This window comes from Zeus faber (genome assembly GCF_960531495.2).
Source record: "Zeus faber genome assembly, chromosome: 14".
In the NCBI taxonomy this organism is placed as follows: domain Eukaryota; kingdom Metazoa; phylum Chordata; class Actinopteri; order Zeiformes; family Zeidae; genus Zeus; species Zeus faber.
In genome coordinates, this window is record NC_137200.1 from 3,627,334 (window position 1) to 3,771,512 (window position 144,179).

At 42.4% G+C, this 144,179-nt stretch overlaps 2 protein-coding genes across 3 annotated transcripts in view; one reads left to right on the top strand and one right to left on the bottom strand.

Annotated features, from left to right (window-relative positions):
• The first annotated feature begins 22,693 nt into the window (after positions 1 to 22,693).
• Positions 22,694 to 115,592, top strand: LOC307240359 (glucocorticoid receptor-like). 2 transcript variants are annotated; one of them, XM_080014120.1, is made up of 10 exons: positions 22,694 to 22,980; positions 24,721 to 26,099; positions 88,963 to 89,117; positions 91,853 to 91,879; positions 97,497 to 97,613; positions 103,544 to 103,816; positions 108,509 to 108,653; positions 109,603 to 109,733; positions 110,302 to 110,459; positions 111,397 to 115,592. In XM_080014120.1, exons 2-10 carry the CDS (start codon positions 24,730 to 24,732, stop codon positions 111,547 to 111,549), a joined length of 2,529 nt encoding a protein of 842 aa, XP_079870246.1. In that variant the 5' UTR covers positions 22,694 to 22,980; positions 24,721 to 24,729; the 3' UTR covers positions 111,550 to 115,592. The 2 variants fall into 2 exon arrangements, with proteins under 2 accessions (XP_079870246.1, XP_079870247.1); XM_080014121.1 differs by lacking the exon at positions 91,853 to 91,879.
• A 26,594-nt stretch (positions 115,593 to 142,186) lies between these two features.
• The window catches only part of LOC307239676 (rho GTPase-activating protein 26-like), a 116,012-nt gene continuing 114,019 nt past the window's right edge, over positions 142,187 to 144,179 (bottom strand). The window contains exon 24 of the mRNA XM_080013189.1: positions 142,187 to 143,274. Within this exon, the coding sequence (XP_079869315.1) occupies positions 143,186 to 143,274 (89 nt within the window). The 3' untranslated portion in view covers positions 142,187 to 143,185. The remainder of the gene's footprint in view (positions 143,275 to 144,179) is intronic.

The window sequence follows — 144,179 nt, forward strand, 5'->3', positions numbered from 1 at the left end:
TTCTACACCAGTACCAATGGGCATAAGTCATGTACACACAACCTCCTGGTTGCATTCCTCTGCTTTCCTCCCTCATTTACTGCCATAACTATGACGTGACCAGTTGTAGTTCCAGTTTTCCTGGACCTAATTCAGTTTTTCAATACATGTTGCACATTTTGTGCAAATGTTGTTTGTTTCTATGTTTATTTGTCTCACCGTGGTGATTCTCCCCCTCTTGGAGTAGTGATCAGTTGTTTATAGACCCAAACATGATAAATAGTTCTCCAAAGAGGAGGGTTGGTGGTGGCTCTCCATAACCAAAAACTGTGCTCTTGTCATTCTACAGGTCGTCCACAGGACAGAGTTATTGCAGTAGTTCTTTTAGATTTAAGAATGAATAAAGAGTTGCATTGCAGGTTGAGAACTTGAACTCCACTTGCAGACTAACTCTGTCCTGAATGCAATGGCATACAAATACTCTGTGTTGTATGCCCAGCATGCTGACAGCACAGGTTGAAAAAAAAAAAAAAAAAAAGAATTCTGTAGCAATCTTCGGCGGGCCGGATTAAAAAGACCAACGGGCCGGATGTGGCCCGCGGGCCATAGATTGCCCACCCCTGGGCTATAGTGACTACAAGCAGCCACGAGACAAGGCACCTCTTGTTCACCATCCTCCCTTCCACTGTGGATACTAGACTATACTAGACTAATAAAATCTATGAAACTATTTCCCAAGTATGAAGTAAAATCTGAAGTCTATTCCTAGGTGGGATATTTGTTTTCCTGCTGGAATGATAATATTTTATTGACAAAAGTGAGGTTTCATTTGATGTGGGGAAAATGTATCAGTTTGTTAATTTAAATAAGTAATCCAGGTGAGGACCACACATCAGAGATTTTGTATACGTGGTTGATGCATACCAGGCTTGGTAATGAAATACTACTAAATACTTGTGTTTTGAATGGACCTCTCTGGGGAATGACGCTCCAGTTGACGCTGATGTGACACTTTTAGTCTGAATTGGGCTTAAGTGAAATATGAGGGACATAGGTGGAGTTGGACCGAGGGTGGAGGGAATAAAAAATACCGTGTACAATGTTCTGTTGACATGGTGCACCATGAGAGGTAAGAGCAAAACGGGCGTTTTGTGAATGTGGTGTATGTTGCCTTTTTTGATACAAAGAACAGAGGCTTCAGGGCTCTCTGCAGCACCAGGTTCTGGCCTCTTCATGCTTAGAAAATAGAAAATAGTCACAATCCAGAGAGAAAGACTGAACTAATAGATGGAGCCAGTAGCGCGGCACTGAGGCCGACATTGATCGGGCGTCTTAAGGTCATTAACCACGGCAGGTTGTTCAGTCACCAAACTGAGGAAATACGTCTGACCACTAACTGTCAAGTAGCAGTGGAAAGGACTCCTATGCTGCTTTTCATGATATGAATTTCCTTGTCCCATTAAAAATTTAAAATTGTACATAGCGTTAATTATGTTATGTCGTTTATACATTGCACATTAAAAAGTTCAGTATTAAAGTGTTAAAGTTAATATAAAGTTTTTCCCGCGAATGGACACAGAATGGATATGAACTGAACTGTTTATTCAGTGTATTTTTGTGCATTGTGAAAGAAGATGGACACACAAAGTGCCTTCAGTGGATAGGAACGTCCTTAAAAATATGAAACCAATGTCTCATTACAAAAGAACAAAACTCTAGGAGGATAAGATAAACCTAATTCTCCCTGTTTTTATCCTTCTAGTCAATGACAATATTCATGAAATAGATTCAACTCAACATATTATACTCTATCACCTCAGAATTGTTGCTGAAAAGCTGAACATGATACCATCTCAATCACTTATCCTTCTAAAGCCCATCTCAGCCCAAAAAAAGAGCTCAAATGTCTTAAAAATAGTGGTTGACTCAGTCTGGAAGAATAGGGAGAGTCCGAAAAATAAGTAAATCCTCATTTCACATAATATTCATGTAATGGCTCACTAGAGTGACTTCACCTTTACCTGTACACTGGTATGTGATTCCCGCAAACAAAAAAGAAAATGAAAACCTGGCCTACATTGATATCACTGAATATGTATGTCATCTTCAAAACGACAAAAAAATCCACCACCTCGCTGTTTTCAGTGCATTCCGGGCAAATCAGCAGATATGCTGATTTGCCCGGAATGACAGCGGTCAACCCAGGGATCCTGAGGGGAAGTGAGAGAAATATAAACATTCTCTTTCAGTTTCACACACACACACACACACACACACACACACACACACACACACACACACACACACACACACACACACACACACACACACACACACACACACACACACACACACACACACACACACAGCATTTGACCTCTCTTATATAGATGTATGAATATATTAGCATTATAAACTAAAAGTAAACAATTGTGAAGGAATAATTTTCAAGCAGGGGCGTGTGTACAGCTGGGCTGGGGTGGGCATTGATCACCGAGAAGAATCATCTGCCCAGCCAATGAAAAATCACTGTTACAGTATCTGTCAACCCTCCCCTTTTTCCGGGATTCTCCCATATTTTACCCTTCTCTCCCGGTGTCCTCCTGTTTAAATATGTTCCCGTATTAATAACATTTCTAAAAATAAAAATCAGAGTGATCTCCACTCTGTGAAAAGAGAGTGTATCTTCCCGTTTCAATTCTCGTAACTTCCTTAAAGTCCATTTGGACTGGACTTGGCTTGATGCGGACTTTGAATTGGAACAGTACTTGGGCTGCGACTGATGACGTTTCACAAGTCCGCAAGAACACAAGTACAGACAAGAACGCACATTGAGAAAGGGCCAATGTCTTAAGTTATGTTGCTGTATTGTACGGCTGCCCCTGAAAGTTGACGAGTCGAATCATCACCCGTCGGTCGACTGAGATTCTTCAAGTCAAGCATTGTTTTTTGTTTTTTTTGTTAGTCAGTGTGCATTACAATAACAGGTTAAAACAGATAGCTGACCGAAGCTTACAAAATGCACAGGGATAGGCACAGACATTATGAGTTGCTGCAGTGCTAGACTAACATGTCTGTAAGGATATTAGTATGGAAAGTATAGACCCATTTCTCGACCTCTTGTTATTCAAAATCATACAATGAAGTAGAAGACATAGGCATAACAAATCCCGGGAGTGTGGGTGAAGCTTGCCTGCCAAACTCACATGTATAAAGAATTATGTCGCAACAGCCATGAGCGGGCAAAAGCTTTTTTGTGTTTTTTTTTCATTGCACTTAATCCATATACATATGTGATTCATACGAGGCAGTTACACGACAAGTAGTGTCACGATACCAGACAATCGGAGATCTTGCTGCCTACCAAATGTCAGGATTTCTAAATGCAAGTGAGTTGCTAGAATTATATTTTACATTTGTCGGGGAATGATGCTCTCCCGCAATCCTCCTCCGTAGTGAAACAAACTGGAGATATAGCGAATTACTTTGTAACACAGAGAGAGCTTTTTAAAACATTGAAAATGGATGTCCTGAGAAATTATAATTTGATGAACATGTTTTGCCGCAAACGCGACAAACATCAACAAACTTTGAATGAGTTTTCTTGATTGCGGTGACTGCAGCTGTGTCATCCTATAATGCCCGTATTTCTGGTACAATAGTGTTTACAAGCACACATGACTTCTGCATGTCAGCACCGCAATAGGAAGGACTGCCCTAAAGACTTTTTATTGGTTCTGCAATGCAGTTTTTTTTTAACTCTCTAAATGATTCCACCCAGTTCTTGCAATGAAACTTGGGAAATTGTCCTCAGTCTCTAGTTGAGCAAAGCGTGAGACTGACTTGTGAGTCTACACCGTAAGTTTTGGTAAATTACAGTACACGATACATGTCAGGAAGTTACACTCTAAATCCCCAAGGAAGTTACATGGTACATGTCGGGAAGTTACACTGCAAGTTCCGGGAAATTACAAGGTAAGTGATGGGAATATACACTCTAAACTTCTTATAAACCATTACCAAGAGTTTTTCTGAAAAAAAACAGACAAAAACAGTTGTACTGTAGATGTAGATGTTGTAGAATAGATTAATTGAATAAAACAAAATAAGCCCTATGCATAATCAAAATTAAACTGCGCCCTTGTTTACGTACCCTATTTTGGAAAAGCAACATTTTGTTGTTGCCCACCCAAATAATCCAAATGCCCACCCAAGATAACATCCTAGTAACACCTTTGACTTCAAGATCATGTAATTCAAGAGAATAATTCAATAAGGAATTATAGTGAATCCAGTGAAAACAGCCCTAAACTCTGTAAAACCTGCTGCTAGACTGCTTGAAGTTAACTATACCTCACCTGCCTCTAATAAGCCCATCCCTGTTATTGTTGATAATAGGCCCATGGGACCTATTAGTGTTGGAGCCCATGTATATAAATAAGAATATTCCCTCGCACACTTTCATCATCTCCCACCATAGGAAGGAAAAGACAGCCACTTGCTTTACTGTAAACCACTCTCGGCAAAGCTGTTCTTTTACAAAATGGCACTTTTTAATATTCAATCTCTTACCAATAAGTCCTTTATTGTTAATGATCTCATATCTGAATTCCTTTTACCTGCTATTATTGTGTATAGCCCACCAAAGATCCCATGGGCCTCATTCATAGACGATTTTTTTAGACGCAACGGTCACATGATAGCACTGCAGACCTCTGATTGGTCACAGACAAGTGTGTCATGGCGTCACTGGTCACGTGTAATTACTTTGTGCATGTGCAAAATCGCAGTGCGCAGCGACTGCCTGATATTAAATCTGTCGTTCGGAAATACTTCAGATAATTAATCTGCTCACTGCATTATTTGTTGGACTTTAACTAAAATAATTTAAAATGTAAACTTTGACAGACTGTTCATACGCAGAAGCACAGAAGCGCATAGATAATCGTCGTCAAACATGAGGTAGGTGTTGCATCTGGAACGTTGAAAATGTAGTTTACAGTCTTCCTGAATTGCAGTTAGTTGTAACAGAAACCATACAAAACTACACAGTGACAGGTATTACTTTATTACTATTAACCTTTATTATGTTTGAAAAGAATTAGATCCAAGTATTACCAGAAGACAATTGGATTAAACAAAGCGCAGCGTATTAGGGGTCATAAACATATACTCAGAATTCATAGATATTCCAGAGATATCATATCATATACAGTCTAACAATAACCATAAGCAATTACACAGTGCAAGGACCATGAAATTGTTGTGTTTATGTTATGAAAGCATGTCATTGTTTTTGTGTTTTTGGTTTCCAGATGCCTCAAAGAAGCCAACATTTCACGACAGCAAAGAGGCGGTGGGCAGAATGTGCTGCTTTAGAGGTCAGCCACCCTCCTCTTAAAAAAGACTAAAATACTTTCTGAAACCTCTGCCGAGACTCTGAATATTCTGGAAAAACTCTAAAACAAGGACTACAAGAAACTCTGAAATACTGAATAAAAAACACCAACAAAAGAAGTTTCAACAACACTTTAGACAAAAATGAATGCAGATGATGTATGTTGATTCTTCACACAGCTCGGCTTTAAGAGGTTTGTTTCATCAAGGCGATGCAGGGTTTGGAAGTTCCAGGAACAAGTAGTGTGCAGCTGTCAGTTTGACAGCAGTACTTAAGAGCAAGATCGAGAATGTTTTGACATGAACAGTATGTGACATATCTGATGTTTTTATAAAAGGAACTAGCCATTATCAGGACATGAAAATGTCTGGTAGAATACAATTAAATGTTCTAGGAAGAGATTATATTGTAATACCAGAATTGCCAACAACACATACCTATTGTAATACAACATTCAAATCAACATCTGCTGAGGTGTTTGGCTGTATTGGTGTTGATCACTATGATTCTGCATTACGGAATATAGCCCTGCCAATTGGTAAAGCAATTCCAAGATCACTGATGAATGACGATGCGTGCTTATAAACTATTTCTCGTAATGTATGTGCAATTATTATGCAGGGATCGTGATATGCAGTTGTAGATTCACATGCACGCAGCATCATAACTCCTACAAATTTGGCCCACAGAAAACCTGTGATAGTGGCTCAGAGCACACTGTGGCAAACCGCCCTCCACCCTAAATAAAATGTACAGAATTGCAAATAGGCCTTGAACATCTTTACGTCACAGACATCACTCCGTCACACGTCACACCAACTATCCTGGACCCAGTGTATACTGGACCCTGTGAGCTGCCTGCAGCTATATTTAATCACTTTAATAGCATCCCTGAGCCTATTCTACCCTCATCCTGTGATGACTTAATAAAGAATCTTAACAGTAAACTTGTGGAAACTATTGATGCCGTAGCTCCAGCCAAGCTAAAAAATGATTAAGACCAAATGCAAACCACAATGGATAAACAAGTAAATCTTACACTACAAAAGAAACCGTAGAAAATCCAAATTTTATGGTATGACTGAAATTTGGATATTGTGAATCATTCTTTGTTTACTGGTGTTTTCCCCACAGCTCTAAAAACTGCAATGATAAAACCTCTGCTTAAGAAAAAAAGAAAAAAAACCTAAAAAATTACAGGCCAATCTCAAACCTTCCGTTTTTAAGAAACATTTTAGAGAGGTTGATTTTTATTTTTATTTAATCAAAAATTGTTTTACCTGTGCTGTCAGCATGCTGGACATACAAGACAGAGTATTTGTATTCCATTGCATTCAGGACAGAGTTAGTCTGCAAGTGGAGTTCATTGGACGACAACATTTATTGAAAAATAGTTAATTATGTCCAGGAAAACTGGAACTCCAACTGGTCATGTGGCCTCTTCCTGTCAAAGTTATGACAGTAAATGAGGGAGGAAAGGAGAGGAATGCAACCAGGAGGGTGCTGGGGTGCACTCGAAGCAGGTGTGGTGGCGTGTGTGTGTGTTTGTGTCTGTGTGTGCGTGTGTGCGTGTGTGCGAGCCGGCAGGACCCCCATGCCCAGCCGCGCCCCGCACAAGGGGGAGGCCCGCCCCCCCGCAGCCGACCAGACGCCCCGCCCGGTGTGAGTGCCAAGTGCCCATACACGTAGCAGCATCTTCAATAACCTCTCTGTGTTATTGCGTTTAGATCTCAGTGCAGCTTTTAATACTGTCAACCACATTATTCCCCTTGGTAGACTTGAGAAACGGGATGGCCTTTCTGATAATCTACTAAATTGGTTTAAAACCTATTTAACTGGTTGAGAATTCAGTATTTTGTCTCTCTCTCTGACCACTCCTCGACTAAATATGAGGTTACATGCTGGGTCCCCCAAGGGTCCATTGTAGGTCTTCTATTGGTCAGTCTGTATATGCTTCCTCTCGGAAATATTTTTAGGGAAGATAACCTTGACTTCCACTGTTATGGTGATGATGTCCAGCTACATATTTCTGTCTCACCAGATGATTTTAGCACCCGTTGATAGATTTTGTAAATGCATTGCAACTAAATGCAACATATTAACCTGTGGATGTCACATAACCCAACAAAGAAAGAACAGAAGTCCTGGTTATTGGTCCAAAATCCAAGGGAGAGAAGCTAATTCATTGTTTAGGAACAGTGGCAGAAAGCACAAAGCCTAAAACTAAATATCTTGTCGTCCGCTTAGACCCAGATCTGAATATTGATACCGACATAAGATGTCACCAAAACAATATTTTATCACCTTAGGATCATTGCCACAGTTCATCCATTTTTAACCCAGGCAGACACTGAAAAACTCATGCATGCTTTTATTACCAGTCGTCTTGACCACTGTAATGCTCTCCTGTCTGCTCTACCCAAAAGTGCACTAGGCAGGCTTCAACTAGTGCAAAACACCGCTGCACGATTACTGACAAAGACCAGCAGCAGAACACACATTACCCCTTTTTAAAATCCCTTTATTGGCTACCTGTGTGTTTTATTTTAAGATTATTATGTTCATGTTTACATCGCTTAAGGCCCAAGGCCCTAAATACATCTCTGACATCTAAGTTATGTGCCTAATAAGTCACTCAGGTCCCCTGGTACCGGACTACTGGTTACTCCGAGCGTGAGAACCAAGACCTATCGGGAGGCAGCATTCGGTGTTAACGCTGTGGTCTTTGGAACAGCCGGGGGGCCTGAGAAATGTAGCATCAGTACACATCTTTAAATATAATCTTAAAAGACACCTTTTTAGCCTGGCTTTTACATAATGAGTGGTTCTGTCATCTGGGTGTATTCTTATTCCCTTTGTTTTAATTAAATTTTACTTCAATTGTATGAATATTGCTTTTTATGTATATATTTTTTCTTATTTCTTTCTTTCATTTCTCTTTATTATTTATTTTCTTACGTTTCTTATTTTCTTAATTGCCATTTTATAATCAGTCTGTTATGTAAAGCACTTTGAGTTGCATGTGTATAATAGGTGCTATATAAATAAAGGAGATTTTTTTTTTTATGTCATTGTATTGAGTGCAACATTTTCAACATTAATAGATATTTAGATATATTAAGAGAAACTTATATTGATACGCTAGACACAGAGCCCAAATCAACTTCCCGACAGCTGTGAGCATTCATTTAAAAACAAGGCTCCGGTGCATTTTCACAACAATGGATCCTAATAAATACAGTAAATACAGGCTTTGTTTAATCAATGATCGTGATAGAGTCGTGTTTGCGTGTAAGGTGCAGACAGAAACACATCAACTCCACGTGTTCTGATGTCAATAAAAATGAACAAACATTAACAGAGATGACACACGCGTCCTGGAGCCTTAAAGAGCAGGTGCTAGAGCACCAACTTACCAAGAAAATTAAGTGTAGATAGATGGATAGATAGATAGATAGATAGATAGATAGATAGATAGATAGATAGATAGATAGATAGATAGATAGATAGATAGATAGATACTGTATGGACCGAAAGAGAATGGTAATGCACAATAAATCTAAACACTAACGTGAAAATGGATAAATTTGCCATGTTGGCGAACAATAAACCATGAAATAATAGTCAAAAAAATTGAACAATGAATGGCAAAGAGGGATATAGCTCTGTTGTCTTAAGATCACTGCTGTAAAAAAAAGTCGTGGGGATCAAATCATGAATGTTCACTAATCTTAAGACACACAGCGGATCCACCAGAAGCATTGTTAACCCTCGCAGGTCTCATCATCCCACTAATCACGGCACCAGAGCTGGTTATGGACAATTAACACCGTTCACTTTCACCCACAAAAGCTGGTGCTTAACACAATACAATAATAATACATCTGAGAAATAAATATGTGTGTTTATCTATCACAGCTAGAAATGAAAAGAAAAAAACCATGGAAAAAAAAGTGTGAATCCGCTTTTATCCTCAACTAGCTAAGGATTTGTTACCTGATCCTGGCATTTAGTCTTACATAAAAGAAGAAGAGAACGAGAGAGGGATAGAGAGAGAGAGAACGAGAGAGAGAGAGAGAGAGAGAGAGAGAGAGAGCGTTCTTTTCCCCTGTCGCTGCCTTTTTTCTCTGATCCGACCATCAGGTAAAAGGTAAAAAAGTGAGTCACCCTGTTAAACATCTGTGTGCCACATATCAGTTGTGAAATGATGTTAAAACAAAACGATAACAAAGACAGGCAGTCGATTTTTCTTTATTTATTCAGTTTGTTTGATCCTATAAAATAAACATATATTCCTCAAATCACACTGTGGATAATATTGAATGTATTGTTTTTATACTAGATCTTTCTTTTACTATCTTTTATATTGCAGATTGAGAATAATCACTGTAAATCAGGCAACAATATGTCTAGAGGATATACGTATAGAGGGTAGGTATAGATTATACATACAGATATATATACTATATATCAGACGGATATAGTAGTTCTTAGAACTCTGTTTTGAGGAACCTTTTTAGCTCCTACTCCAGGGCAGGGACTAACCGGCACAAGAGGAACCATCAGTGACTTAAGTGCATGGTGATTGGTCCAGATGTAAGTGCACGGTCCCTCAGACTGACTCTACCCAGTCAAGTCACATCGCTCTGGATGCGGACCATCCCATGTACACTCAGTGGTAATAAAAAGTAACCAATAAAAAAACAAAAACAATAAAAATGTTATTTTTATTGTAGATGTATTTATTTAATTTATTTTACTTTCCAGCGTTAATTGAATTAATTAACGTGTGCTCCGTAATCCCTGTGCACTGTCCTGATGCGAGCCCATGCCTTACAAAAAGTCGGATCTAACTTTTAAATTACGTCTTGTAGATCTAATATGAGTACAAAGTGGTAACTAGGTTTTCATTTCAGATTGCTTATTGCTTATTGCTTATAATTGCTTATTTTAGTAGGTACTGACCACTGCATACTGGGAGCACCGCACAAGACCTGCTGTTCTGGAGATGCTCTGATGCAGTCATCTAACCATCACAATTTGGTCCTTGTCAAAGTCGCTCAGATCCATACACTTGCCCATTTTTCCTGCTTCCAACACATCAACTTCAAGAACTGACTGTTCACTTGCTGCCTAATATATCACACCCCTTGACAGGTGCCATTGGAACAAGATGATCAATTTTATTCCCTTCACCTCTCAGTGGTTATAATGTTGTGGCTGATCGTTGTATATATATAGAGTATAGATACAGAGGATGAGTATAGGGGATATACATACTGGATAGATACAGAGGATATACAGTATATACAGTATAGAGGATATATATAGGATAGGTCAAGAGGAGAATAGGTATATGGAGGAAGGGTATAGAGGATATACAGTATATAGAGAGTATATACAGTATATAGAGGACATGTGTTTAATGTATAATTGAATGTATATCGAGGGTGTGGGGATATGATCATAGGAGTGGTATTTCTGTTCTTTACAATTGACAAATCATGGGAAAGCTAAGCGCTGATGATTCATTATTTCTGGTGGAGAAATAAACTTGCTGCGGAGCATTGCTTTTCCTCTAAAGGATGAGTCAGCTATGATTACACAAAAAAGGCAAGTTACCACAGGTTAGCAGAAGCTGGGTGTCCTGGCTGCCCCCTGAGCCAAAATGGAAATAACCACTTGACAAAGCGAGAAGGAATCTAGTGGAATCCACCTTAAATATGTGTACAATTTTGTCAATGGATGGACGGAGTTCTTGAACGGACGGAGTTCTTGAATACCAGAAGTGACTGAGCTTTAGAAGGGCTTTTGTGATGCCATTTTAACACATGCACACACCCACATAAAATAATAATTCAGTGATCGGAGGTTAGTACCCATGCTCTTTTTCTCTCTTTATCTTTGCCACAGGTCCTAATGTAGGTGGCTGACCTAGTTCAGTAGACCTAGTGATAGTGACACCAGATCCTCCGCCTGGCTATTTGATACCTCTGGTCATGGTCATTAAATCACTCCATTATTTAGGTTAAGCAGATAAGACTGAGAGTGGGATAATGAGGATTAGGTGAGAGGATTTCGCCACAAGTTCACCTCAAGAGACAAAATATTTTCCACGTTATCCGCTAAAACACAGCGTAGTCTGGACGGGAGCGGAGCAGAGTTGTTGAAATGCTGTTGTTTGTCCACAAGATAAAAGAAAAAATGAGGACAAAAAAAAAGCTGAGTAAAATTAAAATGAAGTAGATTTTTTTTTTTAATATATATTCTCTGTGGAGATTGTATTTTATTTTTTTGCCAGAGTGCATTAAAAGAGCATTATTCATGTTGCTGTTGCATATTAAAATGATTAGATGAGCTTATGTGAGGTTATTGTAGGTCATTGTAGCAGCAGGTAAATTGCATAGATGTACTGTAGATGGCTTTAGGTGTTTGGAGTAAAATCGTACAAGACAAGTGTAGATGGAATGAGATTTTTTTTATCAATTCCAAATAAATACATGGATTTGATTGTAAGAATATAATGAGCGCATTGCCAAGTGACTAATAAACACAATCATTTTTTACTCCTATTTGCCACTTTGTTGGTAGAAGCCATCACAGGTTGTGTGGACGTTGATATTATAAAATCTAATTTGACTGCTTAGAACTTGTGGCTGGAGGTGGTTGGTGGAAATTGCTCACCGCTCAGACCGGCTCCTGATCCTTGAGATATAAATCTGTCAGGTTAAATTTAGATCTAAAGCCAAGAGGTGTCACGGTCAAAGGAGATCTGTATCTATCGGCACACATTTGGCCACCAAAGTGATACTGCCGTTAGAGCGCCTGTCCAGTGTGGAATTTGAATATTTATAAAAAAACAGAGAACATATTGTTGTTGTTTGCAATTGTTTGTCCAAAATAATGAAAAAGTAAATGTCTTGGCTGTGATAGTAGGATGCCAGCAAAGCAATTATGATAATAGTGATTTGCAAACCAATTGAACTCAGACTGTAAAACAGAACAAATAGGGGCATGGGCGATCAAGATGACAATGGTCATTTGAAGGAATATTCCATTTAACAAAATGAGATGTGACAGAAAACCTGACCTGAAAATGTAATTGACAATTTTCAACATTTTATCCCATAAAGCACCCACCGTTACAGTAATAGCAACTTAAATTTGACAACGGTATCTTGTTTAAAAGGCGTCTCAAGGAGTAAACCAATCACATTTTTGCATTTGTCATGCTGAACTGAACTCCAGTAAATGTCTGTTCTCTCTATTGTGAATGTACTTGGTCATATGTATAGGAGAATGTCATCCACTAATAATCGTTTGAGGGCCTGCATCAGCCTTCTACAACGATAAACTAATGAAGAATTTAGGTTAAAAGGGTTGAAAAATAGGTTTTCATTTCAGAAATGGAAGAACAATGGTGGACATCCATCAGAATGGCATATGCTGCACCTTTACCCTTGCTTGTTTTGGGATGGCCACAGCTAGGGTGACTAGGCGTCCATCTTTATGTTGTACTGCATGGCATTTTCATCCCTTGTCCCCCATCACACAAGATGCCTCACATTTTGATTGGCTCTAATTTTTCCAAGCCAAACCACTGCAGGACAGACACTATTCTAAAATTTGGCTTTTATCCGATTGTTGTGAAGAAAGCAGGGAAGGCTGTCATCACTGCGTCGAGTTGGATGTCAATCAAACTGGGCACACGTGGGTCAAGTGCAGGTCAACCTGTGCCCCCAGTTTAACCCGTTATCTTTGCTACGCCCACCCGGAGAAAATTGCAACATACCAAAGTCACAAACCACGCAGATTTAGGTGGAATGTGATGGAACTAGCAGAAAGAAGAGGAAATGCATGTAGAGTTTTTTGCTTAATTAGCAAAGAGTTGAGTTTTGAAATTTTGATAGTGTGAACATGTACATGTAAAGCTCACAAGGATAATGTGCGTAGAGATGTTACGAGCTCAGGGGAAAAGAATAAATGTTTATTTTTTGAGTCAGATAGGCATGACATCAAAATGTTAGACTGCCTCTCAGCATTGATAATGTGTCCCACATTGTCCCACACAAACATATTTTTTGTCTCACGTTTGGTTTGTTGGCATCTGGTCACCCTGGCCACAGCAAGTACACACGTTGAAATCATTTTTGACATGTTCTACTGATAAATGAGCCAGCCAGGGTGGAAGTCCTCTTGAAATGGGGTAAGAAATTATCCCACACTCATCCCACATGAAGTCGTTCATCTTCCCACGCGTCAATTAACTAATTGGACTCTCGGGACACAGGAAAGCCCGGCTTGGTATCGATGCATTTGGACCTGCTCTCTTACAGAGGAGGTTCTGCTATCAAGTAGCGGTTCTCACATGGGGGTATGCGGACCCCTGGGGCACGTCGCAGACCTCCAAGGGGTTACGTACGTCAGAGAAACTGCACGTGTCATCAAGTTACTCTGAATGAATGTTTCGCTACCGCATCCTTCCCAAGTTAAAATATTCGGTTGGAGAACGGCAGCAAGGCGTAGCAATATCATCTCCTGGGATAACCACATCATTCTGGGATTTCAGCTGCTCGTCCTTTGGTCGCAGGACGCAGCGAGAATAACCAATGGAGGTTGGCGAGATTACAAATGACAAAAACAACATATTTCAGAAGAGTAATGTTGTGCAATTGGAAATAATCTCTCAAGAGGGGATACACACACCCCATAAAAGGTGTAAGAGGAACCATGTGGAACCATGAACCGGTAATTTTATCATCAAAAATCCAAACACTACTTTTAGTTATATAACCCACTTCCATAACAGACACCTTCACGAAACTACAATCCCCACCTCCACCCGTGCATACACAGAGCACCACATGCTCTCAAGCCTCAACTGTTCTGTTAGGTTTTTTTTTTCCTCCCATTATTATTATTTATTATATATTTATTATTATTGCTGAATGAAAGCTGCCATTAGGGCCCTCAGCGTGTACCTTGTATGTTTTGGGAACAGTGTGGTTTCCCTCCATGGCCCTGGGGGAGCTCTGTCTGTCTCTCTCTCTCTCTCTCTCTCTCTCTCTCTCTCTCTCTCTCTCTCATAATGAGACGCTCCCATGCACAGGACATACCGCGCCCCGTCCTAATCGAACGCTTTGCATGGAGGTCCGCGTCTTCTTTCTCTCTCTCTCCCTCCCTCCATCCCACACTCCCTCCCTCCAGTCTCCTCCCTCCTTTTCTCAAGTGCAATTTACTTATCGGCCATAGTCTTCCTTTCCCTTGCCTTTCCTTTTGTTTTTCACTTTTCTATTGTTAATAGATAATGTGTATGTCAGGGCTGGCTTTTCCACATTTAATAAATGTTGAAAAATAGTATTTATAGTAGTATTTGTTCTTCAGTATTTAGATATATATTTATATATTTCCCCCATGTAATAACATGTTTATGTGCTCTGAGGAGGAAGTTTCTAATTTAAAGTGTAAATCTAATGAAAACTATTATGATATGATTTGAGTGGTACTATGAGATTAATTTGTTGATTCATTTGTTTTTCTAAGCAGTGCATTAGCAAATTAACTCCCAAAACAGGATAATTCCCTCTCCAAATTAAAGTGAATTGCTCCTACTATTATACTGGAACCATGGATGTATTGTATTATTGATCTAAACACTGCCTGTTGCCATGGTGACGCTGAGGCAAGCTAGACAGGAAGCTCTTTAGCTCACTGACATGCACAGTGTAAACAAAAGCAAAATCACTGCAAGCAAACCTCATGCCAAATGATTATAATAATAATAATAATAATAATAATAATAATAACAATAATAATAATAATAATAATAATAATAACTTTTATTTGTATAGCACCTTCTCAAAGTGCTTTACATTAAAAGGCCATTAGAATAAAAAAAGATCAACATCACAACACACATTCTAAAGCATAACAAAAATATTATAAAAGGAATAAAATAGTGTGATCAACTATACAGATATATAAACATACAAAGAGATATACAATATTGCCGATATACACATATATAGCATGAACATTTATATATATATATATATATATATATATATATATATATATATATATATATATATATATATATATATATATACATATGTATATATATATATATATATATATATATATTTAGGTTTTTTTTTATATATATATATATATTGATATATACAGAGAGAGAGAGAGAGAGAAAGAGAGAGAGAGAGCAATGTAACCTTTATTTATTTTGAATTGGTTTAATGCTGTGTGACCAGGCACTTGGAAATTGGTATTTCCGAGAAAACTTTTCCCGGAATTGGTATTTCCGAGTATACTAGAGTAGTATCCTAGAGTACTTTAGTTCAAAGTCAGACCTGTTTTCAAATAGAAAAAACATGCAAAAAGAACTTTATTAATCGTCAACCGTGTATGCTGTAACAGCGTGAGGTCTGTTATCTCGACAACCTCATGTCCAAGAAAATGTCGACGTGGAATTTAGACTTTAATGGCTGTTCTTCTGCACTTTTCCAAGAAGGAGGTCTGACTTTTGCAAGGTTTTATAGCAAAGGGATGTTGCATTATCACTGATCCGGTTTTGTACGGCGGCCCTGAGAACTCAACACACTGCAACTTAAGAAAAGACATACAAACAGACAAAACACAAGCAAATTAAGAAAACTATATAATTTTTTTAGCCTACACACACTCCTATCCTGAGTGTGTGTGGTGATGGCGGTTTTACCTGCTGCTCGTTAGACCAACCAATGAGCAACAGGTATGCAGCCACTTTGATCCCAATCACCTTGGTCAAGGTCAGGTGTGGCTGCTCAACCCAGACTATAGCCGTTTTCTCAATACCAAATACGCAAAGTCTGGACTTGCGGACTTGGTAGTTCAACTCGGGAGTACAGACTCCGGGAGACGGGAGGACGCAGGACGGTCATTCTGGGAAATGCATTCTGGGATACTTGGCTGTCCCAAGTCCACACAAGTTACATCCAATGCATCCTCGATGAAATGGGCGGAGCAAGTCCACATCCGGGCATTTGGCTTGATGCGTGCTTTGAATTGAAACAGTACTTGGGCTGCGACTGATGACGTTTCACAAGTCCACAAGAACACAAGTACAGACAAGAACGCACATTGAGAAAGGGCCTATTCCCACACCACACTGAGTAATGAGCAATTTCCTTAATAGAAAAATAGAATAGAAGCCTTCATTTTTGAATCTGATGTCAAATTACAGTTGTAGTCAACAAGGCAACATGGGCCTAATGGCATGATGAACAAACACAATTTAAGCAGTGTCCAGTGCAAAATAAGTTATGGTTGATGGCCACAATTGGTTTCAATAGGTAGGGTAGATTTAAGCTGACCTTGTATGTTAAGAACACAGCTGCATTTAGTGTGATTTTATTGTGAATCTCCATATATAAGTCACCGAAATGCTGTCTAATTGTCTCTCAAATGCAAAAATGTTCACCCGCCTCACTAGAAAGGTTAACAACGTTCAATGTGGTTTACTTTGCCATGGTGATGTGGAACAGGATGCAGGGAATACTGATAAACGATACATTAATCTTAATCTTATCATTGTTCTCCAATTTCAGAATCACTTACAAATTGCTAAAGAAATCTCCAGCCATACAAATGTACATTGTAATGAAGAAGGCTGTTTCTGTCCCTAGTATATTATCTTCATACCATCAGGGTAGAGCAGAAAGTAGGGACCATCTTGTCAATTTTGTAAAAGCCCTTCATTTTTTTTCGCCAGCTTTGCACAATTGCCCTGGATCCTACCCAAGTTGGACTACGAGTACCATTCCTTTGACAGGTTTCTGCACTCCATCCACCATCTGCTTAATGACTACTGAAATGTACAGACGAAATATAGAGGTAGGCCACTGTCAACAGGTTCATTGACACACCACAAATACATGACAGAATGGACTACCGGCAAAATGATTAGCCTACATCCGCAAAGAAGTTACCTTCACATGGATTTCTTTCAGTGGTTCTTTTTTCTTTTTGAAATTGTCTCTCCTTCTATTTTAAACTCCAGAAATTCCATAATTCCAAATAATAAGTGTACTTTTTCCCTGTGCTTCTTTCTGCAAACAGAGCCCAATCAAATATCATTAAGACAGTGCATAGATCACTGCTAATCCTGTTGTACACACATCCAGTATTCTGATCTATACTCATACAGTATAATAGAACGTGGATAGCCTTAGCCTAATTAACAAATAAGTTGTCTTTTAAACATTACCCTCACTTGTGCTAGGCTTATCGCCATCATACAAGAATTTGATGTTCTTGCCACACGAACTGCAGAACGCCGTGTCAGAATGCAGGTTGAATCCACAAAAAGGACAACATATTGTAATCTGTAATAAATCAAAAGAAGTGTCATTAGGCTAGCACCCAGAATGTAGGAGTGGGTTGACCTTTCAAGGGGGTGTCTAGTCACTGAAACCACTAAACATGATGTGAAACATGAAACATTGTATAGCAGGTATAACTCTACGTAGGCCTCTATTGACTTACCATGATCGAAAGGGAACAATGATAAGATTAATGAATTGTTTATCAATGTGCTCCGCATCCTGTACCACATTACCATGGACACATATAGCATCTTGAACAATGTTAACCTTTCTAATGAAGTGGCTGAACAGTTTTGCATTTCAGAGACATTTATACACCATTTTGGTGACTTATGTATAGGAAATACCAATAAGACCACAGTAAATGCAGCTGTGTGCTTAATATACAAAGTCAGCTTAAATCTACCCTCGTTACTGAAACCAATTGTGCCCATCAACCATAACCTCTTTTGCCCTGTACACTAGGGTTTAATCCTGGGAAACGAGATTCCCGGGAACGCCCATCAAAACCATTTCCAGTTTCACGAGAAATATAATAACGGGAAAATTAGATTTTTGTTCCTCTTTTTTTTTTTTTTTACATTGTGATGATATTGGAATAGGCCTATATTTGGAAAATATGTAGGCCTAAAGTTTATTCTCTTAAAACTTATGCATTGTATATGTTTTATTGTTTAAGACATGTTTTTAAGTTCATACAACAGCTGTGCACACTGCATGTAGCGGTGGCACACACTGAAAGCTTATTGTAAGTGACCCATAGTCTTTTGTTTTAATTAGGGTGATATCTGTTTTATTTATGACTGCCCCCTGTCTGTTTTATTTAACATATTTTGTTGTATTATGTAGTAAATTTTGCATTATTATAGGCCATTTTGTTCTATGTTTTTTTGCATAGGTAGACCTACGTCTAATGTTTTATAGACTTTTATTTTGTTATATTGCAAGAGCACTGTAGTAGGCCTGCCCTTTACTTGAAATGTTGACATGAAGCACCACATGCAGGCCGCTGGGATTGCACACTGTATTGGCTTGGATGCACAACTGCACAGTGTTACTTTGAAACGCTGAAGTTAAAATAAATAAATGTTCTGTTAACTCTGAGTGATCATTGACTTTATTACTATATCTGACATTGCTTGGCTACAGAAGGCTTGCCGTGCATCGGCACCAGCAGCCTCTGAGCTGTAACAGAATATGGAATCCATATCAGCTTAATAGAATGATTTTGAAATCACCAAATGACTTGCTTTAATGAATTTTGTTTGTTTATACAATAATTGTCAAATATCACTTCCATGAGACTGTTCTCAGCAGACAGATCACAGGCAATGTACTTGGCATTTCAAGTTCAAGTTCAAGTTCAAGAGATTATTTGTCACATACATACGCATATGCTCGTACATATATGCAGTGAAATGACACCCGGTGATTACGCACAAACTCTATAAGCTCGAAAAATACTCAAATGTGCGTAATCGACACAGGCGGCCGCAGGGGGTGGCGCCACAATCGCGATTCTGGGTTCTATAATTATATAATAGGATTAATTGTCTGTGGTGTATTAAATATACATCTAAATCCTCCTAAATGTGTTTAAATTCATAACAGAATATAGACAGACATAACAGAATATTCATTATCTTGAATTATAGGAAAGTTTCGTAATCCTTGCAGGAGTCGTAGCTATAACAAAATTCAAGCTGCATGGAAAAAAATATATTATGGTCATCCTAATATAATATAAATGGCATTCTTTCGCCTTAATAATCATTAATGTCACCAAATAATACATTAAAGCGGTCAGGTTGTAAACCCATATTTCTCCTTGTTCTATTTAGTGTGCTTGAAATATGATAAAAGTGTTTGACAATATCTGAAAACAAGTAATTTAAAAAATAGTGTGCTACTTTTCTGATAGATAATGTCTAATTTTCAGGAAAAATATTAAACCCTACTGGACATTGCTTAAATGGTGTTTGTTCATCATGCTATTAAGCTCATGCTGTCTTGTTGACTACAACTGTTATTTTACATCAGATTGAAAAATTGAGGCTTCTGTTCTTTTATTCTACCAAGGAAATTCATTACTCGGCCATTTAATTCCAACATGCATCACAGTTTTCCAAGTTTGTGAACGCACCATCACTTCCTGCTTTGGAGCACTTGTGAACCACAGAGCTGTATCCGTGTCTTCTTATCAGAGAACAGGTCCACTAGTTAATCTATTGGCTGAATAATTTTTTTTTAAATCTGGACAATCCACACAAGTCACCTAAATTGATGTGAAAAAAGCCACATTCGTCAAAAAGCAAGTTGTTTTAATTCCTGAACCCATATTCCACATGTGTATTCTGCAAAAATAGTCCGCCCTTCTCATTGTCAACTTCTGTTGTTGCTCACTGCCGTTATGTCGTTGCTCACTTTTTTATGTTGTGGTTTTGCATTTGCATTTTTCGTTAATGCATTTGTGTTTTTCCAATTTGCATGTGCTGTCGAAGATAATTTCTTAATTTTCTTATGTTTAGTCAATTTGCATGTGTTTTCTTAAAGGGGACCTTGGACCTATTGTGAAAAACTCACTTTTTCACTGCTTGTGCACATACATTTAGGTCTCTTTAGGACTAACACAACTGTGAAATAAGACAACCCAGTCAGTTCATTGTGAGCTGTCAATTTTAGAAAACATGTCCTGAAATACAAGTTCCGATTTTTGATCCCTTGTTACATCACAGGGCCTACAGTAGAATTAGAACCGCCCTCCATCTGATAGTAACGCCATCCACGGCTGGAGAAATAAAACGTAGAATAACCAGCGCCATTGGTAAGACAAGCACAAATCTTTTAAAAGACAGAGGAATAAATACGAACTGTCCGTGAAGACGATTGAAATGTAAATGTTTCTTTCTTCTTTCTTTTTTTTTTTCAAACCTGTGCTGTCAGCATGCTAGGCATACAACACAGAGTATTTGTGTCACTGCATCTAGGACAGAGTTAGTCTGTAAGTGGAGTTCAACTTCTCAACCTGCAATGCAACTCTTTATTCATTCTTTAATCATCAAGAACTACTTGCAACAACTCTGTCCTATAGACGACCTGTGGGATGACAAGAGCACAGCTTCCCTAATCCCCCTCTTTGAAGAATGATCTTACAATGTTTTGGTCTTTAAACATCTTGGACCTGTCCCAATTGGTTCTTTTGTATGAGGTCCGTATTATATTGTAGCGCCAAGCAACGGAAAAGGCCTGGAAGCCCAGCCAGAGTCCCACAGCCGTACAGACACCCCACACCCCCAGGAAAGCCCAAAGCAACCTGCACGGCAGCCACAGAAGACCCCCCAGCCCCCAGAGAAGCCGGGAGCCCGTGGAGCAACACCCACGCCTGGCCTGAGGAGCATAATCCAGTCCCAGAGAGCCCAAGGAGACCCTCCACCCTTGACGCCACACATGCAACCCAACCTCCAGTGCAAGCACAAGATGCAGCCGCAGGTGAAGAACCCGGGCCGTGGACACCAGGCACGGATCGCAGATCGGATGGCCGAGTTTGCTCAGCGCAGGACACCTGGATGTCAGCTCCTCGGAGGGAGTTCCAGCACGGACAAGAAGCACATCAGGGCAGGAGCGTGACAGGCAAGCTCGCACCCTAGGTCTATTGTGTGGTCTATGCACTGAGTGTGAGTTCTGGCTCCGGGAGGGATAGGTGACGCACAACCACATCCTGTTTCTTTACAAATGCTATTTCTTTCAAAAAAAAAAAGTAATCAGTAGATCGACTGTAGGCTACAGCACACGATCCCCTGTGCGTTTCTCTGAACACAACCAATAAGTGTGTTTTTATTATAGATGTATTTATTTTACTTATTTTATTTTATTTTCCGACATTTATATGAAAAAAAATCACTGCTGCGGTGTGCCAGTTGGTGTCCCCCCACAAGCTTGCAGATCAGCAACAAAAGCCGGAACAAACTTTTAATTAGGCCTTGTAGTGACTTTGGTAGACTGATGGGGTGAAATCAGTGAACGTTTAAGACTAAATACAAGGAACCCAGGGTGGCTCCTCCCACTTAAAACAGAGCATCACAAAGATGATGGATTAGAGGCATGTTACAGTGGCTCTAATGCATAACCTGAGTAGTATTTCCCAAATAAAAATTTGAATAAAATAAAATAAAAAATAAAATTAAATACATGATCTGGGGACCTCAGAGACCTATATAAACTTTTGTTAAAAAAAAGAATAATAGGTCTTCTTTAAGTTGCAGTGCGTTGAGCTTTCAGGGCCACCGTAGTTTTGGGGCTTCGCCGCAACAGTTAGATCTGTGCTGCATTCCGATCGGTAATTCCGAGTCGGCAGTCGCCACTTCCTGTTTTGGGGGCTTAAGTGCAACAGTTAGATGAACAACAAGTATCATATTTTTAACTTGAGTCACGTCCTCTTTTACAATATCTGTTGAGAACTTCGGAAATGGCTTAATTTGACCTAAAGGTCAAAGGTTTAAGGCGAATATACAAGACCCTCAGACCATTTCTCTAATCATGGTATTTCTAAAGCACTAGAACTGGAATTGTACAGGAAATAGAACCTTGGCCCCGCCGTTTGTGCTTTTCCAAATGGGAGGTCTGATTTTTCCGAGTTTGGATTTCAATGGAACGCAGCATTAGTCGCCGTGAATCTGTTGCGTGGGCTCTTGGCGCCCGCCAAATGATTATAGTATCACGAAGTATTATACTTTTAGTATTTAGTATCGTGTTTTCCGCTGGCCACTTTGGAAATAGTTAGTTGGCCCCTACAGCGAATATCCAGTCCGCTCATGTGTTGTTTTGACAGATTGTGGAGGGGCGCTGAGAGCAGAAAGGGGCGTTCACCTCAAGTGTCAAACCCGCAGCCCTGTGGCCAGCAGGCTGTTATGTAACCACTCAAGAATTAAGAGTTTCACGGAACTACGATATAAAGATCGCGACCCCGTCCCTGTGATTTTACTCGCGGAATGTCGACCTCTTTCACGGTTTGCCCCCACCCCCTCCTCTTGTGTTCTTTCTACGCGACGGTGGAGTTCTGGAGTTGGCTGGTGAAACGGGGAAACGGACTAATACCGTAAAGACTACAACAATGACAGCGGCAGCGAGGCAACCCTGACCAGCCCGATCGACTGTGCTGACCTTTCTGGCTGTTGGTGTTTTGGAAAACTGTTTTCCCGTTACACAGAGGCAGGGATCGCTTCACCGGTGAGTGCGGCGAGGAAACCGTCGAGGAAACCAGGAGTTTTTTTCAAAGTTCGGAGCGAAACACGGGTCGCCAGCGCACAGGGACCACTCCTTGGTTTTCACCGCACGTACGATCAACTTAACTGTTGCATTGGTTCACGTTGTGTTGTGTGTGTGCCGGTGAAGCTACATTATATGTGTGTTTAATCGTATTTCTCCTGCTCGGGGAAACAGGCCGATCGCCGATCCGCGGCGTGGCTGCGTTTTAAACTGTGTGCACGGCGTCGTCATAATAATGATAAATAGAATTTAAATTTTAAAAAGAAAAAAATATACACAACACAATTTGTGTTTTTAGTTGTTGTGGCGAAATGTAGAGAAACTTGTACCAGTGATCGGTGCAGTTCCCCGTGCAGCCAGCAGGTTGCAGTGAAGCTGCGACGCTCCCTGCGCTGGGCGGCGGCAGCGCGGAGTGACACGGTGTGGATAATTCAACTAACGCCTGCTGCTGCCGCCGCCGCTGTTGTTGCTGCCCGTGTACAGAGCGCACGGCGGGGAGCTGCGTTTTGCACGGTTGTTGCCTGGACTGCACACCTCGTACGTGGAAGGGAAACTTTGCATTGAGAGCTGGCTTGTCTCGCATAGCACAGCACAATATTGCCGATTGCACCGGTGGGTGACTGCTACTGTACTTCCACATGAGGAGAAATGATGCTTGCATTATGAGCTGCTCGACGATGCGTTTCTTCAAGGTAACGTTTAAGATTATTATTATTATTATTATTATTACTATTAATATTATGATTATATATTTTTGCATTGCATTGAATTTCATGTGACATATCAGTTGCAATTTGCATGCAGATATTAAAAGCAGCAGACTTACATAGTAGAAAGAGTTGCAATATAGAGATCGGTAGCCTGAAAGCAGCCATGCACTGTTGTAATTCAAGTAAGTTTATGATACCCCGGTCTCAGAAGATGTTTATTGTTAGATATGATTTAGTCAAAAACTCCACACCTCTCTATACTGTAGTTAGGGAGGTGACAGTGGAACTAGGATCACAACAGTCGTTTTTCTCCATATTCTAACAATGCTGATGGTTTGTGAATTGGATAATTGACGATCGATCTTTTGCTGGGTGCCCCGTGGAACCTCCTATTTACATTTTCTTGTTGTGATATTTGTTCCTTTTTTTGCTGCGACCCAGTGCAAGATCAGGGGTTTGCAAGTTGCCGGGTTTCATGGAGACTTGAAACACAAGCTGAGCCTGGGCATGCCTTGAATATCTCAGGCTGGAGTCTTTGCACGACTTGGCTGTGCTCCACAGTGTACACACTTTGGACCCAGAGCTACTTTACCAGAGCTGTTCATTTAGATGCATGGGTTTTTGTTACTGAACACTTTTTGTGTTTTTTTCCATCACTCTTAACAGTGTACTGTATGTGGTTCACTCCTCTGCCATACTGCTTCAGTGTGAATATCAGAAGATGAGATGGCATATTTTGCTGGGTTTTTTTTGACTAAGGGAGGGAAGCCTATGACCTATTTTACAACAGGTTTGCTTTGTGACAACACAATTTATATTGCTTTCAGATCACGACCAACGACTGACTGCTGCCGATCTGAAAGACCATTAAGATATTTCTAGCCTGGTATTTGGTAAATCATATTTTATTTCAGATCACATCACATCACCCTCCCCATCTTAACCTTTTCTGTTTCTCCACTACCCCGCCCCTCACCCCCACCTGTGTCAGGATCAAGAAATGGATCAGGGTGGACTGAAGTGTAGCAGTAATCGAGAAGACAGTCTGACATTCGGGGAGACGGGGGAGCAAGTAGAGGCCAGTGATGTGATTGGTTCTCTCCACCCCACTGCCATGCATCCGCCCATGCCTGGACCCAGGGATACCCCCAATGGAAAGACACATGGCGGCCTTGGCGCCTCGCTAGTCCAACTTCGTCATCACGCCCTCATGGGTGAGGGATCCAACACAAAGGACAGTAAACTTATCAGAACCCAGCAACAGCAACAGCAGCAGCAACAGCAGCAGCACCAGCAGCAGCAGCACCAGCAGCAGCACCAGCAGCAGCACCAGCAGCAGCACCACCAGCACCACCACCAGCAGCAGCAGCAGCAGCAGCAGCAGCAGCAGCAGCAGCAGCAGCAGCAGCAGCAGCAGCAGCAGGAAGTCGGTTTTTTTGACATTGAGGACAACTTGTCCTTCCTAGAGGAGAGGATGCGTGACTTGGATGGGATGTCAACCTCTGTCATCAGCACATCAGAGAACTCTGTCCTGGGCAACTTCCCTCTGCCTGACCTTTTCCCTCAAGGTCAGGTTAAGCAGAAAGTGGACTTCTCTCTGGATAAACACCTGGAAACCTACGGTGGTGAGGGAACGGGCCACGGCCCGAGTCAAAGGGATCGCAGCAGTCACCTAATTGAGGGGAGTGAAATTTTGCATGATCTGGAACTTCACGGCTCGCTGCCGGACATCAGTGATTTTGAACTGGATGATGAGGGGGTGCACCTGGTTAATGTCCTGCACAAGAGTAGCGGTAGTGGCACGCTGAAGGAAACTAAGTCAGTCGGTGATAGTGCTGAAATTGCTGCAAGCGTGGACGGCTTGGGCCAGCAGCACCACGCCCTTCATCGCCACCCACACCAGCAGCACCCACAGCACTTACTGCAGAACCACCCTCAGCATTACACGCAGCAGCGGCCTGTGGCGCCCCTCCTCTCCAGTGTCATGATCAAAGAGGAGAAGGACACTGTAGACTCTTTCGTTCACATCCGTACTCCCAGTGTGGTCAAACAGGAGAAGCCAGATAGCAGCACTTTCTGCCAGTTGTCCTGTCTGCGGAACTCCCCACCTGGAGGAGGCACCATGTCGGCGGCCTCCTTGTCCATGGGAGTAGCAGGCGGAGGACCTGGCTACCCCTACAGGGCCAACCCGCCCTCCACCGCTGCTCTGCTGGACCAGAAGCCCTTCAGCATGTACGCAGATCCTCCTCCATTGGGGGAGGGTTGGGCCAGGGGGAACAGGTTCGGGGAATCATCCGTGATGCAGAGTGGCAACAACGGGCTGCCCTCTAGGTCGTCCTCTTTGGCAGCTTTCCCCATCGGCTTTCCAAGGTACGTGTCCCATAGCTAATCTTTCTTGCTGTTGACGGTTTTCTTTTTCAAACTCTTTGCTATGCAAGTGTGAAATTGGGGTTTCCTTCCCATGTCTTTGTATTTGTGAAGTTAGTGCAAGACCTAACATTGGTGTATTTTCAGCACACATGGTTTGGCGAGTTTTTTTTCATTTCTGGGTTTGAGAGGACAGACTGGGCCATACAGGAAGAGTATAAATAGCTGGGAAAAAATAGCCCAACTCAGTAGAAAGAGCTTGAGAAGACAGCATACATGTGTCTCTCTTGGAGATCTTTGACCAGGTGCCGCAAAACTCATATCTGATCCTAATTTATCACTTCAACATGTTCTGGTCAGAAATCAGACAGTTCACATGTGTTACTGAGCAGAACTCTGATGAAGATCTCTGTTTGAATTTAAGTGATGTAAATTACATTTTTGGCCTGTTAAAATGTATTAAAAAACCCCAATAAATTATAAACTTGCCAGTAAAAATGTCTGGTAGTAATGCTCCTACAAATCATAGACTCCACCTGCCTGACAGCGCTGGTGAGACAGGCCAGTGGTGCACACAGCACCCACATCTCTGCTGGCGCATGCCGACCCTCACTTTTATTGCACCACAGGGTTTGTTTCACCATCTGACTCGTGCATGTGAGCCAATCTGCAAAGCTGGACACATCTGGTACCTATACCGGTAGCAGTTATTGAAACGTGACTAGTAAGGTTCACATTTGTCCAGTACAATAAATTATTTTCGGACACCGGACCTAGTTTTACGATGGTGGTGTCAAAGTGCAATTGCACTCAGAAACTGTAGGGGCGCCAAATCCCAAATACCAACAACATAGTGCTGGTTTAAGAACATGGGACATTCACAAGTTTGCTTGGTAGATTGTGTCTTTGTATTGGTTGTTAGTTGATGACCTGGCTTTTCGCCTTCTCTAAATGGTACGGCAAACATATTTATCCATAAGCTTTTATTGCTTCCTTTTCACACCACATACTGCGTTCATTTATTTTCTTGCCTGTTTTTTGCCTATTTGTACCATTCGGAGGTGACAAGTCCTCTTTTTGTTGTACATGCACTCTATTACATCACCTACAGTACAATATAATTAATTTTAATTTCCTCTTAAATGGCCTTTACATTACATATTGCTGGCGGGAATAACTATGTTCACTAATGGTTTTTCTAGAAATATTTATACCGAGTAACTACAGAATCGAAGGATTGGATACAATTGGGACCACAGTCAGTCGACCTGTCATCCAAGTGCATTGAATTGGTATTCAATACCTAGTACAACACAAAAAGGACAACTTCAAATTCACCTCTTCAAACAAAAAAAGTGGCGATGTCCTTGATTATCACAAGATGGCCTTTAGCCCAATTAATAGTATGTATGTAGTGCGGCTCGGATGAAGCTAAGCATATGCAATTCACATTTCTTTCCAGTGGGATTTTGACTTGTTAGATAGTAATAAAAAAAGTAAGTGTGGGGGACATTCCTCTTTGCCATTTATCTCAGCAAATTACTTATTCATTTGGGTTTTTGAATTAATTTAGCACTGTGGCTGTAATTGGCTATATAGGCCGTGATAAGCCTGACTCAACCACTTCCCCGATTTTCTTTTCAAGGAAGTGAACAAGTCTTGAACAAATTTTTTCACAAAACGGGTCATCGAAGACATTATATAGATTGAAAATAGCCATTACATTCAACTAAAATTTGTGGAAAATACTGTAAACTATACCTTTTAATTTATGCATGCAATGCATCGCTAGAATTACGTGACATGATTGTGGTGTCGTTCATACCAGAACGTCACAGACATGTCGTGGTTCAAATTTCGTGCAAATCGATCCATATACAGAGCAGAAATAAGTGAAAAAACGAAAAAAATTTGACCAAAATCTCATGCTTCGTGCTTCACCAAACACGCCAATGTTCGAAAACTCCAGATGAATTGGACGCTTTGTGACATCATCATCTAACGTACTATAAATATGCAGGTTTTGGTTCAGGACGTCCGTTCACGTTGTCCGCAGTGCGCAGTGTAGACTTTTTTGCTCTGTAGTGGTTAGAGATTACAAACTAGGCGTGTGTGTGTTTATGTATCATCTGACCTTTGATGTCTAAGGGGGTGTTCGATAAATAAGTAAGTTATCTTTTGTTCTGTAAAATTTAGGAAAACTGTCCGAGGTGACTTTTACAACCAGCTTTTTATATAATATATAATATTTGATGATTTCACACAACAGAAAAGCAGCAATTCTCAGATAGGGGCACCCAAATCTATCAATATATACTTAATAAATGGTTAAGTCTTATGCAATTAAAAGTGTAAATGATAGTGAAAAAACTGAGAATCAGCCGCTAAATATCACTATTATTTACTTTACTTACCAATTTTCTATTCTAGATAATCCAGCCACATAACTATCCATTCATAAAATGGCAGCACGATAACATTTCGGAAATGTTATCATGCTGCCTTCAAGTCAGATATCACATTTAGATATTATTTATAATTTATGGACCAGCAATACCTGAGCACTTGTACAAATATATACAAGCTAGTGTTTGTTTATTTAAATATTATTTTATTATTTTCAGACCAGCAATACCCAGGCCATTTTGGATATTATTTAGAGTTTGTTTGTTTATTTAAATATCTATCTATTAAGTGCACTATACAAGTACAAATCTGAACAGTCGTGACCTGATGTTTGTAATTATTTATTGTTTTTTTTAGAGCTGCCCTGAAGTCTAAGTCCTTCCAAGTTTTAACGTCAAAGTGATCAAATTGTTAATGGCATTAACTGACTTATTTACTATGTAGAAATAGATTATTCAGCCTGATCAAATATATACATCCATGAAACACTGATTGCCTGAATCTATCATGGTATCTTCACAGTTGTAGCCTGCTGGAAACAAACCTTTGCTCTCAAAATATGTTACAGTAGCCAAGAGTGTCTATCCATTATGCTTATAAGTGGTGGTTTTCAAGGGCTGATGTGCTTGTATGTGCGTCGATGGGACATGGGTGGTCTCCGCAGGCTGGTTGTGGTGGGCTGGTCTGGGTAAAAAAGTCCAGGGCCCTTTTTTAGTCCCAGTCTGTCCCTGACCCTGCACCCACCGCTGATGAACTGATGGTGAAACCTTGTTTTCTATTTTGTACGTACATTAGCTATTTATTATTTAATAAATATTGGTTAAAGGTTAGTCCTTTTGCCGTCTCCCTCCTTAATGATATCTACCTTTTTGTTTTATTTGAGGTTCATAACAGTACATTGTACTTCGCAGTTGTTGGCTCATTAGTTTGTGATTTACATGCTCTAAAATTCGCCTTTGTAACTAAACTTTTGGGAAACTGTAATACGTACCAAACGCGACTAAATGGACCCTGTGTATTGCTGCCTACAGCTATATTTAGCAATTACAATAGGGGATTACAATTACAATTACAATAGGGGATCAAGCTCCAGCTCTGGAAAAAATCTAGATCTGATCGAAAACTATTTGAAACAGAAGAACGGCAGAAGTTACAAACACGGTTACGTCTCGTTTTAACTGGTATGTCACAAAAGTCTTGTTGTTCAACTTATATTCAAATCAATCCATCTGCGGAGTAGAAATTAGTGAAAAACCGACAAAATTTGACCCAAATCACAGACGCGGTCTAAGTCGTTGACTCTCTGGAACACAACAATGACGGAAGTGACGAACACGGTTGAGGTGTCGTTTTCCGTTTTTTCATAAACATCTGGTATTTAAGTTTCATCTAAATCGATCCACATATGAAGAAATTTGTGAAAAAATGACCAAATTTGACCCCAAGTATCCAGGTGGTCATGCGTCACCGACACGCCAACCTTCGAAAAACTAATGGAACAAGATGAGATTTACATTTAGACGCTTTTTGACGTCATTATACTATTAACTTTAAATGTACAGGTTCTAATTTAGAATGTCCAGTGGGATGGTGTCCATTGTGTGGTGTAGACTCCGTCCCTCGGTAGTGGTAAGAGATTACAAACTAGGTGGGTATGTGTATTTATGTACCTTCTACTGGTAGATGTCTGGGGATCTGTTCTATTGGTATTTTATCTCTTTGGTCCCCGTTACTTTGCCGGATTCATGAAAAAATGCAAATAAACATTAGTCCAAGAAAACTCGTGACCATGTCGAGTCCACTCGACTATGCGAGTAAGTGAGGTGTTCAAGATCTAGCGAGGTGTCGGAAAAATAGAAGCCGCGATATGGTACTCAAGTACTACAATATTTTTCGTATTTCATGGAAACGCAAGTTATTGAAAATGTAATGCAAGAAAAGAAGTCACCACTAAAATGACGTAAAGCTCGATTACCTTTGAAAACCTTTGTAAATAAGTAAACCTGTGTAAATAGGTCAAACGACCAAACGTCACCTGCCGTCACTGAGACGCTACATGTACTTATGCACAATGAGGTGAGTTATAACAAAGGTTTGGTTTAAAGTCAAAAGTAGACAGTTGTTTAAAAGAAACTTCATGTGTATGCAGTTTCTTACAGCTAAATATAGCAAACTTGAATGAAAAGGCAGAAAGTGTTTACTATTGAGAAGTTCTATAATAATTCTAATGCCAAATTAATGTTAAAGTTCCATAAGTTTTGTCTGCATTACAATATAGACAAGTTGTCTATTAAACTGCATTTTTGAATTATAGGTTCTTTTATATATTATGTTACACATGTTACTACATTTATATATTATGTTTATTTATTGTGTCTGAGTGGTTGTAAAAATAAAAAAGTTGGAACTACTACTACATTGCACAGAATCCTGAGAATTGTAATGCGTATCAAAGACGACTAAACTGGACCCTGTGTATTGCTGCCTCCAGCTGTATATATATAATAATAATAATAATTATTATTATTATAATTATTATTATTATTATTAGCCAGACAATTATCACTCAATTGTTCCCCACCAAACCTAATGAGGCTGTCAGTTGTTATTTAGAAGAGCAACCGCATCACTTCAGGAATCCAATATCAGGTGTTTACATTTGGGATTAGGAGGAGTCCCCTTGGCGGCAAACAGTAACCAGAACCTAATGGTACAACTCCCATATCCATATTCTCTCTCTCTCGCTCTTTAAAATAACAAGTCGCGACGACACACACACACACACACACACACACACACACACACACAGCCAAGACGAATGGGAGCCTTGCAGTGCACCAGGCCACGTGTGCAGATCTGCTCCGCTCTGCCTCTCATTGTGGCTATGGCAGATTACACCATCGTATTAGACACACCCCCACAGGGTCTTCCAATATATTTACAGAAATGCATAGTCATATTTATATATTGTACCACTCTAGTGCTTAAAATAGATATTCGTGTATTTTTATTTTTTTTGGCTTCCTTGCCCTTTCTCCAATGCTCCCGATCCACTCAGTTATATTTACATAACTTTTATGTCTGTCTATTTTTGGACGTCTAATACTTATATTTAAGGTTCATCTGGGCATCAGGTTTTCTTGTCAGGATTCAAAGGACCCATTGTGTCTCTGGACGTGTGTGTGTGTGTGTGTGTGTGTGTGTGTGTGTGTGTGTGTGTGTGTGTGTGTGTGTGTGTGTGTGTGTGTGTGTGTGTGTGTGTGTGTGTGTGTGTGTGTGTGTGTGTGTGTGTGTGTGTGTGTGTGTGTGTGTGTGTCAACTGAATGACATCTATAAATGTGTATCTATACAGTATGTATGTATATACACACACACACAGATATATATATATATATATATACACACACACACACACACACATATAGTTTGTGAATACACCATGTGGTACTACTTGGACACGTCTTCAGTGATGTACCCGGGGTCATAGGGTGTTTCGGGTGTCTTTAATCATCAGACACCCTCACCCAGGCGACCCAGCCAGGGGAAATCAGTCCCCGGCTTGTGTCCAAGTGGCCTGCTACTCCACGGGTCTCCCCTCCGGGTCCACAGCCATCGTGAGGCTTTTTCAGCAGCCTCCAAGATGTTTTTGATGGCTCTTTGCACAGCTGTCCTTTAACTCCAAGAAGTTTGAGGGTTCGATACAATGACTGGCCAGCAAATTCCCAGCATCCAACTTTGACTGGTTTGTCTCGGGCTTTCCAGCCATTGTTCCCGCACTCAGACCACAGCTCTGCGTATTATTTTTGCGCTTGTTGGCGTCCTCAATTCCTCCGCTCTGTCAACTGCTTCCTGTGCCTGCCACTTCCTACCGGTCTTAACACAGATTCTGGCTGTGGCAACTTGAACATCAGAGGAATCTCTGTACATCATCACCTTCCTGGCATGTGTGACCTTGAATTCCTCCGTCAAACCGCTGAAGGGAAGCTGCAGCCCCGACTTGTCGATTGCAGTGAGCCAGTTTGCCAGGTCGCTCCAAGTTTGTTGGAGTGCGGCTGTATCCCTCAAGGAGCTATCAAAGATCTTCCCTAGGCTCTTGGCTGGTCTCTCTCTTACTGATGGAATCTGTGTACTTTCCACGGTAAAGCGGAACTGGCCAGCAAATTTACCTTTCTTCAGGACCAGAGACCTGAACTTGGCTGGCTTGAAACTTATTCTTGCCCATGAGATGATTCGTTCAAGCCCCTGAAGGAGCCATCTGCACCCAGGAACAAATGTTGCTGTCACCGTAAGGTTGTCGATGAACGCCCTTATCAGGGGCTGCTGAGTACCAGATCTACACCTGGGGCCTCTGCATTCCACCTCAGATGATTTGACAATCCTGATTGATTGTACAGCCAGTGATTATGCCCTTCTCCAGCTGTTGCCAGTCCGATGTTGATGATCCTGAAGAGACTCTCAATCTGAAGTTGTTTTCGGATCGCCTCTGGCACATGGTGTCTTGCATCCATATGCGTTGGTTAGGTCCAGCCAGAGTGCTGCAAGGTCTCCTCTGCTTTCCCGTGCCTCGGATCAGGTGAGTCACTACCACCATGTGCTCTAGGCATTAAGGTACTCCTGGGACTCCACCCTTCTGTACTGAGGTGTCCACATACCCATGTCTTTAGGAGAAACTCTGTTAACCTTTGGGACAGAATCTCGAAGAAGATCTTCCCTTCGATGCAGAGCAATGAGATAATACAGAACCGCTCGATATTATTTGAGTTCTCTTCTTTTGGTATCCAGACACCCTCCGCAGACCTCCACTGGGCAGCGACCTTTCCTCTCCGCCAGATCACCTTCAGGATCTTCCAAAGTCGCACAAGTAGCCTTGGGCACTGCTTATAGACCCTGTAGGGAACCTGCTGGGACCGGGGGAAGAACATGCTCTTGCAGCCATCACTACTTCTTTGACCTCTTTCAGGGTGGGATCATGAAATCATAAAGGCATGTAGATTAAAATAAGTCCCGTCAGTTAACGCCGGTTTAAAAAGAATTATATAAATATTACGGATATTACTACTTGAATTCAAATCATTTCTGTTTGTGAACAATAAGCAACAAGTGCAGGAATTAATTAACAACTTATTTCAATACAATTTTGATAAATTCAAAAACAAATTAAATATGGCAAGTAGGTCTCAATAAATGATAAAAGTTTGTGGTGTTGCACGTCTTGTCGACATAATTTACACAATGAATATTTACCGTCTGCTTTGGGTAGAACTTAAATATAAAAAGCGGCAAACTATGGATGAACGTGTCCCTGTTGTCAACGATATCTCATTTTTCTACTTCTCCGAGTTTTGGATGCTGCGCTCTGTCGCTGCTCCGTGTGCTTACAAGCACAACCTGTCCAAAAGCGAGGGGGTGGGGAATATTTCTATATCGACCACTGTGATTGGTCAGAGGTGAAAGGTCAGCTTTAGGTCGTCCAAACTCATTGGCATTCTGTTGCAACTTGCCGAACATGGAAATGAACGGATCTGCGTAATTTTTTATCTAAATTACAGAGTTTCTTTTATTTTGACCGAGGAAAAAAATATGACGATAATTGTCGTTATTGTTTTATCGCCCAGCACTAATTCAAATTATGCTTAGAAGGAATTATTTTCACTGGACATTATGACTGGAGAGATGTTAATGTCTGACTTCAGAAATATTTTCCAGTCAAAAACCGATAATTACTGGTGTAATTATGCTGGGCTGTTGCGGCATGGTGGCAGACGCAAAATCTGGTAAAGATCCATGAAGGGCGCCATCATGCAAGTTCCAAGGACTCCGCCCCCCCTCCAAGTGTTCACGTTGCATATTGCATTCCACTGTGTTGCTTTTGCCCTCAGTCCTAAAATAATTCCACACCGCAGACACTGCACCACTACTGGTTACTCGGGGTGCAACGGATCACAAAAGTCACGGTTCGGATTGTATCACGGTTTTGAGTCACGGATCGGATCATTTTTCTGATCATCAAAAAATAGACAAATATAACTTTGATTTTCATTTATTCTGTAAAACACTTAAAGAAAGAAACTTTTTCCAATGGTCTTAAATGAAAACAACATTCAAGATGTCCAATGTTTAAATAAAATCTGAAAATATATTCGATATTCAATACTCAATTGTTAAATTAAATTGCAATGTTACCTTCTCCTTAAACATGGTAGTGAATGAAAAAGTGATTAGATCCGCCCCCATTGAATTCCAATAAGTAACCAGTATCCTGTTCAATTTCTCATGTTTATAACAAACCAAAGTTCATGAAAATCGGTTCAGAATTGAGCAAGTTACAGTCAATTTACGGGAGAGACCGTATAAGCAGCTGTCCTATCACTGTCCAAGTCATTGCCGTACAGCAGATATACCCAATGAGACTTTGCTTTCTTCGATCACGCAATATAATATTATATATAAACTCAAAATGATCCAACAACAATCGTAATCAATATCCGTAACGCAGGGGTGCCCACTCTTTTTCGGCTTGCAAGCTACTTTTAAAATGACCAGGTCAAAATTATCTACCTTCAATAAAAAATGCTAAATATATTTATTTATATGTATATACTGAGTATACTTCATATATACAATATATGTTGGCGTACCTTGCATCCCTGCCTGGACCCTTACGGCACAATAGCATTAAAAACATTTATGGTCACTACCTTACTCTGATGACTTGCACTGAATGGAGCTGGCCAAGGTTGTATAGTCCGGACAGTAGCTGCTGGTAGCCAGCCTCAAGCAGGCTTCCAAATGATCATCCGTCATGGTGGAACGCTATTTCGACTCAATAATCTTCATGTGGGAAAAGGCTGACTCACATAAATAAGTAGAGCCGAAAAATGCAGTCAAGGAGGTAGCACATTTACTCATGTTTGGGTAATTTTCCTCTGTGAGTAAGTTCCAAAACGGTCCTTGAGCCCTGGACTTGAGCTGAATGTCTCAGCCTGGAGTGTCAACATCTCATCCTCCACTGCAGACCAGTTCAGGTGAAACAGTGTTGCAATTTTTGATGCGAGTGAATCAACCTCAATATCTTCCCTAAATGGGAAGCACATAAATGTAGTGATTGGCTCAAGTAAAGCACCTTGAAACCGTTTGTCAAAGTCTGACAGACAGTTTTCAATCTGCTCTGTGTAGCCCGCACTGTCGGGGCGCTCCTCGCACCCCTCCCCTCCCCTCCCTGCCTTCCCTTGGGTCTCCAGCTTTGAGGCAGAAGTTTCACTACTGAACTGAACTGATCATGTTGACCACGGATTTGTCTTTTCCTTGCAGATTGTTTTTTTTTTTTTTTTTTTTTTTGTTTTTTTTTTGTTTTTTTTGAATGGCGTGCGATCTACCTGCACTACCTTCGCGATCGACGTATTGGGCACCCCTGCCATAACGGATAGTCTCTTCAACCGATCAATTGGCCCACCCCTTATTTACACCTAGCACTGAGTGAAAGAGCTTTGGTGGATGATTTATGATCTATATGGCATTAAATCTCAAAAGTTGAAATCTCATCGATCTTGTTAATTCCAAACCACGGATTACACAATGCCGTGCGGAAAATTAAATGTGCATGACAGCAGAAAAGTGAACCTCCTGTGTGCAGATGTTGACATTTCTCTGCAAAGCATGTGAGCTTTTCCCTAAAGGAGACGTTTAAAGGCGACCTATTATGCAAAACTCACTTTTTCAGTGCTTGTGCACATACATTTGGGTCGCTGATGGGCCTACTAACACACAAACTGTGAAATAAGAACTCAGTTGTCTTATTTCAAGTAAGTTTTTTGTGGGCTGCCTTTGTCAGAAAATGTCCTGAAAGAGACTGTTCAGATTTTTGGTCCCTTCCTACGTCACAGGGTCCACAGTAGAATTAGAATCGCCCCTCTATCTGAGTAACTCACAAACAAATCTTTTAAAAGAAAGGGGAATTAATACCAACTGTCGGTGAAGAAACTGCATACGATCGAAATGTAGGTATTTAAAAAATAATTCTGCTGTGTGTTTGTTTTTACTGTAGGGTGCTGCGCCGATCCGCTGTGCATTTCTCCAAACAAAACCAATAAAATAGTAGGTTTTTTTTATTGTAGGTGTATTTCTATTATTTTATTTTACTTTATTTTATGACATTTACATGAAACAAAAAATCCCCGCGTGCAGTGTCCCAGTGTGTTCCAGTGCTGTGTCTGTCTCCAACAAGCTTTGAGAATGGCAACAAAAGTCAGAACAAACTTTTAAATGAGGCCTTGTAGATCCAATATGAGTGAAGCGTCACCAACTGGATTGCTTATTTCTTGCCTCAAATTTGTTCAGAAACAGATTGAGGTGAACTGATGAGGTGAAATGAATGAATGTTGCGGAGAGGTAGATCTCACAAGGAGAGGTAGATCTCATGGGAGCATGCTGTGAGCTCGTGAGAAGATGGAATTGAGTACAGATCGAGATGTGTACAGATGCACTGACGAAAACACCGACAGTCCGCTCCAACTCAGACAAATAACAAAACGAATTGCAAAAAAACTAAAAAATAAATTATTTTTATATATATATATGTATATATATATATATATATATATATATACACACACACACACACTACTTACAAAAAGTTAGGGATATTTGGCTTTCGGGGGAAATTGATGGAAAATGTAAAAAGTTCACGCTACAGTGATATTATATCATGAAAGTAGGGCATTTAAGTAGAAGCATGCAATGGTGATTTCCTCATCTCAAACAATTTATTGAAACAAAAGCAGACAACAGTGGTGGGTTTACCACAACAAAAAATGTCAATGTCTCAATAACTTGTCATGTGGTCTTGAGCATCAATTACAGCTTGACAACCACGTCTCATGCTGTTCACAAGTCGACTTATTGTCTGCTGAGGCATGGCACCCCACTCTTCTTGAAGGGCGGCCCTCAGGTCATTGAGGTTCTGGGGCACAGAGTTACGAGCCTCTACACGGCGACTTAGCTGATCCCATAGGTTTTCTATGGGATTCAGGTCTGGAGAAAGTGCAGGTCACTCCATTTGAGGTACCCCAGCCTCCAGCAGCCGTTCCCTAATGATGCGACCTCGATGAGCTGGAGCATTGTCGTCCATGAAGATGAAATTAGGCCTGTGTTGTTCATTGACTGGATTAATGATGTTATTCAGGTAGTATGGGCTTGTCACTGTACCATTCACAAAGTGTAGGGCAGTTCTGTATTGACTAGACACACCTGCCCACACTGTAACACCACCACCACCAAAGGCTCGTCTGGTGACAACAGTGGCTAATGCATAGCGCCCTCCTTGACGTCTTCAACATCGTTGGCGGCCCTCATTTCTGCTCAACGTGAATCGACTTTCTTTAGAGAACAGCACTGAGGCCCACTGGTCCCTCGTCCAGCATAAATGCTCCCTGTCCCGTGCAAGACGATGATGCCTGTACCTGGTGGTGTGGTCAGGTACCCTTGCAGGTAGTCTAGCATGCAGACCACGCTAATGGAAACGGTTTCGAATGGTCTGACGTGACACTTGGTGCCTCTCACCTCCCTTAAATGTGCCTGGAGTTGAGTGGCATTCATCATCCGGTTCCGCAGGGCACTGTTCACAATGAAGCGGTCATCAGTGTGGGATGTGGCCAATGGACGTCCACTTCTATGCCTTTCTGTGACTCTTCCAGTCTCTCTGTATCTGTTGCAACCTGCTGATGACACTCTGTGACACTCTAAGCTCAGTGGCCAATTCCCTCTGAGAACATCCTGTTTGAAGCCTCGCAATGGCGAGGTCCTGTTGATCAATTGTTAGGTGTCGTCTTGGTCTCCTGATGTCAAAATGTGAACAGCATGATGAAGAGGACTGTTTAAATACCAATTCTAATTGAACCAGGAAATGTATTGGTCGATTCATGGACAAACACCTGTGGTGAATTTTGCCGTTCAGCTCCTTGTTAGAGAACAGCAAGCTGTGCAAAAAGTACTGAAACATTGAACAGTTGGACATGTGCATTCAAAAGTTTAGAGAATGTCAGATTAAGTTCACCTGTAAAGGTTATAGTGCATTTTAGGTTCATCCTGAAATTTCACCCGAAAGCCAAATATCCTTCTTTTGTGTGTGTGTGTGTGTGTGTGTGTGTGTGTGTGTGTGTGTGTGTGTGTGTGTGTGTGTGTGTGTGTGTGTGTGTGTGTGTGTGTGTGTGTGTGTGTGTGTGTGTGTGTGTGTGTGTATAAGGAACACTGCGCAAAATCAAGGTGGAGGACCTCGAGGATTATATCGATTTCTTTTTTTTTTTTTTTTTTTCAAGTACGCAAGTACGTCATGGAAGAGGATCAGGACCGCAATTATCCGGCTAAAAGAAATAAGACAGACTCAGCAACAGAGACAGAGGATCTAATGTGTTATAGTGCTATAGAAGTTAGTGGCTTAGTGAGTTAACAAGAAGCTGGACATGCTTGGTCTACTTCTCCGAGACATTTCCGAGATCAAAGCCAGCCTTGGTTTCCTGCACCGCATGGTCGGCGAGATGCAAAAATACAATGCGGATCTAAAAACCTCTGTGAAGCGTCTCACAACGGAAGTGGAGGTTCTAAAAAAAAAAAAAAAAAAATTAATGAAAGAGACTATCCTGGATATCCAATCCAGACGTATGCGGGACAATCTTTTCTGAGATCCCAGAGAACAACACTGTGTCCCCAGAAAACATGGTGAAAGACTTCCTCCACACCCCCCCTGAAACTCCCCATGGACACCGTGAGGCAGATCACCTTCCACCGGGTTCACTGACTGGGACACCGCGTGGGGAACCGTCCCCGCTCCATCATTGCCAAGTTTGAACAAGTTTGAACATTGCCAAGTTTGAGCTGGTTAAATGCAAAGGACGGGAGCTGAAAGGAACCACGCTGGGTATGAACGATCAATTCCCCCGGGAGATCAACGACCGACCGAAGGTGCTGTACCCCATCCTGAAGGAGAATTGGCGTCTCGCTGGTTGTTGATAAACTATATATAGACATTCTGTTATTCCGAGACTCATCCACCACAACCTGATTATTCTGATAATTTAGTCTGAATTTCGGTAATTATGGTAATTATATACTGCGAGATGTAGAAATTAGTAGGCTATCTATGTCAGGATTAAATTATTGCTCACTCTGATCATCTCACCTCCCTAATCCCTCTTTCCCTACTTCTCCCATCAATCTCACTCTATTCCGTCTGTCACTATATGTATGTCTAACTCTGCAATGTTCTATGTTTATCTTTATCTATTCTAATTTTTTTGTGTAGATATGTATCCCTGCAAACTTCCTGCAATACTAGGACAGTAAAAAGGAATGTAAAGAAGGAAAACTCAAGACTTATCTATGGGAAAGCATGGGCACGGTAGTATAGCTATTGCCTTGGATGCACTGTGCTGTTGCATGGGAAAACTCCAAATCCACATCCATCACCCCCTAACTAACCTCAAGGACACCCATTAAGTTTGTTTGGTGGAATGTGAGAGGCTTAGGCTCACCTGCTAAATGTAGCAAAATCCTAAATCACCTCACCAGGATGAACCCCAGCTTCTGTCTACTGCAAGAAACTCAACTCACTGCATCTCAGCACCTCAAACTCAAAGCTAAATGATCAGATGTTTTCTGCATCATACAACTCAAAAAAAAGAGGTGTTTCTATTTTGATAAGTAAAAGGATCCCATACCAAAATAGAACCACAATATTAGACCCAGAAGGGCGTTACATAATGATTAATGGAATTTTAGGTAACATCAAATTAACCATAGCTATTTTATATGGCCCCAATGAGGAAGACCCAAATTTCTTTCACAATATATTTTCAAAACTCTTAGAATTCTTAGACTTCAACACAGGATCGAAGTTTAGACAGTTCTCAAATCAGAAATAATCACAAATCCTGGTGTTTATCAAACAATAAAAATTCATATGAGTGATCTTGCTCTTGCCGATTGTTGGCGACAAATAATCCACATAACAGAGCATACATATTATTAAGCACCCCATCAAAGCTTCTCTAGAATCTACCTTTTCTTGACAAGTAACTCTGTATGTCAAAAATGTCCAAAATCACTAATCCTGAAATCCACCCTATTGTAATCTCCGATCACGGGCCGATTAGTTTCAACTTCATAAATGAAACCAACCGGAACCGTCCCGGCAGGTGGTGGTTTAACGCCTTACTTTTGACAGATAAAGAATTTAACCATTTATTTTTCAGAGAATAGACACCCTTCATTGAACTGAATGACTCTGAATGAGAAATATTACCATCCTTACTCTGGGAAATGGCTAAGGCAGTTCTAATAGGTAGTATTATTTAATTCTCTACTCACAAGATAAAGAAAGGACAAGAATTCCAAAATAAACTAACAACGACTAAATAAATTGGACTAAAATCATGGTCCTACCACTCAGTGCTGTAACCCAGCACTGCAATGCTGTAACCCAGAACTTCCCTTAACCATCACAACGGGCAACATTAGATACCTTGGTATTGATATCTCCACCAATCTGCTAGATTTGTTTACCATTTACTTAACTCCATTGCTCATATCTATTGAAGAAGACCTCATTTGATGAAACAACCTGCCTATTTCACTAATTGGTAAGATAGCAGCAGTGAAAATGAATATACTACCAAAAATAAACTATATATTTTCAATGACCCCGGTGCAACCAACAGTACATTGGTTTAATACTCTAGACCAGGGGTGCCCAATACGTCGATCGCGATCGACCGGTTGATCGCGAAGGTAGTGCAGGTAGATCGCATGCCATTCTTAAAAAATAAATAAATAAATAAATCATCTGCTAGGAAAAGACAAAAACTTTGACAAACGGTTTCAAGGTGCTTTACTTGAGCCAATCGCTACATTTATGTGCTTCCTATTTAGGGAAGATATTGAGGTTGATTCACTCGCATCAAAAATTGCAACACTGTTTCACCTGAACTCATCTGCAGTGGAGGATGAGATGTTGACACTGCAGGCTGACATTCAGCTCAAGTCCAGGGCTCAAGGACCGTTTTGGAACTTACTCACAGAGGGAAATTACCCAAACATGAGGAAATGTGCTCCCTCCTTGACTGCATTATTCGGCTCTACTTATTTATGTGAGTCAGCCTTTTCCCACATGAAGATTATTGAGTCGAAATAGCGTTCCACCATGACGGATGATCATTTGGAAGCCTGCTTGAGGCTGGCTACCAGTAGCTAATGTCCGGACTATACAACCTTGGCCAGCTCCATTCAGTGCAAGTCATCAGAGTAAGGTAGTGACCATAAATGTATTTAATGCTATTGTGCCGCAAGGGTTCATGCAGGGATGCAAGGTGCGCCAACATATATTGTATATATGAGTATACTCAGTATATACATATAAATAAATATATTTAGCATTTTTTAATGAAGGTAGATCATTTTGACCTGGTCATTTTAAAAGTAGCTCGCAAGCCGAAAAAAAGTGGGCACCCCTGCTCTAGACTCAATAGTCAATACATTTTATTGGAAATACAAGAAACCGAGAATTAAACTAGCAACACTACAGAAAAACAAAGACTGCCCCAAACTTCAGATACTATCATCTAGCGAACCATCTTCAATTTATAATTAAATGGTTCCAACCATAGCAACAATCAGGCTATGGATGGCAAGACATTGAACAAACAGAATGTAAGGAGTTATCATTATCTGATCTTCCATTCCTTACTGAATCAATAAGGAAACATATTTGCTTTTAAAACCCATTCATCGCAATGACTCTGTCAGCCTGGTGGAGACCCCTCAAACTCAGTAGTAACACTCTATCTCCAAACAAATTCACGAGAATCTGGCACAACCCAGATTTTCTGGTTAAAAACAGACCAATAATCTTCAAGTCTTGGAAAAGACAAGGAATTACTTATCTGGAACACATTTTTGAAAAATTGGCTGTTCCCACCAATAACAATCTGTGGAGGTTTATTTGCACAACACCTTTTCTATGACCCGCAATTCCAAAATGCAACTCAACCAATATAAGATTCTGCACAGCGCTCATATCACGTTCTGGCTCTGACCACCTATCCTAGCATTCTGGACCAACATCACCAAAAAGATTTCAACCCTTCTGGGTTGCAGCATTCCAGTCTCCCTGACTATATGTCTCCTCGGTGACCTCTCCTCAGTTGAACCACCACTTATACACCACCAACCCATTTTCATCGCCTTAACAATTGCCAAGAAAATAATATTGCTCAATTGTGAAAAACAAAAACCAAACAAACAAAAAAAAAAAACCAGATAATCCCACCACATCCCAATGGTTACATGTATTAATAGAATACATCTCAATGGAAAAACTATTGGTAATATCCAAAAACAAGGTTGATTGATTTAATGAAATATGGGTAACTTTTATCACTGACATAACTCCATCATTTTATACTTGAGTCTTCCTAAGTCAGGGTAATATTGTGGTGTTTTGGGGCATGTCGGGGTCCTCCTGGTCTCGCCGAGGCTTTGTGGCTGGGTGGGTGCCCAGGCGGCTCTGGGACGTCTGTGGCGCCTAGGCCTTAGGTCGTGAAGGGGTCCCGGAGCCCCACTGGGGTGTAAGAGGGGCCGGGTGGTGGTGCCTGTTTTTTTTCCTGAGTTGAGCTGGCCTGTCTCTGGTGGTGGGGGGACAGTGCTCCAGGGGAGTTCCTGCAGCTGGCATCCGTGTGTTGGTTTGGGGCGTGGTGGTGGGTTTAGGGCTGGGGTTGGGGGCAGAGGGCAGGGGGTGTGGGTTGGGGGTTCGGGTCTTGGCCTTGTGGGGCAGGTTGGCGCGCCGCTGGGGTCGGCACGGGGCTCACCATGTGGCCTCCTTCTTTGTGGCCAGACTCCTGTCGTCACATCGGGCTGCCGGGGTACCTGTCCTCTGCGCTCTCGGTTGGCAGGTCATGTTCGGAGTGGGGTCCGCGTGGTCGCTCCCCGGCCTGCTGCGCCCCTGCGTCGATCTGGTCGCGCTTCATCTATCTTCCCAGTGCCAAAAATCTCATACTCAGTACATACACAATAGGCCTAGGGCTCGCGGGATGGGTGTAGTGCGAGCCATGTGTGTGGGGATGCGGCGGGCGGCTGCCATCTTGCCTGTCACGCTCCTGCCCCAGCGCGCTTCTCGTCCGTCCCAAAACTTTAATCCCACTCATATTAGCTTCACACACATACACTCACACACCGATCCTACTCCGAACAACACCTTACCAGACCAGGGTCTGCGGGGCAGGAGTGGTGTGAGTGATTTGGGTTCAACTTGCCTGAAGAACTCGCAACCCAACACCCCGCAATTTTAACTGCAATTGCCAACAGCACACATTGAGCACTGGGGTTTTCCGGGGTGGTGGGTCACTGGCGGGTAGGTGTGGGGGGCCCCCCACCGGCCCCCCATTGGTGGCTTAAGGTGCATTGCGACCTGGCGGGGCTGAGGAGAGCACTGCCGTGTGCCTTCCGGGGTCCCTGGGGGGCTGCTTGCTGTTGTGGGTTCTGGGGCGGGGAGCGGCTGTCGGCCCTTGCTTCCGTTTCGTGGCTTCTCTGTGGCGGATGCCCCGGGTGCCGAGGGTGGTGGAGGGCCCATATATCTGGTGGCCTGCTGGCGTCGGCGGGGGGGGACCTAACATCTGGGTGCATCATGCTGAGCACACTCTGCTACGTGGATGGGTGCTCGGCGCTCGCAGCCGGGTAGGGCGTCTGGCCAGTTGCGGTGGGGTGGGGCGTGAGTGGGCATGGAGTGGGCAGGCGGTTTGGACAGGGTGACGGTCTGTTGGCGCGGGGCCTGGATCCAGGCCTGCGGTCCGTGCCTGCCGCCCGCGGCCCAGGTTCTGTGCCTGCGGCTGCGTTTTGTGCCTGCACCTGAAGGTGGGTTATATGTGTGCGCCCCTGGAGTGCAAGGTCTTTTTGTATGGGTCAGATCATTTGATGCAACTGGAACAAATTAGAAGTCCATAGAGGCTTCTGAAGAAAGTAATAATAAGTAATTAAGTAATTTCCCCCTGGGATTATTAAAGTTCTGATTTCTGATTCTGATTCTGATTCTGAAAACTCAGTTATAACAGGGCTTGTCTGTCAACAGTGCCTATGGATATAAAGTTCACTTTTACTACATAATATTCTTATTATTTAGTTTTCTGTTTGGCTCCAGACCAACTGGGAAACCTAGGATAATTTTCTTGGAGACGAGAGTCGAGATTTGAAGTTTAATTTTCTCTACAAATTTACAGTGCAATCCTGTATTTCACCTATTATTTGGTGTCAAGCTGCCATCCTGCCTAGGGCTTGAAATGCTAGCTTATTTAGCTGTCAAGCTGTCGTCTATGTTTGCATTGCAAACTTGTCTTTCTGGCATGATGTCAATAGATAAATGGTACCTATTACATTACATTACATTTCATTTAGCAGACGCTTTTATCAAAAAGCGACTTACAATTGTTCAATCAGCGACGGACGCAGCCATCAGGAGCAATTAGGGGTTAAGTGTCTTGCTCAAGGACACTACAGCATGCTAGCAGGAGGAGCCTGGGATCGAACCAGCAACCTTTAGATTACTAGACCACCAGCTCTACCTCCTGAGCTACCATCCCCCTCTGTCTGTCTGTCTGTCTGTCTGTCTGTCTGTCTGTCTGTCTGTCTGTCTGTGTGTGTGTGTGTGTGTGTGTGTGTGTGTGTGTGTGTGTGTGTGTGTGTGTGTGTGTGTGTGTGTGTGTGTGTGTGTGTGTGTCCACAGTAAATGTGGACTGTACTGTAGGCTGCGGCATGCGATCCGCTCCGCGTTTCTCCAAACAAAACCGTAGATGTATTTATTATATTTTATTTAGTATTTTAAAAGCCCCAAGCTTCGCCCTGTTCCGCGCTGCTCCAGGTGAAATCAGCGAACGTTTACAGACTAAATACAACGGAACCGGAGTAAAGCTAAAACTTCATTGGCTCACAGAACCCGGATCTTGTTTACCAACCCATTGGCTCACATAACTCAGGGCCTCAAGAGGGTGGCTCCACCCACTTAAACAGAGCTTCAAGAACATGATGGATTTAGAGGCGTGTTAGAATGACTTGAATGCACAATCTGCATCTGAGTGGTATTTTCAGCAAAATAATTCAAAACATGTTTTGGAGACCTCAGAGACTTATATTTATGTGTGTAAAAAGGAGCATAATAGGCCCCCTTTAAGATAAATGTTCATACAATTGGTAAAATATTAAAATGTATTTTATACTTACCAATTGTATTGATAAAAGTATTACATTGGTTAATGTGCAAAGCTATGAGCTCCCTCCCACCTATCAAACTGAACATGTTGGTACTTAGGGTTGCCAGTTCAGTCAGCTGAGTTGTGTTGACAGTAATGTTCGGCAAAGAAGCATTACAGTTTAAACCTGGCAACCCCAAAATATCTCCCAATGTAGAGGAGTGATCTACTGTACAATCTTGTTTTTCTGATTTTATCTTTACTCATGAAGATCCAGGATTTATTGCTAGGGTAGTTGATTCATCCTGCAGCCTTGCATTGAGCTAATACAGTAGGCATGCATCCTGTCGCTATCTCAGCACTGAGCGCAAGTAGGAAATCGTTATTGACTTTCTGAATAGACCAAAGATTTACTGGGAAATTCATTCCCCCAGAAGTGGGTGTCCCTTTGAAGCATTGCATGATTTTTTACGCTGATATAGGATAAGAAACATAGCCTCTTTCTGTGTTCTGATTCGTCTCCGTGCGGTAACCCCTCCTTGAATGGTCAGTATAGAATGGCAGTTCTTGGAACAGCATCTGCCTTGAGATACGCAGAATAAAGCCAGAGATGCCCTTTGAAGATAAACACCAAGAAACAGCTTTCTCTAATGATAAGTTGACAGTTATATTCCCGTTATATGCCACATTCTGAAGAAGCCTATTATGTCTGGTCTAATCTCGCCCCTTATTCCTCTTTGTTTCGTCAAAGAATGTTTTCTTATTTATTTGTCTTAAAAGAAGTAATGGAATAATTTATGTTAACATCCGTTTACCACATTTCTGTGGTATTGGCGTACTAAATGAAATTGGAGCTAAAACTAGATGATCTTGTTCAAACTCTGACCTCGCTACCTTCCTGCTGCTTCGACACACTATGGTTTCGGCTGCGCAACTTGAGTGTATTTGATTCAGAGGGAATTTCCTGCCTGCCGGTCCCTGTTACACAATATTAATAGTCTCTGACAATAAAGCACAAAGAGCAGGAGGGCGACTTCACTCCGCCGTGTTTTATTGGTCCTCTGCCTTTCTTGGTTTATGCTCAGCTGCCTGATCTGTTGTGTTTGTGCTTGCACCGAATCCCTCTGTCCCTTTTCTGACACAGATGTGATCAAGGTAAATCCCAAACCCAAATAGAGTCTGCGTCTGCAGGGAATGTGCTTGCATTCCCTTTTACAATCTGTGCATGACCTCGCTGCCCTGCACCCTCTGCTGTAGTTTACTCTCCTCATTGCTTCAAGGAGACACAAGTGTAATTTACAAGTGTAAATAATTTATTATTTACGTGTTCAAAAGATTTTATAGGTTTATTTGTCACATACAGTGTTCACATATACAGTGTGTGTGTGTGTATATAATGTGTGTGTCTGTGTATATATACAGTATGTGTATGTATAAATAAACATACACTTGGGACTATTTGGGACTATACCATAGATATATATGAATACAATCGACAGGGGCACACACACTCGTCGTATATGATGGTTACAGTATGTGTGATTGAAGCAGTGTGTGCTTGTGCACACAGTGTTATCTGCTGTGTGGTCACTGGCCAACCCAGAGGACCTTGTGCAGTCTGGACAATGATTTACCCACTCAAGGTTACTGTACCACCACAGGCAATGACTTATGTTTTCTGGGTTTTATGAATTCTAAATGGTTAGATCAAGTCAAGTCACACTTTATTTATAAAGCGCATTTCATACCAGGGCAGCACGCAATGCACTTTACAGAGCAATACAATTAAGGAAAATATATAAAATGTCTTTGCAACCATAACAACAGTTAGTGCAGATTAAACAGATCTCACACACACACACGCACGCACGCACGCACGCACGCACGCACGCACGCACGCACACGCAGAACTCAGTCATAGACTGTAGTGCAAGGTTTTTAAACTGCTTCTAAAAGTGTTCGGTGTGGGGGCCTCTCTCAGGTCCTCAGCAGGGTGTTGCATCTACTTGGGGCAAAGGTACAGAAGGCAGCCTCCCCTGCTTTAGAGTTGGTATGAGGGATGGTTTAAAGACCACTGCCTGAGGACCTGAGAGTTCTTGCTGGTTCGTGTGTAATGAGCATTTATTTTATATAGATCAATAGAATGTTACACTGCGTTAAACACTCATTTAACGTTTTACTGTGAGGAAATTATTATCTTAATTATTATACCCCATGTTCCTCTGAAATGCAGCTCTGTCTGTCCATCTATCTATTTATCTATCTTATACCTCTAGGCATTTTAGATCGGTGCTAAATGGCTTGGTATCCTGGCTTGTCATGGCTCACTGACTCTCCTTGTCAGTAGCTTGTCCAATGTGGAGTGTGTTGTGTTGGTTAAAACAATGGCGGTTTGTGTGTTTCCACCACAGACCTGGGGCTCGTGGCGGCAGCGGCTGATTGAAGGGATGCGCCCGTCTGTCTTCACCTGTTTGTTCAATGTTCAGTCTGAGGACTGAATGAGTTTATATACCTCTATTTTCTCCCCCCTTAACCCCTCTCATAGGAACTCACCCACTTAAGATGTGCACGATGTGTTATCGATTGCCAATTGTTATTAGCAGGCCATTATATTTTGTAAAGATGTTGGCTAATTATTAACATTATTCTTGGCATAGATCAATAACAATGTATTGATTTTACAATCCAGCAGAAGTGTGATTGGCACACTAAATGTATAGGCATCATACCCCTGCACCAGCTCCCACCTTCTTGTATAGTTGCCAAATGATTAGCGGTACCCCCAATGTTCTGAAACCAGTGCACTTGAACCAAAAACTCTCCACTTTCACTCTCTGCTGCAACCATCACTGCCATTTCCTGCACAATCCTCCCCCAGGCCTGTTTGAATCAGAAAGGACAGCACTGCAGGCTCTGGCTATGCAAGTGTTTTAAATTATTTCCAAAAATAGAAAATAATTTATTGACCTTATATGCTGTGCCACTTTGTCTCAGGTTTGTGGCTCTGATGGTGGTTCATTAATGACTAAGAACGCATTTCTTCTAAACACGCTCAACGGGTTTGACGGTTTCTGTGCCATAAATCAGCCAACCTGACATTTATTGTAACGGTAAATGTCAGACACGAAGTGCACACCTTAGTTTTCTGCCTCTTCTGTCTTCACGGGTAAAAGGAGAAGGTTCAGGCCTTCACAAGAAAACGGAAAAGTACTCGTTGCCACAATGTCAATAGGGGGGGGATTAGATGCTGACGGTGATGAGGATGGCTGTTCATTATCTCTTTGCATATACATGTAGTATTTATATTCACATTCAGAAGGACATTCACGACATGAAAAACATTAAAATCGTTTTATTTGACTTATTTATTTTCTTAAGCTGGAGACTGAATAGGCTGTAATTGAAATGACTGCATAAAATGTCTCTATTCATGCTTGGTCAAAATAATGAAACAATACGAATATCCTCTTTAAAATCAAATTGTAAACATTATACCACAGTACATGAGCAGGATTTGTTGAAATATCTGTGTCGGATTTATAAGCTTTTTAGAATATATTTTTGTTTTTATATTTAAAAAATATCAAATTTTTATGGTAACTTGAGTAACTTTTTACACTACTTTGATCTTTATTTATTATTAATACACTGTTGCATCTGAAAAATTACATGTATGCCAAAGTTAGCTCCATGTATGTTTGAGAGTGGTAACAAATTAATAAATACAAACATTCTGCCACGAGCATAGCCATTCGGTCTGATTTAAAAGATAATATCAATAATTGAAACTCATCCCAAACTTGATCTTTATTTACAAATACGAATTCTCTATAATTCTCTATTCCTGACACTTTTTCTCAAAAACTCTCACTAGGGAAATATAAGAAGCTGTTCCTTGCATTACAGAGCCACCTATTCCTAAACCATGTCATCACCTTCTTCAGATGCCCCGGGGCAAACTGTGAAGTAGATATGCCTGTGACTGGGAGCGTATCCAAACTTGTTGATCTGTCAAATTCTTATTTGTTCGCCTTCCAACTCAGCTAAATATTTTACATGTGTGCCCCTCAGCCCCCTCAAGCACTTTCACTACAGATACGTAACAAAAACCTCTTATAACATAGAATTTCACGTTTGCGAGAACAGAGAATAATGTGTAGCTCCCTTGTTTATTACTTTGTCCACAAAGTGGGACTTTGTATCCAAATAATATATACAGTGCATATATGGCTGCCTCCGGTGTACAGTATGTGTGTCCTCTGGTGTACAGTATGTGTGGACTAGAAATGGTGCTATAGGAAATGTAGTCCAATTTCCATTTAACATCCAGGAGAGTTGTACCTCTGTTGACAATGCAGGCGTCATGCACTGCCTGGCATTTAGGTGTTCAGGGGACTGTGGTGGAAGGCCACATTTAAAGGGGACCTATTATGCTCATTTTCAACAAGTCACTATCAGTCCCCAAGAAATGTTTGAAGTTTTTTGCTGAAAGTACCACTCGGGCTGTTTCTGTGGGGTGGCGCCTCCGTTTGAGCTTTAATTCCGGCCTCCGTTGTATTTCATGTATATCATATCATATAAGAGATAGTCAAGGCCTCATTTAAAAGTTTGTTCTGACCTTCGTTGCTGACACCACACGCGGGGATTTTTTGTTTCATCTAAACGTCGGAAGATCAAACCTCAAACCTTCGAACCTGACCTGAACATATTAACACAACATAGTTACATTCATGTTATTTCATGAATCCAACTTTCATGACAGCATTTCTATTTTAACCAGATGTCAAACATTGGTTTTAAGTTGTAATTTTGACACAAGTGTATGAGATAAGTCAGTTCTAAATAATTGTTCTATATTGCCAAATTATAGTCTTAATATTGCTTGTAAGTTCCAAAGTAGAGTAATTAGGGAATTTGGACAAGAAATGACAGAACAAGTTAAACGCTATTAAACTCATAGCTGCTCACTGTTTATTTCTGGAGTCTCCAAATTGAGTTGAGTTTTTTACTTGGATTACATTTTCAATAAGTTACATTTCCATGAAATACAAAAAACGTTGTGGTATTTCTGTGCACAATTACCATCACACTTCTTTTTTTCCCTGGATCTTGAACACTTCACTCAGTTGCACATTCCAGTGTATTAGAGTGGAAGCACTGACAAATCTTTAAGGATTACTTTTGATTCTATTTTTCATTAATCCAGCAAAGTAATGTGGATCACGGATTTAAAATATCAATCAAGCAGATCTGCTGACATGTACCAGGTAAGAAGGTACATAAATGCACACGTAAATCGATTGTTTGGTAACGTCACTACAGAGTGACTGAGTCCACTCCACAGACTGGACACAGTCTACCTGGACATTCTCTATCTGAATCTGTCCATTAATAATAAATAATGTGATGACGTCATAAAGCATCTTACTTAATCTCATCTTGTTAATTTTAGAACGAGACGTCTGACGTGTCAGTTAACCAAGAACAACTGAATATTTCGGGTCAAAGTTGTTTCGGGTTTTCACAAATATCTGCTCCGTATGTGGATCGATTTGGATGAAATTTATACCAGAAGGTCCTTTTGACATAGCAGCTTAAACTGCAACCTCGACCATGTTTGTACCATGTTCTCTGTAATATTGATCTAAATTTGGTTGGTTTTTCACTAATATCTGCTCCGTATGTGGAATGATTTGGATGAAACTTTTATTAATTTTATTGGTTTCATTTGGCGAAACGCACAGCGGATCGCGTGCCGCAGCCTACAGTCTATTTACCACATAATTTATAATAATTATTTTTTTTGAAAGCAACACACACACAGCTCACAAAAAACTGACTAGGTTGTCTTTTTTTCCACAGTTTGTGTGTTTTGGGTGTGTGTTAGTGGTGTGTCAGAAACCCAAATGTACGTGAACAAGCACTGAAAAACGGAGTTTTCATAATAGGTCCCCTTTAAGGTTCTGAATTAAGTTTATTTTTGTTTCCCCCCGAAGATTGCTTTGCGTTCCTCGTTTGCAAGTTGTTTTTCAGTCGAAAGGTGGTATTAGTTTTTATAAATTAACAGGTACATGTAATTTATCTGTTAAATACGAAGATGAATTTCCATAATTAATCAACTACTTAACCTGTTAAAACAGTAGCTTGGATGAGAGGGAGCAGGACAGGAAAAACTTAATGAGAAATAACCAGCAGGAATCACGTCAATTCACAACGATAGATTTGCAAAATAACATGGAAAAGGTTGAACTGGGCTGTACCAGACTCAGAATTTTGTCACTCGAATCGGATATGGCTTTTTAATGAGAATATTCGCTGGTGGCGGCACGGGGGGGTGGCTGGGGGCCATCTTGACTTTTCCTATAGGCAGCCCTTTAGGGCGCCATCCCGTGGGGGGTGCAGAGAGGGAAAAATTGGGGTGCATTTTGCGCACCCTCTCCGGCGGTACAGACAATGCGCGCGCCCACTCTCTCCCCAATCGCCCCCTCTCTATGCGTTCTGCGCAGACAATAATCTTAATGAGTCTACGAGTGGTGCCCTGTCCACACACTGTTTTTAGATGTTTTATTTGGAGGAATGGGGCTCGCTCTCTGTGTTGCTCTCCGCAATCGGGGTGCAACGAGAGTCGTGTCCGGAAATAATTGAACTGGTGAATGGTTCTGGGGACTTGAACACACTGTAAACGCTTCTTGTTCTCAACACATATTTTTGCTTGACGTGTTCCTCCCGGAGTATATTGCTGCCTTCTAGGGGAAACACTGCTAAAAATGTTGTCACGTGCAATTTACAGCACTTCTGCCTCTGTTTATATTCATGAGCTTTGGTTGAGCCCTGGGAGCCAGCCAGATAGCAAGCTTATGTAACAAGTGTTTGCTTATTTCGCAGTTGTATGGGCATCAGGCGTAATAGCTAGCTTGTTGGAGACTTGTGTACATACCTAAAGAACACCACATAATGCTATACTTCAGCTGCTTTGGAGCCTTGGCTGACCCCATTTTTCAAGAGAGGTTATATTACCCCACCTTGGGGTGGGGGAAACGAAGAAAGAAATGCATATTATGTGGATTTTGTTAAGTCTTGCCCACAGTCACCACTGTTTGTTGGTTCATCAATGGCAGTTAGATTTGACCTCATTGGCATGCCTTCTGGACCCAGTGACGATTAGGGGTGTAACGGTTTACAAAATTCATGGTTGGGTTCGATACTATGCAGTGTTGTCACGGTAAAAAAAAGTAGAAATGCCAGAGAAATTTCCTTGATTTTTTTATTTTTATTTAAATGTATTAAAAATAACGTCATAAAGTATGATCTTTTTTGACTTTGAACAATGATGGAGCTCTACCTGACCCATCTTCTGGGGTGTCATCTTAGCAGCGTATTAAACAAAAACAGGTCCTTATAAAAAAAAAATAATAATAATAATAATTGAATTACAAACAGAATAAACAATTGTTTTATATGGAACTCAGTGTTTTTACTCAATTTAAAATTTTCAATAAAAAAATCTAAATTAAAAAGTTCATCATATTTAAATGATTTATTTTGTGCAACAGCACAATAAACTTTAGACACTGCTATTGAGAAGTGTGTGCCCTGAATGCATATTCAAGTTAAAATAACATTGTTACATTTTTTTTTAAATGAATTAAAAACAGTTCAAATGTTTGGATAACATACATATTTTTATTCTTTTATATGTTAACAGAACATTTACAAAGTGAATAGTATTTACTACAGGCACGTAAGAGGGCAGCTTACACAGCCGTGTATATATATGTGTGTGTGTGTATATATTTATATACATATATGTTTTATAAATATAATAATTTTTTATGCACTAATCCCATTTGTCTATTACTTTTCATATACTTGTCGCATGTTAACAAATTACTGACAGTTTGTATAAACCGGATGTTATCTGTAGAGAATATTTTTACGACCCACCTCTTTTATCTGATTGGCTAAGCGACCATAATATGACACTGATGAGCACCGCTGCAGTTTGGCTCTCGACCAAAAGGTGAGTTGCGCCGTTCGGATGCGATTGGAAAGCGGCGCCGCGTCATACAAAGGATTTACGGCAGCGTGCTTCAAACGATAATGTTTAGTGAAGGCGACTGTGGCGGTTTCAGAGCACCGGCAGCGAAAGCTGCGTTGGGATTTGGTCAGGTAGATACCGATCGTATAGGAACCAGTGCCATAGTGGTTCCTGATGCCCAACCCAATGGGATGTTTAAAACATTAGGCATGATCATGTTTTAATTCAGAGTGCACACAGAGAGGAGAGTCGGTTGTCAGTGAGAGAGAGAGAAATAGAGAGAGAGAGCATCAATGTGCTGTGCGCTGCAATGAAATACAATTTTACCCATTTTAAATAGTATAAGAAAATTGAAAATCAATATGTGGTGGTCAATGTTGATATTTTGATAAAAGAGAAACCTTAAAAATACATTAAAAACAAAAGAAAACACAGATACTTTGGTTCGGGCCTGAGCTGAGCTCGTCAGCCTTCCAATACGCTGGGGGAAACCCTGGAAAACAAACTTCCTGCCAAATGTGTGAACTGAATGAAATTATGAGGAACGAATCTCATGAAGTAACTGAGTCACACCAATTGAAAACGGCTTTCTTTTTTGACTCTGTTTGTGGGCAGTGGTCAAAGCAGCAGGTGAGATAGCATGTGACGTAGAAGGGGACATACTCAGAGAGGATGTTATTGATCCCTGGTCTTCTCTATACGTCGCCACGTCTTCCTCTGGCACCATTTTAAACACGACTTCCTCCTCCAGGCTTCCATCCTCCTCAGGAGCAGGGCTTTGAGGCATGTTACCACTAATTGGCCTGTCCTTGATGGTACATTTGAGGAAAGTCAAAAGGGGGAACAGCATCCATTTTTTCTTGGTGCCAGCACATGACCCACTTGATTTGTCATCATCCTTGATTTTCTTCTTGTAGCGGTCCCTTATATTGGTCCATCTTGTTTTGCATGTCATTACATTACATTACATTACATTACATTGCATTTAGCAGACGCTTTTATCCAAAGCGACTTACAATTATTCAAACACCGTCGGACGCAGCCATTAGGAGCAATTAGGGGTTAAGTGTCTTGCTCAAGGACACTACAGCATGCTAGCAGGAGGAGCCTGGGACCAGCGACCTTTAGATTACTAGACGACCAGCTCTACTTCCTTTTTAACGTCAGGTATTTTGAATACGTTTTGACTAAGGTTGCGAGTATTTATCTAGTGCTCTTCGCTGTTCCAGTGGGAATTGTGCATGTCAACTATATAACAACTTACAACATCAACACAGTTTTAAATATTTATCACTCTGAGGACACAGCGTTATACAATAGTTGGCAGGCTTGGCAAACAGCTGGAATTTAGTAGCTTTGGAGCTTGATGGTATGTTAATGGGGACTGCCCATTGTTTCGGCACCCAATTATTCCGAAACCCCGATAGTGCAAAAAATGTCCGGGCAATGCACCTGGAACAGCTGGGCCAACCAGCCCTAAAATGTGTGTGAATCCCAGGGAGGACCCGGCCACCACTCGCCCTGAGTTTGGAGGCCCTATTTCCTGGGGCCGCTACATCCGATCAAAGGCCTACTTTAAGCGATCTGATAATATTAGCTAGTTCAAATTAGCTTAACAAAATGTCCATACCTGGTATTCCACCCAACTCGGTGCTGATTGCCTGCCATATGTGTGCTTTTCTTGTGACATTTCGGTAAGATGTCAGTGTTTGAGCGTATAATTCCAGGTGTCCAGTATTATCAATCTCTAGTTGTCCAGATCTGCCATGTTGCACTGGCTTTCTCCGTCTCTGTAAGGTAGCTACATCACATCCGCCTCCGGATGTGTTTCCATCGTGGAGGATGGTAAAATATACATATTTTAACTTGGACAGCAAACGCTGTGTACCGTTGCAGTTTTCAAGACTTCTCTGACAGTTTTCCGTCATGCTGTAGTCCATTAACATGACTTGCCATCCATGTGAATGCAGCATAATCCACAAGAAAGAAACCAGCACCGTCAGGAAACGAGGGGGGACAGATACCAGCAGCAATGGCATCACTCATGTACTTGTTCATTGCCTCCATTTCTGGTCCTTTCAGGGAGTAGAGTGGCCCTTGGGAGGCGTAGTGTCAGGCAGCAGGTCAATGGGGCAGTCAGGCTTCAGGTTGAGGTACTCAGGAGCAGCAGGCAGGCCTGGAAACTCCTGCATTGCAGGCTCGAGTGATCCGAGGTTCTGGGCTGAACGCAGGCAGGGAGACCGAATCGGAAACAGAATGGGCTGCAGCCCACAATGATGTTACTGATCCAATCAATTTGTGGATTATGCTTTACTAGCCATGTGTTGCCTAAAACAATAAGTACCTGTGATGAGTTGCGGACATGTAAATTGCTCTTGGTGGTTCCCTGAGATGATAAGACCTACTGGAACAGTGGCAAGGGTGACCTGTGCAAGAGTTTGTCCATTGAGAGTGTTTGTCTCTAGGGGTTGCTGGAGCTCAGAGACAGGCCCAGCGACTGGGCCAAGGAGGAATGGATGACGCTCTCATCAGATCCAGAGTCTATTAATGCCTTCAGTGAGTGTTGCTGATCTCACTTTTGATGGACAGGAGGCACCATAATAATCTGACCTCCCATATTATAGGCAGGTGTTTGAAGAAATTCTCTGGTGTAGCTCGGCAGGTGACATGTGGGTCATAGCCACCTGCATAGACTCTGGAATGGACCTGGTGGGCTCAGGAGCTTGAACAGAAACTGTGGGTGTGTCAGTGGATTCTGCCCTCTGGAAGACACTAGAACTTCCCTTCTCCCTCCAGCATTGAGGCAGGCGACCATCGATACAAATGGCTAATTAAATCAGAGTCAAGTCTGCAGTAGTGGCGTCGTTTGGGTGGGGGTTAGGGGCTTTAGCCCAATGTTTTCTAAATTGACCCCCCAAAAAATGGCTTGAGCAAGCCCCAGATGTCTTTGCATCCTAGCAATGCCCCTGTCTGCATGAAGCTCTCTGGAAGCCAACTTGTCCCTTAAAGAGCCCAACAGTCCATGCCGGAAGGCATCAAACAAAGTGCTATTCTCCGAGCATGTGGGGGCCGGAGTCCAAAACTATCTGAAGCAGTTTGGCTATAATTCAAATAGGGAACACTGAGACAAAAATGACCTACATGTACCAGGTTCGGCATCATAACGTGCAGTAGGAAGAAGCCATGGCTCATGAGCAGTCGATGTCGAAGAAGGTGGGCTAACAGGAGCTTTAGGAGGAATGTCTCGCACTGGCTGCTGGGTGAGTTGCAGCTGCTGGAACAGAGTTGTTAAATAGTCCAAACCATTTTTCCACCAAATCAAGATTCTGGGTGACAGTATTGAGGCCCTGTTGGTGCTGACCTATCAGAGACTCCTGCTTCTCCAAAACTTTATTTGACATATTTCGTTTTATATTAGTTGTTCCAATAAATTATCCTAAACACCAATATTTGGATCTCTCATCAACATTACTCCGATGATTTTGTTCAGCAACTTCGTGGCGGTCGTCTGCATGGTCCTCTCTTATACTTTTTAGCCTGGAAATGTTCTTTGTCATGGTTCCTTTCTTTGTCCTTTCTAAACATGTCAATTTCTCGTGTGACTTTAGGAGTAGATCATTCCCAGGGTTTCAGAACCATGCATTGGGTTGGGTGTGAGGAAAAGGTTCTTCTTAATGCAAAGTCTATTTCCCATGAGATGCACTTTCAGATTGAGAAAACAGGGAATGGGAACAACAATGTTGCGTAGCTATGAGACCGCCTAGTCATGAGGAGGTGAGTCACCCCCCGAAGGTATTCCCACTCCGCCTTCCTCCGCCGAGTCCGACTGAGGTTAAGTTCCTGAGTGTGCGCCTCAAAGCTGTCCGCGCTGGTCCGCTTACTGTGACATCATTTACCATATATGAAGACTTATGTGTGGGGATTTCTGTAGAACTGGCGTTTCCCGGTAAGCGCGCTCTATTTAAACATTTTCTGTCAGTAAATTTACTTTTGGATTGCTGTTGGTGTTTTAAGGTTTTGGCCTTTTTTGTTTTTTTAATCAATGAAAAGCAAGAAATGCTGTAAGTTTTGTTTGATTGTTGGTTTTCCAGTCTATTATATTGTTTTCTGTTAAGTTTCCTCTCGGAGCTTCACTATCCAAAGGCTGAGCTCTTGCCAGTATTAGGCTACTGCTTAACACTGATAATACCTCATACAGCCTTCACAATGTAAGTCCCATACATACAGCAGGAATTCCACAATTTTAAAACCTCTGACTTAACAAGATTCTAAGGTCTGCAGTTTTCAAAACGCCCTCTACTAGATGATGGTGTAATGATTTCTAACAGTTTAGGTCATGGTTGTAGGAAATTCCAATAGTTCAAGTATTGCTTAAAGAACTCTTTCTTCATCTGCCAGGCTCGAGTTGGAACAAGGAAAATACCAAAAAAGAGAGGGAGAGAGGGTTGAGCAAGGTAGAGAGAGAGGGCACAAGCAGTGACCTCTGCTCTCTTTCCTTTAGTCTTGCGGTCTTGCTCTCTGTGCAACCTTTTTCTAAATCTGTACTCTTGTGCTTTAATTTGGTTTGGAGGTCCTGCACTGAATGAGTTAACTTATACCGATGATGTCACGATACAGCGATTCTGCGATTCTCGATACATTGCATCTATTATACATCACGATACTGTATCTGTCTAAATGAAGAAAAAATACCCCTAAAAAGGTTAAAAGCAGGAATTATGTATTTGTTCACTGCATTGTGGTGTCAGTTTCACAGAATTTGAATTCGGAATTAGTCCTTAAGTAGCAGCAACATAGTACGACGTACCATAAACCAATCATTGCACTTCAGAGTAAAACGCAGCACATATCTGCCTTGTCTATCTTCTTTTCACCGCAATTCTGCATCCAGATTTATGGAATTATTACTTTAAGAAGTAATAGGAAAATGGTATTTCACTGTGTTGCTCCAGTTATCATTTGAGGGACAATTTACCAAAGAAGGTTAATGAACTCTAATTTAATAATAATATACATTTCACCATAGTTTAACTTCACTTTCACAAGGTTTTTATAAGCCTCACAAGTAAGTGAGGCTGGTGGTGAGCATTCTCTTCAATTTATCACACAAATTCAGTTTACATCCTTTATACACAGTACTTTATACAGTATAGTGTATATATGGTATATACATTACATCCTTTGTATATATTACACAGTATTTTATACAGTATAGTTTTTACAGTATATACAGTACATCCTTTATATATACTATACAGTACTTTACACAGTGTAGTATAGAATGTATTATACTGTACATCTTTTATATATAATATGCAGCACTTTACACAGTATAGAATGTACAGTACATACATTATACACAGTATTATGCATCAGTGATCCATTTCAAATTTTCATTTCATTTTTTTTTATTGTTGTTTAAAAGTCATCCACACACTACCTTAGCTATCGCGTGTGTGATCCTGCAGCTCATTACTTCTGTAGATCATTAAAGCTACATTATTTGTAATATTAAATATTTAATGAAAAAATTCTTAAAATAGTCTGAAAAATGTAGATGATCTAACACTAACGACACTGCTATCATTGACATATTCCTCCAGTAGACATCCGCAGCATGTCTCTTTGTGTTAGTTAAGCAGGAAATCACGTCGCTTTTATCTACGTTAACATGGCATGTTTGCAGTGGCTATTTGGGAACAGATTTTATAGATTTGCGACATTCTCCGCTTGGCATTGTGCTGTTAAGAGCAATGCACTGCTTCCCAAAATGAGTTACCATAGGGCCGTCACAATGTCCGCTGTCATAGTATAATAACCCTACAGTAGTGTCAAATACACAGCCACCTTCCGTCTTTCCTTCCAAATGTTTAGGGAATGATAGAAATCACACAAACTGTGAATTAAATTATTTTCCATTAGTTGAGTTGGGACAAATTCATCTGTTAACCTCTTTATTTGTGTTTCAATCTTCGATCCCAATAAAATGGATCTCCTGCAACACGTATTATTACACTGTTATAATGTCTAGTTATTTTTGTTGCTTAAATTGTCTTTATTATGCCACTCTTATAGTGGCATAATAAATAATAAACAAATATATATTTTTTTCTTTTCACAATTTTGGAGAATTGGACAGTAACATTTTGAATCACCAATTAATCGTCAAATCTAAAACTCCATGATGGTGACAGCCCTAGTACAGCACTAATAACTGCGATGGGGCTGATTATGTAATGATAATTGTGGCGGCACTATTTGCAGTATGCAATGTCTTCGCTGGTTTGAGAATGTCTGGCTGTTTAGGTCGACTTCATTTGGCAACCACAGCTTTCACAGCGATGTCTCCTATCCATAATCAAGATTCTCAAAGTTTTCATCGGGCATGTTAAAAGGCAGCTTAAGTGAGACAGGAGCTCTTGTCCCTCCACCGTCCCTGTGCTATGATCAAACCCACTCAGCAGCACTCCCGCTTCTGTCTAATGAGCTGCCCACGCTGCCGCCCGCTGCCGAGCACCTAACACACGTCATGTTAAGTGAATTCTTCTTCCTAGTACGTCCACATCTCACATCCCCGCCATAAACTCACCTTTTACCTGCTTATTACATGTTATTGCCTCATCCTTTCTAGTCTCATTCTCTCCTCCTCTCTCTCTTTTTCTCTGCCTGTCCCCTTATCTCTGCCCCCCCCCCCATGTGATTCAGTTCTAAAAGGCTTTATTGGCATGGGGGAAACATACTGTACATTTACATCTTCAAAGAAAATGTAAAACAAAACATTTAAAAGGGAACAAGTTAGACCATAGCAATGTAAATGTTGCAGTGAACAAATATATGCAAATGACCGGAAGTTACAAAGAGGGAGAGAGAGAGGGAGAGAGGTGGAGAGGGAGAGAGAGAGAATAATGAGGGAATCATGCTGAACAGAGCACAGCACCTCCCCAACACCCCAAACACTTTTGAAAGTGTCCAATTTGCCAGTCAGTTTGTAAAACTCAAACACCACCCTGAGGCAAGCTGAGAGTAGACCAATCGTCATCTGGGCCAGATCTACTGATTCATCACAGAGCGTCTCCCTTTCAGAGCAGAAGATGCATCCCACCCCCGTGCTGGAATCTAGGTGTGCCAGATACCTGTTTGTGGCCACCGCCCCATGCACGATCCCCCACTGGAGGTCATCCGTTTGTCGACGGGGGGCTTGTACAGACATCGCCAGCAGCCAGTAGGGGATGCTCCAGGGCCAAAGGACTGGGTCCACCCCTACAGCTGCAACCCTGCCAGAGAGCATAGGTGTGCCACTTTGACGCAGGTGTAGAAGGCGGCTTTCTTGCCCACTGCCTCAAAGCCTCCCAGCTTGGGAGTAGCAAAGGTCAGGCGGCTGTCCTGCTCCTCTTCCCACTGCACAGCCGGAGAGACAGTTAGCGAAGCACACACACCCTCACCGCCCCATTGGTCTGACAGAGTACGGTTCTCCATAAAAGCCCTATAGGGCACTGGCAGGGAAGCATGGACTTCATCCACCAACCTGTGCACAGTCTGGAGGATGTCACGCCCGTTGTCTCCATGAGCTGCTCCGCGGACGCCTTCAGCAGATGAACCAGCTTGACGCACCAAGCCCTGTGCAAGCTGGAGCGCAGGCTGGAGGAGGAAAGCCCGGATCCCACAGAGAGAGCCTAAAATTAAAGCACAAGTGTACACATTTGCTGTTAAAAAATATACATACAGATATGTGAAGATAACCTTACAATTAAAATACAAAACGTTTTTACCTTTACAGTTAAAATATGTATACAGATTACTAACTAAGATAATTTAAAATAGAAACATCGAAATGTTGTTGTTAAAAAGATCTATACAGCATGGTCATCATTTCCACAAAAAAGACAACTATTGTCTCATTTGAAGACAGTGAGCCGAGCACTCATCAGTGGTTCTGCATAAGCAAAGTATTTTAAATAACATATCCACAGCAATCATGTTTTCTGGGCTGTGTATAAACCCAAGGCAGTGGAGTGTTGTTTGCTCAGGCAGCGGTAATTTCCCTCTGACAAATTGAGCGCTCTACATTTAAGCCTGTGGTCGCTTTTAGATGGCATTGATAGAAACTGACTTTATGCATTAGAAACATTAAAATACATTTTGTATACTCTCTATGCATTATTGATATTAGCTATATATTCATTATATTTTCTCTAATCGTATTTTCTTGCACCTATACACAAATGAAAAGTCCCTGAATACATTTACTTGCCTATGGATTCTGATTTGAATGAGATTTCTGGAGGCAATACCATATTGCTACCATGACACCTGTAGAACTGAGACACACACACACACACACACACACACACACACACACACACACACACACACACACACACACACACACACACACACACACACACACACACACACACACACACACAGAAAAAATCTACAGTACTCAAGTGAAAGAATAAGGCACAGAAGTAGAGGCCTTTGAAGGCATTTTCAATAATGGATTTTGGCTGTACGTTTCTGAATTACCAGTATCAAAATACAATGTTTTATCTTGTCGCAACAAAGTTGCAGTTCTTAAGCCATGTTTGAAAAGACACTCCATCCACCCAGTCATGGTATTTTACCAACCATCACATCTGTCACTTTGGGACACACAGGGACACACAATCTTAAATGGGGCTCCATGGCCTAATGCATATCAAAAAATGAACACTTTGCATTACTCATTTGTTTTTTGGGTACTTGATGCTCCTACTTCTGAAGGATACAAGAGGTTCCATTGATGCCATACTTTCCAATTTGAGCAAGACATGGCACCACTTCATACTGTTGCCGAAGGCAGTTTTAAACAGATGACATGGAAAGTTGACTGGAGTAAGGCAGTGTCATAACACCAAAATGTTCTACCTTGATATCGGTCATTTCATATCTCGATAATGATATCTACCATGATAAAGCACATTTTCTGTATATTCAATTAATAGTTTATATTAAAAAAGGAAAAAGACTTGGTAAAGCCTCTTTGTGACGCAGCGCAGCATGGGAAGGTGTTGTGATGTTGTAATAATCCATCCAATGAGCAATTTCCAGAAGCGTGATGTCTGTCCATGTTTGTTTACTATGGCTCCCATGTGCAGATACTGTAAAATATTGTATTATAAAATAATTCTGCCGCTGATTTGTGACAAAGCGATAGAAACAATATAAAAAAAAAATATTCACAATGGTAATTTCTCTATTGTCTTACTATATATCTTGACCGCACAGCCCTAGACAGGAGTGGCATAGAGGGTATATTTCTCCCTAGTGGAATATATTGTAATATTTCTCACATATTATTTTCCCCAATATCATTCAGGCCTAGTGTTGTTGAGGCCTAGTTCAAGATCTAATCTCTGTAGGCTGGATGACATATTCAGTAACGTTTCCGTTTTAGGTTGCCTTTTTTTTTAGAGCTGTCGAACAATTAGAATTATTAATCGCATGATATTGATATGTTTAATTGCAATTTTTAAAATTCACTCAAATTTGACCCTAAACAAAGATTTACCTTTACTTTTCCTGTTCTGTTGACAAAAAGAAATAAGAAAAACAAGCAAAGCTGTTGAAAGAACCAACACACCAACATTAAGTTGTGTTTCTGCATTCTTACCCCACTTAATGCAAGTTCAGATGTATCACATTATGGATCAATGACTGCTCATGTGACTGATTGCATTGCAATTACAATGATAAGATTTAAACTTTTATGTGGAAAACTGTGTTTCTGAGATATTCACCCTCAAAGTTTCCCCCCCATATTTGGCTTAATTCAGCCTAATTCAGCCAGCTGCCAGAATGTAAATGGATGGAGGACCAACAAAGCCGCAAGGCTACTTGTCACGTGGCCACATGACACCCTGCTGAATGGGGCAATCTCTGCATTGTTCTTGTGTTTTGAGGTAATGTTGAACGACACACAATATTTTGTTTTAAAAAAGGCTTTTATTTAACAGTAAGAATATACATGTTTTATAAAAGTGGAAGTATTTAGGAGTTTAAAAGTTTGGACAACACAACAAAATGTAGAGTATCAAAAATATGAGTCTCTGTATATCAGCTTCAGTCTGTCATTTAATATATAGATGTGCATATGCCAAATATCTTTAAAGTTCTTGGAGTACACTCTGCTACACTAGAGCCTGTTTGGAGCTGCCTCTTTTCATTTTCTTTTCGCCCCTCGCTGCATTTGCAGGTAATCTTGAGAATCTTGTCCTTTGCTACTTGTTCATAATCTGTATCACCAACCTCAACGGACTTCATCGCGTTATCAACTTCTTCCATTGTAACAACAACAGGTGTATCGTTGGTCTCCTCCAGTGGTTCTTGAAAATATTGAGTTTCATCATCACATTCAGATTGAAATCCGCTATTTGAACTCCGGTTGTTTGTATGGTGGGGCTAGCGGGTCCGGCTAACGCTGCTAACGGGGAACAGGACCCACTGTCCCTCCTTCTCCGTGTCGGGGGACTACGTGTGGGGCTGAGTGCAAAGTGGAGGTTTGTGGCACAGCGACGTCCTTTTCCTGCTCCGTAACCTTTTCTTACCTTTGCTCCATAGCTAGCTCAATTAGCTGTTCCAGCCGTCCAGCCCATAGAATGGTGCCCCTGGAACCCGCCCCTCAGCCGGCCTGCGCTGGCCCTCACCTTCATTGCACCACGGGGTGTGTTTCACCCTCTTGACTTGCATGTGTGAGTCGATCTGCCAGGCCGAGCACATCTAGTGCCTACACTGGTAGAGTGGGGCTGATCCCCCAGTGCCGTGGATTGAGTGCTCAGAGAAGCGGCGAGGTCCAGGTTATATTTGCATTTGAAAAGTAGACTTTTATTGAAACGTGATTAAACTGTTATTGAAACGCGACCTCTAGGCTTTGTGACATGCCAGGACTTCTACTCTGTGAAGTAAGTACTGGAGGTAAGTTAAGGTAAATTTCATTTAGGAGGATTTAAATGTTTGTTTTGATTCATGTTTTAATTCTAGAACCCAGAATCGCAATGGTGGCACCGCCCCTTGCGGTCACCTGTGCCTTGGGTCGATTACGCACATTTTTGTATTTTTAGAGCTTATTGTCCGTAATCACTGGGTGTAATGACATTTTACTGCATATATGTATGACCGTATGTATATGTATAGTATGTGACAAATAATCTCTTGAACTCGAACTTGAAATGTAGTCAGTTCTCCGGAGAACTGACTATATTCGTGGAAAATGAAGTCCAGCATTTGGAAGCCACTTAGACCCTGGACAATGTCCCATGGAATATTCCCATGGAATAGTGACATCTCCCCTTCACTGCTGCCTGAAGCGAGAGGAAATTGAATGCACATAGCTGTAGCAGGTTGTTTTATTTATGTTTTTTGTGGCCGTGTTTGTGCCATCATTTCACTTTCAATTGCCATTTATTTTCTGTGATTCCCTCTAATCCCGATTCTACTGCAGGAAATGTTAATTGTTTGTTGGAGAGTCGTACTGTATCATACAGTATCTTAGTCAGTTTTTTTGCTTGTATGAGAAGGTGGGACACAATATTATTGATAGTAATTCTATTGCGCAGTAATTTTATTTTCTTTTGTGTTCATCCCAGGCTGAACAGGTATTTTGAACATTATCCTTGTCAAATAAATTCATATTTTAAATAAAATTATTGTGCATGTGACATTTTGATAGGAAAAGCACCATACAGATTGCATAAAACATAATACTAGACTTCTTCTAGGTCGTCCTCAGACGAGCCTTCCATCGTTGTTTCCAGTCATCCCGGTTCTCCATACATCTGGCCAGCTCGTTGGTGCTTTGTGCTCCCGCATCATTCTTGAGTACATCCACATATGTTAAAGTGGGACGTCCTCGTGACCGGTGCCCATGTGTTGGCTCCCACAGCACCAGTTTGCTGGCTGGCAGCTCCTGGTGTCTTTGGCAGTGTCCTGCTAGTCTCATTCTCCTTACAGCAATCTTCTCGCTCACCCTTGGTATTCCCTCATACAGAATTCTGTTGGTTACATGTGTACTCTTGCTGATGTTAAGCACTACACACAGCATCCTGGTGTAGCACCCGTCCAGAGACTTCTCTACGGTTGGCTTCAGGGACCAGCATTCACTGCCATAGAGGAGAACGGACTCTACTGTCGCATAGAAGAAGCTGAGTTTGATTTGGCGGGGGAGGTTGGAGTTCCATACACTGGACATGCCGTTCAGGGCCCTCCATGCAGGTGCCTTCCTCGCTTTCAGATCTTGCTCAGTTGAGTTGACCCATGAACCCAGGTACTTGAAGTCATCGACTTCTTTCAGCACAGTTCCTCCTGCTGTAGTCAGAGGTTGATGTTCTGGTGGAACGTTATAGGTGATGACCTCAGTTTTCTTGGTGTTTAGCCTCAGGCCAACTTTGGCGCACTCTAGCTCTACCCTTTTCAGTAGTTCTTGTGCTTGTTCCACATTATTGGAGAGCAGACTGATGTCATCCGCATAATCAAGGTCTGTGAGGACCACTGCGGGATGTCTTCTTGACCTCCTTGGTGTTAGCGTGAAGCCAAGTTCCTGCTCTCGCCCGCTGATTGCCTTCCTGAGTGCGTAATCGAGGACTATGATGAAGAGGAAGGGGGCTAGTGTGTCCCCTTGCATAACGCCAGCCAGGATGTCAAACTCCTCGCTGTTGCCATCTGGGGTCATCACCTTGGCCCCTGTTCCTGCGTACATGGTCTCTATTGCTCGGAGTAGGTTGGAAGGAATTCCATACACCTTAAGGATTTTCACCATCATGCCTCTGTGGATCGAGTCAAAAGCCTTTTTGAAATCAATGAAGCACAGAACTGCAGTCAGGTTGTCCTTCCTCACCTCCTCAATATTCTCCTGAGTGCCAAGATCTGGGCTGTTCTCCCCTCCCAAAAGCCGTTCTGGTTCTCCCTCAAATGAGGGTCGATGGCAGGTCTTATCCTGTTCAGTATCATGCGATTGTAGATCTTTGCAGGGATACATCTCAGGCTAATGCCTCGGTAGTTGTCCGGTTTCGAGAGATCTCCATCTTAGGGCACTGGGATGATGTTCGATAGAGACCACATATCAGGCTGTCGATTGTGCAGCAGAGCAAGGTTGCAGAAATCTAGAAAGATGTCGTCGAGATCACATTTCTTCAGGACCTCTGGGGGTAGACCATCTGGACCGGCACTCTTCCCCACTTCACGGTGGTTTTTGCCCTGGCGACCTCCCCAGCCGTGAAGGGACCATCATCAATTCCCAGGTCTTGGAGGACTGTTGGCACATCTTCCTCCACTGCTTCCGCCGTCTCTCCCAGCAGCCTCTGGAAGTGCCTGGCCCAGGTTGTCACCCTCTCCTCAGGGCTGTGTCCGTCAACCTGTCCCTCCTTGGTCCTCTTCCTCCCGGTCATTTCATTGATTACCCTCCAGGCCTCCCCATATCTCTGTCCACCTTGCGCTGCCTTCACTCTCTGCACTTTCTCCATCAGCTCCTCCCCTCTGATGGTGTCGTAGGTGTTGAAGAGAAGCTGTTTGGCTTCGTTCAGCTCCCTACGTCTCTCCACTGTTGGTACCCGCTCATAGTTGAGGCGGGCTTCCTCCACATACCCTCGTGCCGCTACTACCTCAGGGTGTTCCGATAGTTTGGTCGCCTCCTCGTTCGCAGCAATGAAACGCATGTATTCATTGCTGGACTCCGCTCCTTTGTCCAGCTGCTGGAAACGCTTCCTCACCTCCTCCGTGTACCTGGTTTGAAGGCCAGGGTCGTTTGAGAACGCTTTCCAGTCCCGCCAGATCTTAGGACTTGGTTTAGGGACCCTGAGGCTCAGTCTCACCCGCATGGAGACCACGCGGTGGTCTGAGCCCACAGAACTGAATGTGGAGTATGGTTCTGAATTCATGATGGAGTTCCTCCACCTCTTCCTCACTAGGATGTAATCCAACTGTCGAAGCATACCCTTGGCTCGATCTCGGAAGATCCATCTCTTGCCTGTTCTCTTCCGGAAGATCGTGTTTGCCGCCAGCAGCTCATGTTCCATGAGGAAGGCAGTGAGGTAGGCGCCATTGCGGTTGGTAGAGTCGTGGTAAGGGAAGGGTGCGTCCTCTGGTCCAAGCCTTGCGTTGAAGTCCCCAAGGATTGCCAGGAAGTTGTGTGCTGGGACGTCTCGGACCGCTGTTACTAGGTCCTCAAAGAACTCCACCACCACGTCAGATGGTGCCACGTTGGTGGGTGAGTACACGACTATGACTGTTGTTACTGGGTTGCCCGAAAACTCTGCGATCAGGATCCTGTCTGTGTGGTGGTAAACAGGAAGAAGAGCCTTTCGCGCTCGAGAACTCAGCATTAACCCGACGCCGCCTGTTGCGGCCTGGGCCTCGTTTCGCCACGCTGATGCAGAGATGAACATGCATCTCTCCACTCTGCGGTACACGATCAGGTCATCAGTGTGCACTCTTCTGTGTTCTTGGATCCCTAGGATCTCCACTCCCCATTCCTCAGCACAGTGTGCTAGCTCAATCAACCTCGCTTCTTCTCTCGCTGTGCATGCGTTGAAGGTTCCCATAACGAATGGTCTCCGACAGCGCATGAGTGCATTGGACGGGGTGCTGTGATCGGACAGGACCCTCCCTGGGACACTCCCAGGGTTTGAGGTCCTGTCGTCATGGTGCCCCCCAGAAGGAGGACCAGCACCACCATCCGCCGCAATGTTCCTGCGGACTCCCGCCGCTGGAAGTATAGGATTTGGAATGACTTTGTACTCCATGGTTGGCTTTACTATGCGGATAGCGGACTGTGGGGCGCAACTCCTTGTAGTCCCGGTTTATGTTCAGAGTGTCCTTCTCCTAGACGGGTTGCCATCCAAGGCTATGAGCCCCATCTGCCCATGCTATTTAACCCATAGCTGGGACAGCGGTTGGCAGATACCAGGGCTTGTCCACACACCGGTGGGCCTGCGCGCCTTGCCGCTGGGGCCCACTGCTGCTCCGAGATCTCCTACAGTTTGGCCTGGGACATCGCGATACCCAGTTACCGTGTGTGGCCACGCGGAGGCACTGCAGAAGTCTTGGCGATGGAGAGGCTATGTACTGACCTCAGAAGACTAACGCACTCAGCTTCCTTTACCCAGACTGCGTTGGTCAGCGGCAGGAACTAAGGGAGGGGAGTCACATGCATCTCTACAAGCAACATCTCTCTAGTATGCTGCACTAGACGCATCAATACACCCTACGAGCTCTCGCCCGCTCACACACTAAAGGCAGACCTGCTCCAAAACTATAATATAGTTTTGGAGTTGTGTTCACTGTGTTGGGCAGCCACCAAGCCTTGGCCTGGCTGCCCAATCAGTGAACATATTAAATGACCAAATATATACTTCATTCATTCCTGGAGGGAAATTGCCGTGTTACAGCAGCTCCCATCAAAACAATTATAATAAAGTAGTAGAAGAAAAATTGGGGAAAAAAATTTCAATATACAGTAAAAGATAGAACTATTGGCAACATACAATAACCCTAAACATAAATAATAAACAATAAAAATAAACCTAAAAAAATCACAAAAAATAAATCAAACAGTAAACGACAAACAAAAATCAGTGTGTGTAAGGAAAACAGAGTGGAGAAGAGAGTGTCTTTCGCATTGTTTCCTTAAGTTTGAATCCAGTCTCTTAAACCATTCAAACCCATGTCACTCGCTATCAGTCTACACTCTTTATTTCTTGAAACACGTTATTCAAACACATTTCCATTGAATTAATTTTTTCATTCTCATAACCCACAGCGTCTGTAGCTCCCCCGCTGCACTCTTTCTGTCAGTTGCTCTTTGACTCCATTAGACACCCGGCAAACAGCAATTGTGGGCGGATGTTCATTTAACCGTCCTATTAGTACCCCTGTTGCTGCTGCCTTGAAGGTTTTCACGCCTGCAGTTAGGTTGTGCTTAGCCAGAGGGTCAAAAATTGGAGGCAGTCAAGAGGCATGTTGAAGTCCCCCGGTGAGTGGGAAACAAAAATTGTACCAAAATAAGAAAAAATAAAACCCTCATTTTAAAAATATAAAAATACATCCCAAATTTCTGCATATTCTACCTGCAACTCCTTGTGTCTTATGGCTCGGCCCCTCAAGACCATACTTTTTTTTTTAATGGTAGAGCTAGTTTTAGTTTTATTTTTTCTCACCTTTGAAAGCTCAACAGAAATTTGGCAACTTCAATTCAATGAAAATATTGCCAAATTATCAATATCAAGGTATCATTAAATAATAGTGGTCGACCAATTAATCAGTCGGGCGATTAATTGGGCTGATATTGCACATGTTTTAATAATTGTCCTCGGCCGATGCCTGCGCTCAAGACGCCGATAAACAAATTATGGCGGCAGAGCAGTGTTAAAATGTTATTTTTCTGTAAATGGCGATTTTGAATACACCGCTTCAGCGCCCACATAGCCCCGCCTTCTCTCACTCACTCGCTGTTTGTTATGGTGGAAACTCATGAAAGATGGCAAGCCCAGAACCTCTGCGGCCGGTTTTTAAAGAAAACAGCAGGATTGCTTTTTGGAAATACTTTGACCTTTCACTGCATATTTGTATTACAGTACGTATATGTATGTGACAAATGTCTTGAATCGTGAATCTTGAATCTTTGCATTTCAGGCAAAATTTAAACTTAACTCTGAGAATTAGATAGAATTAGAGTTTTTTTTCTCCTCCAGACAGCCCTGAACCGTGCGTGCTTTCCCGTGCTGCTTTTCCTGTGTTTTTATGTTAGATTTATTTATTTTTGTGTTTTTCCTAAATTGTATGAAACAAATTTTTGAAACACCACTGAGTTAAGGGACTGTCCAGTTCCGTCCCATTACAAACAAAAAACAAGTGTGTCCCGCACCGCGTCACACCGTCTCGCTGTTGCTTTCTGTTGCTATGGAACTTAATTTCGTAAAAACTGGATGTCTTTGTGTAAATACTTTAGTTGTAAATAATAAATCCTGCACTTCTGCAGAGAGGAGACTCTATTTCCCGACCAGACATTAATATGAAGCAGTATATAATTATTTATTTATTTTATCGTTTATAATTATATATTTTTCATTGATAAGTTATTTTTACAAAGTTTAGTTTTTTGATTACCTGTGGACATTTATTCAGTTGATACATTTTTTATTTAAAATAAGTGCACTGCAGAGGCAACAAAGACAATAACATTAGTGTTTAATAAATGTTAATTTAAGTTCAGCAATATTGTGTCTTATTGGTTATTATTCTTAAATGGTTGTATTTTATCAGATGCAAAAAGCCAACAACAACATGATATTGGCATTACATATCGTCATAATATATCGTCCACCCTGCCCTCTAAATATCGGCATCAGCCATTGGAAAAACCCATATGGTCGACCACTATTAACTATTATGAACTGTAAGCGTTTGTTCACTCTAGGCCCTGACTTGGTGTGAGAAAAGTACATCATTGCTGGAAAAAGAAACATTATTTAAAATAATGTCTTTTTAAAACAGTGTGCAGAAAAAATGTCGTTAAACTTGTTTAACTCGCCACTGTTTAACAGTGGGGCTGTCACATTAGATCAACAACACTTTCCATATTCTGACATTTATATTTGGGTCTGTCCAACAGACCCAAATATAAATAACAAACATTTACATATACTAGATAAGTGTCCAATTTGCATTGTAAATTAAAATATGTTTTATAATGTTGTATACATACAATTTTAATATGTTTTTCAAATCAAATGTAATATCAATATTTTCTTCCATTGAATGGAAGAAAAAAAAAAAAAAAAAAGACATAACATCATATTGATATTTTAAGAAGCAATAGACAACTTTTCAACTTCCCCACCACAGTGTTTCCTAATAGAAATATCGATTGTGCTGCTGTCGATAGACAACTGGATCACTTTACATTTTCCTCAGAGCTCCGTGAAAATAATCAACACGACTTTGGAAAAAAGAGATAAGAAAGAACCATGTTCACTGAAGAGGTAAATTTAAATTACCACAATTTTAGTTTAATTTGATTTATATTGGTTGCACAGTCATAGACTTTCTCCTACCACGCGCCACCCAAGTGGCGTTTTCAGGGCCCTCCGGCACGGAGACACAGAAGATGATAGGTTGTAAACAAGATTCAAATCAAGAGATTTATTTGTCACATACATATACATACGTTCATACATATATGCAGTGAACACCAGTTTATTGTAGAGAGTTGGCCAGTTGGATTTAGCCAGGAGCAGATAGAACATGTCATGACAGGGCTCCTATCCTGAGTGAGTGTGGCGATGAGGGTTTTAACCTGTTGCTGTCACGTCCCCTTGGGTGACGAGGGACTCGATCTCCCAGGTGTGTGTGGCGGCAAGGCACAGGGGTGGAAGGATGGGTTCTGGAGCCCCTGTCTACTCGTCTGGCGCGAACACACGGGACAGGGTGTCAGGTTTGGTGTTCTTGGTTCCTGGGCGGTAGGATAGAGAGAAGTTAAACCGGCCAAAAAACAACGCCCACCTGGCCTGCCGGGAGTTGAGCCGCTTCGCCGTCCGGATATAGGCCAAGTTCTTATAATCGGTCCAGACAACGAAGGGGTGGATTGCTCCCTCAAGCCAGTGGCGCTATTCCTCCAGGGCTAGTTTGACGGCCAGTAGTTCCAGGTTACCCACGTCATAGTTGCGCTCGGGTGGGGTGAGCCTGCGGGACAGAAAGGCACAGGGGTGGAGCTTACCATCGGTTGGGGAGCGCTGAGAAAATACTGCTCCTACCCCCGTGTCTGAAGCGTCCACCTCTACCACGAACTGGAGGTTGGCGTCGGGCTGGGCCAGGACTGAGGCCGATGAAAAGCGGCTCCTGAGGTCGAGGAACGCGGCCTCGGCCGCGGGGCTCCACTTGAACGCCACTGCGGTGGAGGTAAGGGCTGAGAGGGGAGCAGCGATGCGGCTGAAGTTACGGATGAAGCGCCGGTAGAAGTTTGCAAACCCGAGGAACCGTTGGAGCTGCTTCCTATTGGCTGGGGTTGGCCACTCCAACACGGCGGCCACCTTCTTGGGGTCCATCTCCAGCCTCCCTCGGCCAATGGTGAAGCCTAGGAAGGAAATGGACGGAACATGGAAGACACACTTCTCGGCCTTAACAAACAGACGGTTCTCCAGGAGGCGCTGCAGCACCAGGCGTACATGTTTTACGTGGTCGGAGAGGGATTTGGAGAAAATCAAGATGTCGTCGAGGTACACAAAGACAAATGAGTTGAGCATGTCCCGGAGGACATCGTTAATTAGGGCCTGGAAGACCGCTGGGGCATTTGACAGACCAAAGTGCATAACAAGATACTCGAAGTGTCCGAGCGGGGTGTTGAACCCGGTCTTCCACTCGTCCCCTTCGCGGATGTGGACCAGGTGGTAAGCGTTGCGGAGGTCGAGCTTGGAAAAGTGGGTGGCACCCTGAATGGGGACGAAGACTGAATCCATCAGGGGCAAGGGGTACTTGTCTTTGATAGTGATGTCGTTTAGTCCCCTGAAATCAATGCAAGAACCCTGCGCCTAGCGGAGAAGACGAGGGGCGAATAATCCCGGCAGCGAGAGAGTCGCGGATGTAAGTTTCCATGGCCTCCTGTTGGGGCCGGGAGATGTTATACGGGCGACTGCAGGGGAGGGGGGCGCCTGGCAGGAGGTTGATTGCGCAGTCGTAGGGGCGATGAGGTTGTAAGGATAGCGCACCCTGCTTGCTGAAGACCGGGACCAGGTCCAGATATTGTGACGGAACCGAGGGCAGGTCAGGGCTCTTGGGGACCCCCGGCGGCGTGCATGGTGGCGCGGTTGAGGCCGGGCGGAGGCAGTGGGCATGACAGTGTGTGCTCCAGGAGCTCACGCTGCCCGAGCGCCAGTCCATCTGAGGGTTGTGGGTCTGGAGCCAGGGGTACCCCAGAACCACGGGGTTCAGTGGGGAATCAATGAGGAAGAACCTCAAGGACTCACAGTCGTTGTCGGAGAGTAGCAGCTTGAGGAAAGCTGTCTGGTGGGTAATCTGGGTCAGATGTGACCCGTTCAGCCCCTTGACCTCGAGTGGTGCGGGGAGAGGGATGGGTGTCAGCCCTAGCTTATGTGCTAGTCCCTGGTCGAGAAAACTTGCATCCGCCCCGGAATCTATGAGAGCGGAGGAAGAGAGTGTTATATCTCCCCACAAAAGGGTAACTGGGAGCAGCGGACGGGAGAGCTGGTTGGCTCTGGAGCGACCGGAACGTAACCTTACCGAGAAGTCGCCCTCTCGTGGCCGGATCGGGCAGGTTGTTCGGAGGTGTCCCAGCCGGCCGCAATACAGTCAGGCGCCGGTCTGTATGCGGCGTGCTCGCTCCTCGGGGGAAATCCGGGAGCGACCAAGTTGCATTGGCTCGGCATCGGAGACAGTCGGGGGACTTCTGAGGCGCCCAAGAGTAGCGGGCGCTGGAGACCGGGGCGTGGCCGCCCAGGCAGGAGGCACGGACTGGAGTCTCGCCCCCTCCCTCTTGCGCTGGCGCTCCCGTAGCCGGTTGTCCAGGCAGATGGTGGTCTCCACTAGTTGGTCCAGGTCCGTGGGCTCGTCCCGCCGTGCCAACTCGTCCCGCAACTCGTCGTTCAGGGCGCGCTGAAACACGTCCTGCAGGGCTCTGTCATTCCAGCCGCTTTCTGCGGCTAGAGTCCGGAACTCGACGACGAGGGAGGCGACGCTACGGGAACCCTGGCGGAGGGAGAGGAGTCTTCTGGCGGCCTCCTTGCCGCAAACTGGGTGGTCGAAGACTCTCCTCATTTCGCGGTTGAACAGATTGTAGGAGAGACTCACGGGGCCCCCCTGACTCCAAACCGCGGAACCCCAGCCGAGAGCAGCCCCTCAGGCAGGAGATGAGGAACGCGATGTGGGCACTATCGGAGGCGTACAACGACGGCCGCTGTTGAAAAACCACCGCGCACTGCACGAGGAAGGCGCCGCGGGTGCCGAAATCGCCGTCGTAAGGCGCTGGAGCCGGAACGTCGGGCTCAGGGGGGACGAGAGAGGCGCTGGGAGCCCTGGTGGGGGAAGGAGGACGGGTCGGAGGAGCAGGGGGGGCCACGGGGGCCGGAGGAACTGCAGGCTGCTGACGGCAGCCAAGATGTCCCGGAGGGCCTGGTCATGTTGCCCAAGCAACACTCCTTGGTCCCGGAGTGCGCGGCGGAGCCCTTCTGTGTTGGGTCCATGTTTTCCTGGCCAGACCTTACTGTCACGACCAGAACCCGGAGACCCAAACGCAGGACACAGGGAGCCGGAAGGCAGGCAAAGGATGTTTATTAGCCGGGACGGTGGAGCTGGCCGGGGGGACCCGGTCGGGTAGGGATGGAGCAGGGCAGGGCAGGGATGATGATGACCAGGAGATGGGGTCCAGGATCCGGGTGGAGAGACGGGGAACCAGGCTGGATGGAGATGGACGGGCAGCCTTGGTCGACGAGCGGAGACAGGCAGGTAAACCGGGCTGGCTGGATTTGGAGAGACAGACTGGGTCGACCAGCAGCAACTAAGGGGAAAACGAGACAACGAGACATAAACTATGAACTACGAATATGCACTAGGAACTTGGAAGGGAGCCAATAGCGCTACAACTCGGGAAGGCTAGTTGACGGTCTGGCAAGGAATGACTAGGAAGCTGGGACTAAATACTGTGCAACGGCCGCCAACGATGTTGGAGACGTCAAGGAGAGAGCTATGCATCAGCCACTGTTGTCACCAAACGAGCCTTTGGTGGTGGTGGTGGTGTTACAGTGTGGGCAGGTGTGTCTAGTCAATACAGAACTGCCCTACACTTTGTGAATTGTACAGTGACAAGCCCATACTACCTGAATAACATCATTAATCCAGTCATTGTGCCCCTGCATGAACAACACAGGCCTCATTTCATCTTCATGGACGACAATGCTCCAGCTCATCGAGGTCATATCATTACAGAACGGCTGCTGGAGACTGGGGTACCTCAAATGGAGTGGCCTGCACTTTCTCCAGACCTGAATCCCATAGAAAACCTATGGGATCAGCTGAGTCGCCGTGTAGAGGCTCGTAACTCTGTACCCCAGAACCTCAATGACCTGAGGGCCGCCCTTCATGAAGAGTGGGGGGCCATGCCTCAGCAGACAATAAGTCGACTTGTGAACAGCATGAGACGTGGTTGTCAAGCTGTAATCTATACTCAAGGGCACATGACAAGTTATTGAGACATTGACATTTTTTGTTGTGGTAAACCCACCACTGTTGTTGGCCTTTGTTTCAATAAATTGTTTGACATGAGGAAATCACCATTGCATGCTTCTACTTAAATGCCCTACTTTCATGATATAATATCACTGTAGCGTGAACTTTTTACATTTTCCATCAATTTCCCCCGAAAGCCAAATATCCCTAACTTTTTGTGAGTAGTGAAGATACATAGACGCCCGTTGCTCCGATACGTCAACACTGCCGCCATATTGGAACCGGCAAGACTGGCCTGTAAACAAATACAAGTAAATAGGGGAGCTGCAGTTTCTCTGGACAAAAAGCACTATAACCTTGACATTTCCTCGACCTATTACATTTCAATTTGTGTTTTTTATATTCAAGGGTTTATGATCTCCCTGGAGTAGATTGCTCCAGGTGGAGTAGAGTACTTAGTTGAAACACTTCCTGTGACGCTCTGCCATAAATAGATAATTTTCCCGGGGATTCGTACCCTGTGGCAGTCCGAATGCGTAGTGATATGGAGGCTTATAAGTAACCAAACTAAATGCAGATGGTGTCATTATTCTATAGCCATAACACTGTGCAAACAACATTGTCATAAGGTTCTATACTCTATTGGTCTATTGCTCCTTTAATTGAAACAGCGACATTGACACATTGTAAATTTTTCAGATTTAATTTGAATATTTTTACATTATTGGTATCGCATGGCCAGCTCCCAAAAATGTGTCAGTGGTCTTTCATCATGTTTTTTATGTCAACATATTCCAGCATGCGTTATTGTTTTGCTGTGCATGTGACATTTAACACCTGCCAATTCCATATTCTGCTGTGTTGAACATGGAAAACTCAGGCGATAGAGTACAGTAGAAGTAGGCCAAACAGTGGAATGTGCTGTGGAATAGTTTCCCCTTGACCTTCCGTTGCTCCTTGCCATTCCCTCCTTCCTTTTCCTTTACTTCACAGAGTTTCCACGGCAACTTTTCAGACATTTTTTGGTCCAAGAATTTGACGCTTTCTAGAAGTCTCTACAAGCCCGTCTGCTTGTGACCCGTGAAACCATTGGTTTATGCAAACATAAAATAACATGTATTTCCATTTTTCTGCTAGTCATAAGCACATGAGCACAATGTTGACATTGTATTTTTTAAATGTCTGACTCTTAGAATGATTTTTTAAATTCATTTTTTCCTCTAACAGTGGTATATTTATATGCCTGAATGAATATCACTGTTTTGTGCTGTTATATACTGTATATAAAAAAGTGCTGCATTATGTCAATTTCTTAGTCTGACACCCACACACACACAGAAAAACCAAGCAAGCAGAAGATGGCAATTAAATTATCCATTTCTTGCCACTTTCTTTGATCAAATTGTGTGTGTGTGTGTGTGTGTGTGTGTGTGTGTGTGTGTGTGTGTGTGTGTGTGTGTGTGTGTGTGTGTGTGTGTGTGTGTGTGTGTGTGTGTGTGTGTGTGTGTGTGTGTGTGTGTGTGTGTGTGTGTTCTCGCGCGCGCGCAGGGAGAGAGTCTTGTGGGGACCAAAGCATTAATGTGTTAAATGAAAGCTAACCACATAAGGCCAGCAGGTAGAATTGGGGACCGTGTGGACCTCGGCCATCCATCTGCTTTAAGGTTCTCACTGCAGCAGCGACAAATCCAATCTGCCCGGAGCCAAGGAAACACATTTCCCTTCACCAGGTTAAGGCCGTTGTGCAACAGGGAAGTGTAGCGTCAGAAAGCCTTCGACATGACTCTGCTGCATCAGAAATTATTATTAATTATTATTATATTTTATTTGCATAGTAATAGGAGAACGGTAGCGGCTTGTTTATGGTGAAAATGCCATTAAATACATTTTGATAACAATTATTTTGTACTTTCCGCTCTTACTAATAAAATCACTGTATGGCTACTACTCAATGCACTACTTTTTAAATAGAATAATCTGTTTTTAGGGTCAAATTTGAGTACATTTCTAAATTGTGATTAATCACACCAATATCATTTGATTAATCGCTACAATAATGACTATGCTATTCAATGGTTCAATGGTTTGAATAGAAAGAGTATGTTAAACACAGGAATGGACACTTCCTGTCCTGGACGAAGTTGAAGTACTTGACTTTGAATTTTACAGATTTTTAACTGGAGCGCTCAAAAATATGACATCACAATTATCAGCTGACGACGATTATTTCGCAAAATCATTGGACCCAACAATCAGACTTTCAGTCCAAGTACTCAGGGAATTTTAAAAGCAATGTTGGAAACATTGCAATAAATTAAATGCGAATGAGGCAGCTGTCTTCCTGAAATGACATGTTCCAATGTTCAATGTCAAGAGCTAGCTCTTCTGCAATACATATACAGTATATAGTCGTGTGTGTGTGTGTGTGTGTGTGTGTGTGTACCTGTGAGACTAATAAAATCATGATTCTTAGTAAAAAATAATAATAATAATAAAATGATGATTCTTCTTATATCATTAACACTATATGAGATTATGTATGATACTGGCATAAAATTAACAAAAAAAGACTGAACGAAAGAATAAAAACCATCTTTAGTCTTATTCCTGTTGAAGATACGACCAAAGAACAGAAAACCTATTCTCATGTTATCTATCGTGCCCCTTTTCCGACGTGTTCATGACGTTGAACGTGACACACCAGAAAATAATGGCATCTCTCCTGGCAATGGGAAAGGTGTCAATCGCCTATTTTTAGCGGGTTTAACCTGCTAATTTTGGTATGAAAACGGTCAAAGATACACAAGTGCCTGCATGTTTATTTAATGATGTTACTATCTCCTGTCCATGCAGCTGGATCAGAATAGAATAGATCATTCATTGAACATTTTGTTAAAATAAATCATAAATCAGTGTTCAGTCACCTTGAACACGGCATTCTAAAAATGTTTACACCGTTTTATCCATAGCGACTCTTAATTGTCACAAGAACTGAGAGGGAGTTGTCACACACTCATTGATATTCATGAGCTGAACTTTGAGTGACGGGAACAAACTATAGAGGAGACATTTGATAAGGTTCATGTAAAGCAAGTTCAGCCCCATGAGTGGGCAGGGCTTCATGTTGTGGCCATGGTCTCCCGATGTGACGTGTTGGTCTGATTGGCTGTATGTAAATTAGGTTTTCCAGTAAACTCTGTCAATTCTCCTTGGTCTTATTTACGTTCAAACAATATATTGTGTATATTGTGAGTTGCCTGATGACGTGTTTGTTACCGCTTCGAATTGCGTCAGATTTCATTTAGCCAAGGAGCTTTCAATTGTGTTGTGTTTGAGTGTAAAGTGGATCCAATCAAACCGCATGAAGCTCGTTCACTAGACCCTGACCTGTGGACATGGAGCTGAAGTAGTTATCTGGCAGGATATTCACTTTGGGTTTTTATGTTTAGTTTTTTTGTTTTCATTTTGGGTTTTTTTTTAAGCCTCCAATATTGAGTTTGGACTGGATGAAAAGGAAGCTGTTAAAAGGAGAGTTATTCCCAACTGGGGTTATTTTGGATTGTGAACTAAGGGTTCGCTGGGTCCCTGGCAGCTGCAAAATGTGTTTTCAAAATGTGGTCACCCTAAAATAAATACATTTTGATTAGGATTATTTTGTGTTTATATTCTCAAAAATCAAATCATAGTATGGTTATAACTTAGTGCACTGCTGAAAAATTTTAGAAAATGTAAAAGTTGATTATGCCGATTAATCACATGATATTGGTGTGATTAATCACAATTAATCACACTCCTTGGCTGAATGAAATGTAACTGGAAAGAGTTGGAAAATGCTAAAAGTAGGACCAAAATTAAAAAAACGTATTTTGTACCATCACTTATAACTTTACCCATCATGCATTTCGTTCCGTCACATCTCTTTAAAAACAGAACTGATGTGTGAAAGGAAGTGTTTTTAATATATATATATATATATACATATATATATGGGTGCAATGTATCGGTTTTAATCATATCACGGTTTTGAGTCACAGATTGGATAATTTTTCGGATCAGCAAAAAGAAAAAAATGCAAAGCAAAGTTATATTTGTCTCTAACTTTGCTTTCCATTTATTGTGTAAAACACTTTTAAAACATAGGAACTTTGTCAACTCTGCATTGAGATTTAAAAAGTAACAGTGGTCGTGAAACTGTATTTCACTATGATGGTTAAATTTTACAATTGATCCTTGGTTCACATCCGAGCCGAACCATGGGGGGCCATCCGTATGGTATTCTATTAAAATACAATATAAGGAGACCTCCTGTGCTGGAGGTTAAAGTGCTTTGCTTTGAATTGCACAGAGGTTGTTCTTCGGTTTCCACTGCTTCTATTGTTGTGAATGGATCCCAGCCTCAACTCCACACATACACAGGCCTTGAAAAATAGAAAGCAATCGACTTCTGTGCAGCACAAAACAAATCTTGCCTCTGGACGTAGTTTGCATTATAAAGCCCAAATCACACCATGAGTAAAAGGGATTCTGTTCGCAAACAGACAGGTTCCCATGAAACAGTTGAATTTGCCGCATTTGCTGCTGTGGAGTGACGGCTTGAATGTGGACAATTAGCTGAGAGAAAGAGGCCGGGCCAGGCGGCGTGGGGCGAGGGGAAGAAGGAGGGTGCCATCGAACAATCACATGATGCTTCTGAAACAAGGGCGGCTTTATAGCAGTGGGCTCATCACTAGCAACTAAAAGCTCCATCAATAATTAATTGACCAGTGGAACACACACACACACACATACATACTGTCCATTGGATGGTGATGTAACGTGACGTGTGCATCTAAAGCTCAAAAGTGGAATTTACAAAATAAATTAATGTGTACATCTACTGCACTGCGAAAAAAAACCCCTCATAAAGTCAGTTTCAAGCAAACAGACACTCATACCAACAGTAGAGCATAAACACAAGGTGTGTGTGTGTGTGTGTGTGTGTGTGTGCGTGCGCGTGCGTGCAGCGCGCCTGTGCTTGTCTCTGGGTAGGTGAGTCAGATAATCCCATGACTCGCCTGACCTCCTCCCCAGTCGCATCCCACAGCGACGTCTGATTGGCCAAGAGGCTCCCGTCAGAGGAGGCAGAAATAGGAATATTATATAACTGACAGATGAGGTGGGGGAGGGGCCCGCAGAGGAGAAGGGAGAGAGAGGGCTCTGAAGCGACAGTCAGCAAGAGGGGGAGAGGGAAGGACGGGGGAGATGGAGAGAGTTTGGGAATAGAGAAAATTAGAGAATGGGGGGAGTGAGAGAGAGTGAGCGAGAGAGAGAGAGGACAGTGAAGTCAAATATATTTTGCAGCTTTCTTTGTTTCATATTATTAAATGACACTTTATGTGGTAGACCACTGCCAGATAGTAAGCTATTTGAAGAGGTCTGTTTGGGTTGATATCGTTTCTGATGAGGTTCCACCATCGTTTTGCAGCTTTATTTTATTTGACCGTTATTTTACGCTGTAAATTCACTCACTCAGAAAATTGAAAATCCTTATTTTCAACTCTTATACCCACACGTGCTGATTCACAGATTTTGTGCCTCCTTTTAAAATCGCCGATATTAAATCGTGAACCGGAGTGGCCCGTTTTCTCTTTTGTCCCTCTCAGCATCCTTACCTTGAGCAACAGGATTCTTTTCTGGAGTTATACACAGGGCACATTGAGTGACCCTGTGGATTGACAGTTTTTTTTTCAGCCAAGCTTGCTTTAAAATTGAAGAGATGAAAAAATCGATGGCTACGATGGCTTGTCACACCAACAGCAACTATTGTACCCTTGGCATGGGTACTTCAAAAATGTGTTTCTTCTTTGAAATGCAGCTCGAGTTACAATTTTCCAAGCTTACATTGACTGCCGCATCAGCTCCCCTGGAATGTGGTCGATACAGCACAACTCTGCGAATCTGAATGACCACCCAGAGATGGAAACTGGACTTATATTACATCGGTTCATGATGTTACACGTGGAAGTTCCCAATAACATGGTCCCGTTCGAACGCACTAAACACTGCATGTCCCTCAGAGGCATTTCATAAATTTTTTTAATGTTTGGGACTAAAATAAAACATTATTCAGATCCGTTGCTCTGGGGCACCAAAATCTGCGTTGCGATTGGTGCCCAACCCTAGTTACGACTGGCCCGAATGCTGCGAAATAAGGAGGGACATGGAACTGGGTTAGTTGCGAACAGAATGTGTTTATGTACAAAAGACATAAAGAATCAAACGAAAAGCAGGGTGTTGTGTCAGGTTGTCCCAACCCAGCACAGAGACTGCCCGTAGCAACCACTACGGACCGATGTGAAAACCGACCCAGAGCCGCAATTTGCATATATGTAAGGAATTGAACTGCTCCCCGGGCGCCGCTATATGGCAGCCCACTGCTCCTAGATATGTCAGTTACTAGGATGGGTAAAATGCAGAGAAATGCATTTCGTTGCCTCAGTAGTTGTACTCTGTGCAATGACAATTAGTTGAATCTAACCTAATGATGGTGTCAGAAATCTCCCCACTCCACAAACTTATCTCGCACCACCACATTGGCAGATCTGCTCCGAATGTAGATCGATATGGATGAAACTTGAACCACAAGATGTCACAGACGTCCCTGTTCTCACAAGACCTCAACCATGTCCCTGGGATCAGCGGTTGTCATGGGCCAGACTCGCCTGGAAACCAGATGAATCTGCAGCTCATGTTTCATTTGCTCTGCAGAATACGTTTGGCCACCCTCCCATTCAAACAGATTTCCACCCAACCTTTCCAGGGACGTGCCAATCATAACTGTTTATCTAATACGGAGCGGGTTAAATGCAATGACTGTACAGAGGAGAGCCGTTGAGGCATTTTCGTAAACAACCAGGATGACTGCCGCTGATGTGGAACGGTCTGTTGAATCCGCTATTGCGACAGAATTAAACGCACTAGACAATATATTTTCTCTGAAAAGCTTTTGTTGATAAGAAAGATGTGTTTGCTGTACATGCAACAGGATTTAGGTATTACTTCATGTATTGCATTGGCAATATTCTCTATGATTTTAAATGAAACTGGAATTGGAGAGATATACAAACTGTAGAGATATAGTGACTTCGCTTTGCCTAGCCTTTCTGAAGGTGTGATCAAATCTGTCAATCAGTCCCATAAATCTGCTCCATTTTGTCCATTAGCACTGACCTATACAGCCTCATCTGTTTATTCTGCTTCTCTAGAAGTGACTTCACTCTCTCACTACTCATTGCCAGTTATGCTTTTCCACACTCCCACACACTAATAAAGCACTTATGAGCTTTCATAGTGTTGGATGATGACGCTCTATATACATTGTGGATATATATAGTGTGTGTGTATATAAGAATATACATACTATATTTAAACCTATATTCCCCAAATCCACGGAAAACGAAAAAAAAGGATCCTCTCACGAACACAATCTCACACACATTCACACATTCGGAAAACCTTGTGGGCAAAACATATGTCAGGGTTTGAAGGCATAAATACATCATCCCGCATCCAAAGGTTTGGTGAAGTGTGCTTAAAGATACGGCTCCCCCTTTGCAATGTCACTATCTGGAGATTATTTCTGATCTATCACCTGGAAAAGACACAAGCAGACATACACACACACACGCTTACTCTGATTGACAGTTTTGTGTGCAGGGACAGAGCATCAAGGTTTAGTGAACTACTGACAGTTTTTTTAAGCTTTTCTTGTTGCTGGTTATTCATCATTTTCTCTGAAGTGCGAGTGTATTTTGGGGGCCGTGCGTGGGCGTGTTTCTCTGGATCGCTCTGTGGCTCTCAGCGTTGCTTCTGCTCACATTGGGAGATAATGCTTCTCTATGGTTATGTCTAGGTCTATAAGTCATTCACAGTGAAAGCTGGGAGTTTATTTTTAGTGTGTGTGTGTGTGTGTGTGTGTGTGTGTGTGTGTGTGTGTGTGTGTGTGTGTGTGTGTGTGTGTGTGTGTGTGTGCGCGCATCCATGCCTGCCTGCATTCTTTGCACTCTGCTTCGTTATGACGACATCCCTAATCAAGCTCTGCATGGGTGACAGCCATACCACTCTGCCTGTCTATCTATCTGTCTGCATGCCTGTCCCTCTCTGACTGCCTGTCTGTCTGTCATGCTTACCTGTCTATCTATCTGTCTGCATGCCTGTCCATCTCTATCTGTCTGTCTGTCTTTGCACATGCTGTACATCTCGCAGTTATCAAGTTCAAGAGATTATTTGTCACATACATACACATACGGTCGTACATATATGTATCGGTTAAAGAAGGATGGAAGTTTCTTTCAACAACCTTTCAAAAAAGATGAATGAATTAAAGGGATAAAAAAATTCAAAGGCAAAAAGAAAAAATCCAAATGGAAGGATTCATCAGTCTTATTTAGTGAACACTCCCTCAACAAGTAAGCAAAAGGAAGAACTATCTGCCTTGTGGTTATGTTAGATCATCAACCGCCGGTGCTGCTATGACCACCGCTGCTGATTTATTTATTTTTTATTTATTTAATGAGGGGAGGGGAGGGGAGGCAAGATGCTGATCACGGATTCAGGCTTATCATTCAGTGAAAACAGTCCTGCAACTTTGCATGAGTATCGCTGCGTGCAGAGTGCTGTTGGCACGGTAACGGCAAGTGGACAGTCAACAGAAAGCTTGTTATAGCCGGAAACTCCCAACAAAGACCCAAAAACCACAGGCTGTGGCGCAGGTGTGTATGGTGCTAAGCGTAAGCAGCTTGCCGACTACAAGTGTAAACACACAATAAGTGGTCTGGTGGCTGTAATGCGTATTAGCTGCTGATAATAATAATAATAATAATAATAAATATAGCTGCAGGCAGCAATACATGTGGTCCAGTTTATTCCTTTTAGGTACCTGTTACATTTTTTTGGTTTCTGTGAAATACATCACAATTTACAAAAGTTACAAACATCGTGGAGTTACGTCTGGACCAATCAACATGGAACTACGTCTGCATGTTTCTCTTCTGCTCCTCAGTTTGAATATTCAAGGAGAACGGTACTTTTAGAATTAAGATAAATACAATTATTTGTGCAATCTAGCACAAGTTACAAGTTTTTGTTTTTACGACCACTTAGAGACATATGGTGGATTTTTATGGCATTGGTTTGTAATGTTACAAAGTGACAATATATAAAGTTTTCAAAATAACGCCAATTTTTGTCAATGTTAGGAAAATTTTGTTAGTTTAGTTAGTTCTTGATACAAATCTAGATTGGTATGAATCAAACTTGCACGACAGTATGTATGAAGCATCCCCATTTTAACCAGACGTCAACCATTGATTATACGTTTTAATGTTACATAATCAGTGTCACATTAAACAGGTCAGTTTCCGTTCGAAAAAAATTGGTGCCGGTCAACGCGTCCTGGAAATTTCTTGGACAAATGGGAGAGATTCCGGTCAAATATTATCTGTGTTTATTGAGCTTTAAAACAATTGTTAAGCAGGCAATACAGATAATGCCATCATCAAGGGATGTACTGTAGATGTATAATATTTTTTTTATTGAATATTAAAAATAAAATAAGTTCTGTCAGTAAACGCCATTTTAAAAATAAATAAAAAAAGTATGAATATTGCTACTTGAAATCAAGTAATTTCCGTTCGTGAACAATAAGTAACAAGTGCAGCTACTTTAATAAACATCTCACTAAAATAACATTCTGATCAAATGAAAAACAAAATAAAGATGGCAAGTAGGTCTAAATAAATAATAAAGTTTGTTGTGTTGTCCGTCTTCGTCGGGACGTCCCGGCGACATATTTTACACAATGAATGCTTACCGTCTGCTTTGGGTCGAAACTTAAATATAAACAAAACCCGCCAAACTATGGATGTATGTGTCCCAACGACACATCATCTCTCTGCTTCTCCTCAGAGTTCACGACCCTGCGGCTCTGTGTCCGCTCCGTGTGCGTGTGTCTACTGTTTTTACAAGCGCAACCTGTCCACAAGCGAGGTGGTGGGGCTTAGTTCTATATCGACAAACGTGATTGGTCAGAGATGAATGGTCAGCTTTAGATTGTCCACACTGATTGGCTTTCCGTTGCAATTTGTCGAGCGTGAAAATGATGAATTGTTTTTTTATCAAAATTATCCTGTGCACTTATTCAAATTGTGTTTGGAGAGAATTATTTTAACCGTTGACCAATTTAATTTAATTTAACAGTTGACCAAAACAACTGGACATAATGATTAAACAAATATCACAGTACTTATAAAGAGCACGTGTCAAATAATCAATAAATGTTATTAAAATGGAAATCTTAATAAAATAAAATAATTACAAATAGACAAATTGTATAAAATTGTGTTTATCAACATTGTTTTATATGTAGTAGTAAAGAAAACAATGTTTAGAAGGGGAATTTTTATAACATAGGATAGGACAATGTTTATACATGATGTTAATTACCAAAAAGTCTTTAAGTCTTTTATTTTTTATTCAAAACTATATGTTGTCATTGTTGTAACTTACCTTGAAGCATTGTAGTACATGGGGAGTTTCTGTGACAGTAGATGTTGTGTGTCGTATACATCAGTTATGACGTATTTATGTTGATTTACGATAGCAGTGTAATTTACGTATTTCTTTTGTAAAGTTGAGTTCTGTTTTTTAGTGGGATTACATTTTCACTAAGTCCCGTATCCATGAAATACGACAAGCATTGTGATATTCCATTGCACGGCTTCTATTTTTCTGATGCCACTGGACATTTCAGTGTTTTCGAGGGACGCATGATGACATTTCAAGGATTCTTTTCTAATCTTTTTTTCATTTATCTGGCAAAGTAATGTGGGACCCTTACCCTAACCCTAACCCTAACCCTAATAACCCGACCGTAAGTTCTATAACGTTGGCCTATCAGTGATGCATGAACGTTGTGCTACACACACACACACACACACACTGCCCGTTCCCTCTCTCTAATTTCAAAAAACAAGTAGCGTCTTTCCATAGACCGTAGGGGCCTGGGCAACTATGAATTCAGGTCAGGGGAGGGGTGTCAGGTGGAAGTGCTGTGCTTAGCAGAGGCCGTAGAAGCCGAGAAACAATGTCAATAGCGGCAGGAGTTGCGCAAACCGAAACCACCTAACGACCTTCATGTCCACGAAATTCAGAGAGTCATGGAGCCCTGGTGCTTCGTTGCGAAAGTGGAACAGCAATGGGAAGCCTTAAAGCTCCCTCATGCCAAGACATTCTTCCTGTGGATTACACACGCCGATGGATCTCTCTAATAGATATTGGGGATTTTGCGTTCGCATTGTAGCGCCATGACTCCTAAAACCTGGCTTGGTGCCAGAGTGGGAGTTTCTATGTTTGTGAGTATTGTTTTGGCTGCAGGAGATGTCTACCGGTGAATGACCTTGTTGTGTTCTTAGACGTGTAGTTTAATTTGGCGACCAACATTAAGCAGAGGAGACATGAGGAGACGGTTACTGATCCAACTCTGCTCATCCACAATAGTATAACAATTACAGGCAGCAACACATGGGGTCCATTTTAGCCGTGTTAGTGACGAATTACATTTTGAAGCGTTGGCGTCTTTCTGTGACTAATTACAATTTCATGGCTTCTAGTTTTCTGACACATTCCAAGTACATGAACGCATCATTCATTCCCACGGTCAGGTGGACTTGACTGGATGCTGTTACGAGTTTCTGTGGATTCATGTTTTTTTGTCCAAATTTTTTAAAGGGTTATTATTCCTTGAAACGAGAAAACTTTTTTACGTGATTTTTTTTTTACAATTTTCAGGATAATTATTTTTCTGATTCGTTCCGAGAATATGAACTCATCATGTACTCCCCGATTTTGTATCTTACTCTACCACTTCCGCGAAAACGATAAAGTAAGGAGGACCACAACGCCACATCTAACAACACCAAAGGGATAAAATATCAATCGAACATCCCCAAGTAAGACGGTACCTAAAGACACACACACACGCCTACTTTGTAATTTCTAACCACTACTGAGCAATGAACTCTACATCAAGCACCGTACATGACGCAAATGGACATTTAGAACCATAATCTACACATTTATAGTACATAGTATGATGATTTCACAAAGCCTCTTATTCTAAAACTCATCTTGTTCCATTACCCGATCTAAAGTTTTGAAATGTTGATGTGTTATTGAAGCACGAAGATTAGGGTACTTTTGGTCAAATTTTGTAGGTTTTTCGCTGTTTTCTTCTCTATGTGGATCGATTTGGATGAAACTTGAACCATGACATGTCTGTGTCGCCCGGTTCACACGACACCTCAACCATGTCCGTAGCTCTAGCGATGGTCACACTTTTAGCCCGAAAAATTCAGTGAATAATAAAGATTCGTACAGCTACAATTTATCTTATAGGTGGTCTTGAAATTCAAAAATTGCCAATTTCTAACCATTAAATCTCCAATGTTGGTAAAATGTGGGGGAAAAAAGTTGTTCTTATTTGTAGTTTGTAAAGAGTTTGTAGTTAACGCCGTTGCTATACTTTGTGATAGAAATTAGAATGAATAATAAACATACTGCTGTCATTGTTATTATGCATTTCAATATGCCACTTTGCACATTGCTCGCTTTATGTTGTATATACAATTTTATTTTGCATTTCATTGAAACTAACTATACTGTATATTCTTGAGTTGTTAATACTTTATTACTACTCTATTACTATTTTATTTTATTTTGCTGAGCTGCTAATTATTTTTTTATTTATTTATGTTCATTTTTGAATGGATATATTTATGAATTTTGTGTCCATCCTCTAACTCAATGTGTACTTCATGTTCCCAACTGAGCTGCTGCGGTGCCCGAATTCCCCCCCACGGGTGTTCAATAAAATACTATTTTATTTTATAATATAAAATCTCTCTCTCTCTCTCTCTCTCTCTCTCTCTCTCCCTCTCTCCCTCTCTCCCTCTCTCAGCTTGTCGGGCAGAGCGGCCGAGAACGGCAGCTCTGTCAAGCCAGGTGGAGTGGTACACAAGGTGTGCCTGGTGTGTTCGGACGAGGCGTCAGGATGCCACTACGGCGTGGTGACCTGTGGCAGCTGCAAGGTGTTCTTCAAGAGGGCGGTCGAAGGTCTGTGTCTCTGACACTGTCACACAGAAATACACACTGGGGGTAAAACTCATTGCATGGGAATCATTGGATGGGAATCATTGGATCATCTAAAAAAGATTGCTGTCATTTGTTAAATCTACATATTTTTAGGTTTTGCTCAACTCAAAATGATAAAAAATATTAATGATAATAATAATTACCTTTATTTTAGCACCTTTACATATGCAACATGCAACTCAAACTGCTTTACATTAATACATTGCGTTAAAAGGCAATTAAATAGTAACAATTATTAAAAATAGGTAAATATTATACTCTTAACATGATCGTTCCTCAGCAAATTATTTTCAAAATTCTAATTATTTTAACTGCTTCAAGCAGCACTTGAAATAATCCTGACAATAGTTAAGGGTCCTTTTTTTACGAGAAAAAGGTGCATGTTCATTTCTCAATTTCAAGTTTCAAGTACCTAAAAAATATATTGATTTTACAAATGTAAGCAATTAGTTGATCCAGTGAGTCATTTGATTTACTCAGTCTTTTCTGAAGTAAATTCCACAGTAGCACCGCACAGTCAAACACTGAACACTCAACTTCCACCTACATGAATATACATCACAACTTGTGCTTTTTGGTGTGTTTGGGGTGTAACAATGGGAACAAATTCTATCATAGCGTTTTTAATTCATTTAAAATGTATTAGTCCATATTGAAGCCTATTGGTCCTAATAAAAATCGCATCTTCATGTCCACTTGTTCGACATTAGGAGGCCTCTCTGACTGACTCGCGCTGTTTTTTTTCTCTCTGTGTTTTCTAGCTTTTTCAAACTGTCTGTCTGCTTCAGACTATTTGATTTTTTGGCCTCTCTTGCCGTCTTCCCTCCCGCCCTCCAGGAGGTGTTTTGGTCCTGAGAGATTCCTGGTCGTAAAAAAAGAACAGAGCACAGGCCTCGCTCACATGCGACGGCCTCCTTTAGAATTTCTTCTGACTCGGTTTATTACACCAACAGCAGCGGGTTTGGCTTCAAATCGGACTGACACTCACCCGACACATTTTGAGAGTCGACGCGAGCAAAAACGTCTTAGATGCAAACAGATAGAAGTGTGACTCAAAAGCAAAGCTTAAGTTACAAATTCAATTGTTACCGGTGCATATAGCAAATTATCTCGAGGAGAGAAATAAAACAACAAGCATAGCCTCCCCGGTGCACCAACATTTATACACAGGTACTCCTCACTTAACGACCGTTTGGTTCCTAGGACCAGGTCGATAAGCGAACTGGTCGATAAGTGAGGACCCGTGTTATTTCACTGTAAGGGGGCGTGGCCATTGCGAACGCTAGTGTCGCGAATACTGACAGACTGGTGATGAGATGAGATGTATACAGTGTATACAGTTTATATCGTATATATAGTGTATATAATATATATAGTATATACATGTTGTGTATATAGTATATTGTATATAGTGTATATAGAGTATGTATTGTACAGCATATAGAGTTTTTATTGTACAGAGTACAATACAGACAGGTCAGAGAGCTGGTCTTAAGTCCCCAATTGTAAAGCCTTATGCAACAAATACGACAAATGACAAGAACAATGGGGAAGTCCATTCCTTCCGATGGAGAGTCGTATCCCACACACAATAAACTGTGACGCATTCGAAATCAGACTTTGCTCGTCCTTTGGAGGCTCTGGGATGCGTTCAATTTTTCAACTGGCGCAACAAGTTTTGGTTCAACAGTTCTGCTGAAGTTACGTCAGTCAAGTTATTTTGCTGGAAGTGTGCTTAAAATTTAGTAAATAAGTCAAAGTATATAAGTTCAAGTTAAAGAGATTATTTGTCACATACATATACATACGGCGACATTGTTAATGTTAACCTTTGATGTCACCATATCCATAAATCTCTTTTTATAGAAGTGAATTGTGTGAATTTTTATTTCGTTCGCACTTAAAAGAGCTTTTTAACTCTTATTCATGGAAAATGGTAAATGGCCAGCTGGGCAAACTGTTGTACTGGAAAAACAAGCTCTCCCACTTTCTATGACATATTTTGGGATGTGAAACCCAGCACAGTTCATCTGAAAGCCACTAGGAAGGAGAATCTGACTGTCTGATGCGTGTTCGGTGTGAAGCACACATAAAGCTTATGTGTGGCATAAGTGCGTCGCCAAGTTTTGTGTGTACACAGTTTGTCATTTCTGTGTTGCATGTCTTTAAAATAGGCTGCTTTTTTTTTTTTTTTTTTTTACAATAAATAACATCCTCTCACCAGAACCTAAAATTTCTAAACATAAGTTCAACAGGCAACCTAAAGTATTCTTAAATGATTTCTTTGTATTACAGGTACTCCTCACTTAACGACCGAGTTCTGTTCCTACGACCAGGTCGTTAAGCAAATTGGTCGATAAGCGAGGACTCGTGTTATTTCACGGTAAGGGGGCGTGGCCATTGTGAACGCTAGTGTAGTGAATACTGACAGACTGCAGGAACGAGACTGAGAATGGTGATGCCTGACGTTGAGACGCTGCGGTTTCGTACGCAGTGCACAATACAGACTGGTCAGAGAGCTGGTCGTAAGTCCGAACGTTCCTTAAACAGGTAGGTCGTTAAGTGAGGAGTACCTTTACAAGGAGCAACGTTTGATGAGTGTTAGCTCATTTTGAAAAAGAAAAAATTTGGTAGTTATACTTGTTATTTTTTGTTTTTCTCCCCCTCTCTCTCCGGTTTTGGTCTCTATGGTGAAGGATGGAGAGCACGACAAAACACAGATGGTAAATAAATGCACCTTTTCATTACAACAACCAATGATAAGGATTTGGATTGCTTCTTACTTGAATTGTTGTTCTTCTATTGTTCCACTAAAATCTGACCAACCTCAGTAGACACATGCAGGAGTTTCCCCTGTGATCGAGTGGTTTTGCTCATGTCCTAATTGAACTAATTAAGAACATGGAAATTGCCAATGAATGATCTTGTGTTCATCACCTCTGCCTGAATTGTGCGTCCCTCTCATTACACCTCATCAGGGACCATGGAGCGTCAAAGGGATACAGCTAATCTGCCTTGTTCATCTTTTAAAACATGTTTACGTGTCACCTCTATCCATAATTTAGTTGTGCTGGGTTTTCTTCATGCAAGTCGTGGGCTCAGCTCTGTTTATTTTAATACACATTTCCCTGTAACAGCGTTAGTTTCAGAGCTAGTTTCCTTTATTTATGTATTTTCAGTGGAATTTGAACCATTTTCACAACACACCTGGCGAGATGTCACAGCACACTAGTATGTAGCAGCACAGTGGTTGGAAAACACTGGTTTTAACAATATTAGTAATATTACACAGCATTACAATCTTTGGACTGATCTTTAAAATGAATGTGATATTGGGATTTGTGTGAATGGCCGAATGGAGCACATGGCTCTCTAGATACAGCAATACGGAAATTGTCTTGTACACAAGTTACACATTTAGAAATGTAAAACAAAGACATTTTGAAAACATGCAAGAAGGCAAAAGGTCAATGAGGGCTCTACTTGGAATGCCTTATGCTGAATCAATTACACTAAAGTATATCCCTTTTTCACTGCGCCAAAAACCTGGTAACATCCGCGAACATCTGGCATTTGTCATCAGTGGGAAAGGAAAACCCGGGTTTCAGTCCCGGGTCAAATGACTTGGCAATAGACAGAGGTTTTTAATCATCTCCACCTCTGATTGGCTCTGATGTGAACAGGACACCCGGGTTGACCCGCTAATGCTGGCCCATTGGCGCGTTAATAGACAGGAATATTTTTGTATCATTCGATCATTTCGAATCCAATTTACAATCCAAAATCCAAAGCAGAAGTTTTTGGCTTTTTCCCCGCATGGGGGACCATGAAATGTGTGTGGAGAACACAGCGGGAAACCCCACGCTCCCCGTTGGACTCCGAGGGACTCCAGCACCACCCCAAGCCGGTCTCCGAACTGCAGGAGCATCTCCCGTGCGCGGGTGTGAGCATGGATACTCCACGCTGCTTCTACTGTAGTGTTGGGTCATTCCTGAACGATCCGATTCTATTGAACGGCTCAAAAGGCTTTTTTTTTTGGTTTTACAGTTTTATGTCTTTCACTGTTTGGTTCCCAATCACACTGGAACTATGACACGCGCCTTTTCAGACGTGTTTGTGACGTCGAACGTGATGCACCAGAAAAAATTAAATTAAATTAAATTCTACCGCCAATGGGAAAGGCGTCAATCATATTATTGTACCTATTTTTAACGGGTTTACCCATGTTTAAAAAAACTGGTATACCCACTAATTCTGGTGTAAATATTATACGATAGACCTAACAGGCCACTGATTATAACCAATCTAACAATGTGATTATTTAGGCCAAGAGCACACTGTCAAACTCAACCTTTCCATAATGTTGCTACAGTACCTCTTCCGTTATTTTATGTTGTCGTAATAGTGCAGTTTCCCTAGGGGGATGAATAAAGGGCAATTAAATCCATTACGTAACTAAAAACAGCGAATTGGGGCGTTTATCCAAACAGCTCTGCAAAGCACCTCAGCCGGCAACATGACACCAACACCCATAATTGGCTGTTTTGTAATGCTGTGAGAGCTCTTTGGGAATTTGTTGACTTATCTTACAAAGCTGTTGTGTACACAGACTTGAACCCTTCCATATTTTTTAAGGCACTGAGGATTCCACTTATCTTGTTAATTGTGAATAAATTAATGAGTGTGTATGTAATAGATGTGTGTGTTGTTTTAAACTCTTAGTACTGATCAGTACCGTTGTTGTACGAGGATGTACAAACCTGCGACTTTATTAGCCATGCTAGGAAGATGCAGCACTCGCACAAGACAGTTGATTATATTTTGCTATCTGAATTGAAACCATTTCAGGGAAGTAGATTGGAGCGAGTTAAACCTGACCATCTTAAGCACCGCTTCGCGTTTTTGTAACATAGGGTACTAATGATTGGAAAAAATGACAGATGATAAGAAAAACATTCAAATCATTTTCTTCTGCAGAGCACTTCCCCATCATAGAACTCTGAAGAATATGAAAAAAAGCGATCACATTTCCAGGATGGCCAATCATGCCACAGATGGAATTAATACCAGCCCATGGATGGCGCAGTGTTCAGCCTCACTGCAAGAAGGTTCTGGATACCAACTGGAATGAAACCTTTCTGCGTCGAGTTTGCATGTTCTCCCCCATGTTCACGTTGGTTTCCACACACACTTCAGCGTTAGACACCCCTGCGGATGCACCTGTCCACGACGATGGCACTAGAATTAGAGTTTGTCCCACTGTGCCTAGTTGTCAAATGCAGAGGACAAATTTCTCAATAATGATAATAATAATAATAAAGTTATTCTTCCGCTTGAATTCCTTAATTGACGTCATAATTGACGTATTTCACTATTAATAGTAAAATCTCCAGAAGGCAACTTGGGCAATGGGTAGCGCTAGTTGTTTAAAAACTGGAGCTGATCATGAGTCCCAGTCATTAGCAGATCAGGGTGAGATTTGAGCGAGTGAGCGAGTTCAGCTGGCACTGTAGATGTCACAGATGGCTGTTTATGCTGTTGTTTGCTATAGCTGTTTTTGAGAGTGGCGATGGCTGCTATTGCCAGCTGAAGGCTGAAATCTGGTCGAATCACCGTAAACTGTGGATCACAGATGGATTTCCTACCTTCCAAGAGGAGTTGCATTTGCCAGACCTTTAACCATATCCATCTGAGAGTTCTGGTGTTGTACCAAGAGTATTCCAGGTATTCTCCCTGGCCTCGGTTTGGTGTCAGGGGTATATGGTGTGGTTTCAGGAGCTACGCCTGACCTAAATCTAGGTAATTGGTGGATCTTGGGCTGCATACCTGCTGCTTGTTGGTTGGTCGAACGTGCAACAGGTAAAACCCCCATCACCACACTCACTCAAGAGAGGAGCTTGTGTCATGACACATGTCCATCTGCTCCTGGGCTAATTCCAACTAGCCCTCTTTTTACAACAAACTGGTGTCTACACTAAAACGCCACTTGGATGGGGGGTGGTAGGCGAACTGCCACAGTCATATACACAAAAGTTGAGTAATAATAAAAATTGTTGAATAATTGGTACATACATGTATGTTCTTACTTATCATAAGTACTCAATGTAACTCACATATCATGTAGCAATGGCATATTCCTCAACATTGGCTGGTTAACTTGCTAGTCAGTTAGCATAGGGCTTCCCTTTGTTGTAGTCCTGGAAGTGCAAAAGTTGGTTGACAACTTGAAGGCAAATTGAGAGATTCTGCGTGGAATTTCCCTTTGAGTGTGTCTAACTCTTGAAATGTTTAAAGTAAATATTTTAGTTAATCTATGGCCTGGTATTGTTCCATCGGTCTTGGTCACCGATGGTATTACTGGATGCCCTTTACTTCAAAGAACCACGCCAATCCCTGAACCCCAATGACCTGTAATATTTAAAAATTCAGAGCAGACTGAAGTAATTCATGATCCCCATTGCTTGAAGTGGAAAAAAATATGTGCAGGTACTCCCCTTATTCACATGCTGGCATGGGGCAACATGGCCACCCCCGAGCCGGAGCTCGCAGCTTGCTCGTTCTAATAATTAAAAGAAAAAGTGAGGTCTGACCCAATAAAATATGATATATTTTACAATATATCCATTTGATAAAATTTTCAAATTTAGAGGGCAGAACAGAGTGTTGGCAGCTTGTGAAAAGTCCTGGTAAAAAGTAGAAGTAGAACAATCTTTAATCGTCACACAGCACACCACACTACAACACATGCACGCACACACACACATGCACATACTTTGGATGGTGGCCGGTGAAATGAGGCCTCTGCGTTTAACCCATCCTGGCTTGTCCTCCCTCCGGGGGCACAGCCAGGCAGCATTCGTGGACGCGCCCGGGGACCTGGTGATGAGTGTCCATCGCTGGTCAGATGATGATGTGTGCATGTTTTTGGTGGGGGTCCTTACTGACGTTAGTTGGAGGAAATCCCATGTGAGCACAGGGAGAACATGCAAACTCCACACGGAAAGGCTCCTATTTGGCGAGATAACCTGCCGGTGCCAACAGCCAATTTTAGTATATGTCCCACGAAGTACCTGCCCCCTTCAAGCACCGATGATCCCAAAGAAAACTTTGTCTGTGTGTTTGCGACGGCCATTTTCAATGTTCAAGACCTAATCTTTTCACCCTGCGTAGGCTCAAATTATTGAGAGATCAGCCAGTAACACTTCTAAAACAAATCAGATTGCAGGTCATTCTAACCCTGGAGGCTACGTTTAAAAAATGTGATCACCACAAACAGGTTGAGTAGGTATTATAATTTTGTTAACACTCTACAGCAAAATGCCTTGTGTGCTGAAGTAATGTACCTGGACTCAAAAAGCTAGCAGCAGTTAGGTGAAGTGTCTTGCTCAAGGACACTTCATCAAGCTACCAGGAGGAGCCAGTGATCGAACTGGCAGTCTTCCGATTACTAGACGACCGGACCCGCTCTACCTCCTGAGCCACTGCCCCCTTATCTGACACGCTGACTATAGGTTGCCTCTCTGTTATAACACCATCAAGACATTGTCAAGCTTTCGAAAGAAGCTTAAAAGTAGCACTGGCAAAATTTGCAATGAAAAGTCAAACAAATGAAGCCGCTTGGCCCCGGGGTCGCTGCAGATGCCCTTTGAGAGGGCAAATGCGCTAGAGGGCAAAACAAATAGTCTACTTAAATTACTTCCTTCAATATCACCGTTCATCACAATAGTTGCTAATGTGTGAGAGTGAGCCCAAAAGGAAGAGATTAGACTCATATGACGCTCCTCTGGCTCTTGCACACAAAAGCGCCTTTTATAAATCCCTTTTTATCTTGGTAAGAGTTTAGCTCCAGCTTTAGAAGTCTGATGTGGAAATGTAACCAACGCCACGTTGTCAACAGAAGGTTTAACGCCAACCAATGATACAAAATGGTTGATAGGTGTTTGAAGGGGGCTGGAGGAGCATGTTCTCCAGTGCACATCTTCATCTCTGTTGGCCCTGTTACAGTGTTTTCTATGAAAACATACCATCCATAACAACATCCTTATCTCATTATGACCATCCTAGTTTTTAGGATGCGATCATCATAGTAATATTAAGATAAAAAGTATATTCATATTAGTAGGAATGGCAAAAATGACTAATTGCCACTCAATGTGGTAGTAGAGACCTCAGCACTTGATGTTGGAAGTTAAAGGTTTGTTAGGGTTAACTTGGAATCAACAGGTGTACCTGAAGCGAATCCTTCTCAAATCCTTCTTAGCTAGTTAATGAGAGCAAGTTAAGAGATGATTTACGTCTACCTGTTCGATGCTTTAATTGTTGTCGTGTCCCCCCCACCAGGACAACACAACTGCCTGTGTGCTGGAAGGAATGACTGCATCATCGACAAGATCCGCAGGAAGAACTGTCCAGCCTGCCGCTTCCGGAAGTGTCTTCAAGCCGGAATGAACCTGGAAGGTAAACAACGGCCGCACGAGTTGGACCGGTTTGGTAAATGCTCCGATCAATCTCACATTAATGGAGCCGAGAAGACCGCCCTGCTTTCCAGTTTTGTTCGAAATTTGTGACACAGAGAGCCGCAAAAAGTACTAATCTATCTCCCCGCAGGCTATGTGTGTCTATGTCCCCGCAGGTTATCAACCAGTAGGGGGCACTGAGCCATGCCTACTATCAGTAATGATGATTTGATCACCACCGTAAAGGAAGTAGCTAGAAGATAGCTACATTTACCATGTACAATACACCGAAAGAAATGAATGATAAATAAGTATATAAACCCGAAAAATGTACCTTAAAATATAAGCCAATGGCATAAAAAGGTAACAATCTGAAAAGATAAAACAAGAATAGCCAAATGTACAAAAATAGCCAACTATCCAAAGAAAATGGCTAAATAAAAAACCAAAAGCCTAAATATACAGAATTACTGAGAATATATCAAAAGCAAATAAGATTGATTTGTTATATATTCCTCTTAACATATTTTTTTATTATTACACTTTATTAGGAATACTAAACTAATACTAGGTAGGGCCTCCCTTTGCTCTCAAAATAGCCACAATTCTTCTTGGCACGGACACCACAGGATGTTTGAAACATTCCTTTGAGATTCTGGTCTCTGTTGACATGATTGCATCACGCAATTCCTGCAGATTTGACAGCTGCACATTCATGCTGCAAATCTCCCCTTACATCCCAAAGGTGTTCTATTGGATTCAGATCCAGTGACCGGGAAGGTCACTGAAGAACTTGAACTCATTGTCATGTTCATGAAACCAGTTTCAGACGACTTTTGCTTTGTGACATGGTGCATTATTATGCTGGAAGTAGTCATTAGAAGATGGGTAAATTGGGGCCGTGAAAGGATGCACATGGTCAGTAACAATACTCTAAGGCTGTGGCATTCAAGCGATGATTTTGATTGGTATTAACGGGTCCAAAGTGTGCCAAGAAAAAATTCCCCACACCATTACACTGCCGCCACCAGCCTGGACTGTTGGATTCATGCTGTTGGCGCCAAATTCTGACCATACCGTCTGTGTGCCTCAGCAGAAATCAAGATTCATCAGACCAGGCTATGCTTTTCCAGTCTTGTTGTCCTGTTTTGGTGAGCCTGTGGCCACTGCAACCTCAGCAACAAACAAAGCCTCATGGCTATTTAACATAATGCTGAATGGGCCAATCACGAACAGCGTTTAACACTCAACAACACACAACTAATTTTGTTTTTAAAAAAGCTTTTATTTAACAGAAAGAATATACATTTTTTATAAAAGTGGAATTATTTTGGAGTTTAAAAGTACGGACAACACAACAAAATGTAGTCTATCTTTTTTTTTTTTTTTTTTTTTTTCACCTGTGCTGTCAGCATGCTGGGCATACAACACAGAGTATTTGTATGGTATTGCATCTAGGGCAGAGTTAGTCTGCAAGTGGAGTTCAAGTTCTCAACCTGCAATGCAACTCTTTATTAATTCTTAAATTATCAAGAACTGGTGCAATAACTCTGTCCTGTGGATGACCTGTAGAATGACAAGAGCACAGTTTTGGTTATGGAGAGCCACCACCAACCCCCCTCTTTGGAGAACTATTTATCATGTTTGGGTCTATAAACAACTGATCACTACTCCAAGAGGGGGAGAATCACCCCGGTGAGACAAATAAACATAGAAACAAACAACATTTTCACAAAAACATGAACATTGGACGACAACATGTATTGAAAAACTGAATTAGGTCCAGGAAAATTGGAACTACAACTGGTCACGTGGCACTCTTCCTGTCATAGTTATGGCAGCAAATGAGGGAGGAAATGAAAGGAAAGCACCCCAGGTCGCTGGGGTGCACTCCAAGCAGGTGTGGTGCGTGCCTGTGTGTGTAAGATGTCCACCGGTGAGTGTACATGACTTATCCCCATTGGTACTGATGTGGAAGGTCGCGGCGCCTCCAAGCAGCGCAAGGGGCCCCGAAGCCCCCTGAACTCCACAGCCCCTTGGACAACCCCCAGCTGCAGGAGATCCCCGGGTGCCCCGGGCCCCCAGAGAAGCCAGAGGGCAGTGGAGCAACTCCCACGCCCAGCCCGAGGAGCATGACCAAGTCCCAGGTAGCACGAGGAATCCCCGCACCCCAGGGGCGCACACATACAACCAACCCCTGGGCGCAGACACAAGGCACAGCCGCCGGCACAGAACCCGGGCCATGGGCACAAGGCACGGACTGCAGGTCCGGATCACGGCCCCACGGTGACAGACTGACACCCCACCCGAGCCACTCGCCCCATGGGCGGGCCAGCTGGACCCCCACACCCACCCACGCCCTGCACAAAGGGGGAGGCCCGCCCCACCGCAGCCGACCAGACGCCCTGCCCGGCATGAGTGCCAAGTGACCATACACGTAGCAGCAAGTGCCCAGCGCGGGCCCAGCGCGGGCCCAGCGCGGTGTAACATCGGGCACACCTCGATGTTACACCCCCCCCACCCTCCAGCGATGCTATTCAGACCCTTCGCCACCCCCAGCACCCGGGGCGCCCGCCGCAGAGAGGCCCCACCGCAGAAGCAAAAGGCCAACAGCCGCCCCCCACACCCAACCCACACCCACAATGACAAGCAGTCCCCCCAGGGGCCCCGCAAGGCACCTGGCGGTACTCTCCGCAGCCCCGCCAGGTCGCAGCACATCCCAAGCCACCAGGAGCAAGCCGTCAGGACTCCAGCCAGGCCGGGGGGGGGCCCACCCAACCGCCCCCCGGCCAACCACGCCCCCACACCGACCCGCCAGCGACCTGCCACCCCGGGAAAAAAAAATAGAAAAGCCCCAGTGCTCAATGTGTGCTGTTGGTAACTGCAGTTAAAATTTTTGGGACGGACGAGTAGCAAGCTTGGGCAGGAGCGTGACAGGCAAAATGGCAGCTGCCCGCCGCATCCCCACCCACATGGCCTGCACCCCGCCCATCCCCCCACAGGACGCAGAGGGACACGCAGGCCCAGCCACCCCACATGTGGGGCGGGCGACCCCAGCGGCGTGCCAACCGCCAACCACGGGGCCCAAGACCCAAACCAGCGGCCCACACCCCCCGCCCCCAACCTGAGCCCCAGAACCCACAACCCAACCCGGAACCCACATACAGACACCAGCTGCAGGTATTCCCCGGGAGCACGTCCCCCCCCCCAACTCAACTCAGACAAAGGAGCGGGTGCCACCACCCAGACCACCCAGCTTCCCAGTGGGACCCCAGGATCCCCCAAGAACACTGGCCCACGCTCCACGGATGTCCTCAGAGCCGCCCGGGCAGCCACCAACCTCAACGGCCTTCATCACGTCATCAACTTCTTCCATTGTAACAACTGCGGGCGTATCGTCGGCCTCCTGTGGCACGGTGGCACAGTGCATTGCACTGCTGCCTCACAGCAAGAAGGTCCTGGGTTCGATTCCCGCCTGGGGTGCTGTTGGCACCGTGCTCCGGCGGGTTATCTCCCAAATAGGAGCCTTTCTGTGTGGAGTTTGCATGTTCTCCCCGTGCTCACATGGGGTTTCCTCCACCTCACGTCAGTAAGGACCCCCACCCAAAACATGCACCCATCATCGTCTGACCAGCGATGGACACTTATCACCTGGTCCCCGGGCGCGTCTACGTACGCTGCCCACTGCTCCTGGCTGTGCCCCCGGAGGAAGGACAAGCCAGGATGGGTTAAATGCAGAGGAACCATTTCACCAGCCACCATCCAAAGCATGTGCGTGTGTGTGTGCAAGCATGTGTTATAGTGTGGTGTGTTGTGTGACAAATAAAGAAAATCTTCTTCCTTGGTGGTTCTTGAAAATATTCCGTTTCGTCGTCACATTAAGTTTGAAATCCGCTGTTTGAAATTTTCTCCAAGTCCGGAGTAACATCAGATTCAGCAGCACTGTCGTTCTCCGCGTCGCTGTCGGAGAACTGACTATCTTCGCGGAAAATGAAGTCAAGTACGCGCTGCTAACACTGACTTGGATCTATCACACTGGTCAGATCAAGATCCGAAATATGATTCAGAGCTTCCGCACCCGCTTCGCCTAATCCACAATACATTACATTTACATTTAGTCATTGATCAGACGCTTTTATCCAAAGCGACTTACAATTATTCAAACACCGACGGACGCAGCCATCAGGAGCAATTAGGGGTTAAGTGTCTTGCTCAAGGACACTACAGCCTGCTAGCAGGAGGAGCCTGGGATCGAACCAGCAACCTTTAGATTACTAGACCACCAGCTCTACCGCCTGAGCTACCACCCCCATCAAATCCTTAACGATTACCTTAACCGTCTGTTAACCATAACCCTTTGTGCTTTAACCGTCTGTTTATGGAAGTGACGTAGGTGCGTGACGCGAAGGGTTTTTCTTCTTCGCAGTTTCACAACAGTGGCTCCGTGTGTGTAAAAGCAGTATGATTTCAAGGCTGAATTCTATCAAAACGGTTTCACATTGTAACTTCACATCACATGGAATATGGATGAATGATCTTCACTTGGAGGGTCGCTTTAAAGGAAACCATCGATCGGCGTTATTCAGCGCTGTTCCGCGTCTCAGTAAGTGAACAGCGTTTCCCCGTGTAATCTAACGGGAGTATTTAACTCCACAGTTTAACATTTATCTACTATTTATAAATCAAACTCGGTTTTGAAAATACGTTGAGAGATAAAAAAGAACAAAAGGGAACGCGAATCTGGAAAAATCTAATTTTCCTTCAAGGAAGGTTTTTTCAACTTATTTGGCTGATCCTGGCGATTTTAGAAATGCACCAGGTGGCGTCTTTTGCTGTGGTGTGTCACATATGAGGGCTTTTTTTAATTATTTTTTTGCTAAATCTCCCATAACCGAAAGAAAAGGTGATCATGCTTATGCTGGCAATGCAACTATTGAACTCTCTGCTTTAGAGCCTTCAAACTGGCACATTCCGTCACAAAATATCTTTCCTGATATATTTGTTCATTTATTTTTTTTATTTTAGTTTATTGTATCTTCGGTATATATATATATATATATAGTATATTTACATCTTTACTTCGTCATTTAGCCGACATTTTTGTCCAAAGCAACTTACAATTATTCATAGACCGATGGACGCAGCCATCAGGAGCAATAAGGGGTTAAGTGTATTACTCAAGAGAGAGAGAGAGAGAGAGAGAGAGAGAGAGAGAGAGAGGATGTCACAGTGTGTGCTCAAGAGTTTGCTGGACATCAATGCATCAGCAGGCAAACTAACCTTAACTCCCACTAGAAAGCCTCTTAGTTGTCATGGAAACTCTCCGAGAGGATTTTTTTATCTTTATTTTATGAAAGGGGCAGAGTAGGGAAAAACCTTTTTTCCACAGTAACCTCTTAACTCCTGTTATGTTTCACAGGCAAATTGCAGCAAAAAAACAATCTGAAAAGATGACAGCCAGAGAATCAATACAGACTAAAACAAGTCTACATTGTATTCGATAGTCCCGTTTGTGATTATGTGTACTTAAAAAAAATAAACCAAAAAACACAAAAATAGTACAAAATTAAAATAATTTCAGTTAGTACTTTATGAAACACTCCCTGGCTTAGAAAGTAGACAATTCGATTTTGGTGCTTTGTGAATGCAACGCAGTTTCCTTTCATAACTTGCTGCCCATTTGGTAATTTAGGTTTAAGTGTTATGTAACATTGCGTGTTACATTTGTCTGATTTTTTCTTCACCTTAGATCTACCTTAGTATTCTGCCGCTGCTACTTTGACTGTTAACTCATTTTATCGACATTATTTCATTACACCTCATGGATTTGTACAAATAAAATGTGAAAATAGGAATATGGTCAATTAATGATTTGGCTCTCATTTTCATGTTTTCCCCTCCATCCCTCCCCTCCGCATCCCCCACACCCAGCAAGGAAAAACAAGAAGCTGATCAAGATGAAGGTACAGCAGCCATGTGCATCGCCAGAGCTGGGCAGCCTGGTTCCCCTGCCCGTCATCCCCAAATCCATGCCGCAGCTGGTGCCCACCATGCTGTCGCTGCTCAAGGCCATCGAGCCCGACATCATCTACTCAGGCTACGACAGCACGCTGCCCGACACCTCCAACCGGCTCATGACCACGCTCAACCGGCTCGGCGGCCAACAGGTCATCTCTGCTGTCAAGTGGGCAAAGTCGCTCCCAGGTGCAAGGGCTGGGGGGGGGGCAGTTTTATTTTTTTCGTAGGTTAATAATGTAACAATTTTGCACATGAAGGATACATACCTACATTATCAGGGTGAATGCATAGTGCTGATCAGTAATGCAATATATATATATGTATGTATATATGTGTATATGTGTATGTATATATGTATATATATGTGTGTGTGTGTGTGTATATATATTTTATATATATATATATATACACAGTATATGTGTGTGTAGGTATGTATGTATGTATATAAGTATGTATGTAGGGCATTTTTTTGTGATAATGACCGGCTAGCTGCACATTATCCCTCTTCTCACACAGCTACTTACTAAACAAAAGAATACTTTGAGACAGAAAAGGGTTGGGGCCAGTCATGAATCTTTGCTGGTCAATTGTCACCCAATAATCGAATCGATCTGCATTATCGTCTCGCCTTGAGGGAGGCTTGGCGGAAATAGAATATAATATTCGTAAGTATGTTTTAATTAGTGTATAATCCCATTAGGTGAAGAAGAGAGTACATGCAGGGAGGAGTGGGTGGAGAAGGGTGTCCAGAGTGATCTGTGATGGAAGGGTTCCAGCAAGAGTGAAGGGGAAGGTCTACAGGACGGTAGTGAGACCAGCTATGTTGTACGGTTTAGAGGCGGTGGCTCTGACAAAAAGGCAGGTGGCTGAACTGGAGGTGGCAGAGTTGAGGATGTTGAGATTTTCATTGGGAGTGACAAGGATGAACAGGATTAAGAATGAGTACATTAGAGGTACTGCTCAGGTTGTACAGTTTGGTGAAAAAGTGAGAGATGCCAGATTGAGATGGTTTGGACACGTGTGTAGAAGAGATGAGAGTTACATTGAGGGCAGGATGCTGAGGATGGAGCTGCCAGGCAAGAGGGAAAGAGGAAGGCCAAAGAGAAGGTTTATGGATGTGGTGAAGGAGGACATGCAGGCAGTTGGTGTAAGGGAGGAAGATGCGCAGAACAGAAGGTATTGGAGGCAGATGATCCGCTGTGGCGACGCCTAACGGGAGCAGCCGAAAGGAAAAGAAGAGGTATATAATCCTATGAAAATAAGAATCATTCATTTTCGTTACCGTATAATGAGCCGTTTTTGTCTACATTGGCTGCGGGTACGCTTCACGGAGGCCGCCATGTTGCACCACCATCTTTCTTCTACAGTATCCCGGAGCGGACAAACCAAACACTGGCTCAAGAGAGGACCTTTACATCTCGGGCCCCACAGCCTTTTTTTTTTTTCTTTCTTTAAACTAGGAGTCTGAAACCAAAAATAATAATCTAAAATAATAAACACAATTTGTATTTGTTTTGTTTGGAGAGGGGGGGTTCTGTCACAAAACTGTGTTTTCAAGTATCCTTTTCTTGAGTATTTTTAAGTTGGTATAAGATTATCCTGGAGCTTTCTTATTGATTATACGCCGTATTCTTGCGTATCACGGAGACTACACCATTGCAACGCACCACGCTCCTCCTCTTCTCTCCCTCACTCTGATCTTTTTCTTCACCTCTCCTCCTCTTATCCTCCTCTCTCCTTTGTCTCACCTTGCCTGCATCGTGCGCACTGAGCCTGCGCAATCGTTCGGTCAATACGCATGCTCAAATGATATGGTCCACTTTAGGGGTGTCTGAAATATTATATTATTACAAGTATTCTTACAAGTATTACAAGATTCAAGATCAAGAATCAAGATCTTCCAGGCATAAATATGGGAAATTAATTTTTCTTTTTATGATTACAGGTAATAAGGTATAAATGTTTCGACCACCCCTGACCTGTGCATCAAAGTTTTAATTAGGCCCCCCCCCCCCCCCACAATCCCCCCCGTAATTCAAAACATGTACATATTTGTTTTGTCATACACCATCCGTGCTGTATGACTGATACTACCTCTGTTGATCATATGGCCATGCAAGTCATATCAATTTCATATCAATTTATTTGCTCCGTCGTGTGAGTTTCCAGTCTTGTCTTTCTGTTTCATTTCATTTAACATTGTGTTTTGTCAGTATTTTCTTAGATTCCCGTTGAGGGCACAGTTTACTGTTACAGGGTGGAATACTGGAGTTCAGTTTATGTTTTTTGGGGAATATCGAAGCATTTGCCCTGCTACCGTGGTATTTTGCACTGAAGCATGAGGCTGGAATGTGTTTTATGTCGAAGGAAGTCGGGCTGCAGCACATGTTACATTGGTAGAATGTGACAGGTGGAATGTGGAACATGTTCCTTCTGAGCTTAACCCTTCACTTCAGCCAGTGGTTGGTCAAGTGGAAATGGGCAAGGTGAAACGTTTTTCTTTTTTTTTGGCAGTCTGAGTGCAATACTTGGCCAATTATCTGTCGTAGCCAGTGATAGCCAGAGGGACAATCATGGTCATTGTAGAAGTTCCCCTTGTAATTACTTTGCATTGGTACAGTGCCGACAGTCCTTGCAGATGGTTACTGAAAAGAACATTGTGAAACAAAAGCAAAACGGATTTTTAAAGATATGGATGTTTTGTGTTTTTTTTCCTTTGGAAAAAGTTAAAGTGCAGCGGTATATTCCACCAAAGTATGTCACACTAAGTCATTTATGACTGAAGAGTGAGGTGTCACTTCTGTAACATGTCTAAAATAATTTTAACCCAAGAGGATGAGCAAACATTGGGCTCCAGGGCCTAATCATCAGAGTGGACCAAGTAGCAGACTAACACATAATATGCAACAAAATATCGACAGCAGTAATGTCAAAGGAACTCAATCAAATCACATCCAGACAAATCACCTTTTATTTTATTTACTCAAATCCTCATCCTAGACTAATATTTCTGAAACTACTTAAGTTTCTAGGTCAAGCCCGACACCATTTTTATTGTTCTGATATAATAGGAATGCGTTGGAAATCTGTGCCACCCTAAAGGTACAGTATTTCTACGATCAACAAAACAATGGCACATGATTTGGTAATCGCCTCAGTTATTTCCCTGGGCGCACTGGGGTGAGTGTATGCTGCTCTACTTGTTGCATTCTGCTGTTTACTCCAGTCTTTCGAAATTGGGTTACTCAGCAAAAGCCTCTTAGCAAAAATTCGAAAACAGCGGCTTTTTGACCCTTAATTTTTGAAAAACGTCACGTGTCGGCAAATCTCATCAGAGACCACTTTGTGCATTAGTGTCGTCTGATCGTGGCAATGTGCCAAGTCGACAGTGGGGAAGTGAAGCTCTTATGTAACAGTGTCACAGCTTAGAGACAATACAATCTGACTTCACTTTCAACCGATTGAACGCCTTTATAAGTGCATTCTGAAAATCTATGTAATTCGATTTTTCTTTCTTGTTTGTTTGTTCTTCTGCTCCGTGCTCTCTATGCCGGGTTGATAATTGCAGGTTAGTACTTGGAATACTGATTTACCACTTACCACCTGTGTCAGTTCCGCCTGCCACAAGCCCTCCGAGGGGCGTTTTCAGGGCCCTCCCACACAGAGACACAGGCAAAGATGTTGCCAACACACCAGTTTGTTGGAGAGAATGGCGAGACGTAACAAGCTGGGAGCAGATGGACACATGTCATTGACAGAGGCTCTCCCCGTGTGTGTGTGGGGATGGGTGATTTACCTGTTGCTTGTTCATTGCTCTGACAAGCAACAGGCATATAGCCACCCTGATCCCGGATCCCTGAGCCCAATTACCTAGACCCAAGAGAGGTGGGGCTGCTTTAACCACACCACCCCCACACCACACCGCCATATTGTTCTTTTCCGTTAACTGGCATTCGCTCCATCTGACCAATCACGCTGCATGACTATCTTCCAGATAAGCTTTTCTATCTCACATCTATCCCATGATTTAAAGGGGACCTATTTTGCATCTTTTCAAAAAGTTAAAATAGGCCTCTGAGGTCCTCAAAACACGTTTTTTGAATATTTTTGATAAAAAATATAAAAATATAAAAACACACTTTTTTAATTGGTGCCGCAGGATCAGCCTACAGTCTATCTACCACATACTTTTATTTTATTTTATTATCACAATTATTTTTTAAATATTTATCCATTTATTATTATGATTATTATTATGATTATTATTATTATTATTATTATTATTGTTATTATTGTTATTGTTATTATTATTATTTCATTCGTCTGCAGTTTCTTCATGGACAGTTGGTATTTATTCCTCTTTCTTTGAAAAAGATTGTGCTGGTTTGTAAGCCAACAGAGCAGTTCTCAGCAGCACTTGTTATTCTCTCAAATTCTACTGAAGCCCCACTTGACGTAGAATCTGAACGGCTCGTTTCAGGAAATGTTTTCTGAAATAGCTCCCAAAAACGAATAAACTGGGTTGGCTTATTTCACAGTTTGTGTGTTAGTAGGCCCATCAGAGACCCAAATGTAGTTTAAATGAGTTTTTCCGAATAGGTCCCCTTTAAAAATTTACTTCTAAGATAAGATAATTCCCCAAAATATTGTGGAAATATCAATATCGAGGTGCACAATAATATTGGGATATGGATTTTGTCGGTAGGCCTATTATAAATACCCAATATTACATACACACATCTTGTGTATGTATTAATTAATCCAATCTTATTGTTTATATGTGTGTGTGTGGTTGTGTGTATGGTGGTGTCGTGTGTGTGTGTGTGTGTGTGTGTGTGTGCGCGCCTTTCGGCCATCGTGCCTTTTTGACCCCCTCAGGCTTCCGTAACCTGCACCTGGATGACCAGATGACGCTGCTGCAGTGCTCCTGGCTCTTCCTCATGTCCTTCAGCCTGGGCTGGAGGTCGTACAAGCAGTGCAACGGCAGCATGCTCTGCTTCGCCCCCGACCTTGTCATCAACGAGTACGTTCATAACATAACTTTTTGACAAAACCTCATAGTCCCGCTCGCCCCATTACTATTGGCCACTGCTGACCAATGACCGATATAGCTTAATGCTTAAGCTATGTTGTGAGCAATTCTGGGACATTACAACCAAGCTGTCGTCCCAGGCCAAGGTGTCTCCATAACCTTGCACCAGTTAAGAATGGAGGAGGTGGAGACATTTAGGGACTGCTTGACCGTTGCATAGACAGTAGACTGTAGTCAGTAGATTGTACCAATATCATGCTATGTTATACTTTATGGTTTTACATGCTGCTTGACAAATTTACAATGCTATTAGTGTACATTTTGCAGAAAACTACTGTTGCTTTCCCAGGTGCCTTTGTGTACTGTATACTTTTCTGGGAAACAAGCTTTTCGCTTGTGAATAAGACACTATGTCTCTTCACGCTCCAAATCTTACTGGCCCGTAAAACGAGCTCCATGAAAAAAAAAGTGGACACTACGGCATTCAATCCAAGCAGGAACCGTGATTGGGATATTTCCATCGGGATATAAACACAAACCCGTGGTGATTGGCCAGTCTTGCCAAGGCTGCATTTGGTGCTATCTTTTGCACTTTTTCCAAATTCAAAACTGATAATGTGCTCTGTGTCCTCTGTAATAGCCGGTGAACACATTCTGCGTTTCCGTCCAAACCCACACTGAGCTAAACATCCATCAAAATGATATTAAGTGGGATGGGGAGGGTTGCCCAGAGAACAGGTGCTGTTCTGTGGAGAGAGCTCTCAGGCCACTCATGATGAACAGCCTGTTGTCCTTCCTATCCTATACTCCAATTCCCTTCCATCCCATCTCTCGACTCCACACCTGGGCATTCTTTCCTCTTCCTGCCGCCGTTCATCTCTTCCTATAATTATCTTTACTTTACCTTACTTTTTGGACCTTCCCATTTTTCCTTCTCCAGAGATCGGATGAAGCTGCCCTTCATGAATGACCAGTGTGAACAGATGCTGAAGATCTCCAAAGAGTTTGTCCGGCTGCAGGTCTCCTATGACGAGTATCTCTGCATGAAGGTCCTGCTGCTGCTCAGCACAGGTACTTGAGCAGAACCAAACCAATCTAGAGAGAGAGAGAGAGAGAGAGGGAGAGAGAGAGAGAGAGAGAGAGGGAGAGAGAGAGAGAGAGAGAGAGAGAGAGAGAGAGACTTCGACTTTTAAGATTCCTTTATTTGCACTAAGTCCTGTCACAGCAGCAGCAACTTGATCACGAAGGAACCAAAAAAACATAGCAAAAAAACAAGAGACAAATCAGTCAACCGGTAAATAGGCAGCAAGAGTACAGACATCCCTCTTCAGAGATAACTAGGTACGCAAGGGATCTGTTGGTTTCTTCACCAGGTTTGAGAGAGAGAGAGAGAGAGAGAGCATCGAACAGGTAGACATAAAACATCTCTTTTTACCCCATCCTCTTTTGATTCCTTTTCTCAGGATTTTGTTAGTTTATCTGTGGTTTTGTGTTTTTTCTCTGTACTGTAACAGATTACATTTACCGTTTTTTGTGATACAACAATGAGCAAAGAAAATAAATGCAACTTTAGCCACTGACTGAAACTTTCGTGCGTGCGTGCGTGCGTGCGTGTGTGTGTGTGTGTGTTCACGTGCAGTGCCAAAGGACGGCCTGAAGAGCCAGGGGGTGTTTGATGAGATCAGGATGACCTACATCAAGGAGCTGGGGAAGGCCATTGTCAAGCGGGAGGAGAACTCCAGCCAGAACTGGCAACGCTTCTACCAGCTCACCAAGCTGCTGGACTCCATGCAGGAGGTCAGGGGGACACACACACACACCTGAGACACACACATCACATTGTAATTCCATCAATGTTAGTTGCACCTTGTCAACTGTAGTTTTACATTTTAATCCTATAGGCAGTTTGGAACGGCCTGTCCATTCTTCGTCATAACCCTGGAGGGAATCTATCGAAATGTTTACTGTTACTTTTCTACTGTTTCTTTTACTTTTACATAAAATAAAATCGAACATCTAGGGATATCATTTATTTTCTCCGAAAGTTAACATTGATTTGTAACTCAATATTCTTTCCTTCACTTCCATCATGCAGCCCACTCTCTAATGTCTAATAGAGTCTAATATGTCTAATATTTCTAAAAAAGACTTTAGATGACCTCATATCATATTATCCTGTCATCGTCTAGCACATAATGGAATGCATGAAATGAGAAGTGTATGTATATATACATCCTCTTCAGACTGGTACAGCTCCTCCCTTAACCTAGCAACCGCCTCCTTCTCAGCCTAGCAACCACAGCTTGTATGTTGGTTTTTGTCGTGGTCTAATTTGCATATTAAAGGAACACTCCCCACCAAAAGAGGCATCTGGACTACATATTGTTTTACGGTTATTTGACATTTTGTACCTTCTGTAGATTACCTCTCTCTCTCTCCCCTCTCTCTCTCTCTCTCTCTCCCCTCTCTCTATCTATATATATATATATATATATATATATATATATATATATATATATATATATTTAAATGACGTAATTTCCTATACCTTAAAGTATACTGTATATATGCACCATCTATAAGCACCGTGTATTAGTGCCAAATGATATCGAGACTTTTCCTCTTCTCGATGATCTGATTTGTAGATAAAGTACTTTAATGTGTACTTGGTATTCAGTTTATGTCTAGGTGGTCCCTCCATCTTTCTTTCTTTCTTTCTTTCTTTTTGACCCAGATGGTGGAGGGCCTGCTGCAGTTCTGCTTCTACACCTTCGTCAACAAGTCGCTCAGCGTGGAGTTCCCCGAGATGCTCGCCGAGATCATCTCCAACCAGATACCAAAATTCAAAGACGGGAGTGTCAAGCCTCTGCTCTTTCACCAGAAATGAGATTAATGAAAACCGCCTTAGACTGTGAATTTATGCCTTAAAACCTAAAATCCTGCCTCTCCAACCCAACCCCCCATTTGGACCGCCGACATCCCCAATCCGTCCTCCTCCGTCCGTTTTTCGCGTACTTCTACTTCTTCAGACCTGATCTGCCTCGCCCTCCCTCTCTCTGCTGCTAAGAGTTATCAGAGACCACCACTCTCCTTTGCCAATCTTCTTCACATCACCAGCTCCGTCCCTACATCCCGCCGCCGCTAGAACCGTCATGCAGAGAAACGTCTATTTTAGAACTTATGCGATCGAAGGAAAATCTTAAAAAAAATAAGACAGAGGCAGAACTCCCAAAAAAGACGAGGAGAGAGGGAAAAACAACTTTTTTTCTTTATTCTGGAAGAACTGTATGTTTCACGACGATAAAAAAAACATTTCAGATGTCTATCACTATATATATATATATATATAGAGAGAGAGAGAGAGAGAGAGAGAGAGATAGTATATTGTATATGTGTATATATTGTTAAACAAGAAAAGTCAAATTTTACCTACCCAGCCATTAGGAGAAAATAGAGGAAAAATATATATATACACACAAGAGATTTTTAAGAGATTTTATTGCTTTTTATGCATAAAAACACATATGCACAAACACATGCATGCAGTGTGGACATAGAGCGAAAGGCACTCCCCCCAAATGTTTACACAGGATTTATCAGACAAGGGAAAAAGAAAAACAAGTTGTGCCTTTTTTCAAATCTTTTCAGGCTCTTCATCACCTCGCTGTCCAAACTGCTGACGACTTTACGTCGGAATTTATCCTCCTCACGCTTCTCTTTTTGTTGGGCTTTTTTTTTGGGGGGCCGGGGGTTGTTGTTTTTTCATTGCAGTAATTTACGTCCTGCGTCCAAGCCACATTGTTTGTAATGATCCCCAAATGTAAACTTAAGACAGGCTTTACTGGGTGGACACATTTCTAAAAATACAGTAAAATAAAACTTTTCATAATGTCTACCTTCTGAAATTCCAATGGCAAAATATGTAATATTGGAGATTTTACACAGGTCTTAAAATACTTAAAATAAACTTGGTCATTATGACCAGATAATAGCAGCAAAGTATCGAAAATGTAATCGTTGAGAATTTACTGTAAAGTATATAAAAAAAAATTGTGTTGGGATCCCAGGGGATAAAATTTTAAATCAGGTATGCTCGCTAATTAAAAAAAAAAAAATATAAATGTTTTAAGTTAAGCTAAAATGAACTGCGGATGAGATTTCAGGTCATTTTTGGGAAATAGCCATAATTAGTCAGGCCATTTATTCCAAGAGAAAACTCCATTTAAAACAGAGAAGGTATACAGTATATTTAGATGTAGATCACTGTAGATATGTCACGTTTCTTCATACCGCATCACCTAGTCAGATACCCCAACATGGATTATTCTATTTTATTTTTCAACATCCTGTCATGTCATGAAATGAAGACACAAACTTAAATTCCTGATGGCATCAGGTATTAAATCAAGCTCTTAAAATTTATTTTTTGGGGTAAATTTTGTCTGTGTTGAAAAATAAATGGTGACAACATAACTAATGCAATTCAGGTTATCCTGATATCATCAATTTAATTCTAGAGTTGAGAGTTGTTTTCTGAGTACTCCGACTAAGATGTCAAATCTTGTTAGAGTCGAGTCAGAGGGAATATGTATATCTCCCTAGAGGGATATATATGTATATGTCTATATATCTATAGTGTGTGTGTGTGTGTGTGTGTGTGTGTGTGTGTGTGTGTGTGTGTGTGTGTGTGTGTGTGTGTGTGTGTGTGTGTTAGTATATATACACACACAAACATATATATATATATACATACACACATATACATACATATATATATATACACACTTCATGACATCGAGTGATTTAAAATCCGAAGTTTTCATTTGTTATCACAAAAACACCAAAAGTGTTCAAAACAGGATCTCAGTTTAAACATTTTGTTGTAACGACCTGAACAGTTTTTATCGTAAAAGGATTAAGGAAACGGGTGCCCTTGGGACTTGATGATGATAACATCAACATTATGTTGAAATGACTTCTGAGTTTTTTTAATGGAAACTTTCAAAGACTTTACCACCGTGACTAAATAGAAACTTTTAAAATGTGATGGTTTTTCACCATAGATCTTTCAGAGATTTAATGGAGAAAGTGGATGCTGCGAAGCGGCTTTGTGGGTTTTGTTTAGCCTGGTGTCGTGTCACCTGGATGTATAATACTAGTGCCAAATATGAAAAGAAAATTGAGTTTCTACTTTATTGTATTGTCATGGGAGATAATATGCAGTTCTATTTTTTAAGGCGATAAATCATTAACGGCCGCTTTTTGTATATAAATGAGTGTCGGTCGCCGTTGCTTCAGGGTGCTCATTTAGCAGAAACTCTTCATTTTTCGTTTTTCCTTTGGGTTGTATGTTGCTCTTTTATTATGCTCTTTCAAAATTGCAAGGCTGCACTAATTCATTTAATTGATCAGTTCTAGTCCGAATGCAGCTCTGTGTTCATCAGAACAAGTTTCATTCTGAAAGTGAGGACCATAAATTGTGATAAAAGGTTAGACTCTTTTGAGATTCGGTTCTTGACTAAACACTCAGTTAAACGAGTTTTTGGATTTTCTAACTTTTGTTCATTTGATTCAGTTGGTTTAATGCACAGTGAGAGAGGGAGGACTTCCTGAACGATGAAGTGTTAATTATTTTCAGTTTGTGAATTAAAGATTCACTCCCTCGCCCACTCTTTTGCCAGAGTGATTCCCGACTCCGTGTCATCTAAAAGAGTTGTTTGCTATGAACAAATCATTCACGAGTCCCTATTAGTAGGACAGAATAACAAACACAGTTCTATGGTTTTCTGACATTTTTAGTGGTTAACAGGATAGTGGTGAGCTGTGGTGTCATTTAATTGTAAAAAGGTTGGGAAACACTGGTCTAGACTCAAAAATGATCCATCCCTGTAAGTTACAAGGTGGATTTATTATTCTATTTTTATCATTTTCAAACTGTGTATTCATTGGACCGCAGTTATTCTACAAATTATTTTTAAACTCACTACACAAACACACACTCACCAATATAATTGTGTAACGAAGTGTTTTCTTCTTTCACATCCTGTCTTGTTCCGAGCATTTTGTTTTTAGTTTTTTAGTTTTTTTTTCACCTTGATGGATTTTTTTCATCCGTTTATTCCAAGCGGCCTAACTGGTCGCCTGATGATGGGTCGCCATAGCAACAAGTCGTTTGTGTGTTACGTGGAGGCTGACCACATTAGAGCCAGTATTCAATAAGAGCCATAATGTTCCATGCAGCCATTTTGTGGAAGTGCCCTTTATCCTTCACAAAATTGTTCTTTGTGGGGTTGAGTGTAGTGTGTATTTCTGTATTTCTCTTAATTACCGTACTTTTTTTAAACGTACAGTATTAACAGTACAGGGCACTTTGAATAACCAGCTTTAACCCCCGTAGACGTGATCATATATATATATATATATATATATATATATATATCCCTGAGTATTTTTACATGGATTAAAAAAACAACCTGTATATTCCTATTCCTGTGCTTTTCTTTTCTTTTTTTTCATTTTATGCGTTGGAAAGGGAGACGGAGAGCCATAGAAATACATAGGATTTCAAAAATCAGGAAGAACTTAACTATCGATGCTTTGTATGATTTCTGATCTCTTGTAATTATATTTTTAGAATGCAGCAACTTATGAAGAGGCGTATGAATTCGACTCGATCCCTTTTTTGTACATTGAATGGGTCGAGGGTTTTATTGGTTTTTTTTTTTTTTTTCCATTACAGTTTGTTGGGCTTGTGCTCGGTAACAGGTAGAAGAAGAAAAAACTTAGTGTGTTGTTATGTTTAGATAAAAAGTGTTAAACATGCTCGTCCTGTAAAGTAAAATGTAAATGTTTCGGGTTTTCGTTTTTTTTTGGGGTGGATGAGAAAGAGTCTTTATGAATAATAAATCACTGTGTTTTTCACGTTCTGGGGACGGGGCCTGGAGGACATTTTGTACGTTAGTGACCAAAGCCGAGGTATAACTCAGTGGAAAAAAATAGGAATAACATTAATTATCCAACATCGAGCAGTTTATTTTATCGGAAAATAAATTTTTGTAAAACCTCCCCTGATGCTGTGAAGATTCCTTGGTCACTTAGAAAAAATACAGAAAAGAAAGGTGTGGGAAAGTAACTCAACCAGAGCCTGACAAAACTGAACTACCCATGTCCTGGTTAATTTAAAAAAAAGTATATTTTGTATAAATTACATGCAAATATTATTGCTAAGATTAAGGGCAGATCATGTTTACTGGTATACATGGCTTTCATCAAAGTCTGTTCCATTTGTATTTTAGCTATGTAAATGTAATCCAATGTTAAAAACAAAATACATATACATATATATGTATTTATATATATAGACACACATATATATATATATATATATATAGACACACATATATATGTATATATATATAGACACATATATATATATATATATATATATACACTCCTCACAAAAAGTTATATTAAAGGGATATTTGGCTTTTGGGTGAAATTTATGGCAAATGTAAAACGTTTACGCTACATTGATATTATATCATGAAAGTAGGGCATTTAAGTAGAAGCATGCAATGGTGATTTCATCATCTTAAACAATTTATTGAAACAAAAGCCAACAACAGCGGTGGGTTTACCACAACAAAAAATGTCAATGTCTCAATAACTTGTCCTGTGCCCTTGAGCATCAATTACAGCTTGACAACCACGTCTCATGCTGTTCACAAGTCGACTTATTGTCTGCTGAGGCATGGCCTCCCACTCTTCTTGAAGAGCGGCCCTCAGGTCATTGAGGTTCTGGGGTACAGAGTTACGAGCCTCTACACGGCGACTCAGCTGATCCCATAGGTTTTCTATGGGATTCAGGTCTGGAGAAAGTGCAGGCCACTCCATTTGAGCTGCCTCCAGCAGCCGTTCCCTAATGATGCCACCTCCATGAGCTGGAGCATTGTCGTCCATGAAGATGAAATGAGGCCTGTGTTGTTCATGCAGGGGCACAATGACTGGATTAATGATGTTATTCAGGTAGTATGGGCTTGTCACTGTACCATTCACAAAGTGTAGGGCAGTTCTGAATTGACTAGACACACCTGCCCACACTGTAACACCACCACCACCAAAGGCTCGCTGGTGACAACAGTGGCTGATGCATAGCGCTCTCCTTGACGTCTCCAACATCGTTGGCAGCATCATTTCTGCTCAACGTGAATCGACTTTCATCAGAGAACAGCACTGAGGCCACTGGTGCCTTGTCCGGCGTAAATGCTCCCTGTCCCGTGCAAGACGATGATGACTGTGCCCGGTGGTGTGGTCAGGTACCCTTGCAGGTCGTCTAGCACGCAGACCACACTGATGTAAACGGTTTCGAATGGTCTGACGTGACACTTGGGTGCCTCTCACCTCCCTTAAATGTGCCTGGAGTTGAGTGGCATCATCATCCGGTTCCACAGGGCACTGTTCACAATGAAGCGGTCATCAGTGTGGGATGTGGCCAATGGACGTCCACCTCTATGCCTTTCTGTGACTCTTCCAGTGTCTCTGTACCTCTGTTGCAACCTGCTGATGACACTCTGTGACACTCTAAGCTCAGTGGCCACTTCCCTCTGAGAACATCCTGTTTGAAGCCTCGCAATGGCGAGGTACTGTTGATCAGTTGTTAGGTGTCGTCTTGGTCTCATGATGTCAAAATGTGAACAGCATGATGAAGAGGACTGTTTAAATACCAATTCTAATTGAACCAGGAAATGTATTGGTCGATTCATGGATCAAACACCTGTTGTGAATTTTGCCGTTCAGCTCCTTGTTAGAGAACAGAAAGTTGTGCAAAAAGTACTGAAACATTGAACAGTTGGACATGTGCATTCAAAAGTTTAGAGAAGATCAAATTAAGTTCACCTGTAAAGGTTATAGTGCATTTTAGGTTCATCCTGAAATTTCATCCTAAAGCCAAATATCCCAAACTTTTTGTGAGGTGTGTGTGTGTGTGTGTGTGTGTGTGTGTGTATATATATATATATATATATATATATATATATATATATGTAAAATGTCTATTGTTTAAAGAAAAAGGAATAGTTTGTATCACTTCTGTATTTCACCTCTTCTGTAGTCATTGTCAATATTTTCACCTATTTGATTAAATGTTAAATAAAAACCTGTGTTCTACGACAAACGATGGGAGTGTTTCATGAACACATATCCACATACAGTGGATTTATACACTATACACATTATATACAATGTATACACCATATATACCATATACACTATATACATCTCATCGTGCATCAACGTTCTCAGTCTTGTTCCGGCAGTCTTTCGGGAGTCCCTACACTCCTGTTTGCAATCACCACGCACCCTTACCATGAGATATCGCAGTACCTTGCTTATCGACCAATTCCCTTAATGACCTGGTCAAAGGAGCTTGGTCGTTAAGTGAGGAGTACTTGTAGTATATACTGTATATAAAAACTCACTGGCCACTTTGTTCGGTACATCTGTTCAATTGCTTGTTAACACAAATAGCTAATCAGCCAATCACATGGCAGCAACTCATTGCATTTAGGCATGTAGACATGGTGAGGATGACTTGCTGAAGTTCAAACCGAGCATCAGAATGGGGAAGAAAGGGGATTTAAGGGACTTTGAACGTGGCATGGTTGTTGGTGCCAGACGGGCTGGTCTGAGTATTTCAGAAACTGCTGACCTACGGGGATTTTCACACACAACCATCTCTAGGGTTTACAGAGACTGGTCTGAAAAAGAAAAGATTGGCATCATGGATGTGCAGCCAACAAATCTGCAGCAATTTGTGATGCTATCATGTCAATATGGACCAATGTCTCTGAGGAATGTTTCCAACACCTTGTTGAATCTATGCCACAAAGAATTTAGGCAGTTCTGAAGGCAAAAGGGGGTCCAACCCGGTACTAGCAAGGTGTACCTAATAAAGTGGTGTGTGACTCCATGGTGAGTGGAGTGTGTGTGTGTGTGTGTGTGTGTGTGTGTGTGTGTGTGTGTGTGTGTGTGTGTGTGTGTGTGTGTATGTATATATATATATACACACACACACACACACACAGTATATATATATACACAGTATATATATATATATATATATATATATATATATATATATATATATATATATATATATACTGCCTACGTCACGCTATCTCTTGCGATCTGCTTCTCCGTCAACCACGCCAACAGCAGATTCTCCATCTTTTCATGGACAGTAGTCCGCAGCTTAGACATTATTTTAATGCCCTTGGCTGGGGTAATACCCTTTATCGTCTACTTCTGCTTCACTATGGTACATATCGTATAAGTTCTATGCTCGTACTGCCTCGCCAATTCTATCAGCATTTACTTTTTTCGGACCCATGGTTCTAAAAAAAAAAATTGTCAAAATAACTGCACAAAAAGCACAAATCGCGAGCACAAAACACAAAAGAAATGCTTCCACGCTCAGGTAACCACGTGAAGTGAAGTAATGAGATGCAGGATGCTGGCCGCATTCGCTCGCCACGCCAACTAGCGGCGGCACCTGAAGCTCGCTCCTCCTAACTCACATTTTTGCTCGCAAATCAATACAAAATATCGACGGAACGACGGCTCGTAACTCGGAAAACTCGTATGTTAGTGCGCTCATAACTCCAGCCATCATTGAGCATGGACACATTGAACCACCTGTGGCCGGAGGCACCGCTCTATTCTTCTCCCCCTGTGGCCCTCATTCAGCCGGTGCTGGACAGGGTGCAGGAGGACAACCTGGTGCTGCAGCTGGTGGCCCCTTATTGGCCCAGCCATCCGTAGTTCATCGATCTGTGCAACATGAGTGTGAGCCTCACGTGGGAGCTCCCTCTCCAGCGAGACCTACTCATGCGGGCGCGAGGAGCGATTTGGCACCTGTGCCCGGACATATGGTGCCTTTGGACCTGGTGTCTGACAGGGAGAAGCTCCTAGCTTCAGGACTCTCAGATGCGGTTGTTGCCACTATACAGGGCGCCCTCTACTCGCTCCCAGTACACACTGAGGTGGCGTATATTTTTCCAGTGGTGCAAACAGTGGGGAGACGTTCCCTCCAACTGCCAATATTGCAGTTCCTACAGGGACTTTTCCTGAGGGGAAAGCAGCCGCTATACTAAAGGTCTATCTGGCAGTTATTTTTGCATGTCATGTGGGCTTGGACGGCTTCACACCAGGCAGTCACCCGCTGGCATCTCGCTTGATGGCGGGCATGCGACGCCTGTGCCCAGCGCAAGGGCATCCCTAATCCCTTCTTGGGACTTAGTGGTAGTCTTGCTGCTGTCAGGGCCTCCTTTCAAGCCCCTACACACTGCAGACATCAAAATCTTTTCTCAAGAAATGGCCTTGCTGTTGGCGCTCGCCTCAGCAAAACAGGTAGGTGAGCTGCAAAGGTAGGTGGAGGTGATAAAAGTGCATCCACGCTTCTTCTCACCCCGAAAGTCATTACCACTCCGTTTCGTAGTCAGGTCATTGATTTAGCGGCCTTCCATCCACCGCCTTTTGAGTCAGAGGAGCAGGAGATGCTTAATGCTTTGTGCCCGGCTTGGTCGCTGCAGTATTATATGGACCGCACTAAGGGCTTTAGGCACCAAGACCAGCTGTTTGTGTGCTTCGCCGCCCAAGCATGGGTAGGCCCCTGTCCAGGGAACGGTTGGTTCATTGGCTAGTGGAAACCATAAACTTGGCTTCCAGCAACCTGCCATTAGAGGCCCCTGAGGGCCTGCGTGCACACTCCACCAGGAGAGTGTCCTCCTCTAGGGCCCTCTTTAAGGGGCGTCGGTAGAGGATATACAGTATGTCAGGCAGTGTCTTAGAGCTCCCCTCATACATTTTTCCACTTTTACATGTTGGACGTTACTAGGTGTGCCAGTAGGTGTACATGCCGTGTTTGGCAGACAGACCTGAGTATGCAGGTGTTACAGAAAGTATCCCATAAGTATTTTTCCTCACATGTCTAAGACAGACACGCCAGTGGTGAGAATGTTATTATGTGAACCTCCCTCGGGTGATCACAATACTATCACATGATGGTATATTGTCCCATGAGTAATAGATCGCAGTCCCTGTGATAGGGAACGTCTAGGTTGCTTGAGGAGGAATCACTGATAAACTCTTTGTGTCAATATTGATGCTTTGGTCTTTATCATGAGGGTCAAAGAGGAAGATGGTACTGAAACAACAGAAAAATATTTGTATATTATTATATTATATTACTGTGGGACTCTCTCCCCACGGGTAAGGGTTTAGGGAGGGAGAGGGAGTCTTTCTGGATGTGGCGTGCCAACATGGCGAGAGTTTTTATTGTCACCTTAAACCATAAGGTACGCTGGCCACAAGTATAAATAACAAATTGATACTTGGGATTTGATACTAAAGATTATTATGATAATGAAGTTGATAATGATCAACTCGGATGCAGGAGGAATGGCGTTCAGCTGCTGGGCTGCTGACGAGCTGGTGCACCCATCCCCTCTGCAAGACAGACAAACGCCATGCGGGCGCTGATTTGTCTGATTTGAGGCAGCTTGGCGGCCGCGGGAAAGGAAACCGAGCTGTCGTCCGCAGCCGGTGCTTGACCACGCCCCTGTGTCCATCACAATTATATATTCTTTATTTTATACATGTATATAGTCAGTCACTTAACTTCCCCATTTTGACTAACGACCAGTCCTCTGACCAGTCGGTATTGTACGTTGCGTACAATACCGCGGTTTGTGTGCTGCGTGCCCGGCCTCTCAGCGTCACGCATCTCATCACGCATCACCGTTTACAGTCTTAGTCTCATTCCCGCAGTCTGTCAGCATTCACTACACTAGCGTTCGCAATGGCCGCGCCCCCTTACCATGAAATTATAGGGGTCCTCGCATATTGACCAATTCACTTAACAACCTGGTTGAAGGAACGGAACTTGGTCGTTAAGTGAGGAGTATCTGTACTGACATTTCCATCATCTGCAGTTTTGTCACAGACAGTTGGTATTAATTCCTCTTTCTTTTAACAGATTTGTGCTGGTCTCTGCAGCCAACAACAGAGCACTTCCGATGATTACACTGTAGCTCTTAGCTTAGGTCTTAGCCACTGGACCCAGTAGCTCAAGTTGTGGGTGTAGTTACTCATATTCAAGATTCAAGTTGAGGCGTGGTTCTTATTCTTAGGACACCCAATGTGGCGCAGACTTGGGAGACAAATCTGAATGGCTAGGTAGATAATATGTTTTCTGACCGAGGCAGAAAAAACAAAAAATATATAAATAAAAACTGACTGGGTTGTCTTATTCCTCAGTTTGTGTGTTAGAAGGCCCATCAGAGACCCACATGTATGTGCACAAGCACTGAAAGAGTGAGTTTTTCATAATAGGTCCCCTTTAGGACATTCATAAAGAGGAAAAAAATAATACCTAGAGTCTCATGGTTGAAACATAAACCTTGAGACCTTGAACCTTGGTATAGACACCTTGTATGTATGCATGTATGCATGTATGCATGTATGTATGTATGTACTGTATGTAACATGTCTGTATGTAATAACTGCATTTTGACCTGAGGCGTCAGGATGTTCCAGTGGGCAGAGCGACAGTCCCTCAGCCAGAGAATCACTGAGTGGGGCCTGGACCTCGGGGCCGAGCATCCCCGCGTTGGAAAGCTATAATTATGTTGACAAGCAGCTGAAGGAGACAATGAATGACAAAGTGCTGCACCCTGACCCCCCCTGGAGGTTGCCAACAATGAATCAAACGCTGCGCGTCCTTCACTGAACCAACACGACAAGGAGCGTTGTTATTCTGTGTGGTGTTTGTGGGCTTTCCCAGTGTGTTAGTGTGGGATTCACGGTAATGTTTGACCTTGTGCGTGGTTGCCAATCTTAGATTTTCAGTCGGACAAATGCAACACCATTAAAACGCGTGAAGAGTTAACATTCTCACCACTCGACTGAACTTCCCAGAACCTGTCGACTTCATTGAATTAACAAGCTCAGAGCACAGTCTTTGCGTGACAGCCACTTAAGGCGTTTGTGTAAGCACTCCATACTGTATGTGAGCAAAGTAGCCAAAGATGTATGAATTTCTACTTTCTACTTCCCACGCCGATTTCAACAGCTCCGTACTTTTTTCATCTTTTCACATTACTATATATACCGATCATGCACAACATTAAAACCACTGACAGGAGACGTGAATAACATTGATCATCTCGTTCCAATAGCACCTGTCAAGGGGTGACATATATTAGGCAGCAAGTAAACAGTCAGTTCTTGAAGTTGATGGAAGCGGAAAGAATGGGCAATCTTAAGGATCTGAGCGACTTTGAGTAGTCTCCCCATGATGCACGGGGCTTTTTTTGTTTCCTTCTATTAGGAAATGGAGTAAATTAATATAGCTATAGCTGTTAGAAAACAGCAAGTTGTGCAAAAAGTACTGAAACATTGAACAGTTGGACATTTAGTGAAGTTTAGAGAAGGTCAAATTAAGTTCACCTGTAGTATATATAAAAAACACTGACAATATAAGTGAATAACATTGTTCATCTTGTTCCAATAGCACTTGTCAAGGGGTGGGATATATTGGCAGCAAGTGAACAGTCAGTTGTTGAAGTTCATTTTTCTTTTTTTTTTTTTTGTTTTTATTTAACCTGTGCTGTCAGTATGCTGGGAATACAACACAGAGTATTTGTATGCCATTGCATTCAGGACAGAGTTAGTCTGCAAGTGGATTTCAAGTTCTCAACCTGCAACTCTTTATTAATTCTTTAATCATCAAGAACTGTTGCAATAACTCTGTCCTGTGGATGACCAGTAGAATGACAAGAGCGCAGTTTTTGGTGGAGAGCCACCCCCAACCCCCCTCTTTGGAGAACTATTTATCATGTTTGGGTCTATAAACAACTGATCACTACTCCAAGAGGGGGAGAATCACCACGGTGAGACAAATAAACATAGAAACAAACAACATTTTCACAAAAACATCAACACTGGATGACAACATGTATTGAAAAACAGTGAATTAGGTCCAGGAAAACTGGAACTACAACTGGTCACGTGGCCTCTTCCTGTCATAGTTATGGCAGTAAATGAGGGAGGAAGAAGGGGAACGCAACCAGGAGGGTGCTGGGGTGCATTCCAAGCAGGTGTGGTGGTGTGTGTGTGTGTGTGTGTGTGTGTGTGTGTGTGTGTGTGTGTGTGTGTGTGTGTGTGTGTGTGTGTGTGTGTGTGTGTGTGTGTGTGTGTGTGTGTGTGTGTGTGTGTGTGTGTGTGTGTGTGTGTGTGTGTGTGTGTGCCAGGAAGAAATAGAAGACAGCCCTATCTTTAATTACGGAAAAAATACAGATATCAAGAATCTAGACATGCATTATCAAACAAGAAACTCAAATTGTTGCTGTTGAAACTTGTGTGATTAATAGTTCATTTTGCAATTAACACATTCAGCATATGTTTTCGTTCAATAATCCAGACATTAGATTAAAAGACATTACATACAGGTTGTATATGGGTTGCTAAAATTCATCAGGTTATGCTGGAAATGGTGTTATGCTGTGTTCCATGTGCCCTTATTTAACTTTGAGCACCTGCCGCTTTTAAGGTCTCTGCAGGGACCTAATTCATACATACACTACATACATATGTAGTGCTATATCCACATTAAGAATTCAAATTGCACTTGTAAAAAAGGGGACAAGTTAATGTAGCGTTATATGGTATATTAGGCTATTAAATTACTTATTTACGGGGCACTACTCCCAGCAAGGAGAATAATAAATAAGATTCAATATTCAAGATTCAAAAGATTTATTTGTTACATACATATACATATACATTCTTTCATACATAAATGCAGTGAAATGTCATTGCAACGCACCCAGAGATTATGCACAAAAGTTACTAAACCGAACATAATAGCTAACCCAATTCCTACCTAGCTAACTAACTGAAATTAACTGATTCCTAAAACATAATGCAGTTAGTGAATAGAATCTTCTTCTTTCTTTTTCTCTCAGCTGCTTCCGTTAGGGATCGCCACAGCGGATAATCAGCCTCCAATACCTTCTGTTCTGCGCATCTTCCTCCCTTACACCAACCGCCTGCCTGTCCTCCCTCACCACATCCATAAACCTTCTCTTTGGCCTTCCTCTTTTCCTCTTCCTTGGCAGCTTCATCCTCAGCATCCTTCCCTCAATGTAACTCTCATCTCTTCTACACACGTGTCCAAACCATCTCAATCTGTCTTCTCTCACTTTTTCACCAAACTGTCCAACCTGAGCTGTCCCTCTAATGTACTCATTATTAATCCTGTCCATCCTTGTCACTCCCAATGAAAATCTCAACATCCTCAACTCTGCCACCTCCAGTTCAGCCACCTGCCTTTTTGTCAGAGCCACTGCCTCTAAACCGTACAACATAGCTGGTCTCAATACCGTCCTGTAGACCTTCCCCTTCACTCTTGCTGGAACCTTTCTGTCACAGATCACTCTGGACACTCTTCTCCTCCCACTCCACCCTGCCTGTACTCTCTTCTTCACCTCTCTCCCGCACTCTCCGCTGCTTTGGCTGGTTGACCCAAAGTACCTGAACTCATCCGCCTTCTGAACCTCCACTCCTTGCATTCTCAGCTTTTCGCCGCCTTCCCTCCCATTCAGGCACATGTATTCTGTCTTACTCCTGCTGACTTTCATGCATGCTTGAGAAATGGAGACTTCTCCGTGCTCTCCTCAACCTGCTCACTACTCTCGCTACAGATCACAATGCCGTCCGCGAACATCATAGTCCACGGAGACTCCTGCCTGATTTCATCTGTTAACCTGTCCATCACCACTGCAAACAAGAAAGGACTCAGAGCTGATCCTTGATGCAATCCCACCTCCACTTGAATGCCTTCGTCATGCCTACTACACACCTTAATACTGTCTGACTGCCCTCATACATATCCTGTACCACTCATACGTACTTCTCTGCCACCCCCGACAACCTCATGCAATGCCACACTTCCCCTCTATGCACCCTATCAAATGCTTTCTCTAAATCCACAAAAACGCAGTGCAACTCCTTCTGGCCTTCCCTGTTTTCCATCAGCATTCTTAAAGTAAACATTGCATCTGTAGTACTCTTTCCTGGCATCAAACCATACTGCTGCTCGCTGGTCCCCACCTCTCCTCTTAACCTAGCCTCCACTACCCTTTCCCACAGCTTCATGCTGTGGCTGATCAACTTTATTCCCCTGTAATTACCACAGCTCTGTATGTCTCCCTTATTCTTGAAGATGGGTACCATACACTTCTTCTCCACTCCTCCGGCATCCTCTCCCTTTCCAGGATGGTGTTAAACAGTCTCGTTAGGAACGCCAGTGCCATCTCACCTCAACATTTACATGCTTCCCAAGGTATGTCATCTGGGCCAACTGCCTTTCCACTCTTCATCTTCTTTAATGCTGTTCTCACCTCATCCTTGCTAATTTGGTGCACTGCTTGATCCACTATCCCTACATCATCCACTCTTCTCTCCGTCTCATTTTCTTCATTCATCAACTCCTCAAAGTACTCCTTCCACCTTCTCAACACACTCTCCTCACTAGTCAGCACATTCCCATCATTATCCTTCCTCACCCTAACCTGCTGTACATCCTTCCCAGCTTGGCCCCTTTGTCTTGTACAAGACCTTTTCTCCTTCCTTACTGTCCAGCCTCTCATACAACTCGTCGTATGCCTTTTCCATTGCCTTTGCCACTTCTCTCTTCGCCTTGCGCCGCATCAGCTTCTATTCCAGTCTACTTTCTTCATCTCTCTGACTATCCAATTTCTTCTTTGCCAACCTCTTCTGCTCTATGCTTTCCTGTACTTCCTCATTCCACTACCAAGAGTCCTTGTCTTCCTTCCTCTTCGCGCATGATACACCGAGTAGCTTCTTGGCCGTCTCCCTCACCACTTCTGCAGTTGTTTCCCAGGCATCTGGTAACCGTTCATTCCCACCTATTGCCTGCCTTACCTCTTCCCTAAATTGCATGCAACACTCCTCCTTTTTCAACTTCCACCATTTTATCTTTGGCTCTTCTTTCACTTTCTTCCTCTTCACTCTGGTGAGAAAGGCGAGGCAGCGTCTCTACCACCTCAGGCAGCTGAGGAAATTCCGGGTCTCGGTGAGGATCCTCAAGTCCTTCTACTCTGGAGCAGTGGAGAGCATCCTGACAGGCAACATCACTGCCTGGTTTGGGAACTGTACTGCCCAGGACAGGCGGGCCCTGCAGAGGGTGGTGCGTTCAGCTGAACGTACCACTGGAACTACCCTCCCCCCCTTGCAGGAGCTATACACCAGGAGGTGTAGTAGCAGAGCCCGCAGGATCATGAAGGATCCTCATCACCCCAACAACGGACTGTTTCAGCTGCTGCGGTCAGGCAAGCGCCTCCGCAGTCACACAGCGAGAGCAGAGAAACTGAGACGGAGTTTCTTCCCGCACGCCATTAGAACTGTCAATGCTGACCTCACCAGGGGTCCTAACTGAACCATACACTAGGCTCCACTACCTACTGTACTGTATGTAGCATACTGTACCGCATACTGTGTCACTGTTCAGGGTTGTTCGTGATGCCATATTGCTGCGCCGTACTGTTGTATACTGTGCTGTATTATCCCAAACACTACCTCACACTATTCACATTCACATGCCACTTTAATTCACATGCCACTTTAAATGCACATATCTGTATATACATAGGCATATTCCTTCTATCTATTCCATTTTATTTCATTTTATTTTTATTGTATTTTATTCTATATATTTTTATCTTATTCTATAAGTATTCAACTTACTGTATTACGTTTTAGGAGTCAGTAAGTCGGTCTATTAGAAAGGAATTCTTTACTTTTATTTCTTTTTTTCCAAGGACATATTGTGTGCTATCACCGGGTGCGTTGCATTACATTTCACTGCATATATGTATGAAAGTATGTATATGTATGTGACAAATAAAAAATCTTGAAATCTTGAATCTTGAATCTTCTTGGCCTCCAGAGTCATCCTACAGACCACCATCCGATGGTGCCTAGTAACACACTCCCCTTCCACCACTTTTCAGTCTCTTTCAGATTGCACCTCCTGCATAAGATGTAGTCCACCTGTGTGCACCTTCCTCCACTCTTGAATGTCACCCTGTGTTTCTCCCTATTCTTGAAATACGTATTCACAACAGCCAATTCCATCCTTTTGGCGAAATCCACCACCATCTGTCCTTCCACATTCCTCTCCTTGACACCATACCTACCCATCACCTTCTCGTCACCTATGTCTCTGATCCCTTCACTAACATGCCCATTGGGATCTGCTTCAACGATCACTCTCTCTCCCTTGGGGAGGCTCTCCACCACTACATCCAACTCACTAAAGAATTCTTCTTTCTCTTCCATCTCACACCCAACTTGGGGAGCATATGCACTGACAACATTCATTATCACCCCATCAATTTCCAGCTTCATGCTCATCACTCTGTCAGACACTCTCGTCACCTCCAAAACACTCTTGACATATTCTTCCTTCAAGACTATCCCTACCCCATTTCTCCTGCCATCCACTCCATGGTAGAACAGTTTGTACCCGGCTCCGATACTCCTGGCCTTACTCCCCTTCCACCTGGTCTCTTGTACACATAGTACATCTACCTTAATTCCCTCCATCATGTCAGCCAGTTCTCCCTCTTTACCCTTCATAGTGCCAACGTTCAAAGTTCCTACTCTCAACTCTACTCTCTTACCTTTCTTCCTCTGCTGTCTCCGGACACGCCTTCCCCCTCTTCTTCTTCGGCCGACAGTAGCACAATTTCCACTGGCATCTTGATGGCTAATGGCACCAGTGGTGGTCGTGGTTAACTCGGGCCTCGACCGATATGGAAATCGAATTTGATGTCCGCATGTTTGATTTGACATGGTTTTTACGCCGGATACCCTTCGTGACACAACCCTCTCTATTCATCCGGGCTTGGGACCGGCACTGATGATACACTGGCTTGTGCACCCCCAAAGGCTATATAGTGAATAGAATAATAAAATAAGACCTAGAAAGATAATACAGAGTAGGGGTACAAAATAGAACTGAAGGGAATAGACTTTTGTATATGGGATAGGCTATTTGTAAACCACATTAAATATAATTTACTACATTTACTACTGTATTCACCTCTTAATGAACACCAACAGACAACTTCTTTCCAATAAATGTAATTTATTTTTATCATGATTATCTTCTTCAATGCATTAAATTATAGTAAAATAAATTATAAGAAAATAAATGATGAAGATGAAAATTTAAATATTAAAATAAATGATAAAGAAAATAAGCAAATTAAAACAGGATTTAAAATGGTGACACTTTAACTCAGAGACAATAGTGAGGTAGGAAGTTATGTGACTCTTTTATCAAAATAATAAAATGAGGCATTCGCTACGGGCAGTTAACTTCTCTAAAAGAAAAAAAAAACATTTTTATTTGACATCAACCCGAATCAAGAAGCAGATTTGTAAGCCTTTCGCCTTTACGGATCGTCCAGTCGTGATGGAGAGTTTCAGTGGGCTCCTCAGAGCTTACAGTACGTGGGCTGAGTGGAGTCTGTGGGTGGTCGCGGCAGGGTTGCGGTCCAAAGTTCCCAGGCGGACCAAAACTATTTGCCTGCTTGGGGAGGCTCTGGTGCAGTGTGTTCTGGGGGCTGTGATTTAACAATCACAGAGTCGGTCCAGACAAACTGATTCGACTCTCCTACAACTTCCTGGTTGAATGGAGATGACTTCTGTGTGCTTCTCTTGTTGTGGTTGAGTGACACTCAACTCAGTGAATCAAATTAATCTAGCTACACTAACTTAATTTAGGCTTGAATCTTTTGTAAATCAGTTGAAATAGAAAGAAGACAATTACGTAACACTGCAATAAACCCTGCAAGGTTTAGTGATACAAAACTTAAAGAAAATAAATAAAAATAATAAAATGAAAAGAAATATTCTTAAACTCGAGTAAGGTCCCGCCTAAAGACAATGGGCTCCTTTTAAACACTAGACTGGGGAGGAGATTTTTGGGTGTCTCTCCCTCCCAAAATTGCAGAGAAGATAGACTTTTTGTGCATCTTCTTTCTTACTGGCTAAGTCTTTCTAACTAGGGAATGTAACTCCTTATATTCAAAAGCCACATAGCTTCCCACAACACCATGTTCAAACCAATTAAAGATTTGAAAACATATTCACATACAAACAGATAAATATAAAAAGAAACACATGGTTCAGGCATCAGCCATCTTTCAAAACCATTCTATCAGTAACCTTTTGTGGCTAATTAACTATTAAGAACATTTCAAATTACTATTAGAAGTTCAAAACTTCTATTAAATGGCATACAATCATCATCTGTAATCTGATTATACCACACACAATGGGCATTGTAATCTTGGTTATTACAACGATTTCTACATGTTGGCCACTAGTTGGTAAACTGGCAACATGAAAGTTAATACATTTTAAATTAGGTCATGCAACTTTGCCAATTTCCATTGTACAGTGATAAGAGTTTGATAATCTTTCATAGACACATTGATTCATATTAATTCAGACTTCTTAACAGAAGAGGGATTAATGGTTGGTTTTCTTCTCAGACGTGTCTTGAGACCCTCTCCATGGGGAGTCTGCCTTGATCGCAGGAGCGAATGCGGTTATGGGTGAAAGCAAGAGAAAGAGAGAAGGGTTTTGTTGACTTAGTCTCGGGCCGAGATAACAAAACAAAGTCATTTGGCCCTCCCGTTGAGACCCAATTGGCATTTCTATTGTTTGGGAATGTAGACAAGTGTTCCTCACTGAGAATGAAAGGTTCTAACCTCTTCTGTGAATCTGGAGAAGAGAGTCTGGGGAAGGTTGTCCTGGCTACACATCCATACATACATACATACATACATACATACATACATACATACATACATACATCAGAATAAGAATAGTCTTTATTGCCAAGTAAGTTTACATGAACAAGGAATTTGTCTTGGTGTCTGTTGCATACATGAAACATAAATGTAAAACAATAAGTAAAATATTGGTGAAATATATAAGCATATGTAAAATAAGGCTGTTTTTTTTAAATAAAGCTGTACAGGTTGTGCAGGAATGTGCAAATGTTCAGTATAAAGTGTAACAGTATGTGCAATGTTCACGGATAAAGTCCAGAGAATGAGGAATGTGCGTTAATGTAACGCATTGACATACTCATTTTGTTTAAGGCGCAGTGGGTGTTGATGAGGCCAGATGCACAGGGGAAGAAACTGTTCTTGTGGTGAGAGGTTTTGGCCTTGTTGGACTGCAGCCTCCTGCCAGAGGGAAGTGTTTCAAAGAGGTTGTGTCCGGGGTGGGAGGGGTCGGCCACAATCTTACCTGCACGTCTCAGGGTCCTGGAGGCGTGCAGGTCCTGGAGATGGCAGATTGCAGCCAATCACCTTCTCAGCAGAACGAATGACACGCTGCAGTCTGCCCTTGTCCTTGGTGGTTACAGCAGCGTACCAGATGGCGAAGTGAGGGATGAGAACGGACTCAATGATGGAGGTGTAGAAGTGCACCATCATCATCTCTGGCAGGTTTAACTTCCTCAGCTGTCACAGGAAATACGTCCTCTGCTGGGCTTTATTGACAATGGAGCTGATGATCAGCTCCCACTTGAGGTCATGGGAGATGATAGTTCCCAGGAAGCGGCAGGACTCCAGAGAGTCGACTGGGAGATGTGGGTGAGTGGGGCAGCGTTCTTCCTGAAGCCCACAACCATCTCCACTGTCTTCACAGCGTTGAGCTTCAGGTTGTTCTGGCTGCACCAAGTCACCAGATGGTCAAGCTCCCACCTGTAGGTGGACTCATCCCCACCTGAGATGAGCTCAATGAGGGTGGTGTCGTCCGCAAATTTTAGGAGCTTGACAGACTGGTGGCTGTTGGTGTACAGGGAGAAGAGCAGAGAAGAAAGAATGTAGGTTGCTTGTTCAATCCCAGGCTCCTCCTGCTAGCATGATGTAGTGTCCTTGAGCAAGACACGAAACCCCTAATTGCTCCTGATGGCTGCATCCATCGGTGTTTGAATAATTATAAGTCGCTTCGGATAAAAGCGTCTGCTAAATGAAATGTAATGTAATGTTACAAGAGCATTTAAGTAAGTGGGAGCATTCCCAACAATCACTCTGTAGACAAGCATCAGAGACTTGATGAAACTTGATGCGAGCGGCTGCAGGTAACCAGTGGAGCTCAATAAGCAGCGGAGTAACGTGCGCCCTCTTTGGCTGGTTAAACACCAGTCGCACCGCTGCATTCTGTATCATCTGCAGTGGCTTCACCGCACAGGCCGGCAAGCCTGTTAAGAGAGCGTTGCAGTAGTTGAGGTGGGAAATCACCAAGGTTTGTACCAGCAGTTGAGTGGCATATTGGGTCAGGTACAGCCTGACTTTTCGGATGCTGAATAGTGCGAAGCGGCACAGTATTGTCAAGAAAAAGTTGTTTATTTGGGTCAAACAATAACCCATGGGTCAGAAGCATCTCTGAGAGTCATTTGGAAGCCATTCGAACGGCACCAAAGCCTAGAACAGTCAGAGAGATAATGACATTTCTTGGCATTGCGGGATATTCTTCAGCCTGGGTAGATGATTATGCCTGCCTAACAGGGCCTTTGAGAGCCATGATAAAAGAGACTGGGAATGCTCAACTCCATTGTAACCTCACCTGGACCCAGGAAGGTCTTATGGCATTTGAAACGATCAAACAGAGGCTACAAGAAGCTCCAGCGCTAGCGCTGCCAGACTACTCTAAAAACTTTTTGCTGTATGTGGCTACGTCCACTGGAGGCAAATATGCATGTGCAGTTCTTTGTCAGCCAACAGGTACAGGGACAAGTCCTCAACCTGTGTCGTATTATTCTACCGCCTATTCAGAAGTAGAATCGGGGCTACCACTGTGCTACAGAGCAATGGTGGGAGTTTATCTAATGTATGAGAAAGCATCATCAGTAACTATGGGTTACCCAGTGACAATTCTTACCCATCATAGTCTCAGAAATCTTTTGAACTTCGGTAAATGTACATTGACTATGTCTAAAGGCGAAAGGCGAAAGGAAAGGCGATAGTGGCGCCGCCCCTAGCGGTCGCCTGCGCCGGCGCTCCGGTTACTTTCTTACTCTTTAGTATTTTTTTCCTTTTTTTATCACGATGTTCGCCAGAAAAACATCAACAATTAACTCATACGGCCGCGATGCACTCATGGATATAAAAATTTCCCTAAACGAACAACTTTGGGACTTTTTATCCGTGGGAGCAGAGTGGCCGGCGGAAATCCTACGCGGGAACACTCGCAACAACAACAAAAATGGAGTCGCTGTTCCACGAGCCGGCCCACGGAGGAAGCACCGAGGTAAACGAGGCGGCATTCGGGTCAGAATGAGGACGCAACCTTACCGTCCACCTCTGCCAAGCATCCTTCTTGCTAACGTCCAGTCCCTGGAGAACAAGATGGATGAACTTCGAGCGAGGATTCAATTCCAGCGTGACACGAGGAACTGTTGCGTCCTCTGCCTGACGGAAACATGGCTGACCCCACTGGTGCCGGATGAAGCCATACGTCCAGCCGAGGCCTTCTCCGTGTTCCGCGGCGACAGAACGGGAGAGTCGGGGAAATCCAAAGGTGGAGGCGTCTGCCTAATGGTAAACAACCGCTGGTGTAACGCCAACAACACCAAATTCCTCTCCCACTCCTGCTCGCCGAACCTGGAACAGCTGACCATACTATGCCGTCCATTTTATCTCCCCCGGGAATTCAGCACGGTCATCATTACAGCCGTTTATATCCCACCGCAAGCGGACACCGACGCAGCTCTGTCGGTTCTGTACGATGTGTTGTGCGGATTTCAGAACAGACATCCCGACGCGGCTGTGGTGGTGACTGGGGACTTTAACAGGGCCAACCTGAAAAAAGTTCTGCCGAATTTCCACCAACACATCACGTGTGCCACCAGGGGAGACAGAACTCTGGACCATTGTTACACTCCTTACAAGAACGGATACAAGCCCGTGTCGCTCCCTGCTTTCGGGAAATCAGATCACGCCGCGATCTCGCTGCTTCCTGTTTACAGGCCTCTGATCGCGCGGGATCTGGTGATGACGAGGGAAGTGAAGCGGTGGACGGACCAATCAGAGGCTGCGCTTCAGGACGCTCTGACTGACGTAGACTGGGACATGTTCCGAGCGAGTTCAAGTGACGTTCGCCGGCTAATTGGAGCTACACCGCTGGGGACGAGCGCGCACTCTCAGTGTCCGTGCACGAGGTCAGGAGGGCTCTGATGCGGGTGAACACCAGGAAAGCTGCGGGTCCAGATGGCATATCTGGACGAGTACTGAAGACCTGTGCTAACCAGCTAGCTCCGGTGTTCACCACAATATTCAACATCTCCCTGGCTGAATCAGTGGTCCCATCCTGTTTCAAGAGGTCCACCGTCGTTCCTGTCCCGAAGATCGCCTCTCCAACCTGCCTGAATGACTACCGTCCGGTGGCCCTCACCTCGGTGGTCATGAAGTGTTTCGAGAGGCTGATTAAGGATTATATCTGCGCCTCCCTCCCCCGCACCTTGGACCCGTTGCAGTTCGCGTACCGGCAGAACAGATCCACGGATGACGCGGTCTCCCAGGTACTGCACACCACGCTCACGCACCTGGATGGCCAGAAGGGGGCCTATGTGAGAATGCTGTTCATTGATTATAGTTCAGCTTTCAACACCATAGTCCCCACCAGACTGGCTGTCAAGTTGTTAGAGCTAGGATTGAATGGTCCGCTGTGCACCTGGATCCTGGACTTCCTCACAGGCCGCCCCCAGGTGGTCAAGGTGGGGAAGTACATTTCAAGCTCCCTCACCCTGAATACAGGATCCCCCCAGGGCTGCGTCCTCAGCCCCCTACTGTACTCCCTGTACACACATGACTGTGTGGCCAGGTCCAGCTCCAACACCATCATCAAGTTTGCTGACGACACCGTGGTCGTGGGCCTGATCACCGACTGCGATGAGAAGGCCTACCGCGAGGAGGTGGCTGACCTATCACTCTGGTGCCAGGACAACAGCCTCCACCTGAACGTCAGCAAAACCAAGGAGCTGATTGTGGACTTTAGGCGTGGATCACAATCGAGGACGCACGCGCCCTTGTGGATTAATGGGACTTCTGTCGATAGGGTGAGCAGCTTCAGATATCTGGGAGTCCACATCACAGAGGACTTAACATGGACTGTTCACACAGACACTCTGGTGAGAAAGGCGAGGCAGCGTCTCTACCACCTCAGGCAGCTGAGGAAATTCCGGGTCTCGGTGAGGATCCTCAAGTCCTTCTACTCTGGAGCAGTGGAGAGCATCCTGACAGGCAACATCACTGCCTGGTTTGGGAACTGTACTGCCCAGGACAGGCGGGCCCTGCAGAGGGTGGTGCGTTCAGCTGAACGTACCACTGGAACTACCCTCCCCCCCTTGCAGGAGTTATACACCAGGAGGTGTAGTAGCAGAGCCCGTAGGATCATGAAGGATCCTCATCACCCCAACAACGGACTGTTTCAGCTGCTGCGGTCAGGCAAGCGCCTCCGCAGTCACACAGCGAGAACAGAGAGACTGAGACGGAGTTTCTTCCCTCAAGCCATTAGAACTGTCAACGCTGACCTCACCAGGGGTCCTAACTGAGCCATGCACTAGGCTCCACTACCTACTGTACTGTATGTAGCATACTGTACCGCATACTGTATCACTGTTCAGGGTTGTTCGTGATGCCGTATTGCTGCGCCGTACTGTTGTATACTGTGCTGTATTATCCCAAACACTACCTCACACTATTCACATTCACATGCCACTTTAATTCACATGCCACTTTAAATGCACATATCTGTATATACATAGCCATATTCCTTCAACCTATTCCATTTTATTTCAATTTATTTTTTATTGTATTTTATTCTATATATTTTTTATCTTATTCTATAAGTATTCCACTTACTGTATTACGTTTTAGGAGTCAGTTAGTCGGTCTATTAGAAAGGAATTTTCTACTTTTTATTTTATTTTATTTTTGTACTTTTTCCTAGGACTTATTGTGTGCTATCACCGGGTGCGTTGCATTACATTTCACTGCATATATGTATGGAAGTATGTATATGTATGTGACAAATAAAAATCTTGAATCTTGAATCTTGAATCTTGAATCTTGAATCTAGGCTAAGAGACTATCATAGGCTCTTAGAGCAGGAAGATGTCACCTTAGTAAGGTGCGTCACGGTAAATCCAGCTGATAATTTACCAACACCAGGGGATGGAGAGCCACATGATTGTATTCAGGAAGTAGAGAGATATGCAAAGCTCAGATCAGACTTGCAAGCTTTCCCACTGCATGTGTCAGATGTGGAGTATTGGACTGACGGGTCCTGCTATCGAATAGGAGACACATTGAGTGCTGGTTATGCAGTGGTCAAAGCCCAGGGAACTGAATTTGTTGTTGAGAAAACAGAAGTAATACCACAACCTGCTTCTGCACAGCTTGCTGAGCTTGTGGGCCTGACTGAAGCTTGTCTATTGGCCGAAGGCAAGCGAGTGACAATATACACAGATTCAGCATATGCACATAATGTGTGTCATTTATTTGGATCAGTGTGGAAAAATCGAGGATTTAAGAAAACCGATGGTTCTCCGATACAGCATCATGCCCAAATAATGAAATTGTTGCATGCAATGATGAAACCAAAGGAAATAGCTGTAGCTAAGTGTGCAGCACTTAGGGGTGTGTTGAGTCCACCCGGTCACATTCCAACTCCGACAGGTCCTATGCGTGAGTTGGTTGTGGATTTTGTTGACATGATAAGACCAATAGGAGGTAAAAGATACATGTTAGTCGTCGTGGATAGATTTTCACAGTGGCCTGAGGCATGTCCAACCAAGCGTAAAGATGCTCAGTCGGTTGCCAAATTCTTGTGTCGTGAGGTCATAAGCAGGTGGGGACTTCCAAATCGGATATCCTCAGATAATGGGAAAGAGTTTGTGGATAGAACAGTAAAATTAATTCTGCAAAAATTGGGAATTAAACAACGTTTAGGAGCTGTTTATCATCCACAAAGCCAAGGAGTTTGTGAAAAAATGAATGTTGTGCTGAAAAATCGCATTGTTAAAATCTGTCAGCATACAGGTCTGAATTGGGTAGAGGTGTGTAGTTTACTAGGAACACTAGTAGAGAATATCCCATTTTGAATATCTGATTCCATCATTTACTCAACACTATTGTTAACAAGGAAAATACATGGACAAAGGGGGGAAAAGAAAAAAGTTAATCATATATTGGAATAATGTTAAAGTATAATGCAAAAGTGAAATTATTTTACTGTATTTGATGTTTGTGCAAGATACTGGCTGGTGATTCTTTCTTTCAGGACCAGTCAGAGGATGGCTGTGTCCAGAGATCCTAACAGCCTAATGGACTTGAACATTCAAACATGGACACTCGAAAATGGAGGAGGAAAATGGACGGCGGACCCTGAATGAGGACATCATGATCAGGAGTGTCGAGTGAAATATCATTAAAAGTTGATGGTGTTAAAAAGCAACAGTTCAATACATACATATGTGTCCTGAATGTTTTTATAATATTGGAGTTTGTTTACTACAATGTAACCTGTATTATTGATGAATATCCTGTACTCTACGCTAGATATTTTTAGCAAGACATATTACTTTGATTTGCTATTGTTTTCTTTGAGTTATCTGTAGTAGGATGAAGTGAATACATTGGGACCTCAGGTATTTTCTTTTTTTGCGTTTTTTTGAGGGACATTGGTGCTAGGCAGGGAAAGGTCCACTGGAAGGTCCGATGGGTCGACCAGCCTGACTTTGGACTCATTTTTGATTTATTTCTGAGGCTCTAAATGTATGCATTTATATGTAACATCCTATACAGTATTCTAAACCCTCCGTCTTTTTCTGTTAATTGATTTGGAGTACCTTAGGTGGTTGCCTGGGGCAGAGGGACCGTGAGAGAATTTTCCTGTCTTGATTGATTGATGGATGTTCTAAGAAATGAAGCTGCTCACACTCCGCAAATTTGCTGTATTGCTATGACTAAGCATGGTCAGAAGGGTATATTATAACCAATTGTGTTTTTTATTAAGTGATTTCTATTAAGCCAATTAACATCGTATGTTCAATTACTCTTCTCTCTGTCGAGACTTTGTGTAGTCTCGAAGGGGGGAATATGAGGTGTCTGGAAGATTTGAGGTGAATAGGTCACTGAGCTCCCAGGGCTGAAATATAGTGCGGGAATAATAGTAACGTATGTTACTGTAGATTTACTGCCTTGTTGTCATAGGAAGAGCGAAGACAACAATGGGTCTGTTCAGAGGCCCTATGGGAGAGGAATTTTGTTTATTCCTCCAGCTCGACCAGAGGAGGAAATGTTTCGATTTATGACAGGACATAGGCTGAGCAGGCACCTATGGGTTGGAACCAGATGTGGTATGTTATCTCTGTACAGCTTTAAAAGCGAATGCAGAGCGTCACTTGGCAGAGATTCCATCTGGCTCGGGTCTCTCCCAGGACATCCATGGCAAGTCTGGTTTGATGCTGATTTGTGTAATAAAATTATTATTTTATTCAAGTCAGTGTCAGCGGTCACTCCTTCATTCTTCAGCACATCACACCCATCAAGAAACTAAACCACAGGATCAAGAAGGTTGTTTCTTGACAGGAATTCTGTAAACTGTCTAGAGACCGCCCTCTCAATGGTTTTGGAAAGGGATGGGAGGAGTGAGACCGGCCGATAGTTTTCCACTCGAGTGGGAGCGAGTGAAGGTTTTTTGAGCAGTGGTGCTACCCTAGCCACTTTGAAAGCAGAGGGGAATGTGCCAGAACTGAGGGAGGAATTCATATAATGTGTGATTGCCGGGGTGACAGTCGGTGATATGGCTTGAAGGTAGTTAGATGGGATCAGATCTAGCGGACAGGTAGTAGGACGGCTACATGTTAGTAGTTTAGATACCTCGCTCTCAGCGAGAGGGGTAACCAGGGGACAATGAGCCTCGAGCCGGAGTAGACAGGTTGTGAGTTAGTTGTTTGAAGAATTGGCCGATGATAGCTGCCACTTTGTCAGTTAAAAAGGAGGCAAAGCTATCAGCAGTGAGGTTGGTAGCTGGAGGAGGTGGCGGAGGGTAGAGCAGAGACTTAAAGGTGGAGAATAACTTACATGTGTCCGTGGCACCGTTGATCCTGTCGTTGAAGAAAGCCTTCTTAGCAGCAGTGATGCTGGAATAGAAGGAGGACAGCAGTGTCTGGTAGCTTGCAAGATCTTTAGTCGCTTCGGAGTTGTGCCATTTCCTCTCGGATGCTCTGAGGTCAGTGCAAGATGTCCAGAGGGTGTCACTCAGCCATGGCTGCAACTGGGTTGATCGAGCAGGTCTGGTGGATAGTGGACACAGGCTCTCCAGACATGAGCTCAAGGTAGAGCAGAGAGAATCTGTGGCATCATTAACCGGTAGAGAGGAGAAAGTGCCGTGAGGCGGAAGAGAAGAGGAGAGCACAGAGGAGAAGTGGATGGGAGACAGGTCATTCATTCATACATACGGTACATACACGCATGCATGCATACTGTACAAACATGCATACATACTGTACATACATACATACATGCATACATACTTTTTTATACACCCATAACATATAACAGATATTTGATATGCTTCAATCTTTTATTTTTTGGATTTTGCGTTTGTTGGTATTCCTACAGCCTTCCTTTATCCAATCAGGGTACTCCGCTAATACCAAGCTGGGGCATATTTTGTCCAATTGGACATGAGCAATACAGGAGTGCAGAGTTTAGGAGAAAGCGATTCCTATGTAGACGTTTACAGACAGAAGAATAAATACATAGGGTAGATACATACATACTGTACATACATAGATACATACACACACATACACACACTGTACATACATACATACATACATACATACATACATACATACATACATAGACGGAGGACCTGGGTCCTAGGAGCAGCATGGCCCACCGTCCTCCTTCCACCAGGGCGACGACAGACTGCCCCCTCCTCCCTTCTGGAGTGTGGAGCCTCGGGCTGCTGTGCTGGCTGGTGATGGCGTGGCCGGACTTGGCTGCTGCAGGGGCTGCTTGGAGGGGTGGCCTGGCTGCTGGGCGGTCCCAGCGATGGCTGCTGGGCGAAGAAGCTAGCTGCCAGCGGTTACCTGTGGTGGTTGCTGCGCCTGCCTCTCCCCCAGTCCTCCGCCGGACCCCCTGGGTGCTTCTGCTGTCAGTCAGGAGAGGGTTGGTGCTGGGGCTGCCCGTTGCCCCACAGGTGACTCCAGGGCGTCTTCGGATGGCCCTTCTGTGTCCCTTTCCCGTGCCGGAATCCCTGTTCAGGTGCCACTGTAGCAGTTCTGCCTACAACCAACCCAAGTGAAATTTCAGGCCCTCCAGCACAGAGGCACAGACGACAAGGGGTTGTAGACACCAGTTTATTGTAGAGAGGAGGCTAGGTGGAATTAGGAACTATCTATCCTGAGTGTGTGAGACGGGGGTTAGCTCATTGCTCACTGGTTGGGCTTGTTAGCCCAACCAATGAGCAACAGGTATGCCACAGGTATGCCAGCCACCCTGACCCAATCTTCAACTTAAACACAACATAGAAATAAAGAAAACTTAGACTCCACACTTTGGCTGTTCAACGTGCTCTTTAATTTGTACAACCATGCTAAATTCATTGTCATCTGAGAGAGTATGTCAGGCTGGAAAAAGACCTAAATGATACAAAAATGCAGGCAAATGAGTCGCTAAGGAATTAAGTTAGTATGCTAAACAAAAATTAAAATATAAAATTTCATACTTTAAAAAAAAATATACCTTATCAAATGCTGTGTATTTATTTACAATGTCAATAATACACTCATTGCAAAAAAAGGAACAACCTACAGTCCAAGATTGTGCCTTTTTCAGAAAGCTTTATAAATAACAGTATAATAACAAAGTAGTCTAGTTTCACATTTAAAAAGAATGTTCATTTCTTCCATTCCATATGAATGTTAAGATAACAAATGCTTAAAAAAAACCGAAAAAAAAACGTTCTCAATGGTAATTAAGTTCAAAGGTAACAAAAACACAGGATATGAGGACGTTCACAAGAGCCCTGAATAAAAATCATTTAAAAACATGGAGTGCACTGTTCACATTTGACGAGTGCCTGTCAATCCCTCTCTATTACAAAAAAAAGAAAAAAAGGAACATATTAATTCTGGTAATATATATATATATATATTGGGGTTTTTTCCCTCCTCCATCAAACCCAATTACTCCTCTTTCCTCTATTTAAAAGTTCTCATTTTACTCACCATATCACCGGTAAATAGTGTGTCACTTTTAAATAATTGTAATACATAGATAATGACTTTGCGAGTGATCATTAAATCACCAACGCTACCGTGATTCATTTAAAGCTGTTTCCTCGGGAACCAGGTCCATTGAACTCCCATTTTACTCCTATTGAACTCCCACTGCACTCTCATTTAACTCCCATTTAATTCCCATTGAACTCCCACTGAGCTCCCAACTAAGTCAATGGCTTGAATGAAAAAAAAACAGCAGTTCTAGGTGGACGTTTTTTTTTTTTTTTTTATAAAACTCCCTCAAATAATACAAAGCTCATATATGATGAGATAAGGCGCAATTTTGTTTAATTATTTTGGTCATATGTTTATTAATTCAAAGACAATATATACGTATTTGCGTTTTTTTTTCCTTTTCCTTTCGTGATTCCTGCTGAAAAAGTCACTAAATGCGAATATCAATTTATCGTCTGGAAACCTCCCTGGGTCTGATTTGTGTAGAGATTGAAACAATTTTTTTTTAATAGAGCTTCATTCACAGTGTTTAAATTTCATCTCAGCTTTGATTATTTCTGAGAATCGCGCTCACCAACACACCAAAATAAATTATCCAAGCTCTTGGAAAAACTAAAAAAAAAGCTTCCATCCCCTTATTGTAAAACTAGTCCTAATGTATTTATTTATTAAGTGATTTATTTCAGTTTATGTCCATTGCTGTGGGAATTCGAAAACAAAAAGTTGACAGTGCATTTATAAAAAAATATATATAATAAAAACAAAAACCCTCACTGTCAAAACCTCAGCTGCCCTCTCTCTAGTTCTCTTGCTCTCTCACTCTCTCTCTCTCACACACACACCCAAACATTCCAGGTTTATGACCACATCGTCCTGTCCAATAACAGCTGAGTGTGTGTGTGTGTTTGTATGTGTGTGTGTGTGTGTTTGTCATTTTCCAGTGCAACTTCAAGTGGCCCGCCATGCTGTTACTGCGTTTTTAGTTTGTTATACAATACATACATATACAGTGTGTGTGTGTGAGTGTGTGTGTGTGTGTGTGTATATATATATATATATATATATATATATATATATATATATATATACTTTTTTGTGTGTTTAATTCCAGTCCCCTCCAGTAAGTCCAAACCTATGATTTCAAACTTGGGACTCGTTCCAGACGCTAATGTTAAATCAATCCAATCCATGTGTGGCTCTATTAAGATATACAAGGACCATCATAAAATACACAATATATAAGGCCTTGTATATTGTATCGAATGGGTTGATGTAATTAATGAAGGGCACATGTGGAACTTTCTAAAAAGGCTTAATGTAGTAGCTTAGTGAGGTAAAAAATACCTTTAATGTCATTGAAATTCTTTCAGAATTTGCGCATAAAAAGTTGTAGGGCGCCATGGGTACTACCCACAAGCCAATATTGCACAAAAACATTTCTGAAATTTACCAGAAAATGTAGGTCACGTGAACTAGATATGAGCCAAATCAGAGGGGTAGAGGAGATTGGGAACTATTTTCATTGATATATGAATTTAATTAAAAATGTTCTTATAGTTGGTACTTGACTATATTTTTCAACTTTGAGCAATTTTTTAAACTATATCATCTTTAAGCTTTTTAATTCACGTCATAGTATCAACACTGTGTTTTTTTGTTTAGTTTTGTATTTCGATTTTAGGTTATGTAGCCACACTGAACTGACATTAAACTCTGAGCTTGATATGCCACCAAAATCTGGACTTCGTTCAATTATTTTCCAATTATTTCCTGATTTTGATATACCCCTGAAATGTATTTTAACATTCATCGTGACATCTCATGATGCACTGATCACGTCTGGTTCCATGTATGGATTTTCTAATTTGAATTTGAGCTAATTTAGCCTTTTGGCCCATTTTCCACAATTCATAAAAAAAAAATCTATTTGATATCAATTTCCTTCATCCTCTCATCACTGATAGTACATGTGCTGCCCTACAACTGGAAGAAAAAAAACTTTTCATTTTTTTTCATTCACGTTAAAGCCATTTCACATCAAGCCTTCCAGTCTGTCCCCTTCTATCTCATCTTTGTTTTGTTCGGCGCTCTTTCCACTCTGGGTTCAGACAAACTCCACGTAGTTCTCTGGGATCAGACCCATCCTGCCATCCAGACTCCCCTCCAACCAGCCCGGCTCCCTGGAAGGATGGACTGAGGAGAGAGAGAGAGAGAGAGAGAGAGAGAGAGAGAGAGAGAAATGAGGTGGAGGGAGGTGGAAATATGAGACATCTGCCAACAACCTTTCACATGTGAATAATCCCGTGGCGACACCACTCCCCTGTTAACTACTAAAAATGTCGCAAACATTTAGAAATGTGATTACTATTATATTCTACTAGTAGTGATGCTAGACTCACAAACGATTTGTTCCTAGCGAAAAAAATCATTTAAATAACTTGGGCGGGCAAGCCAGTCAACTCACAAACTGAAAATATATGCTGAGGACTGATGTAAAGTTCAAGGAAAAACAGGACAATGCATTTGGCATAATTCATATTGATTTCACCAAATACATACATGAGTTTTGTGAGAATTATATTCACTCAGAGCCAAACCGACTCTCGGTCATTGTTCACACCAAGTCCTCCTTCACTCAACGTGTGTTACACCAACTGAACCAAATGAAAAATGAGACGAAAATGTTAACAACTCGTTTTACTGCCTTGCAATTTTGATCTTGTAACACAAGTGGAGTTTGAAATGTATTCATGGCACACCTAGCACAGTGGCTGAAGAACACTGTGCTAGGAAGCCATCAAAGCAACTACACTGTAAAGGTAATGATATTAATGACATGATCCTATCATAATATCATAACTATTCATTTAAATATTCCCTTTCAGTGTCACATTAAACTGCTAAATGAGCCTCAGAGGAATAAAACGGATGTAAAGACACTTAGACAGCGCTAAACAAGGCCAATACCAATATGGCTCTCTTTTATTTTCCTGCATTTACTATATGGAAATCCCCTGAGCAAGGACATGAATGAAACCAATACGTCACAGGCTTATATTTTAACTGAATAATTCTAAGAAATAATTCAAAATACTGAA

Excerpts from the sequence above, each read along its gene's own strand:
- LOC307240359 (XM_080014120.1), top strand. The coding sequence starts at position 24,730 with ATGGATCAGGGTGGACTGAAGTGTAGCAGTAATCGAGAAGACAGTCTG. Across the intron at positions 89,118-91,852 it reads CTTCAAGAGGGCGGTCGAAG|GATGGAGAGCACGACAAAAC; the intron begins GTCTGTGTCTCT and ends TCTATGGTGAAG. Across the intron at positions 108,654-109,602 it reads CCCGACCTTGTCATCAACGA|AGATCGGATGAAGCTGCCCT; the intron begins GTACGTTCATAA and ends TTCCTTCTCCAG.